The 144179-nt window shown below is 36.1% G+C and overlaps 7 protein-coding genes and 1 non-coding gene across 9 annotated transcripts in view; 4 read left to right on the top strand and 4 right to left on the bottom strand.

The window, feature by feature from the left end:
- LOC126809981 (1-acyl-sn-glycerol-3-phosphate acyltransferase delta) overlaps positions 1 to 4148 on the bottom strand; it is a 15846-nt gene extending 11698 nt beyond the window's left edge. The window contains exon 1 of the mRNA XM_050534868.2: positions 3973 to 4148. The gene's annotated coding sequence lies outside the window, so the exon portion shown is untranslated. The remainder of the gene's footprint in view (positions 1 to 3972) is intronic.
- A 19051-nt stretch (positions 4149 to 23199) lies between these two features.
- LOC126809971 (tyrosine--tRNA ligase, cytoplasmic) lies at positions 23200 to 36566 on the bottom strand. The gene is made up of 13 exons (XM_050534856.2): positions 36438 to 36566; positions 35080 to 35128; positions 34711 to 34857; positions 33798 to 33973; positions 32814 to 32943; positions 31935 to 32067; positions 30950 to 31129; positions 29501 to 29586; positions 28763 to 28892; positions 28163 to 28239; positions 26777 to 26970; positions 26053 to 26185; positions 23200 to 24790 (listed from the first exon to the last, which is right to left on the bottom strand). The coding sequence occupies exons 2-13, from the start codon at positions 35119 to 35121 to the stop codon at positions 24680 to 24682; spliced, it is 1539 nt and encodes a 512-aa protein (XP_050390813.1). The 5' UTR covers positions 35122 to 35128; positions 36438 to 36566; the 3' UTR covers positions 23200 to 24679.
- A 232-nt stretch (positions 36567 to 36798) lies between these two features.
- LOC126809980 (1-acyl-sn-glycerol-3-phosphate acyltransferase gamma) lies at positions 36799 to 52372 on the top strand. The gene is made up of 9 exons (XM_050534867.2): positions 36799 to 36907; positions 42087 to 42276; positions 42938 to 43107; positions 43905 to 44072; positions 45820 to 45973; positions 46461 to 46566; positions 47318 to 47396; positions 48400 to 48598; positions 49466 to 52372. Exons 2-9 carry the CDS (start codon positions 42093 to 42095, stop codon positions 49561 to 49563), a joined length of 1158 nt encoding a protein of 385 aa, XP_050390824.1. The 5' UTR covers positions 36799 to 36907; positions 42087 to 42092; the 3' UTR covers positions 49564 to 52372.
- Positions 52373 to 60075: 7703 nt separating this feature from the next.
- Positions 60076 to 78264, bottom strand: LOC126809983 (centrosomal protein of 57 kDa). Of its 2 annotated transcripts, XM_056099033.1 has the most exons (9): positions 78142 to 78264; positions 74234 to 74429; positions 72089 to 72271; positions 71358 to 71599; positions 70263 to 70340; positions 68056 to 68289; positions 67181 to 67389; positions 65849 to 65993; positions 60076 to 64755 (listed from the first exon to the last, which is right to left on the bottom strand). In XM_056099033.1, exons 1-9 carry the CDS (start codon positions 78157 to 78159, stop codon positions 64519 to 64521), a joined length of 1542 nt encoding a protein of 513 aa, XP_055955008.1. In that variant the 5' UTR covers positions 78160 to 78264; the 3' UTR covers positions 60076 to 64518. The 2 variants fall into 2 exon arrangements, with proteins under 2 accessions (XP_055955008.1, XP_055955009.1); XM_056099034.1 differs by lacking the exon at positions 70263 to 70340.
- A 227-nt stretch (positions 78265 to 78491) lies between these two features.
- Positions 78492 to 89932, top strand: LOC126809977 (protein FAM76B). The gene is made up of 9 exons (XM_050534862.2): positions 78492 to 78673; positions 79413 to 79477; positions 80465 to 80522; positions 81199 to 81348; positions 82589 to 82986; positions 84414 to 84491; positions 84964 to 85114; positions 86192 to 86293; positions 87561 to 89932. Exons 1-9 carry the CDS (start codon positions 78593 to 78595, stop codon positions 87669 to 87671), a joined length of 1194 nt encoding a protein of 397 aa, XP_050390819.1. The 5' UTR covers positions 78492 to 78592; the 3' UTR covers positions 87672 to 89932.
- Positions 89933 to 99244: 9312 nt separating this feature from the next.
- On the bottom strand, positions 99245 to 110644 carry LOC126809975 (reticulon-4-interacting protein 1 homolog, mitochondrial). Its single transcript, XM_050534859.2, has 10 exons — positions 110545 to 110644; positions 108792 to 109104; positions 107064 to 107212; positions 106296 to 106364; positions 104692 to 104816; positions 104171 to 104219; positions 103752 to 103888; positions 102821 to 103004; positions 101898 to 101990; positions 99245 to 99894 (listed from the first exon to the last, which is right to left on the bottom strand). Exons 2-10 carry the CDS (start codon positions 109087 to 109089, stop codon positions 99787 to 99789), a joined length of 1212 nt encoding a protein of 403 aa, XP_050390816.2. The 5' UTR covers positions 109090 to 109104; positions 110545 to 110644; the 3' UTR covers positions 99245 to 99786.
- Positions 100850 to 100997, top strand: LOC126813700 (U12 minor spliceosomal RNA). The gene has a single exon (XR_007677026.1). It is a non-coding gene; the product is annotated as a U12 minor spliceosomal RNA (small nuclear RNA).
- Positions 110645 to 110873: 229 nt separating the features above from the next.
- On the top strand, positions 110874 to 119579 carry LOC126810648 (DNA-directed RNA polymerase III subunit RPC2; the record flags this gene model as incomplete). Its single annotated transcript, XM_050535827.2, has 10 exons — positions 110874 to 111044; positions 111807 to 111896; positions 112654 to 112718; positions 113624 to 113699; positions 114790 to 114890; positions 115260 to 115469; positions 116365 to 116446; positions 117407 to 117556; positions 118153 to 118269; positions 119388 to 119579. Coding segments are annotated over exons 1-10 (1152 nt in total), but the record flags the coding sequence as incomplete, so codon positions are not given.
- Between the last annotated feature and the right edge of the window lie 24600 nt (positions 119580 to 144179).

Below are 144179 nucleotides of genomic sequence, written 5' to 3'. Positions count from 1 at the left end.
TGAACAGAATGAAGATTGGGACATTTTATTTAGTTACAGCAAAAGTGTGATTGTCACTTTAAAAGCTCTGTGCATTAACACTAAAATTGATTATTTAACATATAATATTAAATTGGTCACAGCGTATTCCATGCTAAAATTGATTATTTAACATATAATATCAAACTGGTCACAGCTTATTCCACGCTAAAATTGATTATTTAATATTTAATAAATGATCTACTAAACTCTCCCCCTAAGACCTACATGTACAACCTTATGTAACATGATGGCTTCAATCTACTGGTAACTACATTAATTAGAAGTTTATTAAACATACATTACACAAGAGCTAAATCTGCCTATTGCAGGTCTTTCTTTAGTCCTGAAATGTTATCTAAATTATATTAGACATTATGCAACTCTCAAGGCCATCGCTAGCCTGAGATATTTAGTGAATTGTAATATATTTTACTTAAAATTAATTAAACGTAAAAATGGATAATCGAGATTTTGTTTTTTATTGTACAGTCTTTAATAATGATGATCGAGGCTAGCCTAAAATTCAAAAACTATTATCTCAGTTCAGAGTGGAGCAATTTGCCTGAAATTTTCAGCATATTCTATTTAGGTTATCTATATTTTAACAATTATAGCAAGAATTCTCAACTTTTATCTAATCTCCCAATATGTACCTTTAAATTAATCTTAATTGTAAATTCAAAAGCTAATATCTCGGTTCAGAGTGGGGCAATATGCTTGAAATTTTAAGCATATTCTATTTTCATTATCTATTTTATATCTAATATAGCGAGAACTGTCAACTCTTTATCTAATCTTACATAATTGTAAATTATTACTTGGTAAAATAATTAATTATTAGGTTAAAATCTATTCATTGGTATATTTATGACAAGATAATAGATTCCCTGGTTGTACATGACAACCTTGTGGGTTTTCTCCTGGTCCTCCGGTTCCCTCCTAGTGCAAGTGCAAAAGAACCCTACGCGTCAACGAATTATTGAAATAAAATTGAACCATATGTTAGTCCCGAAATGACCTAGTTTGTGGCAAGGGGACGTTAAACCCCATTTCTCTCTCCTCCCTGACAAGATAATTAATTATAAGATTAAATCCCAATTATTGTTACATCCGCCTTATTACGGATCTTTAGCAGATTGTATGCGGTTATCTTTTTAAGATAAGAACAATATTTACGATTAGATTTCTAGGTTAGACATAAAACATACATAATGTGAATACATGCACAGTGTATACATGTATATCAGGTGGCCCCAAAAAAAAAAACGAGTACACTGTTTAGAGTGCAATAATTAAATAAGTTATATACCTATATCATTAACGTTTCACATGTCGCACAATGTGGATGTTTGATAACTTCATGCAAAGATGCACGTCCACCAGGTCCACTACTCAAATACATGTAGTGTAACGATAGTACAAGTTTTTAAAATGATTGTCAAATTATGTTTTGCCGGACATCTGGGTTACCCGATATACCAATGTCTACATCTACTAAACTGATTCATTCAAAACGTGTGGAACGGATCCCAAACTAATTAATAAAAATAATTTGGAAACAAGCATTCTGAATAAAGTTTTAAAAAAATACATGACCCCTTAATAATACTGACAGACCAATAAAATACCAATACTCTTTTTAGTTTTTATTAGAATAGGTACACGAAACTCGGGTTATGAGGCCAAGAAAAGGCACTTTTAGCCTGTTAGTCCAACTATATTCTGTACGATGTATATTATTTCAATAAAATATGACTTAATCTGATAAAAATACAGGTTGTGTCAGAGGTCACATGAGCGGCTTTTGACCTTTAGACATCAGACATTTGATTAACCAATCAGCATTGATGTTTCTAGTGGATTACCCACAGTTTCGTGCACCTCACGCCAAACAGACCATTTCATTGCCTAAACCCTCACATTATCCAGAACACTTCAATGATAACAACTTTTCCAGATCCTGGTGTAGTAAAAGACAATTAAAACGAAATTTTGAACTTTAAAAAACGAAACGAAATAGGATCTGTGTTTTAATCAAATTGTAGGTGAAGAGAGAGAGAGAGAGAGCGAGAGAGAGTTTAACTCTACTCCACAAAAACTAGGTTATTTTGGGACTAACATATGGCTCAATTTTATTTCAATAATTTGCTTGTGCGTAGGGGTCTTTAGCAGTGGGAGAAAAACTGAGAAAAACCCAGAGAAAACCCAAACTAGGGGTCTTTAGCAGTGGGAGGAAACCCACAAGGTTGGACAGACAACCCTACTCCTTGTCACGTTTAATCGGGAATAGAATGTAACAATAACACAATGATTCTTGTTATGTGAGTTGACCTACATGAATAGGCTATAATATATTTAAATGAGGCTATATTAATAGGCCCATATTTAAATGAGATGTTAATTGTATTTTTGTATAATGAGATGTTCTGTAGGATCTTCCAGTATTTATGTATAAATGGGTATATGTAGTATAATAGAAAGCTGTTATAAATATACATAAACGTTTAGTAACAGGTGTTTATATTATCAATTAATGGTCAATACTGTATTCATTAATCTCCAAGTACATGTACATCAAAAGAATAATTGCTATTACCTTTGCATAAAATAAAGTAATTTGACTGAAATTTTCAATATATTCATTTAATATTATTTGCTATTAAATTTGCACAAAATATGTAAGTTGACTGAAATTTTTAATATATTCATTTAATATAATTTGCTATTAAAGGGGAATTATGAGAGATTAGATAAAGAGCTGACAGTTCTAGCAATAATAGTTAAAAAATATATATAATGTAAATAGAATATGCTGAAAATTTCATTCAAATTGCTCCACTCGCAAGATATCAGCGATTGAATTTTAGGTCTAGTCTCGATCATTATTACTAAACGGCTAGCCCCTGGATCTATTCACTTTTTTTTCAATTTTCTTTTTTTGAATTGTTTGTCTGTTTGTGTTTTTCTAAGTATGATGTCTTGTCCGTGTATCTGTTTTTGTGTAAATTTTGTGTGGTGCAGTCCCCCTGCACTTACTATTATCCATTTTAACGTTAAATCATCCATCACAAAATGTATTCAAATCCAGTAAATATTGCAGGATAACGTTGGCATCGAGAGTTGATTATGGTTTGGATAAGTTAATTAATGTCTAATTAACAGTTTATATAATATTTCAGGCCAAAAGAAAGACCTGCAAAAATAGGCAGATTTACCTCTTGCATAATGTATGTTTAAATATTGTACCAAGAATTGTCACCTCTGTATCTAATTATTATATAATGAACCCTTAATAGGTTGCCTTGAGCAATAACCATCTTTGCTGTATTAAAGGAGCTCAATCCCTAATATTTTGGACCTAGAAATCGACACAAATGGGTCGCAATGCATATAAAAATGTAATATGAATGAGTATTTATTGGACATGCTCTCTAGATAAGAATATGACGTCACCGTTACAAACTGTACCATTTGTGAGACTGAGAGGGAGAAAAATGGGGTTTAATTTTCACTTGACACAAACTAAGTCATTTCGGGACTAACACAGTTCAGTTTTATTTCAATAAACCCCTCACCTCACACAGTACACTTCGCAAGTTGAAAGACAAACGGTGTACGTTACATTGACATTAGCAGATTAGTTTTGAATTTCAAATTCAATGCAATAATCGAGACGTCTAAATGATGGCTTAGTTGAATAGTTTTTATGCTGTTATTAGTTCGTGGCCAGTTCGTTTCTTAAAAGTTATATTATCGTGAAAAATCGACCTAAAATCCAATCAAGACCTCAAAAGTATTAATGTATCTTTACGTTTTTATACTTCAATCGCTTGCACAGCTAAATAAATAAAACACACCTTGCTACCATCTAAATGGATGTTGTTGTTGTTATAGGACGAGGGCGTGGTCATATCGCCGAATCGGCACAATTACAAATTCAGAAATTCTCACCTGTGCTGTGCGCCTAATTGTTTACAGCTATGTCTTGAATTGATTATTTTAGTAGTAGGTAACCACAACACTGTTACAATATCATGCCTGCACAAGTTGCTGTCCGCCGATAATCTGTTCAATTAACCGTAAATAAAAACAGCTTATCAATTATCGTCGCCACACTACACGTTCCATAAACATAGCCTAGGTTAACCAGACGCTTTTTTTATTTATAAATTGGAGTTGTTTCCCCTTGCACAATTATTTTAACAAAGTTGCTCTATCTTTAGGGTTTTTGGTTTGCGAGAGAAAAATTTGGGATTAACGTCTACTCGACGACACAAACTAGGTCATTTCGGGACTAACACATAATTTGATATTATTTAACACTTTGTATTTTTGAAAAGAAAACAAACTTATATAAACAAAAAACAACACAAAAGAGTTTTTCGTTATAAAGTAAAGTTAAGTTAAAGTCAAACATTTTGCTAGGGCAATTTTTTTGCTCAGATTTCAAATTAATAAGTTCCTGTTTTTTCCCTGTAAACTCAGAAACTGATATTTTTCATATTTAAATATAAAAGTGTCAGCTTTCTTTTTTTCTCATTCATATTTAATTCTATTATATCTTGATATTCGACCATCACAGTGTTTCGCTAAACTGGCGCTTTATAAAGAGAGATAGAGAGAAATGGGGTTTAACGTCCACTTGTGAGAGACTGGGTGATCATGATACGTGACTTGTGGTTCGAGATGTATGTTACGTCACTAGTTTAGCCCGCGCTCTGCACGGACTACCGGCGAGATGTAAACGTGCAGATTTAGCTCAGTTCAATTTCTATCATGTACGTTTGTTTGATTCCATCGCGGTAAGGGTCTATCCAATTGTGAATGTTTATTCTAATATAACTCTGTGCTCTAAAACTCAATCTGGTTTTGTTGTTTCTGCCTTCGTCGGCATAGTTCAAGGGGATTGTGATAATTCAGTGAATCTAGGGAGGCCCGCCGCTACATGGTCCGACGAGACGGATTGAATCAGGATTCTGGATCGACACTCATTCAAGAATAGGGTGGCCCATGTACTCACAGAAATACAGTCCACCGCTGATAGTTCGAGACTACCACTGAAGCGTTCACATTCGCCGTGCCGAGACCAACTTTCTGACAGTATGATACTATAAATAGCCATGGCACGTGCAATTCTCTACAAATCTATCAACTATTACAGCCGTAAAAAATTTATTGTTGACGATTTTGGATAGCAGTTAAATTAAGCTTCTTGGTTATTACAGCAGATTTAGAAATTACGTTCGTTTCATTTTTTAAATCGCTTTATCATTAACTGTACCGTTAAGAGCGGCATCTTTTGGTTTAGTACAAATAATATATCTGAATCACTCGGGTTAGGCAGGAACATGATACTAGCAGTAGTTTCATTTTACTTTTACAAGCTTCTTAAAACGATTGTTGAGCTACCTAACGTGCTTATTTCTAAATTCAATTTCTTGTTCTAGCTTTCTGTTACGTTTCGTAAAAAAGTAGTCTTGATTATCTCGACCTGTCAATCAGACGTAGTACAACATGATCGTTTATTTAGTGACTATAATTGTGTGAAACTGATTTGAGGCTTGGCATATATATAAATATTGTGGCGTAATTGTCGAGATATATGGAGATATTTATTTATGGTGGGTCACCCTAACATTGTCAAGAATTGAAAATTTGGCTCAAGATACAGTCTTTATTCAAGTGTTCAGTTAGTCAAGTACAACCTCAAGAAAGTCAGTAAGAATTTTCTCGATTTATTGGACAATCGCAGGCTTATTTAAATCATGGCTGAGGAGATTATCAAACACAAAATTGCTCAAAGAAATGGACATCGAACATCGGTCAAAAAGATTATTTCAAAATTAAATGATATTTTGAAACTTGAAGTCGATGAGAGTGCATATTTGGAAACCAGGGATACTCTAATTCGGTATAAATCAAAATTGGCTGCGAAGCTTGAAACATTGATAAAATTGGATGAAAAAATCATGGAAATTTCTCATGCTGACAAATTATCTGACGAAATTGAGATCGCGGATGAATTTTCTGAATATATTGCATCATACACTGCAAGAATTAGAATCAAAGTTTGAGAATATTAGGCCTAAGTCTGTCAAAGATAGCCAAAATTCGCCATCGGATAATTCGGACAAGCCAAATGCTGATGTAATTAGTGTACATGATTCTGATTCGGTTATTGGTGACAAATCTCTAACTCAAAATGTGCCTGGGTCTCAAAATTTTACTGGTAAAGCTACTCAACCTCAAGTTAAGTTACCTAAATTGACTCTCCAAAGTTTTGCTGGGGACTACGCACAGTGGCAACCCTTTTGGGATACATTCGAGAACTCTATACATAATAACCATCAGCTATCCGATGTGGATAAATTTAACTATTTAAAATCTTTTCTGAACGGTGATGCGCGTACCTCTATAGCTGGACTATCTTTAACTTCGGATAATTATTCAAATGCTATAGCCATTCTCAAACGTATATATGGAAATCGGCATCGTATAATTAGTAGACACACTTCAGATTTGGTTAACATCCCGGTGATATCAGATGTTAACAATTATCGGGATTTGCGACGTTTGTACGATAAACTTGAGGCTAATATTCGAAACCTAGATGCCATGGGCATTCAGTCATCAGCCTATATATGTTGCTACTTTTTCTGCTTGTGTCTAAGGTATATTTGCACATTTTAATATTAAATTTTTCTATCATTGTTGAATCTATATAAGAAAGATGAACAAAATATTTGTCTTTTAAAGTACATCTGTTTTTAGCCTTTTTTTGGACAATAAATTATTATAATATGATTTTAATTCTTTAGCTTTATGTTGTTTTTCGTCCATATCCATAAACCATATATACGAATTATATGTTATGATCGGTCGAATTTGGGAGATAAAAAGTTTCTTTACAAGATATCGATCTGGATTTATTTTAGTTAACTTGCTAATCATAATGTTAAATGCTTTACTTCCTTTCTGTGTCAAGTTATCCATGGCAGCTAAGCAGGAGCCAGTGTCTGAAATGACGGTTCCAAGATAATTGAACTCATGAACGTTTTTTAAATATTTTCCATTATAAATAAAATTATGGGAGTTATTTGTTGATTTGGAGTGTGTTAAGCACATAGCTTTTGTTTTATTGGTATTTATAGTTAGTCTCCACTCATCGGAATAATTTTCTAAGTTGTCGAGACATTTTTGCAGACCGTCTTTAGTTTTCGAGATCAAAACGATATCATCAGCAAACATAATACTGTTGAATGATATAGTATCTAGTTCTACTGGTTTACATTCTTCATTGAAAACCTCATTTATATCATCAATGAATATGTTGAACAAGGTTGGACTCGAACAGTCTCCCTGTCTAACACCTATATCTATCTGAAAATCTCTGCCTAGCTGATCTTCTAATATCACTGTTGATATTGTTCTTTTATATAAGTCTTGGATTATATTGAAGCACTTTTTTTTCCAATACCTTAGCTAACTTAAGGGGAAGAGTTTGTCTCCATACAGAATCAAACTCTTTACGGAAATCAACAAATGCTACATATATTTTATCCTGTTTATTTTTTACGTATTTTGAAACCAGTGTTTTTAATATAAGTAAATTGTCTGATGTTCGGTGGTTTTCTCTAAACCCAAACTGGAAATTGGAGAGCTTACTTTCTATAAATGTTTTTAACCTAGTATTGATCAGAGAATTAAAAAGATTACCAGATATCGCAATACCTCTATAATTATTGGGATCAGATTTGTAACCTTTTTTATGTAGTGAAGTAATATATGTTTTTCTCCAAGAATCGGGGTATATTAACGTGGAAAGTATTTCATTAAATAATTTAGTTATAATTGAGGAAATAACATTTTTTCCACATTTTAGCATTTTCAAATCTATACGATCTAGCTCTACTGCTTTATATAAATTTCAAGTGTGCTGCGAATTAACGGATCTGTCTTTATATTAATTGGTTGGAATTAATTGTCACGGGTTAAAACCCAGTTGGGTTGTAAAGAAATGAATATGAAACCCAGAAGGTTAGGAAGATGATCATCACACATGCCTAAACACAGTCGGTCTATACCAGACCACTGAATGGAGATGGAATAACAAGAGTACAGCTTGACACAACAACTAGATAGAAACTTATAGAAGACAAATACACGGACATTGTAAACCATACAAGCATTATCACATGTTGATATGCTGTCGGTTCTTATTAGAAGGTGGAGTCACGGTGGATCAGTAAGTAGGGGGTTGGCTAGCTAACCTGGCGGTCCCATGTGCGATCCCTGGGTTTCCCTTGTCAGTGGTGCAGGACAGAGGGTATGGCAAGGGAAATTGAATGGGGCGAAAAACCGAGGTACTGTGTGCACATTGGTGTTCCCGTAAAAGAATCGTTGAAATCTTGAATTCGAAATAGGCCGTAGCCCCGCCGCCAGGGCTAAAATTCCCTGCATGGCGAATGCACAGCTTTATTAGCCCAACAGAACAGCGGGACGCTAAACCCCATTTCATTTCATTTTAATTCATTAGAAGAGCTGTGTGGTAAAGTTGATAGATGGTCGCCATTGGATTATTAAGTAGAGTTTATTCATTGTTGTGATTACATGAACACGATGCTCAGTCCATGATGTTATCAAATTGATTAAACTAAACATAGAACTATAAAACAGTCTACCATCCATTCATTAACTTCACATCAACATGATCGTATACAGATGCACCAAAATCCTGAACCCAATAAGAAAATTAACGGTAAATGATGGCGTATCGTGTTCTAATACCGATGCATGGTGACAGGAACAGAAATCGAGGGATCCGTAATAAATAACTCTTGGAAATGAAATAAAATTGGGTTTAACGTCGGGCTAATGACGACGGGCATACGCCATTTGCAGTGTGTTACGAGCATTGGCGTACTGGCAGACCCCACCATCCTGAGTCGGACAGAACAATATTTTCTAGTATACTATTCAAAAAAAGTAGGGGATATTTGATTTTGGGGGCATAATACTAAAATATGCAAATGACTACGAAAAGAGTCACTATAGAACCTAACAGAAGAAACATTTCCAGTTACATGTGACGCCCAAACGCACCAATAGCTACCGCATGGAATGCAGGTGATGCTTGGGATCATCATGGGGGTCCAACCCAAGATTTGCACGACTCTGACTTTGAATGTTACAGTCATTGTGGCATTGAATTCCAGGGTGGAAACATCAGTTTAATTGTTTTAGTGACCAGAAAACAAATTTTGATATGCGTCGGCTTACCCAAAATGAAAGGTTACGTGCCCTTGGCATGCTACAGATCGGCACAACACAGGCGGTTGTGGCGCGGACGATGAATGTTTCTCAGTCTGTCATAAGCAGGCTATGGTCCAGATACCATGATACACAATCTGTACAGGACAGACCACGCTCACGTCGACCAAGGGCGACAACTCAAGCCCAGGATCGATTTATCCGTACCTTGGCCTTGAGAAATCGTGTCATCACAGCAAATCAGATCAGCGCTCGTCTTCAAACAGACACTGGTGTGAGAGTGAGTGGCCAGACGATTCGGAATCGACTGCATAGGGGTCACCTTCGCGCCCGACGGCCTCGCGTGATCCCTTGTTTGAGAGATCATCACATTCAGGCAAGACGTCGTTGGTGTAGGGATCGTCAACACTGGGATAATCGACGCTGGAGCAATGTGATGTTTTCAGATGAGTCAAGGTTCACTGTTGATTTTTTGGACAGACGTAGGAGGGTGTGGCGTCGTCGAAACGAGCGCTTCCAAGACGTTAACGTCATCAGACATGATCGATTTGGGGGTGGTTCTGTTATGGTGTGGGGAGGCATCACTGTTGCTGGAAGAACGGCTTTACATGTTGTTGCAGGGCGTGTTACAGGCCAGTACTACCGGGACAACATCTTGGCAGTCCATGTTGTGCCGTTCGCACGACGTCATGGCCGCCGTTTCATCTTCCAGGATGACAACGCAAGATGTCACAGGGCCAGGATCGTTACAGGTTACCTCCAACAACAGAACATCACCACATTACCTTGGCCAGCACTGAGTCCCGACCTCTCCCCCATCGAGCATGTCTGGAACATGCTTGGACAGAGGTTACGTCAACGTCAACAACGTCCTGCCAATGTCCAAGAACTTGCTGCTGCGTTGCAACAGGAATGGGACAATCTGGACCAAAATGACCTTAGACGTCTCAATATGAGTATGCCACGTCGGATCAATGCTTGTTTGGCAAACAGAGGAGGATTTACCCGTTACTGACTTGGTTGTGATGCTGTGGTAACTTTGCTGTTTGACCCCGGTTATCATTTTACCCTTATAATGGTCAGTCTGTGCCTTACTTAGTCTAACGATCATTTGGAATAAATCGATGAATGTGAACTTCATTTCATTTTGTCATTTGTTTCTTCGTCAGTTTCATTAGGTGACTTTAATAACACTTAAAAATCAAATATCCCCTACTTTTTTTGAATAGTATATATACCCATGAAATACAGCCACATATGACTCAACATAGACATTTAAAGCGATCGTAACAACAACAATTTTCGGTGAAATGGCAGATTCTGGAGAAACAACACTTTCTGGAGAAACAACAATTGTTGTTTACGGTATACAGTGATGCTACAATATGATCATAGAATACATCGAATGGTCTTCTGATTGCTGGAGAAACAACAATTGTTGTTTACGGTATACAGTGATGCTACAATATGATCATAGAATACATAGAATGGTCTTCTGATTGCTGGAGAATTGTGTATAATGGGAATGGATGCAGAAATATTTTATGAAAATAATCCCTAACTATCGTCATATTGACACTGTATATCGAGTAAAAGCTTATTTCCGGAGAATACTGTATTATACTTGTTACTACATGATACGAAGATTCCGACTATGACGTAGTAAACATCATTCACTGAATGTCATTATGAAATGTCTTCTACTTTTCCTAATGATGATGGAATTTACTATAATACCGCCTGTTATTCAGTGCCGGACTGGGTCCACCTGTCCGTGGACCTAAGCTCATTAAAAAAAAGTGGGCCTAAGCCTATAAAGAAAAAAGAAAAAGAAAAAAAAAGAGAAAGAAAGGAGAGGGGGGGGGGAAGAAAAGAAAGAAGGAAGGAGAGGACAGGACACAGGACAGGAGAAAGAATAGATAGGAAAAATATGACTGAAATGCTTGGAAAATGGGTTTGCGGTTGTCAATTTTCAAAATTTTCCTGGGGAGGGGGGGGGGAGATGGCCCAGTCCTCCTTGGTCAATGTGGGCCTTGGTCAATGACCTGACAGGTGGGCCTTTGGCCCACCAGTCCGGCACTGCTGTTATTCGTTTTACAACTTGTAATTAAGAATTCAAAGATGAAGCTAAACATCGCTAGAATCATAGGTACTTAATACACGTAAAATGGCCTCCATCCGAAAAAACAACGAGCTGTTTTTCATTTCCCTATTGATGATTCAATGTGAAGATATTTCAAGTATCTATAAAGCATCTAGGTTCAAACTACAAGTAGACAGCATTGGAATGACGGATACCAAGTATCTCCTAGCTGCATAAAACAGCCTAAATGACATATAATCGATACACAACTCAGGTTATTATTTATACTGTCCCGCTAATTCGTTATTCAACACTTTATTAGACACCAATAGAATGATAGATGATAAGCATCCCCCAGCAGCATAAAACACAGAAATTGACAAATAGCCCAGATCCCGTGTACACATTGGCGTGCACGTTAAACACTCACTGCCAGTTGAAATTAGATATAAGAGCTAGGTAAGCCGTAGCATCGCTGTCCGGGCAAAATCTCCTGGCGTATTCCCGTCTTCATTAGTCAGAGCAGAACAGAAGGACGTTAAACCCCATTTCATTTCGTTATTAGTGAATAATGAAAAACGAAACAACTTACACAGCTAACTATATTTCCTTTTTTAAATATGTATCCCTGGCGAATAAATTCCAGCTCCTTCAGTAAATTATATCTCTGAAAACTAAGCAATATTTACATTTTTATTGAAATCTCTATCTGGCGTCTATCATGTTTATCGGTTATTTACAGTTCAAATGCTGACATCAGAATGTCCCGCTATTCTGAATTTAACTTTCGCTTACAGAATCGGCATTATATACATTTAAAATGTCCTGCGAATTAACGGAACTGCTACAACTATTATAAAATGAGAAAAACGGGGTTTAACGTCCACTCGACACAAACTAGGGACAAACATATGGTTCAATTTTATTTGAATAATGTTCTTTTCGCGTACAAAGGGGTGGGGGTGGATGGCCGACTGGTTAGCACGTGCGTGCTCTATCATAAGGTCTGTCATTGAGTCAACTGGCGTAGTTTCAATTCCCCGGTTGCACGTGACAAGGAGTAGGATCCAACCTCGTGGGTTTTCTCGTTAACCATTAGCCCCCCCCCCTCCATGCCTAGATAGAAACCTAGAAGACAAATACACGGACACTGTAAACTATACAAGCATTATCACATGTTGATATGCTGTCGGTTCTTATTAGAAGGTGGAGTCACGGTGGCTTAGTGAGTAGGACGTTGGCTCGCTAACCTGACGGTCCCATGGGGTTTCCGGAGTGGTTCTCCCTTGTCAGTGGTACAGTACAGAGTGCCTGGCAAGGGACATCGTATAGTCGCTCGAATGGGACGGAAAACCGTGGGCCCGTGTACACATTGGCGTGCATGTAAAAGAATCGTCGACAACTTGAATTCGAAATAAGAGTAGGCCGTAGCGCCGCTGTACCCAATACTCTGAACCATAGGTGTGGGGGTCCGACAAAACGTCAAACTTTCGAGTTTAATTCGACTTTTGCGTACAGCGATCAACTTTCGTGCATACGCCGACCAATTTCAGATACCATCAAAAACACTGCTTAAGAAGACCCCCGACCCCTTCTTCCTCCCTTAAGAACACCCCACATTTTCCGTGTACAACATTATTTTATTTCGTTAAACGTTTCACTATTAGCCCACGAGTTAGTACGGATTTTATTCAGCTCCCTCTTGGAGAAGGGAGCTGAATTAGTTGATAACCCTAAAAGCTCCTGACATTCATTCTGTTTCATCTCAATACAATCTGTAGGAATCACCATACTCTTGATATTCTAAGATCGTCCAGACGGAGTGATAGTTTCATCAAGGACTCGAATGAATTGCTCTCGTAATGTGCCAAGAGACGACACCTTGATTTGAGAGTTCTTGAAACCAGTATTCGATACCTTTCTACACCACTAGATACATGACTACAAGTTGATACCATTATTCCTTTGATCAAGCAATGCCTGGAATTCACATATTTCACATGTGGAAACACTATTATGGGCAGATCCATGGTATACCGATGGGAAGTCCTTTATCCCTGCTGATGTCCGAAATTTACATGAGGTCACCTGCAGAAGTAACTCTAACCGCTCCTTTTCAACCTATTTCTGGTTCGGAAAGATGGATAACACCTTCGTCATGTTACAAAAGGAAGATGATACTGTCATGCCCCTGAATCACTTGAACAACCAACATCCAAGAATATAGTTCACAGTGGAGAATGAAATCAACAACAGCCTCCCATTTCTTAATGTAATGGTGAGAAAAGAGAACTCCAATGTCACCACCTCAGTGTGCAGAAAACCAACACACATGGACCAGTATATCTACTACAAATCTAATCACCCAAATGCATAAAAGGCAGGCATTATCACCACGCCAAAAGCATTTGTGACCCCGAATCCCTCAACCTGGAAGTACCACATTTAAAGGACGTCTTCATCCAACACAACGGATATACAGAACATATGGTAAACAAGTTCGTCAACATCACATTATCCAACCTTCCAAAACTTGATCAACCAAAAAATGAAAGAGTCTTTATACCATTCCACAGCAACATCTCCCACCAAATTAGGTGGTTATTTGAAACAGAGGCAGGCATAGAAACCAGGCATAGCTTCCTGAAATGGTTAGCACGTATCATAAGGCCTGTTATTGAGTCGTCTGGCGTGGTTTCGAATTCCCGGTTGTACGTGACAAGGAGTAAGGTCGCCTGTCCAACGTCGTAGGTTTTCTCCGGGTCCTCCGGTTTTCTCCCACTGCTAATGACCCCTACGCGCAAGCGAGCTATTGAAATAAAAAAATAAACCATGTTAGTCCCGAAATGACCTAGTTTGTGTCGAGTGGACGTTAAACTCCATTTCTCTTTCCCTCGCCAATGACATACAATAAGAAATGTTAAAAGGATAAAATAATTACATATCAGTAACCCCCCCCCCCCCTCTCTCTCTCTCTCTCTCCTCTTGAAGCGGCTAACTTCAGTTGAATCGGGTGAAATACGTTATTTTATCTGTTTTGATTGTACATTTAGCTATGTCACTTTTTTAATATATCAGAACCCCCATATTTATGATTCGTCAACTGTTTTCATTATGTGAATAAATGTATAGTTTCAATATATTTCTATAAATATTTTATTTAATCTTTTTGATTATATATTTAGCTATCAACATACAACTAAATTACCATATTACACAACCCTCAAGTTTATGTTTCTTAAAAATACATTATGTAAGATTTAGATTAAGAGCTCGCCATTCTTGTTATAATAGTTCGAAAATAGATAATTTAAAATGAATAATTTGAACATTTCATTCAAATTGCTCCCTTGCGAGCGAAGATATTAGCCTTTGAAGGTTTGACAAGACGTGTGCAATAATTTCAACCACCGTACTGGTTGTTCGAAGCTAAGTTTCGCTCCTCCATTTTTAGCTGAAATCAAAATATGGCTGAACTATTCTAATCTATTTAATATCGGAGAAATCCGATGCCATCGAGAGTTGATTATGGCCTAGATAAGTTAATTAATGTCTAATTAATAATTTAGAAAACAAGACCTAAAGAAAGACCCGCAACAGGCAGATTTAGCTCTTGCATAATGTATGTTTAACTGAGGATAAATGTATGTTTTCGGTTTATCTCTATAAATGCTTTATTTGATCTTTTAGGTTGTATATTTAGTTAATCGCATAATAAACCTCTGTATACTGTTGTTTCAGCCATAGCTTGTGACAGCTACTCATGTTCACTGTTTTTGCATTCCATTGGATAGTTTGCACTAATGTCTGAATATATATGTGTATATTTTCTCATTCTATTTTACCTATTTGTGTACATGTGTGATTGATAACAACTTATGAAATCTTGTTGAAACATCACAGTGTAATAAACGATAATAATTGTTATTCCATAAATAGTGTGTTATTTGAGTATGTTCTAATTAATAAATGCCATTCAAAGAATATGAATATAAACAACGCATCGAATACAATGTTGAATGCTGAAATGTTGGTTAACCACCCACACATAATTTCGTGGCAAACGGTTCAGCCGGGGTTTTTTTTTGTGTTTTTTTGCGGTATGGAGAGATGGACGGATAGACACAGGTGAAATATAATAATATATACTATTCAAATAAAGTAGGGGATATTTGATTTTCAAGTGTTATTAAAGTCACCTAATGAAACTGACGAAGAAACAAATGACAAAATGAAATGAAGTTCACATTCATCGATTTATTCCAAATGATCGTTAGACTAAGTAAGGCACAGACTGGCCATTATAAGGGTAAAATGATACCCGGGGTCAAACAGCAAAGTTACCACAGCATCACAACCAAGTCAGTAACGGGTAAATCCTCCTCTGTTTGCCAAACAAGCATTGATCCGACGTGGCATACTCCTAATGAGACGTCTAAGGTCATTTTGGTCCAGATTGTCCAATTCCTGTTGCAACGCAGCAGCAAGTTCTTGGACATTGGCAGGACGTTGTTGACGTTGACGTAACCTCTGTCCAAGCATGTCCCAGAAATGCTCGATGGGGGAGAGGTCGGGACTCAGTGCTGGCCAAGGTAATGTGGTGATGTTCTGTTGTTGGAGGTAACCTGTAACGATCCTGGCCCTGTGACATCTTGCGTTGTCATCCTGGAAGATGAAACGGCGGCCATGACATGGACTGCCAAGATGTTGTCCCGGTAGTACTGGCCTGTAACACGCCCTGCAACAACATGTAAAGCCGTTCTTCCAGCAACACCATAACAGAACCACCCCCAAATCTATCATGTCTGATGACGTTAACGTCTTGGAAGCGCTCGTTTCGACGACGCCACACCCTCCTACGTCTGTCCAAAAAATCAACAGTGAACCTTGACTCATCTGAAAACATCACATTGCTCCAGCGTCGATTATCCCAGTGTTGACGATCCCTACACCAACGACGTCTTGCCTGAATGTGATGATCTCTTAAACAAGGGATCACGCGAGGACGTCGGGCGCGAAGGTGACCCCTATGCAGTCGATTCCGAATCGTCTGGCCACTCACTCTCACACCAGTGTCTGTTTGAAGACGAGCGCTGATCTGATTTGCTGTGATGACACGATTTCTCAAGGCCAAGGTACGGATAAATCGATCCTGGGCTTGAGTTGTCGCCCTTGGTCGACCTGAGCGTGGTCTTTCCTGTACAGATTGTGTATCACGGTATCTGGACCATAGCCTGCTTATGACAGACTGAGAAACATTCATCGTCCGCGCCACAACCGCCTGTGTTGTGCCGATCTGTAGCATGCCAAGGGCACGTAACCTTTCATTTTGGGTAAGCCGACGCATATCAAAATTTGTTTTCTGGTCACTAAAACAATTAAACTGATGTTTCCACCCTGGAATTCAATGCCACAATGACTGTAACATTCAAAGTCAGAGTCGTGCAAATCTTGGGTTGGACCCCCATGATGATCCCAAGCATCACCTGCATTCCATGCGGTAGCTATTGGTGCGTTTGGGCGTCACATGTAACTGGAAATGTTTCTTCTGTTAGGTTCTATAGTGACTTTTTTCGTAGTCATTTGCATATTTTAGTATTATGCCCCCAAAATCAAATATCCCCTACTTTTTTTGAATAGTATATATAATAAGAAAAATACAAACTGAACGAACAAGAAAAACCAATAATATCAATCCGTTTGGAAGGTTTTCGAATATCATGACTGACGAATCCTACTGATTGTATTTCGGTGAAACAGAATGGATGTCAGGAGCTTTCAGGGTCATCAACTAAATAAACTCTCAGCTCCGAGAGCCGCGCTATAATATACTTGTACAACTCGTACTTCCTTCTTGTTTCGGGTTCTTAAAGATACATTATGTAAAATTTAGATAAAGAGCTAGCCATTCTTGCTTTAATAGATCGAAAATAGATAATGTAAAATGAATAATTTAAAAATTATGGCCTGGTTAAGTTAATTAATGTCTAATTAATAATTTAGAAAACATTTCAGACCTAAAGAAAAACCTGTAATAGGCAGGTTTAGCTCTTACGTAATGTATGTTTAAGTTACTGTAATGTTTTCGTAGGCTAATAGTGAAACTTTTAACGAAAAATTTAATATAGAAATTAATATTGTACGCGGAATATGAATTAACCCATCCCTGAGAAGGGTAAAGGTGGCGTTCTTAAGGGATGAAGGATGGGTCAGGAATCTTCTTAAGTAGAGTTTTTAAAGTCACCCGATGTAAGCCTACATAGGCAGGAAGGCAAGATGATATTTGCAGTCTGAAGTTAACTTAAATCGTCAGTTTTGGTCATTTCACTGGCGTGCAACTCTCAACATTTAGAACCGTATCTAATCTGGATATAAATAAGATCATCAAAGCATCATCACTCCAGATTCCATTCCTACTTGGCTGCTCGGGGATCACGTGGCTAAGTGGGTAAGACGCTGGCTCGCTAGCCTGGAGGTCGGGTGTTCGATCCCTGCATTGGCCGAGAAAGTTCATCCAGATTTTCATGCGTGGTTTCCCCTTGTCAGTGATGCAGGACGGAGGGCCTGACAAGGACAACTGTCTAGTCCTTCGGATGCGACGAAAAACCGGGGTCCCGTGTATACATTGGAATGCACGTAAAAGATCCATTGGCAGTTGGGATTCGATATAAGTGTAGGCGAAAGTGCCGCTGCCCGGGCAAAATTTCCCTCATAGCACACTGTATGGCGTATGCCCGTCTTCATTAGCCCAGGTTAGGAGCAGAACAGTAGGACGTTAAACCCCATTTCATTTCATTTCAATACTTGACTGCTCAGTGTCTTGACGTGATGGACCCAGCTATCATGGATATTGTAAATTTCACTTGGGCATCTTTCTGTATGTCGGAGGTTCTGAAAGAGGCGATAAAGAATTACTATAGAATTACAGACCGGTTTCTAATCTTTACTTCCTTTCCAAATTATAGAGAAAGCCGTTGCATCCGAATTTAAAAGACATTTGCATAATAACAACCTCAAAGAAGGATTCCAATCTGCATATAGAAACAGCAGTGAAACCGCTTTATTGCGTGTTCAAAATGACTTACTAAACAAAATGGACAAGAAACAAAAATCAGTACTAGCCCTGAACAACTTTGGGGTAAGTCGACTAGCCCTTGCCTGGTTCCAGTCATACCTTGAAAACCGAACACAGACTTGTTATCAAAGATTCTTCATCCAACTCAACGGTTTTAAAGTATGGCGTACCACAGGGTTCCGTTCTCGGTCCTTTATTATTTACTACATACACAACATCTTTAAGAAATATCATTCGTAAACACGATCTTAACTACCATCTGTATTCCGACGACACTCAAATTTATATAGCCTTTGAGCCTTCCTCTGAAACCTTATGCGGTATGTTTATCAGATATTCGTAAACGGGTGGACTCAAATTCATTAAAACTCAACGATGACAAAACAGAAATAATGAAAGTCGGCAGTAGGCAGCAACTACTAAAATCTAAAACAGAAAATTATCAAATTGGCAATATCTCTATTATAACAACAGATTGTGTAAAATTACTCTAATCTGGACATGAATAAACAAATTTCGGTCATGTGTAAAATTATTAAGTTTCAGATTTATAATATTGGAAACATTAGATTTGTCATTGATAGTGACACGACTAAAATGGTGGTAAACACTATGGTTACGTCAAGACTCGACTACTGTAACTCACTTTTGTACAATCTACCAGAAAATAAAATAAAACGACTTCAGAAACTTAAAAATAAAGCAGCCCTGATCATAACCAAGACCAAACCAAATGAACATATGCCACCAATTCTGCTCTAAATGACGATTCTTCGTCTCAATACCTTAGAGACCTTCTCAACACCAATAAACCTTATAGAACCCTTCGATCACAGTCAGACAACCTCTTAGTTAAGCGTTTTTCAAAAACCAACCCCGGCGATAGATCTTTCGTAGTCGGTGCTCCGAAGTTATGGAATTCAATAGCAAATGAAACCAAAAGCGCAAATTCTATTAACGGTTTTAAAAAGGTTTTAAATCCTGAGAATTTAAGTTCCTAGGACCATGAGAAGTATTAGATGCATAAAATATAGTGCCAGAATATTTTGTCAGAGCAGATATTGGTCTTTGTCTCACAAAAGCATTTAGGACTTATTTTTAAAAACCCTGTTTTAGTCTATCTTTTTTTAAATGTTAGTAATCTTGATTTTGAAAAACTACATTCCCTGGGTGCTAAATATTAGAGGATAACTCACTGGTAGATAATTAACTATACCGGTAAATGATAACAATGGATCAATCACTGAATCCATGTTGTGTATGACAACTTTCGGTAACCTAAAACGGGTCGTAAATTTAGTTCGCTTTGGGTGAGTCGAATGCGAGACTTTGGAGGGTTATAAAGAGGAAACTTAGTGACATGAAACGAAGTAGAGAAGCGAATAATGGAGCGCCGCACGTTATCCACGAATTGAGAAAGAATTGGTTGAATGTGTTAATGACGGACGCTTAACTGTTATTTAAGATGCTGGCTCGCTAGTCTGGAGGTCGCGTGTTCGATCCTTGCATTGGCCGAGAAAGTTCATAAGGATTTTCCGACATGGTTTCCCCTTGTCATTGTCGCAGGACCAAGAACAGCTGACGAAAAACCGAGGTCCCGTGTACACATTGGCGTGCACGTAAAAGATCCCTTGACAGTTGGAATTCGATATAAGAGTAGGCCGTAGTGCCGCTGTCCGAGCAAAATGTCCCTCATAGTACACTGCGTGGCGTATACCCGTTTTCATTAGCCCATATCGGAGCATATCAGTAGGACTTTAAACCCCATTTCATTTGATTTCATTTCTAAAAGCACTTTCGTCAACTTGACGGACAACACCATTGAACGGGACACTGCATGCATTGGGGTACGGCTAATAGTATCGGTACACATTTTACGGAACAGCAGAAATATATGTCATCAGTTAATTGACGATGATTTTTCAGATATTTTAAACACTATAAACGCTGATCCGCTATCGGGCCATTGTGTTAGCATTGTCGTTTATGGCTAACGGTATACAAAAAGCGGTACACCAATAATGCAGACATCATCAACTTCGATGTTGACATAAAGAAAAGCTTAAACATTTATAATGCAAGGGTTAAATCTGCCTATTGCAGGTCTTTCTTTAGTCCAGAAATGTTTTCTAAAGTATTAATTAGACATTAATTAACTGATCCAGGCCTTAATCAACTCTCGATGGCATCAGATTTCTCCGATATTAAATAGATTAGAATGGTTCAGCGATACTTTGATTTAATCAAATATGGAGGACCGAGACTTAGCTTCGATCAACCAGTGCGGTGGTTGAAATTATTGCTTGCAATAGAGGAATTTGAATGAAATTTTCAAATTATTCATTTTACATTATCTACTTTCGAACTATTATAGCAAGAATGGCTAGTTCTTTATCTAAATCTTACATAATGTATCTTTAATACTATTTTTTAGGCGCATCCCTTCTGTAAATAAAAATTTCTGGTAAAAAAAGTGCGCCTAATACACCGAAAAATACGGTAGGACTACATACCCAGAAACATGAACAAAACACAACACTACACACAAAAAGACAATTATACCTTCTTTTTTATTAAATATTTATTGAGTCATAATTTAATAAAACAAAATACCATTATTTGTTATTACATTCACAACAGACTATGCCAATTTTAACTAAACATGAAACAAATAATTTTAATTGTTATACTTTAAATTTAATATTGTGTCAGATAAAATTTAATTCAACATTCTGGATTACCATCTATAGGGGTGTTGGATGGTCTTATGACGCCATAAGGTCTGTAAAGGAGTAGGGTTGCCTGTCCAACCTCGTGGGTTTTCTTCGGCTCCTCCAGTTTCCTCTCACTGCTAAATTTCCTTACGTGCAAGCGAATTATAGACAAAATGCATTGAACCATATGTTAGTTCCGAAATGACAATATGTGTCAAGCGGATGTTAAACCGCATCTCTCCCCCCTCCCACCCCTACTATAGTGTTTCCTTGCATTTGGTTACAATCTGATTTGTTCAGATCAGTCTCCATATGTGTGAGATATTAATTGGCACTGGCTTGGTTATATCCGCTGCAGAGGGGAGGGAGAGAGAGAGAGAGAAAAATGGGGTTTAACACCCACCAGGACATTTTGGGACTAGAATATCATTCAACAGTTTGTTGCGGAGGAAACCAGAGGACCCGGAGTAAACCCACGAGGTTGGACATGCGACCCTACCCCTTGTCAAGTACAACCGGAGAAGCAAAACCATGCCAGTTGACTCAATGAGACATTATGATGCAGCGTGCACACACTAAACATCGGCCATCCAACCTTCCTTGCAAGCGTAAGACATTCGGCCACCCAATCTCCATGTGAGATTAAATATTGAGAGAATTTATATTAACCCTTTAGCTTCTGGACCATGTTAAACTACAGCCCCCTCTAGCACCTTCATCTGTCCTGTCAGGTCTAAATATTAAGGCTACCTGCAGATTCCGGGATGGTCACGAGAAGTAAACAGGGTTAGGGTATGTGATTGTTGACAGGGATTGTTAATCTGATATATCTGGGCTAATGAAGACAAACATGCGCCATACAGTGTGCTATGAGGGTAATTTTGCCTGGACATCGGCACTACGGCCTACTGGAATTCCAACTGTCAAGGGATCTTTTACCTGCACGACAATGTGTACATGGGACTAGATGGCTGTCCTTGGTCCTGCGACAATGACAAGGGGGAAACCCACATAGGAAAATCCTGAAGAACTTTCTCGGCCAATGCAAGGATCGAACACGCCACTTCCAGACTAGCGAGTCAACATATTACCTTCTTAGCCACCATGGCTCCTCTGAAAAACCTCCTTAGCATTGAGTAATAGATGTAAAGATATTCCTAGAAACTGGTGTGGCCCAATGAATTGGAACATATACCTTCTGTTGCATTGCACTGTAACCCAGGTATCATTTAATCTTGTGTATTTAGCACTAATTTCTTTCACATTCATTCAATATCAAATCTTTGCTTAAAAAATCATAAAATCATTTAAAATCACCCCAAATCATCGAATTTGTACTTGTGTTCAGTTTAAAGCTGACTGATTATTTTTGATAATGAGTGTCCAATTTACAAGTATTTTTAAACAAAGAATGAAAGTGAAAGAAATTAGTGCTAGATACACAAGATTAAATGATACCTGGGTTACAGTGTTGAATATAATCCTTGAGTGGCATTTAGCGAATAAACACATTAGAAAAACACAACAAATGGCATAGCACGACGTTTCGACAAGTATTCTCTTATCGTCGAAACGTCAAGCTATGCCTGTAAAACAATGATTGTATTTCCATATAAACTGTGTTGTGTGGTTTTTTTTTTTTTACAGTGTTGAATGTCATAATATATTCTAGTTTTAAATATGAATGATTACAAACCAGTCAATGCTGTAATTATCACCTGAGTGAACATAATAATATGATACTGAAAATATTATGAGATGAAAGAGAGAGGTTTAATGTCCACTCGATACAAATTAGGTCATTTTGGGTCTAACATATTTCAATAATTTGCTTGCATGTTGGGGGCTTTAGCAGTTGGATAAAATCAGATTGGACATTTGATCATACTCCTTGTAAGGTACAAGCTGGGAATTAAATCCAAGAAACTTGACTCAGTGACTGTGAAATGCAAGCATAAGACCACTCGAACATCCCGCCCCCCCCAAAGCTCCAAATAAGGAGATGTACTAATAAACACTTGAAATGAAAACAGACAAATTTGAAAAGTTATTTTTTTCATAATGTGAGTTACAAATAAACAATTTAACATAGATAAATCATGAAAAAGTTAAAACGCAATTTCATTAATAATGGTTTGAAGTTACGACACTCCTTTACATAAATGACCTGGCCCCGGGTTCACTAAGTATTCTCAGATTTAAGTTAAGAATTTACTCAACTTTCAATCACTGTTTACGAGAAATATCTTTTATCCAAAAACACAAAACTTTGCACATAGTTTCTTATTGATGTATTTGATACATTAAAACAACAAAAGTTTTATAAAGGGCTATATTTTAGTTAAAATAAGGTGAACAATTTTGAGTAAATTCTCAACTTAAAGGAGCTAAGTCTCTAACTCAATATCATCCAAAATCTTCAACATTTAAAACACGAATTATTTGTCAATTTAAAACAACATTGATGCTGTGATCTTACCGGAAAAGGGTGGGCTTCTGATATCCAATATTTAAGACAAAATAAATATTTTACCATTGGTACACGAATCGTGTACCATAATGCGTTTCAGCCCCAGTTCTAGCAAGAGACTAGAGGAACGAGGCTAGACATATTGCACCAAACCAAACGGCTTATGTAGACTGGAATAACCAGACGCTAGGAATTTGCACTCGATTGAGACTGCTGGCTTATTTCATGGAACATAACTGATTTGAAATTAGAGTAAAAACGGAAACGATTGAATGTAAATCAGTTTATATACATTCATATTACGGTATTATATGAGTTGCGACCCACTTGAGTCAATTTCTACGTTCCAAATATTAGCGATTTAGCTCCTTTAAGACTGAGAATGCTTTGTGAACTCGGGGCCTTGATGAGAACCGATGATATCAATATACATGTATTCCTTAAAACTGTTGATCATCATTTGAGGGATACATTATGGAAGATTAAAGAGCTGGAAGTTCTCTCTATAATAGTTAAAAACTAGATAATGTAAAGGATATATGCTGAAAATTTCAGTCAAATTGCTTCTCTCTAATCCAAGAAAACCCTATTTTAAAATCACTGTAGCCTTGATTGTCATTCTTACATGATAATTAACATAGTTTTGATTATCCATTTTTGCGTTTAATCATCAATAAGTGTTGAGCAGCTAATCGGATTCAAATCCAATGAAAATCGGACGTATAAGATGGCATTGACAGTTGATTAAGGTCTTTTCATGTTAATGAATGTTTAATTAATAATTTAGATACCATTTCAGGTCTAAAGAAAGACATGCAATAGACAGATTTAGCTCTTGAATAATGCATGTTTAATTAAATATTAAATAATCAATTTGGGTACAAATTAGCAAGGGTTACGCTGTGATAAATCTGATATTATCCGACTCTTAACAAATAGAAATGAGGATCAACGGCTTTAACTAAGATGATCACATAAATAATTTGTGCCTTATTTCATTTAATTTCACCAGTATTTCAATAAATAATAATTAACTTTAATATTGATTATTTTATAGGAGCTTTCTTTAATGATGGACACGTCACATTGCCGAGTTTGGTCATCATGTTACATTCCTGCCATTGTGCCACCAGACTGTTAGATATTGAAAGATCCGGCTGAAAAAAAGAAATAAAAAAAAATAATAACACGAAACTATGACTTGAAACAGGTTAACGTAACCGACTGTTTTGTTTTCAATTTGAGTTTTAGGAAATTTTGAATTAAGTTGGCTCGCTAACATGGAGGTTCCATGTTCGATCCCTGGGTTGGCCGAGAAAAATTCACCATGATTTTTCCGACATGGTTCCTCCTTGTTAGTGGTGCATGACCAAGGGTCTGGCAATGGACAGTTGGAATTCGATATAAGAGTAGGCCCGCTGTCCAGGAAAAATTTCCCCCAGAACACACTGTATGGCGTATGCCCGTCTTCATAAGCACAGTTGGAGCAGAACAGTAGGATGTTAAACCCCATCATTTCATTTTCCATATAAATCCACAAGCACTCTTAGATCCACTAATAAACAATTTCTGTATCAATCATCCGTGAATCTTGAAATTACAAAAATATCTTTCTCGTTCTCTGCTCCTCTCTTATGGAATTCACTGCCTTACAACATAAGAACCACTGACTTCCTAGATGCATTTCAACCCCATTTCATTTCATTTCAAAATTTTGATTCTTGGTCCATTATTTATTATTTCTTTTATGAGGAAATGCTAGTACGGAGATGGTCCTGCACATATGGACGTCATATGTGGATTGTGCGTTAGGGTTAGTGTAAGGGTTAGGCTTGGTCCAGGGTTAGGGTTAGTGCTAGCCCAGTTTATATCTCAAGACGTTAACGAAATCTGCAGGTCCTTACTGTTACCCTAACCCACAATCCACATGACGTCATATTTGCTAAAATGTGCAGGACATCTCCAATCCAGTGCTCTCTTTTATGTTGGAGTAAAGGGCTTTGTCATTAACTTGACATTTTTTATTGTCTGTGGTATCTTGGTTTTAGTCTATTTCACAATCAAACAAGAGAGAGAGAGAGAGAGAGAGAGAGAGAGAGAGAGAGAAATGGGGTTTAATGTCCACTCGACACAAACTAGGTCATTTAGGGACTAACACATGGTTTAATTTTATTTCAATCATTCGCTTGCGCGTAGGGGGCTTTAGCAGTGGGAGGAAACCGGAGGACCCGGAGAAAACCCACGAGGTTGGACAGGCGACCCTACTCCTTTTCACGTACAACCGGGGAATCGAAACCCCGCCAGTTGACTCAATGACAGACCGTATGATACAGCACACGCGTGCTAACCATTCGGCCATCCAACCCCCCACAATCAAACAAACCAAAGAGCAATGGGTCTCTAATAAATGTCTACTCACTTGTAGTTTTTCCCAAACTTTCTTTTTTGGGTTGAGTTTTTCATCTGGTTGACCTTCCTCATGACCTTCAAAATAAACCCGTTCACCAGGAGAACTTCCACTCGGAGGTTCAAGTGGCTCCACAGCCTCAGTCCTGAAAATAAAAATAACGACAATTAGAGATACATAAATAGAATTGATTCCTGAAATGAAATGGGGTTTAACGTCCTACTGTTCTGGGATAATGAAGACGGATATACGCCATACAGTGTGCTATGAGGGAATTTTTGCCCAGACAGCAGCAATACAGCATACTCTTATATCGAATTCCAACTTTAAAGGGATCTTTTACATGCTCGACAATGTGTACACGGGACCTCGTTTTTTTTTTTGTCCCATCCAAACGACTAGACAGCTGATGAAGACTGACATATGACATGCACTTAAAGGAACCCTATAGCTTTTAGAGAGAGAAATGGTGTCTAATGTCCACTCAATCCAAATCAGGTCATTACGGGACTAACATATGGTTCAATTTTGTTTCAGTGGGATGAAACCGGAGAACCAGAAGAAAACCCATGAGATTGGACAGGCGACCTCACTCCTTGTCACGTACAACCAAGGCATCAAAACCACGCCAGTCGATTCAATGACAGACCGTATGATACAACTGACACACGCTAACCATTCGGCAATCCAAACCCACCATGCATTTCTTATAAGAATAGATCCAAGTAAGACTTACGTAGAAGCACACATCAACATGGCCTGCGACATAACACCTCGCATTTTAACAGGCTTTAAATTACACATAAAGACCGCCACTCGATCCTGTAACTTCTCCATTGGATAGAGACCAGCTAATCCACTAACAACAGTCCTGGGTTCTTCCTCACCAAGATCCACAGTTTCAACAAATAAACTGTCTGCGTCCGGATGCTGAAAGTGTAAGTAAAGTTTAAACTAAAAGATCATATGATTTGGAACAAAGCATGAAGCCATTATCGCCATTTTGGAATTATGACATCATATACAAAATCCAAGCCTGTCAATTGGTGCACAATTGTCCAAGGACCTAAGCATGAAGTCAACGTCATATAAAAAATCGAAGTCTGTCAATTGACGAAAAGTTCCATTGACAAGGGTTGTCGTATATTTATTCCTTTGTAGGTAATTGGGGGCCTTTACAAGACAGTTCCATACAGATCAGATTATCAATTTTCTTTTTAGAGGGTTCACAAGGTTCTACAAACAGAAACAAGGATCTCAACTCTGGAAGTAATCAACAGAAATTGTTGAAATTTGACATGATTTTTCGTTTTACTAATTTAAATAATGCATACAAATTTCATACAGATCAGATGATCACTTTTGTCATTCAAACATTCACAAGGTTCACAATCGCCATAACTCTAAAAATTATTGACGGAAATAGCTGAAATTCAATAGACCTCTGTTTCACAAATTTTAATGATGAATATAAATTTCATACATATCGGATGATAACTTTCATAACTTCCAAGAACAACAAGGTGAGTAGATATATGTTCAAAACTCTAAAATGGTCGTGGTTCGTATTTCCCTGACAAGATATGTCAATAATTGGATGGTTTTCTTTTTAACCTGATTGAATCCAAGCTGCCCGATTATCAACTATTGATATTTTGATTTTGTATTCTTAAAGATACATAATGTAAGATTTAGATAAAGAGCTAGCCATTCGTACTATAATAGTTCAAAAACAAAATAAATATATTGAAAATTTCATTCAAATTACTTTATTCTGAGCCAAGTTATCAAATTTGTAGTTTAGACATGATGCGTGCATTGATTGTTTATTATTGTAACCATGGTACTTGTATATTCAAGACTCTTTTTTTTATTAATTTTTCAAACTAAATCATTAAATGGCAGCGAGGGTTGATTATGTTCTGGTCATGTTAATAAATGTCTAATCAATAATTTATATAACATTTAAAGCCTAAGAAAGACCTGCAATAGGCAAATTTAGCTCCTGAATTAAATTTCAAATAATCAATTTGCACACATTTACTCATGGAAATTTGTAATATTTTCCGACAACACAAATGTCGCACACATTTCATCAATTTTCTGATTAAAAAATATCTACCTTTTCCACTGAGATTATTTTTCCGACTCGTAAATCAAGTCTACTTGGTACAATTTCTTCCAGTGCTGCACCCTTCTCTGTTAAAAAAAAGAAAAAAAACCCAATTTGTTCATATATTTCAACGTTATTATGCTGTAATATTAATGTCTAGGTGCAGGGTTGGCCTTCCTGTGGCATAAGAGGCTTATTAAATCAATCTAAGTGGCCCAACTTACTGAGAGAGAACTGGGGTTTAATTTCACAGTTTTATGACAGATATGAGAGAGAGAGAAATGGGGTTTAACATCCACTTAACACAAACTAGGTCATTTCGGGACTAACACATGGTTCAATTTTATTTCAATAATTCGCTTGCCCGTAGGGGTCTTTAGCGGTGGGAGGAAAGCAGAGGACCCTGAGAAAACTGACGAGGTTGGACAGACGACCCTACTCCTTGTCATGCACAACCAGGGAATCGAAACCACGCCAGTTGATTCAATGACAGACCTAATGATACAATGCGCACCTGCTAACCATTTGGCCATACAACACCCCTGTGACAGATATGGTTTTGTGTCTTACTATTGCATCATTTTTTATAAACATGTATAAGTTACTTACTTGGTGGAGGTGGGTAGGCTTGTGCTATTAAAGTTTTAAGTTCTGGTTTTTCGAAATCTTTTCTAATTGGTTCCAGTAATTTATTCAATGCTTTTTGTACAGATAATTTTAAATCTCCTGGATGTACGTCCTGTAAAACAAGGCTAGACATTAATATGGCGTTAAACGATGTCAGGTGGTCAAGTGGTGACAGACATAAGCAAGAAACAAGATAAAAGAGAGAGAGAGAGAGAGAGAGAGAGAGACACACACACGCACAAGTGTTTAATGTCCACTTGACACATATGGTTCAATTTCATTTCAATAAATTAGCAGAGGGAAGAAACCAAAGGACCCTGAAAAACTCATGAGGTTGGACAGGCAAGCCCACTCATTGACGCGTACAAGCTGGGAATTCAAACCAGCTGACAGACCTTATGATGTAGAGTGCATGTTAATACAATCGGACTCCAACAAGAGTCAAAACTACGACATGCAAGTAATAACAATGTCTGAAGATACTAAACAATATGCAATAAACTCTTGTTAATGTTGTTGACTAAAATATGAAGGGACCTGCTGGATTGTCAGCTCGGAATGCTCTGAATTAACGGACGCGCAATCAAGTCGCAAGGAACTAATTTCTCTATTTTTATGATATTATTCAATACATGGCTGAAGTGGTCCTCATTAGAATGTCAGGTTCATTTTATCAGGTAATGTAACTAAAATCATTTATTCCATTTTAATCTATAATACCTGTTTTTCAAACGCTTTTTCTAAATCATCATAATTATTGTAAGTAACATTTCCACCATATTCTTCTTTTCGTTCTATACCTAATTCTATAAAATATGAAAAAATAAAATAAATCAGCACAAAAAAAATAAATCAGCCCAAATATTAATAAAAACTGCTTTTCACCACTTGTTTTATATCTAACTGTTTATTACTGGGCAACTTTTCGACTAGGCTTAGATTTTTATTATTTTCAAGGAACTAACCAATCTGATCAAAACACAGATCCTATTCGTTTCGTTTTTATAGTTCAAAATTTTGTTTGACTTGTTTTTACTACAAAAGGATCTGGAAGAGTTGTTATATAACCCACGTTCTGGATGATGTGAGGGATTAGCCAATGAAACGGTCTGTTCGGAGAATTTTTGGTGGTAACCCATTATAAAGATCGACGCTGATTGGTTAATCAAATGTCTGATGCTGATTAGTTAATCAAATGTCTGAGGTCATAGGGTCAAAAGCCGCTCATATGATCTCTGATGCGACCTCCCAAAACAACTGGTCAGATCTTCATTATAAGTATATAAAAAAACAAAATAAAATATAGATCTGTATTTTTATCGGATTGGGAATTAACCACCACAGAAGACCTTTAAACTGTGTATGAGACTCTTAACAATGCATGAGACATTATAATAGAAGACCTTAGAATAGTACATAAAGATCTATAACAGTGCATGGAGACCCCTATAACAGTGCATAAATCCTATTACAGAAGACCCTAGTGCATAAGACAATAATTCATTAGACCCTAGAACAGAAGGTCCCATTACAATCCAAAAGACTTTAGCATAAGACCCTATAACATAAGCCCCCTATAACATAAGACCTTCATGCAAAAGACACTAAGATAAGACGTGATAATAACAAAAGACCAATATGATAACATAAGACCTTAGTGCACAAGACACTATAAGATAAGACATGATAATAACAAAAGACCAATATGATAACATAAGACCTTAGTGCATAATACCCTATAACATAAGATGTGACAATAACAAAAGATGTGACAATAACATAAGATGTTACAATAACAAAAGATGTGACAATAATAAAAGACCAATATGATAACATAAGACCTTAGTGCATAAGACCCTATAACATAAGGTGTTACAATAACAAAAGATGTGACAATAACATAAGATGTTACAATAACAAAAGATGTGACAATAACAAAAGATGTAACAATAACAAAAGATGTGACAATAACAAAAGATGTAATAATAACAAAAGATGTGACAATAACAAAAGATGCTACAATAACAAAAGATGTGTCACTAACAAAAGATGTGAAAATAACAAAAGACCACTATAACAGCAGAAGACCTTATAACTTAAGACCTGATAATAACAAAAAGACCCTTTAATTTAAGACCTTATAACAACAGAAGACCTCTATAAACTTACCGTTATTTACAGGGAATAAAACATATTTACAAAAAGATAAAATTCCATTTCTCTCAATATTCCCCGGTTCACAAAAAGCTTTTTTTAATTTCCGTTTAACACTTTCTGGTGAATCTAATATATCTATTTTTGAATCTTCATCTGAGGCGCTCATTTTACCTGCTTCTGTTAATCCTGGAACTATAATTACAATTACAAATTATTAGTTCATATATACTTAAAGCAGCCATTATTACATATGTGACAGAACTGGTTAAAAACATTCGATATATAATTTGAACACAAAAGATTATTGCTACAATAGATGTGTAACAGGGAACTCTTTCACGTAAGATTACAAAGTTAAAAAGCCATAAATACAAACTGTGCAAGACATCGTCCTAATTTTAGAATTTTAAACGCGATCGTAATTCCAAATACATTTACACATAAAAAATGCAAATTTAGATAATTTTGGGGAGTGAAGGGTAGTGAGAGAGAGAGAGAGAAATGGGGTTTGATGTCCACTCGACACAAACTAGGTCATTTTGGGACTAACACATGGTTCAATTTTATTTTTATAATTCGCTTGCGCATCGGGGTCTTTAGCAGTGGGAGGAAACCGAGGGCCTGGAGAAAACCCATGAGTTTGGACAGGCGACCCTACTCCTTATCACGTACAACCGGGGATTCGAAACCATGCCAGTTGACTCAATGACAGACCATATGATACAGCACGCACATGCTAACAATTCGGCCATCCAGCCCCCCTTGGAGGGGTAGTAAATGATGACACATTTTCCCCCTAAAATTGACTAAAACTCATTCAGTGTGTATAACACAAGGAACTTTTCTGACAAATGCCATTTTCTTCAAGAGGTTAATCACGTGGCCAATATCCATTGTAGTGCGCGAGCTGACGGCAGAGTTGAATGCTGGATAGCAAGACTTGTTTGGAGAATGGAACAGGATCTAGGTCTGAGAAATCGTTAATAATAATACCTACCCATCGGATTCATTAAATGAATTCTTTTCTTGTAACCGAGCATTGGAAGATATTTTTCAGCATAGACAAATATTTTTCTTTGATCAACGCCACCAAACTGAGCATCTACATCTAAATATTCTTCGTCTAAAGCCTGTAAGAAATATCTTTTAATTAATATTTTGACAGACCAATTCAACTAAATGAAATGAAATGGGGTTTAACGTCCTACTGTTCTGCTCCGAACTGGGGTAATGAAGACAGGCATACGCCATACAGTGTGCTATGAGGGAAATTTTGCCCGGACAGCGGCACTACGCCCTACTCTTATATCGAATTCCAATTGTGAAGGGATCCTTTACGTGCATGCCAATGTGTACATGGGACCTAGGTTTTTTGTGCCATCCGAATGACTAGACAGCTGTCCTTGTTAAGGCCTTCCATCCTGCATCACTAACAATGGGGGAACCACACCAGAAAACCTGGATGAACTTTCTCGGTCGAACACCCGACCTCTAGGCTAGAGAGCTAGTGTTTTACCCACTTAGCCACTGTGACCCGCCCAATTTAACTATTGAATTAAGAGAACCGCAATGAGAGAGAAATAGGGTTGAACGTCCACTCAACACAAACTAGGTCATTTCGGAACTAACATACGGTTCAAGTTTATTTCAATAATTCGCTTGTGCATATGACTCTTTAGCAGTGGGAGGACACCTAAGGACACAAAGAAAACCCATGAGGATGGACAGGTGACCTCCTAAAACAAATGTGAACTCTCAAGAAACTTTCATGGAAAACATCGGGATCTAATCCGGGATTTCCTAGTAAGTGAGGAAATGCCTGACTCATGGATCCACTGTGGCAGCCCTACACCTTCCTACTGTATGTTTTATTTACCTGTAGTCCAGGGTATAGTAATCCACTGAGTAACGGAGTCGACGCCTGTTTTACCACTTCTGCTCCAGCCTTACGTGCATCATGTTCTGTTACTAATGAAGATAATTTGTAAACATCCAATGTATATTTCCTGAAATTTAAATTCAATGGAGATCTTTATTGACAAAAAAAACCTTGATATATATATACTAACTGTTCATACCATGCTAACCCTGTTTTATATCATGCTATATGCCAACCCAGTCTGTACCTTGCTATACGCAAACCCTGGCTGTACCATGCTATATGCCAACACTGTCTGTACCATACTATAGGTACATGTATGTAAATTTTATTGCATAAAAACGCCCATGGGGAGCAGCATACAATTACAAACATTACATTTATACAATACAACAAACATAAATGTAACAAATAAACGGATGTATATATACAAGTAGAAATCGTTTAAATAGCAAGGGGGATAATAGGCATGTGCTTCCTTTGTGACTCTTTTGTTTCGGAGTCAGTCAAGTTAACTTTTGTATAAAACAAAGCAGACGGTATAGACAATAAAAGTGTAGCAGATACATTTAGATTTAACACTCCCACTGGTCAATGCCTGGGGGGTTGGATAGCTGAATGGTTAGCGTGCGCGCGCTGTATCATAAAGTCTGTCATTGAGTCGACTGGCATAGTTTCGAATCCCCGGTTGTACCTGACAAGGAGTAGGGTCGCCTGTCCAACCTCGTGGGTTTTCTCCAGGTCCTCCGGTTTCCTCCCACTGCTAAAGACCCCTATGCGCAAGCAAATTATTGAAATAAAATTAAAACCCCATTTCTCTCTCTCTCCCATCACTCCCTGCTATTAAAAGCATGATAAAGAAATGAGCACACAAATTTGCAACTGGCGAGGGTGGGTCAAACATAACATCGAATGAGAATGGTAGACTGTTGTATATGACAACCCTGATTATACCATGCTATATGTGAAATATGTTTATACCTGCTCAATTGGTAATCTGTGCCTTTTACAAAGTTGAGTTTTTCTAATGGAACTCCCAGAGTTCGTAACATTGATTGAATCACTTCTTGGTAATACTGAGCTCGTTTTTCTAGAAGTTCCCATGGTGCCTTCATATTATCCAGATAAGCATGTAAATCGGCAAATAAAATTGTTACCTACAAAATACAAAAATTTTAATTTCAATCAAATAAAACAGAAAGTGTTCTGAATAAGAATGTTGGAGATGAAAATAAAAAAGCTCAATTGCTTATTACCAGTATAAGGAATGAAAATGAAATGAAATGGGGTTTAACGTCCTACTGTTCTGCTCTGACTGGGCTAATGGACAGGCATACACCATACAGCGTGCTATGAGAGAAATTTTGCCCAGAGAGCGGCGCTTTTGTCTACACTTATATCAAATTCCAACTGCAAGGGGATTTTTTACGTGCATGCCAATGTATATACAGGTTCTCATTTTTTCGTCCCATTCAAACTACTAGACAACTGTTCTTGTCATGCCCTCCGTCCTGCACCACCGGCAAGGGGAAACCACGCTGGAAAATCCTGATGAATTTTCTCAGCCAATGCAGGGATCAAACATGCAACAACCTGGCTAGTGAGCTAGCGTCTTACCCACTTAACCACCATGGCTCCCTATTTTGAAGAACAATATATCAGTCCTTCATGTTTATAAAATTGTGGGGGAGCCATAAAAAGCTCCTGATACCATGAATATATGCAGTTGAAAAGTAAACAAAAATTGGAAGAAGTTTATTAATCTCAATATTTAGGAGAGCGATTTAGCGAATTTGCAGGCGTCTCTAATGATTCCTTCGAAGGAAAGCCGACATGCGTCGAGAGGAGCAGGAACAAAAGCTCCCCTTACATGTGAAGGACTGATATACTTTACCTTACAACCTGCTTTTAAGAAATCTGCTATTTTTGTCATAGGTACAAAATATGCTACATGAGGTTTTCCTGTAGTTGCTGTTCCCCAGTATAGATTTACATCTCGTTCAGATAATAATGCCTTTAATCTGTCTTCACCAATAACCTCCTATATAAATATACAGATATATTTTAACACTGTAATGAATATACATGTAGATACATAGGCACCTATCTATTTCCCTGTTCTCCATCCATCTCTTGCAAAACATAGGTGTATATTGCATAGTAACCTCTTGTTGACATTTCTTATACATCAATGTTGTTGAAATTGATTTTTTTTACAGATCTATTGCTGTCCAGATGAGTTTGGATATAATATTGTACGTACCTGAAGGTTTCTGGTGATTAGATTCAACTTTTCATCTGCCATTTTCAATCTAGAAAAAAAAAGAAGAGATTTTTGTGGTCACAATGAATACTGATTTTAGGGTATCCAGACAACTCATCCCTAAGCCAACTCATTTCAGACCACTCATCTCAGTAGAAGATAATTCAATTCATTCCAAGATAGAAGACAACTCATCCCAAGTTTAGAAGACCACTCATTCCACAATAACTGTGTTTGTTTTAATAGACAACTATTGTGGGATCAGTGTGGTCTTGTAAATGTGGGACAAGTGGTCTTCTATCTTGGAATGAGTTGTCATACATCCGATTTTAGTACAGTACCGGGTAGTCAAATATTCTATGTACAATGTATGTCATTATTTGGTTTGATCCAATCTAAATAATCAGTAATGATTATACACAGCATTTTTCAGATTTCTAGAGATTGTGAATTTTTAAAATCAATACAGTTTCCATATCAAAAGATTAGATGATTGAAATGAATTAACATGATCAAATATATCCCAATGAAGAACCAACTGAGCTTGATAATGACTAGGGAAGCCTAGTTCAAACGTCACTCAGTAATAAGCAGCAATTGTATTAAAAGAATTGGCTAGATTATCCGGTCTTTTACATTTTCATAAACAAAGTCTAAGGGAGGTAACTAGTCCTAAAACAAGATGATGACGCACATGAAATTAACGTAAGAATGCCATTTCAGAAAATCCATGATTGCATTGCTAGTTCAATATCCAACACACTTAATTTATGCTATGAATGAGCAATGGAACTTTTCACCAAATACTGAAATAGGGACAACAGTTCCAGACCCTATGGCGCCGCCTATGTACGTTGAAGACCAGGAGGTTGTGCAGGTGACCGTGACCATCGGCCACCCAACTCCCCACATCAATACGGAAGAGTATTTGAATGGAATTATTCAAACATTTGTGTGAGTTACCCATATAGTTAGGGTCCATGGCCTACCATATGGTACAATGATGTGATTCTTCCCTATCAGTATCATCATTGAATTCATTGTCTTACAATTTAAATTGATCAACCTTGGTTTTTCTTTAATTCAGTGAACTGAAGTAAGAAGGTGTGGCCTACACACAACAATCTTTCAATAATCTATTTATTTTTCTCGGTTTTAAAAAAAACCGCATTATTAGTGTGGGTTATACGCGAAGATGACGAATCAAGGCGTGTGAAAAAAAAGAAAAGAAATCAACGAAAGAAAATGAAAATTAGTATGAAAAAAAAAAAAAAATCATTCCAGACGCCTCTTGTATTATATAAGCTTACCTCTCATATATTAACATCTATAAAACAAGAATTGATGGAAATCTTTACCTGTTCTCTCAACACCAAATGTGTCGCATTGACCTAATGAAGTTTTATTGAATATTTTATTGTTTACATAAAATTTCATCAGCGGGTTTATTTCCTACTTCCGCTTTCAACACGTGGGTAACAGAAACTGGTCGGATGTAAAGTCGTAAAATATACCGAGATCTGAAATTCAAAATAAGAATACTTTCATACTTTTGAACGGTTTCTATATCACAGACTATTTACCAAACGTTCTCTTCATCAATTGTGTTTTGTAATTTATCGCTTATAGAGAGCTTTTAAATTTAAAAAAAAAAATTACTCTTTATTTTACGACTTGCCGTATTTTATTAGTCTTACAGGTCAAAGGTTGAGAGATATGGTATGTTTTGATACGTTTTGGTTGAATGAGTCAGTTGGCTAAGTTAAATGGACTGAGTAGCGGGCAATAAAAACGTGTGGTTACCAATCAGTTGATCAATTTTGATCAGGTATTGTATATTTTAAATCGTGACAATTAATTAATTACTTGTAGATGTTGGGATTGTAGCAAATATGGAAAAAAAAGTTACAAAGAAAACCCTGAAAGTCATGTCATTGTTTTTTTTTAAAATTTCCAAACATTTTTTATATTCTGTTTGGTCTTGGAGTTTGGACTTTGCCCAGTTGGCCCATGCATGTCATTCCCAGCATGCCATTCATTATGACATAAAAATGTGTTTTTGGTAATAACATTTATGAAAGTAAGTAGCGAAGTCCCTAACTCCATATCATCCAAAGTCTTCGATATTGAAAACACAAATTATTTGTTAATTTAAATCAACATTGATGTTGTGATCTTACTGGGCAAAAGATGGGCTTCTGATCCAATATTTAAGACAAAATAAACTTTTTACCATTGGTACGCGAATCGTGTACCATAGTGCGTTTCAGCGCCATTTGCATCGAGGGACTTGAAGAACAAGGCTGGACATAATTCACAAGTCATGTCAAACGGTGGCGCCATATTCTTATCTGGAGAGCATGCGCAATAAATACTATCGGTGTAGATTGGAATAACCAGACGCTAGAGATTGCCTATTTCGCCGAACATAACTGATTACGGTAGAAATTACAGTAAACACAGAAACAATTGAATGTAAATCAGTTTATATACATTCATATTACATTATTATATACATTGCAACTCGTTTGTGTCAATTTCTAGTTCCCAAATATTAGCGATTTAGTTCCTTTAATTCTTCTTCCTTATTTAAAAAATAAATTTAAAAAATATTCTATAACTACAAGAACTATCTGTTTTTTCATGGTTGACAGATTTATATTCATAGGCTTAAGGGGTGGGTGGATGGCCGAATGGTTAGCATTCGCGCGCTGTATCATACGGTCTGTCACTGAGTCAACTGGCAGGGTTTCGATTCCCCGGTTGTACGTGACAAGGAGTAGGGCGCCTGTCCAACCTCATGGGTTTTCTCCGGGTCCCTCGGTTTCCTCCCACTGCTAAAGACCCCTACGCGCAAGCAAATTATTGAAATAAAATTAAACCATATGTTAGTCCCGAAATGACCTAGTTTGTGTCGAGTGGGCCGTTAAACCCCATTTCTCTCTCTCTCTCTCATAGGCTTAATTAGTTACGTTGTACATGTAACTGTGTTTACATTTTTCAAATACTGTTGTTGGTCTGATTTGTGTCAAATTAAAATTAGTATTTCAACCACTGAGGTATTGTGCCTCAGGTAAGGTATTAAACATGTACCTCAGGTATGGTATAGTTCCTCAGGTATGCTTTCGTGTCTCAGGTATGGTATTGTGTCTCTGTTAAGGTATTTTGTCTCTGTTAAGGTATTACATGTATGCCTCTGTTAAGGTATTGTGCCTTGGGTGTGGTATTGTGCCCCAGGAAAGGTATTGTGTCTCAAGTATGGTATTGTGTCTCAGGTAAGTTATTGTGCCTCAGGTGAGGTCCATGTACATGTATATCATGCCTCTCATGTGATATCGTTCAGTAATAGTAATAGTATTATGCTGCAGGTAATTAGGTGCTGTGCTTCAGGTATGGGTTCATGCCTCAGCTGGGATTTTGTGCTTCAGGTATGGTATCGTGCCTCGGGTAAGGTATTGTGCCTCTGCTATGGTATAGTATTGGAGAAAATCTTTTGACAGACTCTGTCATGGTTTTGACCTTGGTTTAAATTGATTGATGAATAAGACCTGGACAGGTAGGGGGAGTTTAGCGGTTGCAGTGGGAGAGGGGGGGGGGACTGTCCATCAGGCGCACTTTGCACTGTAGTATTTACACTGTTAGCACACTAGACATGTATACCTCCAATACATACATATCTACAGGGCAAAGGGTCAATCCAGAAAGTCAAGTATACAAATCAAATTTCAAAATAAAAACTTGATAACAATAAATTTACAAATTTAAAACACAATTATGATAGTAGAACTGAGGTCAAGAAGCTAAGAATGGACTTTGGATGATCATATTGACTGAATTACCTAATTTGAAGCTACCTGAAATATTTGTTTATCATAGTGTAAACACTGTACAGTGGTTATCCTATAGAGATCACGTAGAGTACAACGGGTTAAAGGAACAACACCCCCTGTTCAGGTCAGAATTAAAGGTTTGTATTGTATTGGTCTTACATGCAGGGGCGGATTGGGGGGTGGGAGGGGGGTGCACAGACCTGATCAGCAACATAAAAAAAGATTTGTAAAACAACATGTTTGTGAGAAAAAAAGTGTAACGGTCATGTGCTTTATCTTTTATCATCAAATGGTGGGGATAGGATGGGCATTCAAAGCGTGAAATAATGATATAGACATGTGTGATCCTATTAATTCATTATAAAAATTGACATCTAAAGTTATGTTGGATTTCTCTCTTTACAAAAGCTCAATGTGTATGTATGCCTACGTAATTTGGAGACAATGATGGCATCATACTTTGTTAACTGTCAAATTTCCTTAACAGGAACCTGGCAAACCCCATCTTACAAAGATTTCTGGACTCACCCCTGACATGATCGTAGAAGTTAGCATGTGCATGTTGAATCATATGGTCTGTCATTCCCCGGTTGTACGTGACAATGAGTAGGGTCGCCAGTCTATCCTCGTGGGTTTTCTCTAGGTTTCCTCCCACTACTAAGACCCCTACGCGCAAGCGAATTATTGAAATCAAATTGAACCATATGTTAGTCCCAGAATGACCTAGTTTGTGTCCAGTGGACGTTTAAACGCCATTTCTCTCTCTCTCTCTCTGCTAATCAGGAGGTCTAAGGTTTGCTCCTGTTATTGTCCTAGAATGTTCCTCAAGATTTTCGGGGGTGGTTCCCCCTTGCCAGTTTGTGTCCTGTGTGGGTTAAAACTCTCTCTCTCTCTTTTTCTCTCTCTCTCCCTCTCTCTCTCTCTATAGAAGTGTTTTCAGCCATTCCAGTTGATATCTGTATGTCAAGTTGTACTGGTACAGTGTACCCTGTACTTTTTGTACAACAAGATAGATATTACATCTACTTGTATAAGAATCAAGGTTAGTGATGTCCTTGATAGAATCAACCTCTCTTCAATTTAAAGATATAGTTTCATATTTTCTTAGAAAGTCAGAACATAATTGTATTACTTAAAGATACATTATGGGAGATTCGATAACGAGTTGGCAGTTCTCACTATGATAATTAAAAACTAGATAACGTAAAGGCAATTTGCTGGAAATTTCATTCAAATTGATCCACTATGAACCGAGAACTAAGCGAATGAAATTTCTGCCTAGCCTCGGTCATCATTACTAAAGTCAGTACGTTAAACAGCATAGTCTCGATTATCCATTTAATCATTTAATCGAGAAGGAAAGTTATGCAGTAAATCAGATCACAATCCACTTAAGATCGCAGGCTAGCGATGCCATGTAGAGTTGATTATGGTCTGGATAAGTTAATTAATGTCTAATTAATAATTTAGATAACATTTCAGGCCTAAAGAAAGACCTGCAATAGACAGATTTAGCTGTTGCATAATGTATGTTTAAATTAATACAATACTATTTCTATACAATCATAGGAATTATTCTGGGGTGCGTTTTATCATAAGGTCTGTCATTGAGTCAACTGGCGTGGTTTCGATTCCCCGGTTGTATGTGACAAGGAGTAGGGTCGCTTGTCCAACCTCATTGGTTTTTTCTGGGTCATCCGGTTTCCTCCCACTGCTATAGACCTCTACACGCAAGCGAATTATTGAAATAAAATTAAACCATATGTTAAGGAAATCTGAAGGACTCATAGAAAACCATAAGGTCAGACACAGCGACCCTACTCCTTGACCCTACTCCTTGTCACGTACATACAGGAAACCAAAACCAAGCCATTTGACCCAATGACAGAACTTTTGATGCAACGTGCACATGTTAACTTTTCGTCCCGCCCCTTCATATGGTAGGACTGTATATAGATGTATTTTAAGGCTTTATTTTAACTTATTATTTTAAACAGATGACTTAAAAAAAAAATACAATTGTTGCTTGAACTTAACAAAATGTCCTTGATAAAATATCCTTGATAAAATATCCTTGATAAAATGTCCTTGATTAAATGTCCTTGATAAAATCCACCGTCATGTAACTTAACACAATGTCCTTGATATAATGAACCTTTTTCTACTCACCAAAATGTCTTTTTAATGAACAAAATAACACACAACTCTAGACATTGTTGGCTTTCTGTCAAATTTTCATCATGTATCTTTATACATAACCATATGATCATTCTGTCAACACAATTATAACATCATTCATACATGTAGTATGTACATGTCCCGGATGCATTTATGATAGTGGACAGCCATCAACATTTCATTCAAAGAGCGTAAATAGGGCTTACGTGTACTAGTTTAAACAGAGGTTAAATAGGAGCTTACCAGTTTAAACAGGGGTCAAACAGGCGTTATAGGAGTTAACTAGCTTAAACGGAGGTCAAACAGGTGTTATAGGAGCTACATGTAACTAGTTTAAACAGAGGTCAAACAGGTGTTATAGGAGCTAACTACATGTAGTTTAAACAGAGGCTAAACAGGCATTATAGGAGCTAACTATTTTAAACAGAGGTCAAACAGGCATTATAGGAGCTAACTAGTTTAAACAGAGATCAAACAGGTGTTATAGGAGCTAATTACTAGTTTAAACAGAGGTTTAGTATATGATATAGGAGCTAATACATGTAACTAGTTTAAACAGAGGTTAAGTAGACGATATAGGAGCTACATTTGTAACTGAATACTTTGCAATATTACACATACTGCACCGTTTTAGGCAATAGGAATCAATAGGAATGGTCTCTAATTAGGAATATCAGTCCAAAAATGTTTCAATTCCATTCTGTATTTACGTGTACAAAGATATGTGGAATTAAAATGTCATTGATGTATGTTGCTCACTATGCAATAAGCCTGTCACCATTTTGTTAACTGTGAGGAGGCTTGGGTGGCCGAATGGTTAACAAGTGCGTGTTGGATCAGAAGGTTTGGGTAACACTTGCACATTGGATTAGAAGGTCTGTCGTTGATTCAAGTGGCGTGGTTCGATTTGCTGGGTGTATGTGTCGAGCAGACGTTAAACCCCATTTCTCTTTCTCTCTTTATAAAATTAATTATTTGTCTTTATTTTGTGTATTTCAGATCACCATGACGATGACATTAGGTCAGCAGATAAAAACATGGTTTATATTACATCTATTAATGGGTTACGTGTTCGTAGCGAGTGGTTTGATCGTGTGTTTTCTCATGTTGTGTGCCTGTATTGTCTGGCCGTTTAATAAACATCTATACAGAAAGATCATCGTACATTTAGCGTACGCTCATTGGTCATGTAAGTTGACATTTTTTTTATCCTGCATTTAATAGTGTGGGCCGAGAAAGTTCATCAGGATTTTCCAGAGTGGTTTCCCCTTGTCAGTGGTTCGAGTGCCTGGCAAGGGACAATGTATAGTTGTTCGAAAGGGACAAAATACCAAGGTCTCATGTACACATTGGTGTGCACGTAAGAAATCCCTTGGCAGTTGGAATTCGATATAAGAGAAGGCTGGCTGTATTATGATTTTCAAAATTTTCCACCTACTACACTTTATGCATATCCCCGTCTTCATTATCGCAGTCGGAGCAGAACAATACGACGTTAAACCCCATTTCGTTTCCTGTGCCATACACAAAGTTAGAAATTAAAGCTTTATTTTTCTGCAGCATACAGAATTTTCTTGCTACTTTCAATTTACTTTGCAATATCATGTTTGTTTTCATTGGGGGTGGTGGATGGCCGATTGGTTAGCGTCTCTCTTGTTTTGGAATACACGTAAAAGATCCCTTGGCAGTTTGAATTTGATATAATAATAGGCGATAGTGCCACTACCCGGGCAAAATTTCCCTCATAGCACACTGTATGGCATATGCCCGTCTTCATTAGCCCAGTATAGGAGCAGTAGGACGACGTTGAACCCCATTTCATTTCATTTTCATCTCTGTCTTGTTTTCAGTGTTTATATCACTAGGAGAATGGTGGTCTGGATCAGAATGTCTGTTATATACGAGTCCTGAGGTTTTAAAGATGGTGGGAAAGGAACATATTCTCGTGGTCATGAATCATAAATACGATATTGATTGGTTGATGACGTGGCTTCTAGCAGAACGATTTGGAATGCTTGGGGTAAAATTCATTTTTTTAAAAATATTTTCTAACATTAAAGTTTAAGTATGTTACCAATCTGATGAAAATACAGGTCTATATTTCGTTTTGTTTTGTTATACTTTCGATGGCCTACACTGCATGAAGATCTGGCGGATTTTACTGGAAGGTCGCATCATACGAGCAGCTTTTGACCTTATGACATCAGACATTGATTAAGCAATCAGCCTTGACGTTTCTAGTGATTTACCCAAAATTCTGTGTACCTCACGCCAAAAACTCGCCGTAACAGACCATTTCATTGGATAATCCCTCACATCATCCAGAACGCGGGTAATATAACAACTCTTCAAGATCCTAGTGTAGTGAAGACAAGTAAAACGAAATTTTGAATTATAAAAAATGAAACGAAGTAGGATCTGCGTTAGTCAAATCCTGATGTGGGCCTAGAAGGACCCTCGAAAGTTTTGCCTAGACTTTGAAGTTGGAATTTGAAATAAAAGTAGCCTGTAACGCCGCTTTCCAGGCAAAATTTCCCTCCGCACACTGTATGGCGTATGCTTGTGGGTGCAGGACGTTAAATCTTTTTCATTTCATTTCACATTTTTTTAATATGCTGATAACACAAACTAGCTCAAAACATACGTTGTATATAAACAGGTATTGTTTTTAGAAACAAAATATCTTCCACAGTAGTCATATTTTCCACAGTAGTCAAATATTCCACAGTAGTCATATATTTTAAAATAGTCATATTCTCCAATCAATGTGTTGAATAAATATAGCTTTAAATAATTTATTTTTTTCATCTTTTGTAGAATTGTAAGATTTATGGTAAAGAAATGTTGAAATATGTTCCGTTGATTGGTTGGGCCTGGTATTTTAATGAAAGTATATTTTTAAAACGAAATTGGGAATCTGACAAAAAGACAATAGAAAATGATTTAAAGAAATTAACAGATTATCCAGACGGTTATTGGGTGACGGTATGTATTACTGTACAGTGTAAATATATTTTACAGGCTGGTAAAGCAAAGCTATTATCTTGATAATCATTGATTAATGAAGGAATCCGTTTTGTGTCCTGTTACCGAAATATGCGGTTTAAAATATGTTTTAAAAAGTCTTAAATCACATGGAATCTCAATCTGATTAAAATACAGATCTATATTTCATTTCCTTTTGTTTTGTACTTTCGATGGCCTGTACTACATGAAGATCTGACCAGACCGTTTCATTTGCTAATCCCTCACATCAACCAGAACGCAAGTTCTTGGCGTGAGGGTGGCTAGGTAGATAAGGCGCTAGCTCGCTAGCCTGGAGGTCGGGTGTTCGATCTCTGCATTTGCCGAGAAAGTTCATCTGGATTTTCCGACGTGGTTTCCACTTGTCGTTGGTGCAGAACGGAGGGCCTGACAAGGACAGTTGTCTAGTCCTTCGGATAAAACGAAAAACCGAGGTCCTGTGTATACATTGGAATGCACGTAAAAGATCCCTTGGCTGTTGGAATTCGATATAAGAGTAGGCGATAGTGCCACTGCCCGGGCAAATTTACCTCATAGCACACTGTATGGCATATGCCCGTCTTCATTAGCCCAGTATAGGAGCAGAAAAGTAGGACGTTAAACCCCATTTCATTTCATTTCTTGGCGTGAGACTCCCAAAACTGTGGGTATCCTACTAGAAACATCAACGCTGATTGGTTAATCAAATGTCTGACATCATATGGTCAAGAGCCATTTGTATCACTCCTGACACGACCTCCCACTACAGCTGGTCAAATCTTCATGTAGTAGAGGCCATCGAAAGTATAAAAAAAACGAAACAAAATATAGATCTGTATTTAAACCGATTTACATTCAATCATTTCCGTTTTTACAGTAATATCAAATCAGTTATGTATGGCGAAATACGCCAGAAATCTCAATCGAATGGCAACCTCTAGCGTTTGGTTATTCCAGTCTACACCGTTAGTAACAATATGGCGTCACCGTTGGTTATTCCAGTCTACACCGTTAGTAACAATATGGCGTCACTGTTTGAAATGACTTGCAGAATATGTCTAGCCTTATTCTTTGTGTCCCTTGTTACAATGGAACTGAAACGCATTACGGTACACAATTCTTGTACCAATGGTAAAATGTTTATTTCGTCTTAAATATTGGATATCAGAAGCCATCTTTTCCCGGTAAGATCACAACATCAATGTCAAAGACTTTAGATGATATCGAGTTAGAGACATAAAGATACATTATGGGAGATAAGATAAAGAGATGGCAGTTCTCCCTATAATAGTTAAAATCTAGATAGTGTAAAGGTAATTTGCTGAAAATTTCAGTCAAATTGATCCACTATGAGCCGAGAAAGAAGCGGGTGAAATTTTCGCATAGTCTCGGTCATCATTACTAAAATCATCAATATAAACAGCATAGTCTCGATTATCCACTTTTTCTGATTTAATTATCAATAGCTGTTAGTGGCATATAGGAATCTAATCCAGCCAACATCGAAGGCTAGCCTTGACTCGAGAGTTGATTATGGTCTGGATAAGTTAATTAATATCTAATTGATAATTTAGATAACATTTCAGGCCTAAAGAAAGACTTGTAATAAGCAGATTTTGCTCTTGGATAATGCATGTTTAACTACTTTAACTGACTTCAAGATTAAATCGAAAAGGAAATCACGTAGATTTTTACATAAATAGATCTGTCGTGTTTTTGTGTATTTCAGTGTTTGTTATTTCCTGAGGGAACACGATTTACAGAAGATAAACATAAAGCTAGTTTAGAAGTGTCAAGGTCAAGAGGTTATCCCGATATGAAACATCATCTTTTACCACGACCAAAAGGTTTCATACTCTCGATACAAAATATGAAAGGAAAAAGTGAGTGCCAATTTAATAAATGATAATAATAATAATAATAATCGTCTTTATATAGCGCAGGAATTCAAACCAAAAGGCTGCTCGTTGGCACAAAATATGAAATTAAAAAGTGACTGCTGATTTAATAAATAAATAAATAATAATAATTGTCTTATATAGTGCTGGAATTCCAACCAAAAGGCTGCTCGTTGACGCAAATTACAGTGTCGTTAAAGTCATTAACAATATGACTGCCAGAATAGTTCTGTTGTCTTTGTTAAGACGAGAAGTAGGGTCGACTGTCCAACCTTGTGGGTTTTGTCTGGGTCCTCCGGTTCCCTCCCACTGCTAAAGACCCCTGCACACAAGCGAATTATTGAAATAAAATTGAGCCATATGTTACTTCCGAAATGACCTAATTTGTGTCGAGTGTATGTTAAACCCCATTTCACTGTCTCCTTGGTGAAGACAACACTATGATTTATAATATGATTGTTTTTTTATTCAGTACCAGCAGTATATGATTTAACAATAGCGTTTCCTAGCGATGGTCCAGAACCAACATTAATGAATGTTATACAGGGAAAATCAGTTACAGCTCATTTACTCGTTAGGTACGTTTAAACATACATGTATCACTGTAACTCAGGTATCATTTAATCTTGTGTATCTAGCACTAATTTCTTTCACAATCTTTTAATGTCAAATCTTTGTTTAAAAAATCATAAAAAAATCATTTAAAATCACCTAAATCATCTAATTTGGACACACATTATCAAAATTGAATGGTCAGCTTTAAACTGGACATAAGTACAAATTAGACTATTTTCGGTGATTTTAAACGATTTTTACGAATTTTTAAACAAAGATTTGATATTAAATGAATGTGGAAGATTAAGTGATACCCTGATTACAGTGTATGCAAGAGGTAAATCTGCCTATTGCAAATCTCTCTTTATACTTAAATTTTAAATGAATTATTAATTAGACATTTAATAACTCACCAAGTCCATAATCATCTCTTGATGCCATCGGATGGCATATGTTTTGGGGTTGATGATTTACCGTTTATCGTACCAACTTTAGTAATCGAGGCTAGGCCTAAAATTCAAAAGCTAATATCTCGGTTCAGAGTGGAGCAATTGGATTGAAATTTTCAAATCTATTTTTTAACTATTTATAACTATTTAGATAATTATCTAATCTCTCATAATGCCTCTTTATGTTCTACATGTATCTGATCATATGTTTATTCATGCTGTTTACAGGGATTCACTTAAATAATTACAAATTTTTGTTACAGAGATAGAGATAGAAAGAGAGAGGGAGATAGTCTTTTAATTTGTTTATGTATATTATTTTCAGGAGATTTGATTTAGATAAAGTACCTGTAGATACGGATGAGGAGGCAGCAGTTTGGTTACGTGATTTATTTCAAGAAAAAGTATGTAAACTTATTTGGGTATCACCGTGATGATTTTGTGCTGTGTAATTCTTATTTAAGTCCACTTATTTGCCTGCATGTACTTTTAACCTGAGTGGCCGTGACATTGTGGTGCCAACAATACAAGCATAATCTTTAAGTGGCATTTAGCAATCGGAAACACATTAACAGTTTTTATGGGATACAATCAAGCTTGATAACGATAAGAGGATACTTGTCGAAACATCGTGCTTTTAGAATAAAACTAGTGATTGTATCCCATAAAAACTGTGTTCTGTTAACAAAACAAGCAGCCATTTTTCTGGCCAAGACCTTTGTTTGTTTACAATCAGATATCAGACATCCAGACAACAACTGTTAGTACAAGCGTCTTTTGACCCTATGACGTCAGACATTTTATTAACCAATCAGTGTTGATGTTTCTAGTAGTTTACCCACAGTTCCATGCACCTCATGTCAAAAAGTTACCGCAACAGACCGTTACATTGGCTAATCCCTCACATCATCCAGAACGCGGGTTATTTAACAGCGCTTCCAGATCCTAGTGTTGTAAAAACAAGTAAAACAAATTTTTGAACTATAAAAATTGAAACGAAATAGGATCTGTATTTCAATCAGATTGGTTGTTACATCTAGGCGACATCTATTTCCTCCCAGTGTTCAGACTGAAAAACATTCGTGGACAGCTGGCAATTCACAAAATTATCATTTTTATGCACCCTCGTGGAAAAGTGGACGTATATTGCCGTCGGTCTGCCTGTCGGTCTGTCTGTCCGTTTCTTGTGAATGCTCTAACGCCAAACTTTATCAGCCGATTGTTTTAGAATTGATCTATATTGTTTACATTAGTGAGATATAGAATCCTATTTAATTTCAATAATTTCCGTTTATTATGTCTAGAGTTATGGCCCTTGTTTCACTTTGTTGAACCTTGTGAACACTCTTAACGCCAAAAGTTATCATCCAAACTTTGTGAAATTTCTATTTTATTTTTATCTTTCAGGATGAAATATTTGAAAATTTTATGCAAAAACAGAAATTTGAAGGTGTACCATATAAAATACCAAGTCGGCCTTATGATCTGATCATTACTATATTCTGGTTCGTTTTAACGTGCGTTCCATTATTTAAATATCTGGGTGGAATATTTCTATCAGGAACAATATTACAACAAGTTATATGTATATCAGTTATAACTATAGGTAAGTATATATAACAGTACAAGTTATATGGGGGGGTTGGATGGCTGAATGGTTAGTGTGCGCGCTGTATCATAAAGTCTGTCATTGACTCGACTGGCGTGGTTTCGAATCCCCGGTTATACGTATCAAGGAGTAGGGTCGCCTGTCCAACCTCGTGGGTTTTCTCCGGGGCCTCCGGTTTCCTCCCACTGCTAAAGACCCCTACGCGCAAGCGAATTATGTATATAAAATTAAACCATATGTTAGTCTCGAAATGACCTAGTTTGTGTCGAGTGGACGTTAAACCCCATTTCTCTCTCTCTCACAAGTTCTATGTATATCAATCATTAAAGTAAGTATATGTAACAGTACAACAAGTTATATGTAAATCGGGTGGGGGGGGCATGGTGGCTAAGTGGGTAAGACGCTGGCTCGCTAGCCTGGAGGTTGGGTGTTTGATCCCTGCATTGGCTGAGAAAGTACATCCAGATTTTCCGGCATGGTTTCCCACTTGTCAGTGAAGCAGGACAGAGGGCCTTACAAGAACAGCTGTCTGGTCATTTTAATGGGATGAAAAAACCAAGGTCCCATGTACACATTGGAGTGCACGTAAAAGATCCCTTGGAAGTTGGAATTTGTTATAAGAGTAGGCCATAGTGCCGCTGTCCAGGCAAAATTTCCCTCATAGCACACTGTATGGCGTATGACCGTCTTCATTAGCCCAGTATAGGAGCAGAACAGTAGGACGTTGAACCCCATTTCATTTCTTTCCTTTGTACTACAGGCAAGGAATTCCTATTGTGCAAAAAAGGACACAATTTTATCTCCTCGAGTCTACTTTCAGTTTAGCACTTCCTGTTTAGCACTTCCTGTCTTCTGTAATTTCAGCGTCTGTAGGTGTTCGATGGATGATAGGAGTAACAGAAATAGCCAGGGGTTCACACTATGGAACAGAAAACAACAAAAATCACAAAAAGGTCAACTAAAAGGTCAACCTGCTAATTAGCATAATTTATGCATTTATAACTCAGGATGTTTAACCCAATCAGACTGGTTGTTACAGATAGCCTGCAGGGTGTCAATCGCCCTGCTGAGTCTGTTTTCATAAACCACCCATTAGACTTGCAATCACTTATATCATACATTTTATTAACACAACACATTTAAATAGAAAAAAATTATTAATGCTATGTTCCCACTGTCACGCGATGTGTTGCGATAGGATTGTTCCTATTGAGTCCACGATCTGGTACATGCAGATACGTTTTTGATAAAATCAACACATTTAAATAGAAAAAAATTACTAATGCTGGGCTCCCTCTGTCGTGTAATGCGTTGCGATAGGATTGTCCCTATTGAGTCCACAATTTGGTACGTGCAGATACATGTACAATCAACACGATTGCTAGGAATGATTGTAATATGTGATAAGACCTGATAGGATCACCACGATAACACCACGATTTCAATCGTAGCTCGAATAATGATAGTGGGAACCTAGTATGATTTATTATTTCATTTTACAATGGTACTTAAATTGCCTGATAGACTACCATCGTTGAAGCATCGCTGATATAAATTATATATTAGTCTACTGGTATATTATACTAGGAATGATTTGACGATGTTACTTTGTCAGTAGATTAATTCAGTTGAGAAATTGATGTGTTAAATTTAGTGCTCACAAAAATATTCATATTCAAATAGTTTTTGCGAATTTTTAAACAAAGATTTGATATTAAACAAATTAGTGCTAGATACACAAGATTAAATGATACCCATGTTACAGTGCCATGAGTGAGATTTAGTGATAGAGCACAATAAAAACACAACAAATATTTATATGGAAAATAATCATTTGGATGTTTTACATATAGCATGATGATTTGACTGCTTATTGTCACTGCAGTCACAATACGATATGTATTGTGATTCACCAACCTCGTGGGTTTTCTCTGTGTCTTTCTGTTTTCTCCCACTACTAAAACCCCTACGCGCAAGCAAATTCTTGAAATAAAATTGAACCATATGGTAGTCCTGAAATGACTTAGTTTGTGTCAAGTGGATGTTAAACCCCATTTCTCTCTCTTATATACTTGGTGAATTTTCGCGCTATATGTATAACAACCAGTTATTGTATTCTATTTAAATGTTTGTTGCGTTTTAATTTATACACGCAATATGAATGTATTTTGTTTTTATTGAATTTATAAAACATTAATGTAATGTCTTTCAACCCTGCTGAACTTACATGACTAGACTTGATCATCCCTGACCCTGGATCTCCATTGGTCCATAGCCTTGAGTTTTGATTATCCAGTCCAGCGGATGATTGTGGGTTGGAGGCTTTTTACATCAACCTTATCATTAATTAGAATCTTTTTTTTATTTAAAACACAATTTTCATTCAGATCATCCAGACATATTTCCCAATAATAATTTCTACTTAAGCAATTTAATAAGTAAGTCCCTAAATAAAGAGGGTTGGGTGGCTGAATGGTTAGCGTGCGTGCGCTGTATCATAAAGTCTGTCATTGAGTCGACTGGCGTGGTTTCAAATCCCCGGAGTAGGGTCGCCTGTCCAACCTCATGGGTTTTCTCCGGGTCCTCCGGTTTCCTCCCACTGCTAAAGACCCCTACGCGCAAGCGAATTATTGAAATAAAAATAAAAACCATATGTTAGTCCCGAAATGACCTAGTTTGTGTCAGTGAAGGTTAAACCCTCTCTCTCTCTCTCTCTCTCTCCCATTAAAAACCTGATACAAAAAAAAGCAAGCCAAATGGACTTATATGAATTAGCTTCCATGGTACAATATAGTAAAGGCGGGCATTATTATAAAATTTTAGTTCTCATGCAAATAAACATGTAAAGGATTGATTTATATAACTAAGGACCTGGCACAAAATCTAATGGCCAGCGTCCAACATCGTGGGTTTTCTCCAGGCCCTCCGGTTTCTGCCCATTGCTAAAGAGTAAAGACAGCTACGCACAAGCATAGTCCCACAATGACCTAGTTTGTGTTGAGTGGACATTAAACCCCATTCATCTCTCATCTCATTTAGTGGACAGCACAAGTTTAGTATGTCTGGGTATAAGAAACTAATGTAAGACGAGGACATGCCAAAATATTGTTAATTTGTATATTTTTTTTTTTTGCATCTGTTATATTGCTGAATAATTAGCTTATTATTGGATATATTTATGCCTGTGATTGTTATGGTTTTTTTGTTTTTTTTTGTTTTCTTTTTGTGTCAGAAAGTAAGTTTTCTGATTATTTCATCCAAATTTGTTAAATATGAAAGCCAAAATATACTGATCTGGAAATGACAAACCTGTACCAGACACCAGAGGTCTCATGTCTGATAAAGCTTGAATCATGTCTGACTTTGTCTGTGACAGGTGCCTTAGGCCTAATAAAAAACAAAGAGAGATGCTAATTGTAGGCCATATGGAGGAGGTTCGGGAATTTCCGGAATCCTAAATGGCTGCTTTATATAAATGAGTATTTTGGGGAATACTAACCCTAACCTTAACCCTTTCAAGGAGGTAAAAGGTAAATTGGATCAGTCTTCTAAAAAGGGTTAGGGTAAGGGTTAGTTTTCCCCAAATTACTCTATCTATATAAAGCGTCCATTTTGGATTCCGGAAATACCCTTATTACCAGGTTATGAAATATGATAATTTTGTTAAACATTTTATTTATTAGGATTGAATATTTAAACCTTAACATGAACTTGTCATTTATAATGAAACTTACAGTATTTGTTTCAATTTGATTAAAACACAGATCCTATTTCGTGTCATTTTTTATAGTTCAAGATTTCATTTCTACTTGACTTTACTACACTAAGATCTGGAAGAGTTGTTATATAACTTGCATTCTGGATGATGTGAGAATTTAGCCAGTCAAATGGCCTAAGTCACGTTGTTATTGTGTGGCGCATGGAACTGTGTAATCATTCACAGCGATAGAAAACAAAACAGAAAAATTTGTATTCCCAAATAACCACTTGGAACACCGCCGCAAAAAGTTAAACGAATGAATGACATCACATGGTCAAAGACGCCCATATGACCCCTGAAGCGACCACCCACTAAAACCAGTAAGATTTTTATGTAGTGGAGGCCATCGAAAGTATTAAAAAAATTAAATGAAATATGGGTACTTTCAATCTGATTAAAATACAGATCTATATTTCGTTTCATTTATTTTATACTTTCGATAGCCTACACTACATGAAGATCTGACCAATTTTAGTTGAAAGTTACATCAGGTGTCATACGAGCGGCTTTTGACCCTATGACGTCAGACATTGATTAACCAATCAGCGTTGATGTTTCTAGTGGGTTACCCACAGTTCCGTGCACTTCATGCCAAGAACTCACCGTACCAGACCGTTTCATTGGCTAATCCCTCACATCATCCAGAACATGGCTTATATAACAACTCTTCCCGGTCCTAGTGTAGTAAAAACAAGTAGAACGAAATTTTGAACTATAAAAACGAAACAAAATAGGATCTGTGTTCTAATCATATTGAGTATTTTTTATTTTTGAGTGTATATCGTTAAGTTAGAAATTGCCTGGCTCATCAAAATATGTTCATAGTTCTAATCCTGCTTTGTATATTTGTTATTATGATTAAAGGGCACATAACTCTGTTCTTAGTAACCATGAAATAGACGAAAATGAGTTAAAAAGCACATATAATATAATATGAATTTATACGAACTGATTTATATTCAAGTTTTATAAATTTTTATTCTAATACCTAGTCAGTTATTTTCGGTGAAATATATGACCCGTCCAATTGTGCACCTGGTTATTCGAGTCTACAAGTTTATCTCTGTTTCTCTTTATTGTTGTGGATCAGTCAATTTTGATTGCTGCCACATATGTCTTGCTTTGTTCATCAAGTCTCTTCATTACAAATGGTATTTAAGACCATAGAGAATCAGATCAAAGGAAATGAAATGGGGTTTAAGGTCCTACTCAGACCAAAAGAAGTTTAAGGTCCTACTCAGACCAAAGGAACTGATTCTGAAATGTTTTTGCGTCTATAATATTGGATATGAGAAGCCAGGTGGCCATAGAATAGAATAAGTTTATTGCAGTAATATAGGTGAAAGACCAAACGTTACAAGTTTGAATCAACTAGAAAATGATATGTACAATTATATTTTAAAAGGTGCGATTCATTAGAAAATTATTAATTGTTGATAATTGGAGGTTTATATACAATTCTGTTATATTTAACATATGATATTATAAGCAACATCTATAAGCAACTGTTTGTACATGACAAGGAGTAGGGTCGCCTGTCCAACCTTGTGGGTTTTCTCTGGGTCCTCTGGTCCACTGCTAAAGACCCCTATGCGCAAGCAGATTTTTGAAATAAAATTGAACCGTGTGTTAAGTCCCAAAATAACCTAGTTTGTGTCGAGTGGACGTTAAACCCCATCTCTCTCTCTCATTCTTCCTCTCTCTCTCTGTCCCTTTCTCTCCCTCTCTCTATAAGCAACTATAAGATAACATCAATATTGATTGACATGGATGATATTTAATTATAATTTGTTTATTTAATGTTTGGGGGGTAAATGGCTGTATCATACTGTCTGTCATTGAGTCAACTGGCGGGGTTTTGAATCCTTGGTTGTATATGACAAAGAGTAAGGTCGCCTGTCCAACCTTGTGGGTTCTCTCCGGATCCTGCGGGTTGCTCTAACTGCTAAAGACCCCTACACGCAAGCAGATTATTGAAATAAAATTGAACCATGTGTTAGTCCCAAAATTACCTAGTCTGTGTCGAGTGGCCGTTAAACCCCATCTCTCTCTCTCTCTCTCTCTCTGTCTTTAATGTTTAATATTATGGTTAATATTGAGTTAGAGTTATATACCCTTTGAATCACATTTATATAATATGTAATAACCTGATTAGTCAATTAATTGTGATTAATTTTATTGTGTTCAATTTTTGTCTTTGTAGCTATATTATTTCACTTTAAAACTTTCTATAGAAAGTTTGAAATTTGACTTAAAAATGTTGAATTTGCCTATTATGAATATAACCACAAACCATTTAATTTTTTAGAAAGATTTTGTTTAGAGAAGTAAAAGTAGTTAAAACTGACTGTGGAATTTGTGAATAAAACCACAAAACAGTCAATTTCTTTGATATAATATAGATTTGTTTTGTTTGTTTTTCTACCTTTTACACCACGTAGTAATAAATAAAAGAAAACTAACAAAAGAATTTAAAACAAACAAGGATCGATTAAGAAATTTACCTGACAGTCTCCAAAGGTGGTGCTAATTCCAATTATAGGCCCAATCCAAAGATGTCGTCCTAGGCCCCTTCTAAAGGCATTGCACCTGGATAGACATTAGGTCAGGCCTACAAATAGTATAGCAGGGCTGCTGAGAATTGAGACGACTTTGGATCGCCGGTCAGGTATTAAATAATTTCGCTGTCTTTAAAGCAACGTTAAGTGATAAATTAGTCAGTCATCATATAATTTTACTTAAACCTTTTTTTTTTTTTTAATAAATTACCTGTGAAATTGAATTATTTTTATCATGTCAATTATATTATTTAATTATTCCACATAATTTGTTATATTTTATTATATTGTGTTTTTGTTTTCAGTTTTTTTGTTTCATTTTGTTAAATTGTTTATGATCTATGCAATTAATTATTATAAGGTATGTTAAATTTAAATGAAATTGAATCCGTTCCTATTTAAAATCAAGACGTATTTTATTGATATATAACTGAATCTGTTAAAGATACATTATGGGTGATTAGATAAAGAGCTGGCAGTTCTCACTATAATAGTTTAAAACTAGATAATGTAAAGGGAATATGCTGAAAATTTCAGTTTAATTGATCGACTCTGAACCAAGAATTTAGCGATTGAATTTTCGGTCTAGCCTCGATGATCATTACTAAAGTCGGTATAATAAAAAACATAATCTCGATTATCCATTTCATGATTAAATCATCAATGAAAGTTGAGCAGCAAATCTGATCATAATCCAGCATATATCGCAGGCTAGCGTTGACATCGAGAGTTGATTATGGTCTGGATGAGTTAATTGATGTCTAATTAATAATTTTGACAACATTTCAGGCGTAAAGAAAGACCTGCAATAGGCAGATTTAGCTCTTGCATAATCTATGTTTAAACATCAAGGTGTTTTGGATTGTTTCCGAGTAATTTGAATTAGAGTGAAGTTTTGTAATTACTAATTGATGCTAGGTCCCCATTGTCGAGCGACGCGTTACAATATGATTGCCCCTATTGAGTCCACAATCTGGTACATTCGTATACGTTTCAATACAGTCAACACGATTGCTACGACTGACCACAATGTATGATAAAACCTGATAGTATCATCATCACGATTTCAATCGTAGCGTGATTCGTGACAGTGGGAACCTAGCATAAAACAATATCTTCAGAATAAATATATAAACACATTCCTGTGAAATTACGAAAATAATTTTTTTTTAAAGAATAGGAACATTTTAAGTATCTTTTAACACATAAAAACTATAAATTTCCAGATTCAGGTCACTCGGACACGAAAAACGCTAGATTGAAGACGGTCCTGCAAATGTGACGTCATTTGTAGATTGTGCGTTAGTGTAAGGGTTAGGCTTGGTCCAGGGTGAGGGTTGGTGCTAGCCCTGTTTACATCTCAAGACTTTAACAAAATCTACAGGTCCTAACCCACATATGACGTATGTACAGGACCGTCTCCGATTTAGCGTACTCCCTCGAAAACAGGTAGCCACTATAAGGTAATATATATGTATCTTGTCGATGAGTATATATTTTGATGATGAAATGTAGGATTAATACCACATACACGTACACTACCGGTATATATTTTACATACACGTATATTATATATTTTACACATAATTCATGATAGAAGCATATCTAGTCATCATCACATGCACGGATATTGGTTCATTGTTCATATGGACCTCCAGCTGATTGATTCTGATTGATTCCCTTGTTCAGCTTAATCATGGCAGGACAGTTGATTGGGAGCCTCATTGATTCACTTTTCTCGCTGAATGGCAGGACAATTGATTGGGAGATGCTAATTGTAGGATAGAGTTGGCATTCCCCCAAAATACTCATTTATGGGAATTCCTGAACCTTCCTAAAACTCCCCAATCGGCCTACAATTAGCGTCTCCCCTGTTGATTTTGTGCCTGTTTGATTCACTTGTTTAGTGTAAGAAGGACAGTTGATTTGGAGCCAGCTTGAATCACTTGTCCAGAGTAAGAAGGATATTGTGGATATATACAGAAAATAGTGTGTATACTTAATAAGTACAGTGGAATTCATTGAAGAGATGGCAGAAACACGGCCTGCTGTCCAATGAAAATGCACCTCCCTAGTATTGCACATGTGACCGCAGAAATTTTTTTTTATATTAATTTCAAAATGACAAATGGTTTTATATTCTGGTCATCAGACATTTAATTGTTATTATTAAGAGGTTAAGAAGATTTATTAAAGGGACAATAACACTCTTGCTGGCTTGACAGCTCCAGAAAATAAAAAAATAGCCTTATTCTAAGTACTAGATGTGTTAATGGACATGGTCATGGTTTATGAATTAATAAGATTAGTGTGAAGTCACTGATCGTCATCATCTCATGTGTCAGATTTTTTAAACGACTTAATCCACAGCAAAAATGTTCTCAGATGGCTTACGGTTTTACTTCCTGAATGTTTGATACCATAATAATAGAACATTTTCTTGGTAAAACTAAACATCTGCCAAAAGTATCGAAAACCATCTGATTAAAATACAGATCTATATTTCGTTTCTTTTTTTTGTCCCCCGCCTTTCGAAGAAAGCAGGGGACTATTAAAATGGGTTCGTCCGTCTGTCTGTCTGTCCGTCTGTCTGTCCGTCACACTTTTTGGGACACAATAACTCTTCCTAATTGAGCTAGAATGTTCAAACTTGGTGTATGTGTTTATTAGGTCAATGCCTTGATGGAGTTCGAAGATGAGCATTTTCCGCTTAGGGTAAGCAGAGATAAGCAATTTGATTGGTTGATGCTTTGGGACACGATAACTCTCTTCCTAATTGGGCTAGAATGTTCAAACTTGGTGTATGTGTTGATTAGGTCAATGCCTTGATGGAGTTCGAAGATGAGCATTTTCCGCTTAGGGTAAGCAGAGATAAGCAATTTGATTGGTTGATGCTTTGGGACACGATAACTTTTAATTGAGCTAGAATGTTCAAACTTGGTGTATGTGTTTATTAGGTCAATGCCTTGTTTATTTTGATTCTATCTGATAGAGAGTGATGAAACTTAATGTATACTTAATAATCAGTTTGATTGCTGGATACTTTTGAAAAAGATAAACATGCAATTAATTAATATATGTCATCTATTTATTTCGGGATTTCAGCGGGGGACATCAGCCTCACTGTTGGCTTGTTTATACTTCCGTTGACCTCCACTACATGAAGATCTGACTGGTTGTAGTGGAAAGTTGTGTCAGACGTCATATGAGCAGCTTTTGACTCTTATGACATCAAATATTTATTAATCAATCAGCGATAACGTTTCTAGTGGTTTACCCACAGTTCCGTGCACTGCACGCCAAGAACTCGCCATAACAGACCGTGTATTGGCTAATCCCTCACAACACCCAGAATGCCTGTTATATAACAACTCTTCCACATCCTTGTGTTGTGAAGACAAGTAAATGAACTATAAAAAACGAAAAAAAATAGGATCTGTGCTTTAATCAGATTGCATCGAAAACTCCATTGACATGGATGAATATAACCCATGACATAAAGTGCGACATCACATCCCCATTACCTAGCCTGTGAATGTTTGATACCACAATATTAGAACACTTTCATATCTAGATATACATATACCGGTATCTATATATTTACCTATATTATTGACCTTTTTATATTAAAATGACTTTGTAAATTATCAGAATTATAAAAAAAATTGATATAATAAACATGTTTTGTTTTTTGTGATCAACTCCAAAAATTGTATCATAGGACGCAAGACATTTGGTCACTCTGGGCGCCCTTTCGTGCTATAGTCGAACTATCTGCATGCGATTGACATTTAGTTCAACCTGTGGTCGTGACCAGCTGCACCCTACTATAGAGCAAGTTCGGGATAGCGCAAAGATGGCTGACAAGATTTGCATTATTTACACCATGCCATGCCATGGACTGTATTATAGGGTCCATGTTAACACCCGAAAGTTGGTGAATGAGCGTTGATTTTTTTCACACGTTTTCTTGATGAATTTGACAGATTAGGATCTTTTTATTCGAATATATATAGGCCCACAACAAAACACTGTGTGAAATGATCTTGGATGACATAAATACAATGAAAAATATTCTGATATTGACTAATCCTATTTTAACTTACTTTAAACTTGCTTTCACATCGCAGTGTGGAAAATTAACCAGTTATTAAAAAAACATGAATAAATAGCAGAAAATATAGAAGGCGGAGCAACTGACATGGGCATATCCATAATGATTAGTCAATGGTCCGGGCCAGTTGCGATTGGGTGCTGGTTCAGACTGTAGTCGCGACCATAGTCTACATATGAAGGTCGACCAGGAGAGCCATGGTGGTTCAGTGAGTATCTTGCTGGCTGACTAACTAGAAGGTCCCGAGTTAAAACCCCAGTTAGATCTCTCCTTTTCAGGAATGCAGGATGGAGGGCTGGTTAAAGATACATTATGGGAGATAAGATAAAGATATGGCAGTTCTCGCTATAATAGTTAAAAACTAGATAGTGTAAGGGTAATTTGCTGAAAATTTCAGTCAAATTGATCCACTATGAGTCGAGAAAGAAGCGGGTGAAATTTTTGCATAGTCTCGTTCATCATTACTAAAATCATTAATATAAACAGCATTATCTCGATTATCCACTTTTTCTGATTTAATTATCTTTGGCCGTTAGCGGCATATAGGAATCTAATCCAGCCTACATCGAAGGCTAGCCTTGACATTGAGAGTTTATTATGGTCTGGATAAGTTAATTAATGTCTAATTGATAATTTAGATAACATTTCAGGCCTAAAGAAAGACTTGTAATAAGCTGATTTTGCTCTTGCATAATGCATGTTTAAGGAATGGATGAAAGACTGAGGTCCCATACAATTGGCAGCACTAACAGAAAAAACAACTGACTTCTGCAATTCAAAATAAAGACTAGGCCATAACGCCACTGACTGTCCGGGTAGAATTCCCATAATAGCATACTGTATGGTGTATGCCCATCTTTACTAGCCCAGTCGGAGCACAAAAATTAGACGGTTAAATGCCATTTCATTTTCGGAATTTCTGAAGCTTACTTGATTGCCAGATTTTAATTCTGGAACATTCAATTGAGTAATGCCAGTAGGACCTATTTTATTGATTCTAATCAAATGATCAATAATACCCTACAAGAAATAAAAGCATCCATTTTGTAAAATATGACTTTATTATTATTATACAATTAATACATTTTATATGTACAATGGAATACATTCAAGGCTTGCATGAGAGGTAATAATATGGTGACTGGCAACCCTTATTAAATGACTGAATGGGTTACATACATTATGACCATAGTTTAATGGTCGAGTGCGAGACATTAAGTAATATATTGATATTGTACGAGTACGCGATAACACGAGGGCTATATCTATATATTACGCAATGTCTTGCACAAAACCATTAAACAACTTAAAATACAGACACTATCCAGCACGTGCATTTCAATGAAATGCGTCACGCGGGTCCAATATTTCAACTAGTATAAATAAGGTACGATTGGCACATTGCCCGTACCATTATGTGAAATAATGGTACCCAACATCAAAGGATGATGTCACATCTGTATTTTAAGTATAACTATTGCAGTTCATAATCATTATTACCAACTATAGCCTTTTTGTTATATTACAGTTAAACTGATATTTTATTTTAAAAACAAATTTGGCCAGCCATGAATTAAAATAATAATTGGTGAGGAATATAATAACAATACACATAAAATACTGAATATAATTATTCTCAACAACATTTAGTAATTGAATTGGAGATGAAATGAAGTTCAACGTCCTACTGTTCTGGTCTGACTGGGATAATGAAGATGGGCATACGCCATACAGTGTGCTATGAGGGAATTTTGTCCGGGCATCGGCACTATGGCCTACTTTTATATCGAATTCCAACTGCCAAGGGATCTTTTACGTGCACGCCAATGTGTACACAGGACCTCGTTTTTTCATTCGAGTGACTAGACAGCTGTCCTTATCAGGCCCTCCGTCCTGTACCACTGACATGGGGGAAACTACACCGGAAATCCCAATGAACTTTCTCGGACAATATAGGGATCAAACACACGACCTCCAGGCTAGAGAGCCAGCGTCTTACGTACTTAGCCACCGTGGCACCCTAATCGAATTGGAAAAACACAGTACCAAATTATATGCAAAAAAGTATTTTAGAATTATATTACTGAGTGACGTTTCTGCTAAGCTTCTCTAGTCTGATTGCTTGATAAAGACCACGAGAAGACTAGAAAAAATGTCTTATTTTCAGTTCAATTACTAAACGCCATTGAAACAATTTAATCATTAAAATTAGGCTCATTGTTACGCAAAGATAAAATAAAACTTGAGCTTACTGGAATGAACTTAACAGAATGTTTGAGAATTTAAACTGAAGTTTTTTTATCTTACTCAACAACAAGGAATAAAACAGAAGACCTGGGAATAAAGCACTGATTACAGATATTGTCTAGCAGAAATTCAAACAACCGCTCGGACGCCATTGATTTGTATTTTTTTTTTATGTGTTTCTATTGATTTTATTAAAGGGACAATGACAGTTATAAATGACAGTTATTGCTATAATAGTTAAAAAATAGATAATGTAAATAGAATATGCTGAGAATTTCAGTCAAATTACTTCACTCTGAACCGAGATACAAACAATCCAATTTAAGACTATTCTCGATTATCATTACTAAATTTAGTACAACAATAAACAAAGGCTTGATTAACCATTCTGACGTTAAATCATCCATCACCAAATGTATTCAAATCCAGTAAATATCGCAGGGTAGCTATGGCATCAAGAGTTGATTATGGTCTGGATAAGTTAATTAATGTCTAATTAATAATTTAGATAACATTTCGGGCCTAAAGAAAGACCTGCAAATAGGCAGATTTAGATCTTGCATAATACATGTCTGGCACAAAGTTTGAAATGTCAATAATTATTTTTTCTTTATCAATTCTGACTCAATAATCAAAGGCCAAAAATAATTTTATAAATTATTACCTGGATATAAATATATATAAATAAAATTAAATAAATAAACTTTGGGTTTTCAACATTCGATGAAGGTCTGTGAATAAAGAACTAAACGTTGAAAATCAAGCATTAATTTATTTACGATAGAAATAACGATGATTAAATAATATTAAATAGTGTTACCTATATTAATTATTAACTCTATACTATTGTTTGAGAGAGAGAGATAGAGAGAGAGTGAGAGAGAGAGAGAGAGAGAGAGAGAGAGATGGGGTTAAACATCCACTTGACACAAACCAGGTAAATTCGGGACTAACAGGGTTCAACTTTATTTTAATAATTCACTTGCGTACAGGAGACCCTAGTCCTTGTCAGGTTCATTCGGGGAATCGAAACCAAACCAGTTGACTCAATGACAGACCTTATGATACAATTGTCGAGTACAAACTGGGAATCCAAACCATGCCACTGGATTCAATGACAGACCTTATGATTTAAAGCGTACAAGTTAGACCATTTAGCCCCAGACATATTAAACCTATGATATATTAAAAAGATATTTCCGCTGAATGTCATATTAGGGGTTTAAATCCCATGCCAATACGCAATATTAAACTCCAGAAGGAATGTCAACTAAACGTGATTTAACTCCGTCCAGTATTCAGAAAGATATTATGAATTTAAAATGGCCGTTATGATTATAACATCCCGATGTTATAATTAAATACAGATCTTTGATCAGTTTTCTTATGATTCTATTAATATCTAATGGTGATTTTTGATTCATTATGTCTAAATGTCCCTTTACTACTAATATCACTATTTATTGACTACAATACCTGGGGTTTTATTTACACAAAGTTAAACTAAAATGTTTTAGAGACTGGCCAGAAGATAAATGTTTACTAGGATTACTACAACCAACCAATGACAAGCAAGTATTCTTAATGTGTCATGAAATTACTGCATATTGATTTTAGAGAAAGAGAGAAATGGGGTTTAAGGCCTACTCGACACAAACTATGTCATTTCGGGACTAACACATGGATCAATTTTAATTCAATAATTTGATTGCATGTAGGGGTCTTTGTCTTTAACTGTGGGAAGAAACCGGAGGACCCGGAGAAAACCCACGAGGTTGGATAGGCGACCCTACTCCTTGTCACGTACAACCAGGGAATCAAAACCATGCCAGATGACTCAATGACAGACCTTATGATCTAACGCGCCTGTGCTAACCATTCGGCCATCCACAGCCCAATATTGATTTTAATACAACCTGTTGTGTCCTAGTCTTGTCTAGTAATTTTAACATAAAATAAAACCCCATGTTATGAGCATAATGGCAATAATCACTGGAGAATATTGTTTTGGTTTTGTTTTAAGGTGTGTTCTATTTGACATGAGACAGCTGATCTACCGGGTAAAGACATTATATATAATACTTTATTTTATGATCAGTAGTGGAATACCGCGTTTTATCAGTGAAATAAAAGTGTTATTCCACTGCCTAGTTGTTTTTACCTAAAATGATTGTAAAATCATAAAATAAATAGAACATTTGTCGTTTTGTCGTGAATAACATATTTTATTTCATCTCTAAGCAAGAAAACGTTTATATTTTCACTCATGCTACGCATTCGTGAAAATATAAGTTTTCTTGCTTCTCGATGAAATAAAATATGTTATTCACTCTAAAACGACAAATATCCTCTATTTATCTGATCTCAATGACTGGCAATAGAATACATCTCTTGCAATAATTTCATGCTAGCATTAATTTCTTTCTAGCATTAATTTCTTGCTAGCATTAATTTCTTGCTTTTATCATTTTTGTGCTTGTAATATATCGTGCTTGTGATTTTATTCCATTACTCACAATTAATTCATTGCTCAAATTTCTTGCTTACATTAATTCATTGCTTACATTTCTAGCTCACAATTAATTCATTGCTCACATTTCTTACATTTTTTGCTTGTAATATTTTTTCCTTGTAATTTTATTTCATTTTTCACATTAATTTCTTAGTTACATTAATTTCTTGCTCACATTAATTAATTTCTTGATTCATTGCTTCCATTAATTTCTCAACGACATTAATTTCTTACTCACATTAAATTCTTGCTCACATTGTTGTCCAGATTATTTTCTTGCTAATATTATTTTCTTGCTAACAATAATTTCTTACATTAATTTCTTGCTTGCATTAATTTCTTACATTAAATTTTTACATTAATTTTCCGCTCACATTAATTCCACAAATTAATTTCTTTCTCACATTAATTCCACAAATTAATTTCTTTCTCACATTAATTGCTTGGCCACAATAATATCTTGCCAATCTCTCATTAATCACATTAATATCTTGCTCTCATTCATTCATTGCTCTCATTAATTCATTGCCCACACTAATTCATTGTCCACATTAATTTCTTACTTTTATTATTTCATTGCTCACATTAATATTTTTCCTCACATTAATTTCTTGCTTGCTTTATGCGCTGGTTTTTCATTATATTGTAGTTTAAATTTTTATAAATAATACCTCAGTAAATAAAATAACATAAATATAAAAACCATTATTAAATTATCCGAGTGTGTCATTCCCAGCTCACATCATCCTTCCGTAACGTTGTCTGTAATTTACGCATATCATTTAAAACATTTAACGCTGCACCACCAGCGGAACGCGGACTAGAAATATTTTTATTGGTTTGTTTTGTGTTGTTTTGTTTAGTGGATGTTAGTCGAGGCGCAGCGGAGTACGGACGCTGGGGTGATAGTCGATTCACTACATCTGTTCTTCTGTGTTTACCTTTTTTCTTTAATTCTGCCAACTGAAATAAAGAAAGAAATCTCTTTTTTTACAAGACATTGAATATACAAATTAATTCTCCTTCTTTGATTGGTATTTGCTTGATAAAGACGAGAGTATTGTCGTCGAAACGTCACATAGTATTAAACTCAGTAATTGTATATCCATAAAATTGTACCATGTGTTAAATAAATTCATGTTTGAAAGGGGAGAGAGAGAGAGAGAGAAAGAAATGGGATTTAACGTACACTCGACACAAACTGGGCCAATTCGAGACTAACATTTGGTTAACTTTTATTTTAATAATTTGCTTGCGCGTAGGGGTCTTTAGCAGTGGGAGAAAACTGGAGGACCCGGAGAAAACACATAAGGTTGGACAGGTGACCCTACTCCTTGTCACGTACACGCGGGAATCGAAACCTCGCCATTTGACTCAATGACAGACCTTATGATACAACCCGCACGATCTAACCATTCAGCCATCCATCCCCCCCCCGTCTCTTTTTATGGGTTTGTTTTTATTGATATTTATAATATGGACTGTTAAAGAATTCTAAAATATCAGATATTAGTCCATTAGTGTGGATATTTTGTCAGGTGCAACTTGAAATGAAATGAAATGAAATGGGGTTGAACGTCCTACTGTTCTGCTCCGAACTGGGCTAATGAAGACGGGTATGACCATGCAGTGTGCTATGAGAGAAATTTTGCCCGGACAGCGACTCTACGGCCTACTCTTATATCGAATTCCAACTGTTGAGGGATCTTTTGCGTGAACGCCAATGTGTACACAGGGCCTTGGTTTTTTGTCCCATCCGAATGACTAGACAGCTGTCCTTGTCAGACCCTCCGTCCTGCATCACTGACAAGGGGGAACCACGCTGGAAAATCTGGATGAACTTTCTCGGCCAATGCAGGGATCGAACACCCGACCTCCAGGCTAGCGTGCCCAGGTGCAACTTAAATTATTATTTCTGGGGCTGACTTGTTATATATTCAATGACTGGTAACATAATTTTGAGTTGCAGATGAGGAGTAAGCAGAAATGCTGCTGTTCAGGGCTGTTAAGAACGAAACCAAAATATTTCTTTTAGTATGGACGTTAAATACTGTACCTTTTGTTGATGTGATCTAACTTTTGATATTTGTTGACTTTTTGTTTCCAGACGACGTATTATACGATCCAGTTCCCGCCTTAAATCTTGTTTTACTCGTAAATCAGACGCCTCATCGATATGATTCACTAACTCTTCGTGTTCTCTGTAAATATGGTAACATGGTCATAATTATTGTTCTGTGGGGGTCGTTAGCACTGAAACCCAGGTATCATTTAATCTTGTGTATCTAGCACTAATTTCTTTCGCATTTGTTTAATATCAAGTCTTGGTTTAAATATTCGTAAAAATCATTTAAAATCACCCAATATCATCTAATTTGTACTTGTGTCCAGTTTAAAGCTGACTGATTAATTTTCATGAGTGTCCAATTTAAAAGTATTTAATTTCTGACAACTGTTAAAAAAATAATCATTATACATCAATAATCAATTGGTTTGTTTATTTTTGAACACTGAAGTAAAAATTAGATGATTTTTTGGTTATTTTAAACAAATTTTACGAAGCAATTTAAGTGAAATTTTCAGGGTATTCTGTTTACATTATCCTTTTTATTAAATATTATAGTGAGAACTGTCAGCTCTTTATCTAAATCTTACATAATGTATCTTTAAATAATCAATTTGAGTACATTAGGCTGCGGAAAAATGAAATATTTTCAGAAAACAACAACAGTGGCTTTAAAGATGGGTTCCGGCGTACAAACTGGGTGATTTAATGGCATATATGGACTAAAAACATATTCAAAATAATTAATATGTCATAAATTTGCTTCAAATCCTTCTCAAACATTGTAATTGCGAAGGAATGTCCTGCTATAAAAATTTGATCAAACCAGGTCATGTTTATGTCACGTGACTTACCTCTCCTGGAAGTCAGAGGAGAATTCATTGCATACATAAGACGATGTTGTCTTTAATCGCGTACTATTTATTACACATATCGAATCCTAATTAAATTCTCGGATTATCCACTACCCTCTGCTTTTTCCTTCATTTTTATCTCAGAAAGTGTTGTACGTCTAACTCTTCATAAAGTTTATCAACTTGTACATCAAGTGCTCAATGTTCGCGTTTGACCTTTGACATCACGCGTGCAGAAATTCCTAATCGTCGTGCTGTTGATTAGGGGAACCCTTACATTTTTGTCCTGTATACGCTCCATGAGTGTTTTTCGGGGAATCCAGTATTTTTCTAGTAAGATTGGATATCTCTACTTTCCATATATACCAAAATTACCATACTTATATTGGAAATAACCACCCGATAAATACTTTTCTGGGAACCCATCTTTAAGCTATTTGTGGCTTTGTTTATGTATTTAAGAACTTACATGCTAAGTTGTCCGAACTCATCTTGTAATTGTTGTAATATTTCAGACATGTCGTTATCCAGACTGTTAGTACTTGATGACGATGACATGCTCGGTGATCTCTGACTGTGGCCGTTATACATGGCTGAACATAGCGCTAGGTTGTGTGATTTCATCATTGATATAACTTTCTGTACATTCGCACCTACAGAATGACTAGGACCAGTTGACTGAAAACAAAATACAAATAACATTTTCTTTGAGAGAGAGAAAGAGAAATGGGGCTTAACGTCCATTTGAAATGGGGTTTAACTTCCTACTGTTCTGCTCTGAACTGGGCCAATGAAGACGGGCATACACCATACAGTGTGCTATGAGGGAAATTTTGCCCAGACAGCAGCACTACAGCCTACTCTTATATCAAATTCCAACTGTCAAGGGATCTTTTACGTGCACGCCAATGTGTACATGGGACGTCAGTTTTTCGTACCATCCTAACGACTAGACAGCTGTCCTTGTCAGACCCTCCATCGTGCAACACTGACAAGGGTGAACCACGCCAGGAAATCTGGATGAACTTTTCAGTCAATGCAAGGATCGAACAACAGACCTCCAGGCTAGCGAGTCAGCGTCTTACCCACTTAGATACCATGACCATTTTGGGACTAACACATGGTTCAATTTTATTTCAAATTCGCTAGCATATAGGGGTCTTTAGCAGTGGGCAAAAACCAGGAGGACCCGGAGAAAACCAACGAGGTTGGACAGGCGAAAAACTCCTTGTCACGTTCAACCTGAGAATCAAAACCACGCCTGTTGACTCAATGACAGACCTTATGATACTGTGTGCATGCGCTAACCATTCAGCCATCCAACTGTTGTTATTATTTACAAACCTTGCCAGCAACAAACGGTATTTCTGCCAGATTGAGACGATAATGAGAAGTGGGATCGTTATGTTTGCTACATTTCTTTGTCGGGTGCAGATTTCCTTTCTCGCTGGCCGTCACAGTTTTCTTTTTTTTCTTTTTCACCATTTTCTTTTTTGTTTTATTTGGTAGTTTTATAGGTATATCATCACTCCCACTGTAATTCTGGGTGATGTATGATGATGGTGGACGAGCTTGAAGCTACAATTGTAAAAAGTTAAATTATTGCATTTTTCTGTCACAATTACTTGTACTAACACTGTAACCTGGGTATCATTTAATCTTGTGTATCTAGCACTAATTTCTTTCACATTCGTTTAATATCAAATCTTTGTTTAAAAATTCGTAAAAAATCATTTAAAATCACCTATAATCGTCTAATTTGTACTTGTGTCCAGTTTACAGCTGACTGATTAATTTACAAATATTTAATTTTCTGACCACTGGTCCAAAAATTATTCATTATACATCAAAAATCAATTGGGTTGCTTATTTCTTAGTTCAGTGATCAAGAAATTAAACGCTTGTACATGTTAATACTAAATTGGGCGCTCAATGTCAAAATTGATGGTCAGTTTTAAAGTGGACACAAGTACAAATTAGACGATTTTTGGTGATTTTAAACAATTTTTAAACCAAGATTTGATATTGACATATGTGAAAGAAATTAGTGCTAAATAACCAAGATTACAGTGTAAGTTAGCCTATTGTAATAAGTATAAACAGGGAATAACAATTGAGATAACAGCGTTGTCGGTCGTGAACCACAGAGACTCTGTGAGTGTGCCACTGGCTCACTAACCAGTCCCCGAGTTCACAGACTTAAGAATTTACTCAAAACTGTTTGCATGATTTTAAAGATACATTATGGGAGATTAGATAAAGATCTGGCAGTTCTCTCTATAATAGTTAAAAACTAGATAACGTAAAGGGAATTTGCTAAATATTTCAGTCAAATTGAACCGAGATATTAGCTTTTGAATTTTAGGCCTAGCCTCAATCATCATTACTAAAGTAGGTATGCTAAAAACATAGTCTTGATTATTCATTTTTGGATTAAAAAATAAATGTGCATTGAGCAGCAAATCGGATTCAAATCCAGTAAATATTGCAGGCTAGCAATGACATCGAGAGTTGATTATGGTCTGGATAAGTTAATTTATGTCTAATTAATAGTTTATATAACATTTCAGATACAAAAACCTGCAATAGGCAGATTTAGCTCTTGAATAATGCATGTTTAATGATACATTATGTAAGATTTAGGTAAGAGCTAGCCATTCTTGCTATAATAGTTCGAAAATAGATAATGTAAAATGAATAGTTTGAAAAATTCATTCAAATTTCTCTCTTGCGAGCGAAGATATTAGCCTTTGTAGGTTTGACAAGATTTGTGCAATAATTTCAACCACCGTACTGGTTAGTTGAAGCTAAGTCTCGCTCCTCCATTTTAAATTAAATGAAAATCTGGCTGAACTGTTCTAATCTATTTTATATCGCAGAAATCTGATGCCATCGAGAGTTGATTATGGTCTGGATCAGTTAATTAATGTCTAATTAATAATTTAGATAACATTTCAAGCCTAAAGAAAGACCTGCCATAATGTATGTTTAAGAAGTACGTGTGAGAATGCTTTGTGAACTTGGGACCGGGAAAACAATGGCTAATTACAGCGAGTCTGTCAACTTTACAACTTCAGTACTGCTATTACTTTTATAATAATAATAATAAATCTACACTATGTAACACTACTACTAAAAAGCCTTATCTGTTAGTCCTACTATAATGACAAAATATAATATGACCAAATCATAACAAATTTGGTATATCTTTATTTTACTTTTAATAATGACATGAAATGAAATGGGGTTTAACCTCCTACTGTTCTCCTCCTAATCTGGGCTAATGAAGACGGGCATACGCAATACAGTGTGCTATGAGGTAAATTTTGCCCGAGCTTACTCTTATATCGAATTCCAACTGCCACGAGATCTTTTACGTGCACGCCAATGTATACACAGGACCTCAGTTTTTCGTGCCATCCGAACAACTTGACAGCTGTCCTTGTCAGGCACTCTGTCCTGCACCACTGACAAGGGGAAACCACGTCGGAAAATCCCGATGAACTTTTTCGGTCTATGCAGGGATTGAACAACTTTTACTAATAACAAACCTCCGCTGTTCTCTGTAAAATAAGTTTACGGTGAATATCTTCTTGTTGTAATTTTTGCTCTAATTCACGAATTTTATTCTGAAAATATTTCAAAATAAGAAAAAAAATCCTAAACTAAAAACACATCTACAAACTACATATTTTACAATCTCCCTTACATAAATGACAAGACTTATAAAGGACAACTAATCAATCATGATAGGTTGAAATTTGAATTTATTTAAAGATACATTATGTGAGATTAGATAAAGAGCTGGCGGTTCTAACTATAATAGTTAAAAACTAGATAATGTAAAGGGAATTTGCTGAAAATTTCAGTCAAATTGATCCACTCTCAACCAAGATTTTAGCGATTGAATTTTCGACCTAGCCTCGATCATCATTACTAAAGTTGGTACAATAAAAAACATAGTCTTGATTATCCATTTCATGATTAAACTATGAATGGAAGTCAAACAGCAAATCGGAACCTAATCCAATAAACATCGCAGTCTAGGGATGATGTCGAGAGTTGATTATGGTCTGGATAAGTTAATTAATGTCTAATTAATAATTTAGATAACATTTCGGGCCTAAAGAAAGACCTGCAATAGACAGATTTAGATCTTGCATAATGTATTTTTAAAATTTTTGATAGCTTTAAATCCCATTTTTATTTAGGTTAACCAGCTGCATACAACGCTCAAGTTGCTATTGCGAAAAACATATTTAAATGATTCAATAAGGGAGATTGTAAATATAAGGACATTTAGTATTGGTAATTTCTACAATTTCTACAAGTCAGTGAAAACAGAGAAGTAATTTGTTACAAAAGTTTAAAAGAAAAAAAAAAATTAAATCATTTACTACATTTTGACTAAAATATATCAATTTCGATAGTAATTGCTATTCTTAAAAAATCTAAAAATGATTTAAATACTATTGTACTATAGACCAGAAACCGAGTATGACGTCCCTCCAACAATAAAAGAAGGATTAGAACTTCGGGTTCACTTCCTGGTCCATAAATCTATAGAGAAAACTAATCAAAGTAGAAAGACAAAAATCAAAATGGAAATATCTAAGAGAAGAGATTTATCTGTTGTAATGTCCTACCTCCGATATTGACTGGGTTGCTGTCAGTTTTAAATGTTCTCGCTCTAGATCTGATATCTTATTGAGCTGACTGCGGAACTGTGATGAAGCGTTGGAATCAGTCTGTTTCTCCAGTTCTAATCGTCTGCGTGCTGAGTTGAGCTGTTCTTGTGTTGAATGGTGGACCATCTGTCGCATGTGATCTAACTGTTTCTCTAACATACCACATCGTGATTCCGCTGCCGTTAACTGACTTTCTAATTCTGATTAAGAGAATAACATAATTAATAAGCTTACAATAAAACGATATTTAAAGCATACCACAAAACTGAAAATCATCAGGGGTTTATTATCATTTATGAAACCAGGAATGACCCCCCAACATGCAGTTATTGATCTTCAGAACCATTTCCCATACACACAACTAATCACTCTCCTTAATATCAGATCACTCTACTTAATTTCTAAATCACTCTTCTTATCGAATCTGGGAGAGCTTTTTAGGGGCGCGATTTTTCAATTTTTTGATTAAGGGGAGCTGTTTTTGGCTCTCCTCTAAACTACAAACAACAACAACTGCTTTAGAAACAGATCCTCTATCCGTTAGTACCTGATCCTATAAACAACTAATAAGAAAATAAGGCTTTTCCCCCATCTCGGTTCTAAGGCTATTTTGGCTCTTCCCTAAAATACAAACAACGACTGGAAAAGTAGTTAGTTAAACCGCATTCCATTTCATTTTGTATACCCACCTAGTGTTTGCTTAGCTACAATATCATTGGCTAATTTCTCTGATTGTTGAGTTCGCTGTAATATGGATGAAGAATATTGCGTGGTCTCCGTTGCCAGAGTTTTCAGATTATCTTCTGCAGCCGTTCTCTCTAATTCTAATCTACGAACCTTCTCTTGTAAATTCTTCATTGCCGAATAAATACCTAAAAAAAGAACCACATCTTTTTATGAAAATGAAATGAAATTTAACATCCTACTGTTCTGCCATAGTGTGCTATGAGGGAAATTTTGCCCAGGCAGCGGCACTATGGCCTACTCTTATATCGATTTCCAATTGCCAAGGGATTGTTTACGTGCATGCCAATGTATCGGTATACAAGGGACCTTGGTTTTTCGTACAATCCGAATGACTTGACAATTACTGTCCTTGTAAGGCCCTCCATCCTGCACCTCTGACAAGGGGAAACAATGTCGGAAAATCACAATGAACTTTCTCGGCCAATGCAGGGATCGAACACCCGACCTCCAGACTAGAGAGCCAGTGTTCTAACCACTTAGCCACCGTGGCTCCCCATTTTTTTTTGTCTTTAGGACACATATATAACCTACCAGATACATTGCACTATCTACCAAAACCCAACTGGGAAGCAAAAGTCGCAGTGGATCAATTTCGAGTTGCGTAAAAATATGCAGACATTCCAAAATATTGTGTTTCTGCCCTCTACATCTGCGTGACTTAGAGCCTCAAAATACTCAATCGAAGCAAGTAAAATCATTATGTGAACAACCCTATCTTCATGTTCCTGAAGCAATTACGGCTAGTTTTAGTGCCGAAATATGCAGGGTATTACGTGAAGGCCTTGATAAGATGTAAAGCGAGATCAAGCCTTCTATTGAAGTTGCCCTATCTTAAGCGTCCTTATTTTATTAATACTGTATTTAGTCTAATGAAGACTGCAGATTGACGGTATATCTATGATTGATGGCATATAGTCATTTCAATATTCCAAATTTAGGAATAGAATGTTATCATGAACGAAAATTCTTGCTGTACTTCAATTATGTATTATTTGATTTCATCTAATATTTGTTTATGTATGTTGAATACATAAACTTTAGTGGTATCTATATTGACAGTTTTATCCGTTAATTGAAGTACAGCAAGAACTTTTGTTTACGGTAACATTCGGGGGGTTGGATGGCTGAATGGTTAGCGTGCGCGCGCTGTATCATAAAGTCTGTCATTGGGTCGACCGGCGTGGTTTTGAATCCCCGGTTGTACGTGACAAGGATTAGGGTTGCCTGTCCAACCTTGTGGGTTTTCTCCGGGTTCTTCGGTTTCCTCCCACTGCTAAAGACCCCTACGCGCAAGAGAATTATTGAAATAAAATTAAACCATGTTAGTCCCGAAATGACCTAGTTTGTGTCGAGTGGACTTACACCCCATCTCTCTCTCTCTCCCTCTCTCTTACGGTAACATTCCATTCCTAAATTAGGAATATTGGCTGTGTCTGTGCAGGAGTTAGTTTCATAATGGCGGATCATTTCAAACGAATCTTGTTTATGTTTTTGGATCGCTAAATTCTACATGAAAATAGTAATGGATTATTATAAATTTGTGTCGGATGTGGCAAGAAATGATCCCTTTTACTTTTGGCAAACAAAGAAGAATTATAGTAAAAATAGTCGGTAAGGATTCCAAAATAGCCTTAGAACCGAGGTGGGGGGGAAGGCCTTATTTTCATTGTGTATAGGATCAGGCAGTAAAAGGATAGAGGCCAGAGCCAATAAGAATCCATTACTAAAGTAACTAGGGGTATATATGTAGTACCAGTAAGAAGAAAAATCATCTCGCTATCTCATTCTTACATAATGCGGGAGGGTTGGATGGCTGAATGGTTAGCGCGTACACGTTGCATCATAAGATGTGTCATTGAGTCAACTGGCATGGTTTCGATTCCCCGGTTGTATGCGACAGAGAGTAGGTTCGCCTGTCAAACCCCATGGTTTTTCTCTGGGTCCTCTGGTTCCCTCCCACTGCTATTGAAATAAAATTGAACCAAATGTTAGTCCCAAAGTGACCTAGTTTCTGTCGTATAGACATTAAACCCCTTTTGTCTCTCTCTCTCTCTCTCTTAAATAATGCCTGTTTAAATCATTCTCACCATCTCTACTACTTTCAGGAAATGGTATAATAGGTTTAGTAGGTGACTGAGTATAATCTGAATTTATAAAGGGTCTTGTTTTAGGATAAGTTTGAAACGGGATGAACATCTCTTCCGGTTCGTCTACATCACTATCAGGTGAAGAATGTTTGGTTGGTGTAGCAGTCATCATAGGAATATCTGTTCTTGCCTTATTCTGAAACATGTCAAATAAATTTTATAAACACATTTTTTGAAACCATTTTGCCTCAATCATCTACATTGTTTTTATTTGGGGAAGGGGGTGAGGGTGTGTGCTGTATCATAAGGTCGATTTCCCAGTTGTACATGACAAGGGACCTTGGTTTTTCGTTGATTCCCCAGTTGTACTTGAAAAAGAGTAGTATCTCCTGTCCAACCGTGTGGGTTTTTTCTGGGTGAAATTATGCTTTTTGATTCATGATATTTTTATGCATATATAATTTTTATTATTTTGTACTTACACCATAATGTAACAGTGCCATAAAGCAACAAAATATTGGATTATAGACACTCTATAAATAAATAATTATTATTATTTTGATATATAGTTGTATGCAGTTTTTGGATATTGAATTTTCCCAATATTGTAGTTGGCAAGGAATTTGAAATGATGGTCAGCACAAATTATTATTAGAATTGATTATAAAATTATACATGAAACAATGTTCTGTTTTCTGGACAATGTTAAATAGTCCAATTTCGCATATAGACTTATAGTCAACTCAAATTTCAAAATGATTTTTCGGAGAAAACTGAATAGCTGTTATCGTTGAATGTCATTTAGAAGTAGAGATATAATATTCATAATAACACAGCTTTATGGATTTACTACTTCTTGGTTTATTACATGCAACGTTAGATACAGGTATCTTTATCAAGCAATGATCAATAATGAATAACAACCATACATTTATAGTACATCCATGAGTAAAAACAATTTAACAATAAAAACTAACATTAATTAAGACTTATAACAACAACCATGTTTTCATTGTTTTTAAATGTCTTAATTATTGAAACACTGCATGTAAAACCCAGAAGTACATCTAGTAAATCCATAAAGTTGTGTTATTTTGAACTGAATAGCTATTTTAAAAAAAAGAAGGTTTACCCAATAAATCTGTCATTTATTCTCAGGTTAAAGTTTATCTACATTTAACTCATAATAAATCTTATTGGGAAAATCAACCAGTTGGGACAAATATTGACTTAGAAACCTGATCAGGAGTTAACAAGCATAGTCAGATTTAAGTTAAGAATTCACTCAAAATTATTTGCCTTATTTTAACTAAAATATAGCACTTTATTAAACATGCATTATGCAAGAGCAAAATCTGCTAATTACAAGTCTTTCTTTAGGCCTGAAATGTTATCTAAATTATCAATTAGACATTAATTAACTTATCCAGACCATAATAAACTCTCGATGTCAAGGCTAGCCTTCGATGTTGGCTGGATTAGATTCCTATATGCCGATAACAGCCGTTGATAATTAAATCAGAAAAAGTGGATAATTGAGACTATGCTGTTTATATTAATGATTTTAGTAATGATGACCGAGACTATGCAAAAATTTCACCCGCTTCTTTCTCGGCTCATAGTGGATCAATTTGACTGAAATTTTCAGCAAATTACCTTTACACTATCTAGTTTTTAACTATTATAGCGAGAACTGCCATCTCTTTATCTTATCTCCCATAATGTATCTTTAAACGTTTGTTGTTTTAATGTATTAAATACATCATTAAGAAACTATGTGCAAAGTTTTGTATTTCTGGATCAAAGATATTTCTCATAAACAGTGATTGAAAGTTGAGTAAATTCTTAAGTCTGAGAATGTTTTGTGAACTCCCGGCCTGGCTATGATTTATGTGCTAAACATGTTACTACAGATCCTACCTACAGAGTCCATTAGTACGACAATAAGTTCATCAAAGTGAATTTAGAAAGATAATAAAAAAATTCAATAAAGTGAATTTATTTGATAACCAAACCAAACACTGGCTATGAAGAGTGATTGGAATGTTTGTATATTATATTACTAGATAATAATTCCACCACTAGAGTGATCTCTTCATTCATCAAATGTTGACTTTAAGATAGTCAGGTCAATAATTTAATCAAATAACCTCACAGAATTCATGAAGTGGATTATATGCCTATGTATACCAACTTCTATAAGTGGTCTGAGCCCCGTATACCTAATCTCTTTTCAGTACTACATGTGTACAACTAGTAGTAGTAATACATTCAAAAGAGATTAAAAACTTTATTACAGGTAATCACGTGTACACCTTATATCTAGTACTAGTAGTTCATCATGTACAGGTAATCACCTGTATACCTTATATCTAGTAGTAGTACATCATGTACGATTTGAAGGGGGATTAAACTCTACTATTGGTATTGTAAATAATAACTTAATAAAGAATATAATATAGGTCACAATTCTATGGAATACTGAGCGACATTTCCACTAGGCTTGTCTAGTTATTATCAAGCAATGAGAAAACATGAAATACATGTATAACATGATAATGACTAGAGAAGCCTACTGGAAATGTCACTCAGTTATAAGCAGTAATTGTATTCCATAGAATTGTGACCTGTATATTCCAGTTCAATTACTAAATGCCATTAAAACAATGTATATTATAAGCAGTAAGGACATAAAATAAAATATCTGTGTTTACGGTTCCTTGGCAAAAAAAAAAAAAAATGGGTCGGTCAGAAAATGTTCAATATTTTTTTTTTCATGGAGTTTGTTTTATCTATTTCTTAGCAAGATTTTTGAATACAATACAGAAATTTTTATGTTGAAATTTGTCTAGTGAGAATTGAGAGAACAGAGGGTTGGCAATTTAGGGTTAACTGGGTACATAACTGTAAACTAAACAGACAGAGAGAAATGGGGTTTAACATCCACTAGACACAAACCAGGTCATTTCGGGACTAAAACATGGTTAAATTTTATTTCAATAATTAGCTTGTGGGTCTTTAGCAGTGGTAGGAAAACGGATGACCCAGAGAAAACCCATAAGGTTGGACAGAGGACCCTACTAATTGTCACGTACAAAAGGGGAATCGAAACTACGCCAGTTGACTCAATGACAGATCTTATGATACAATGCGCACATGCTAACCATTCGGCTACCCAACTCCCTTTACATTAAAACAAGTCAGTAGTGTAAGTGTCAGGTGAAATCTTTTTAATCTGACCGAATCCAAGCTGACAGATTATCTACGTTTGGATAAAGCTGCTACCGGTACATGTATTAATTCTGACAAACATGCACTTAAAAAATATAATGACATATTGTATGAGTAAGCTTAGAAATCATTTTTGAACGAAGAAAAATTCCTTTATTTTTTTACTTGATTTAGACGGTGGCTCATTTAACCAGGAGTTTGACGTCAAAGGATCACTTATTCAGTTTGATATCCACTACAGCAGTGGGGTTAAGGTTCCGTCAAACAAGAAGAATCAAGATTACGAAAAAAAAGTAAAAATAACTTATTTGGAATCGTAACAACTACAATGAATAATGCCACTCGACTCAATCTGTGACAGTCACTGTACTGTGCAGGTTTCGCAGACGAATAGCAGTTTGTTGAGATACATTCTGATGTCAGACGTAGCATAAAATTAAATGTATGGAACTCCATAACTGACTACTGATGACATGGATAATACATATGACCATCCACTAATAAACACATATATATCTACTTTCATTTCACAAATAGACAGTTTCGATTTCAATCAAGATTGGACTTGTGCAAAAATTTAGCACCAGAGTTTGCTGGTTTCATTTCTCAAATAAAGTATATAAAAAAGTAATAAACAGTTTTAGCAGATGATTGTACTTCTGCAAAACTATACTTACACCTGGGCTGTAAGCCATCTTTATATTTAGGTCTGTAAATTTTAATATTTCACCGAATTTCTAATACAATTTCTTCTGTGAAGTTTCACAAACGTAAACATACCGCTGAAAGTAACATCGACAATGTTCGCTTATTTCCGGAAAATTTAAAAAAGCTTTTGATTGGCTTCCTAGGAATTCAATTTGATCGGAACGTTTCGACAATATCAATCTAACAAATTATCCAGAGCATTTACATAAATATGTATTTAAGATAGTAAATTAAGCGAAATGTTGGTATAAATATATGAATAACAATGTTTTTAAAAAATATATTTCGATTTACATGCGCAATTGAGGTTCCGGTTTAGTTTTGACTTCCGGTCACTTTTTTAGAAAAACAATTTGTTGATATTTTTTCTTCAGTTTTATACCCAAAAATATCTATGCAGTAGTATTGTAACTGTTGATTATGGCTGCCTTGTTTTCATGCACTAAGTGCCATACAAGGCATCCATTTGAAGACCTCTCCCGAGGAGAGCAGTTGTGTAAAGTGAGCATGAATTCCAAACCAACTCCAAAGTTTACAAAATTTTGACAGTGTCAGTGCCCAAATTATCAGTAAAAATTTGACATCCGTGCCAAATCTAAACTGTACAATTCTTTCATTCAAAAATTTATTTTTGATGAATAAAAAATATTTCATTTTTGATAACCAGTTGCTTGTAAAATAAACAACCATTTATTGGCTGTGGAAATTGAACTGGATCACTGATCAATCGCTTCACGTTTCCTTTGTTCATTGATTGAAAAATCAAAATAAAGTTAATGTGAGATAAAAGGCTAAAAATCTTAGCCTTGGACTCTTTATTAAACTCACAAGTATAGCAAATGACCATGAAATGATCAACTTATTCTATTCAAATTTTTAAAAAAATTTTTTTAAGGCAAATTAGCATCAAAACTCGAAGTAGGCTACTGTATTTGTATGGAAGAGTAAAATGCATGAAATATAATTATTTATTTCTTAAGCTTTCATAATTTTGTAGAAGAAAGTTTCAAAATTAATCATTTAGTCAGAATTAATCATTTTCAATTGCAAGTGGACTTATTTTATGTATGGTATTTATGTAACATACCATATTAAATGTACAAATGTCAAATATTTAGGTTGATTTTATCTTGTTAAACGTCAAGCTATCTATAACAAATCATTGATAATATTCTGTATAAATGGTTTATCTTCCATACGCTTTTTACAGATGTTTAACATTTTTTTTCAATAATTTCAGGAATGTCGCAATAAATTTCCTGTTGTAAAATGTACTTATTGTAGAGCTGAGTTCCAACAAGACAGGTGAGAGATAACCATTCAGAGTTCTTACTAAATATCAATGCTAATAAATGCCCCGAAGAATTAATATAACAGAAATTTGGACAACATTTTATTGCAGGGAGAAATGGGGTTAAACGTCTGCTCGACACAAACCAAGTCATTTCAGGACTAACATATGGTTCTATATTGTTTCAGCATTTCGCTTGCGCTTATGGATCTTTAGCAGTGGGAGGAAACTGGTGGATCCGGAGAAAACCCATGAGGTTGGACAGGCGACCCACAGCTCTTTTTTTCCTCAATATGTATCAATGGTGCAAATGGAATAATATATACCCCTGCCATTAAATTAAAACATCAGATCAAATTGCTACTTTCAATAATATCTATACTGATGATCAAGGGTAGTGCTCTCGAACCAAAACTCTGAGGACCCCCAATCCTTATCTGCATTTACTCTGTTAGATTTCCCATGTTAAGGACGTTGGGCTAGTGATGCCACTTTTCACAAATATTTTAAAGATACATTATGTAAGATTTAGATAAAGGGCTAGCCATTCTTGCTATACAGTAATAGTTCGAAAATAGATAATGTAAAATTATTTATTTGAAAATTGCATTCAAATTACTGTATTGTGAGCGAAGATATTAGCCTTTGAAGGTTTGACAAGATATGGGCAATAATTTCAACCATCGTACTGGTTGTTCGGAGCTAAGTCGTGCTCCTTCATTTTTAGCTTAAATGTTATATCAGAGAAATCGGATGCCATCGAGAGTTGAATATGGCCTGGATAAGTTTATTAATGTCTAATTAATAATTTAGAAAACATTTCAGGCCTAAAGAAAGACCTGCAATAGGCAGATTTAGCTCTTGCATAATGTATTTTTAATAAAGCCCAACAAAAACGTTATAAATCATAAAATCAAGGTCTTGTTTGTTCAGAGATACTTTTAGATTGCGTACTGTGAAGGAACATGCTCATTTATTTTTTTTTTAATATATATTTTCAGCCGTGGAACAAGCAGCATCTGTAAAAAATGTGCCGAGAATGTTCGAAATTATGGCAAGGTATGTTTTACTGCTCTTAATAATTTGTATTCAAAATTATTAATCTGGTAGTTCGTCAGTATGTGATTACTTCGCTTTAAGATGGAACATTCAAACAATTGGTATGATAAGAATGTACACAGGAACTCATCTGATTGACAAGACAATGTACCTTGCAAGGTTCTCTGTCATACAAAACTGACGAGGGGAAACCATGCCGATTGTGTATTGGACATACAGTCATACACATATGTCGCGAGATTTTCCTTAGTGTGTCACAAAATTTTGAACGAAAAATCATGTGATCCCATATTCCCAATTGAGTATTCACTGGTGTCTACTGATAAGTTCATATCTGTGTTTTTTTTCATTTAGTTTGAGTCATTCTATGTGTCTATGACTAGTCTCTGTCTACGGTTTTATGCCGTCTATGACTTTATTTTTACAAAATTCAAATATTTTTCATATATATTTAGCCAGGTGTGCCGCAATTTTTCATGTGTTCCAAGGTATGCCGTTGGTAAAACAAAGGTTGAGAACCACTGTTCTAGACCTAAATATCAGAAACACATTCAGTTTGACAAAGCCTCTTTTTGAGCTTGAAGAAGGTAACAAAAGATAGTTTAAGTCCAATATTTTTTTGTTTGAATAATCTTTTAAATGTATTGTTTATTTGATATTTACTTGTGTTTTGTAGCCAACAGCATGCGAATATTGTAGTATTTTAGCAGCATTTATCGGAGGAAGGTGCCAAAGATGTGCAAACTCAGAGAGAAAATGGGGAATGCCCAAAACTTGTGAACAGTGTAAACAGAAATGTGCATTCAACCGTGGAGATCAAAAAAAGGTAATAATATGAACATAAATTTTGGAAGTTGTAAATATTCCAGGAAACGTGTCGGCTACCATCGAACCAATCAGTAATTTTAAAGATTATTCCTAGAATAGTTAGGAACAAATTCAACTTGACAATACAAAACATGGTTATTCCATATAAACTATACCAGTGATGGGATTTTGCCCGTATATTCCGGACCTGTCCAACGCTGAATTGTCCGACCAAGATTATGCCCAATCGGATATCAAGACATGGGGAATAATATTCAAAATTCCAAAATTAATATAGTTTACTGAGTGTATAACTACCACTCAACCTGATTATCGTCGATAATAGGCTGGACTGATTAGGTAATTATGTGATCAACGTATTTATCATGTTATACCGTCTATACACCTACCTTGATTAACTACTTAATCTGCCTTGATTTGCTGACTTAGTCCTTTGTCGGACAATTCATCAATTCAATCCTGAACAGAAGTCATTGTTTCTCCTCTGTCGGACTATATATCAATCCAATAAGAGTGATTATAAACTTAATCTACGTGATTAACCTGTGATTTCTTCATTGTTTGGTGATTCAATCGCCTTGATGTCGTCCGACAACACATAGGAATTAGTCATATATGTCACATATCCTAATAATATATAACACCCCAAATTGATATACATTGTATCCGATAACTTGTTTGTGATATTTCTTCTGTGGAAGCTGAAGTTAAATAAAGCTATTTCACACAAACACACATGGCGGTTATAGTACAATAACTGAAATGGAAGTAGAAATCTTGTGAGACAAGTGAAATTAAGAAATGTAAACGTGCCGTCTGATGCCGGAGATGGTATATTCTCTGATTTATGACCATATTTTGAATGGGGTTTATGTTTTTAAATAAATAAATATAAAAGGCTAAGACAGCTGTCCTTGTCAGGTCCTCCGTCCTGCACCACTAACAAGAAAAAAAACAAAGCAAAAAAATTGATCGCTGCGAGGCAGCAAATATTATTCACTACTAAGTTTCATCATGTCAACCAATATCGGCGCAAATCCCTAAAATTCAGAATCCCAGCCATCAATAAATATTAATATTTTGAAATATAGTTACGCTACTGTTAGCACATGGAAGCTAAAAAATATCCATGAAATGCTAGTGATTTCCCAGTTCGAAAGTGTGGCCGTGAAAATATCAAAATGCTTGCTTTATATTGCAGTTCAGTGTTAAATGTTGAATTTTCGTATTTTTTACAGGATGATGGAAAAATCCTGTGTTGGCTGTGTACTTTAGCATACAGACGTGTTGTAGCAAAAACGCGGAAACAAAGAGACGATACACGCAAAAGTCTAGGAACAACCCGTAAGCAGCCCTCAACCAAAACACCTCCAACTAAAGCAATCACGGACACAAAATTAGACAAAATATTCGGTCCTAGCAAAACAGAAAATATTCAAAAAAGTTCCTCAAGTGTTGACACTTTGTTAAAATTTAGCGGAGTTGGAAAACCTGCTAAACAATCATTACTGGATAAAAATAAACATCTTAGTCCAGGTAGTCCAGCCAGCGGTGGAAGTTTATCGGAGAAGGCTGCCAGTCTTTTGGAGAAAACAAAAGAAAAGCCTAATAAGTCTAAATCTAGATCTTCATTATTGTAAGTAAATTTCTGTCAGTTCTGGGGGGGTGGATGGCTGAATGGTTAGCGTGCGCGCGCTGTATCATAAAGTCTGTCATTGAGTCAACTGGCGTGGTTTCGAATCCCCGGTTGTACGTGGCAAGGAGTAGGGTCGCCTGTCCAACCTCGTGGGTTTTCTCCGGGTCCTCCGGTTTCCTCCCACTGCTAAAGACCCCTGCGCGCAAGCGAATTATTGAAATAAAATTTAACCATATGTTAGTCCCGAAATGACCTAGTTTGTGTCGAGTGGACGTTAAACCCCATTTCTCTCTCTCTCTCTGTCGGTTCTGAATCAGATACATGCAATATGTCAATCCAAATTGGGTTTAGATTGTGATATTTGTTTCATTCCTGGCAATCTGTTGGGATTGTCTCACTGCCATCCATGGGGATTGTCTCACTGCCATCCATTGGGTTTGTCTCACTAGCATCCATGGGGATTGTCTCACTAACACCCATTGGAATTGTCTCACTAACATCCATTGTGATTGTCTCACTAACATCCATTGGAATTGTCTCACTAACAACCATGGGGATTGTCTCACTGACATCCATGGGGATTGTCTCACTGACATCCATGGGGATTTCCCACTGACATGCATGAGGTTTGTCTCACTGGCATCCATGAAGATTGTCTCACTGACATCTATGGGGTCTGATGTTGTAGTTTTCTGTGATTTGATTGGCTGTAGGATGAGATCTGTCTCTTGAGGAGACAACATTTTCGATTGGGCAGATGGGATGAATTCGCCTACAGATTTGACGGTGCCATGAGGCAATTTCTCCGACAAACCTAAGTCTAAAACTGCTTAAGACCTTTAATTATTTGTTTTTTTCTATGAGTGAACAGATGAATTTGATTGAAATGAAATAAAATGAAATAGGGCTAGTAAAGACGGGCATACACCATACAGTGTGCCATGAAGGAAATTTTGCCCGGGCCGCGGCACTATGGCCTACTCTTATATCGAATTTCAACTGCCAAGATATCTTTTACGTGTACACCCAATATATACACAGGACCTTGTTTTTTTTTTGTCCCAACCGAACGACTAGACAGCTGTCCTCCATCTTGCACCAGACAGGAGCAGAACAGTAGGAGGTAGTGTGAGTAGAATCGTGACGTAATTAAACACAACAAATATTTTCCCGGCTGTATGGTTGGTTGAGATATTTACTTATCCAGTCAACGCATTTCCCTTTTCACTCTTTTGTCACCATTTTTGAGATTGAGAGAATTCAATTCCAGAACGTACAATCGAGTACCCTCAGTGTAAATGACCGGATAATGTAGCCAATGACCTATTATTCTCAAATATTGACAACACATCCAAACTTATATTCGTAGAATATTTTTCTGGATGATAGAGATTTATGATTTTTATTGAGTTTAAATATGTTTACAGATCAGAAGATGAATCAAGTCAGGGAAAGAAACCACGATTAGAAAAAACATCATCAAATGGAGTCACAACACCAAAAAGGTAAATACTTAAACTATCCAAATATACTCTTCTAAAAAAGTAGGGGACATTGAAATGAAAATACCTATGCAGGTTGCGATATGATAAATAGTCATGGACATTTGACATGCTTTGAGAGTATGTTCACAGATGAAGAACTTATCGCCCCAAGAGAACCACTGAGCTGCACATGCTACACGCAATAGCGCCATACATGTGGGCGGGGTTCATTGTTAAATTTGACACTTCAAAGAAGAGTTGATGAAAACTGCACCATGCTGGTTTATCTGTCCATGTTTGCTTTCCTATCTGTTCTTGTATAAGATTTACTGTTTAGTAAGATTTACTCTTTTTGTGTGGTATTCAAGTTTGTGTGTCAGGAATTGCAGGAGGAATGCACCACACACAAAAAAAAACGTACGAAAAACTGAGACACAATGTAAGCAACAAATGTACATATCAAATACAATTGCATGATTATTTTATATTTCAGTAATTCAAACAGTAGTTTTACCGAGGCTAGTAAAATGGACAGTGTTAGCTCGGATCATGTTATAGTTATAACTCAACTGAAAGATCAAATAGAAAGTTTAAAGAAACAATTACAAGTTAAAGACTCACTTTTAAAGGAAAAAGATAAAAAGGTATGTTATCAAATCTCTGTCTGGAGCCACCTGGAGGGTTTGGATGACCGAATGGTTAGTATGTGGGTGCTGTATCATAAGGTTTGTCGATTGTCGTGGGTTTGATTCCCCTGTTGTACGGGACAAGGAGTAGGGTCGCATGACCAACCTCGTGGATTTTCTCCGGAGTCTCTGGTTTTCTCCCACTGCTAAAGACCCCTACACGCAAGTGAATTATTGAAATAAAATTGAACCATATGTTAGTCTCGAAATGACCTAGTTTGTCTCTCTCTTTCTCTCTCTCTCTCTCTCTCTTTTCAGGAGCCACCTTGGCATAGTGAGTAAGGTACTAGCTCACTCGAGAACATTGATCGACATTTTAAGTCCTAAATCGACAACATTAGTATACTTCGAGAATTTTAAGAACTATTTGAGGCAAACTTGCATACATCACACAAATTGTCAATTACCCAAACACATTCCTCACTGGGGATTTCCCTGATTATCTCAAGGATAATGTGTACCAGAACAATCCTCAAACGATTGGTGAACTGAAGGCAGCAATCATAGCAAAAATCAGGGGAATCCCCAAAGAGGAATGTGTTCGAGTAATTGACAATTTTGTGCGACTTATGCACGTTTGCCTCCAATGCCGCAGAAACCCTTTGGAGTATATTTTGGCAATCATAGCAAAAATCAGGGGAATCCCCAAAGAGGAATGTGTTCGAGTAATTGACAATTTTGTGCGACTTATGCACGTTTGCCTCCAATGCCGCAGAGACCCTTTGGTGTGTATTTTGGAAAGAACATGACTTTTATACAAAGCCACCAAGATACTGAAACTTTGGGGAATGATCGTACACGGACTGATGTTTTAAGTCCAGCAAATTTCATCAAATTTGCAGGATCTTTGTAGGATTTAATAAAAAAATTATGGGTTCTGTTCTTTTTTTGGTCACCCTGTATCTTTTTAAATATTATTTTAAAAAAAATAGGGGATTCTTATTTTTTGCTTATAAATTTGTAAAATATTGGCTATTGATATTTTTATACCAAAATGACTGTAATCTTTTTATTCATGAGACTATTCTATTCCAGATTAGTGAATTGAAAGTGTCTGAGTTTCAGTTAGAGAAAGAGTTGAGAGGAAAGTTACAATCTTTAAATTTTGCCACATCAAATACAATAGATACACTTCAGGTGAGGTTATTATTATTAACAATGTTATAGCACCACATCAAATACAATAGATACACTTCAGGTGAGGTTATTATTATTAACAATGTTATAGCACCACATCAAATACTATAGATACACTGCAGGTGAGGTTATTATTATAAAAATGTTATAGCACTCTGTATGGTGTATGCCCGTCTTCATTAGCCCAGTATTGGAGCAGAACAGTAGGACCTTAAACTCCATTTCATTTCATTAATAATGTTTTATATGAAGGGGGGGGGGGATGGTCAAATGGTTAGCACGTACGTGCTGTATCATACGCCCTGTCATTGAGTCAACTGGCATGGTTTCGAATCCCCGGTTGTATGTGACAAGGAGTAGGGTCGCCTGTCCAACCTCGTGGGTTTTCTCCAGGTCCTCCGGTTTCCTCCCACTGCTAAAGACCTCTATGCGCAAGCGAATTATTGAAATAAAATTAAACCATATGTTAGTCCCAAAATGACCTAGTTTGTGTCGAGTGGACGTAAAACCCCATTTCTCTCTCTCTCTCTTTATATGAAAGATTTAAAGCCTCCATGCGGGGTGGGGGTGGATAGCTGAGTGGTTAGTGCGTGTCCGTTGGATCTGAAGGTCTGTCGTTGAGTTAACCAATCTGATTAAAATCCAGATCTATACTTTCGATGTCCTACACTACATGAAGATCTGACCAGTTTTAGTGGAAGGTCAATCAGGTATTATATGAGTGGCTTTTGACTTTGATTAATCGTTTATTTTTTTATACTTTCGATGTTCTACACTACACTGGCTGGTTGTAGTGGGGGGTCGCGTCAGAGGTCGTACAACTGGCTTTTGACCGGATGACGGCAGACATTGATTAATAATCAGTGTTGACCATTTGATTGGCTAATCCCTCACTTCAACCAGAACCCCGTAATATAACAACTCTTGCAGATCCTAGTGTTGTAAAGACAAGTAAAATGAAATTTTGAACTACAAAAAACGAATGGAAATAGGATCTGTGTTTTAATCAGATAGTGAGTCAACTGGCGTGGTTTCAATTCTCCGGTTGTACGTGATAAGGAGTAAGGTCGCCTGTCCAACCTCGTGGGTTTTCTCAGGGTCCTCCCTCTCTCTCTCTCTCTCTCTCTCTCTCTGTTCGCAATTTGCACCTTGAGATTAGATACAGTGTGAAAAGGTCAATTTGCACCTTGAGATTACATACAGTGTGAAAAGGTAAAACGTGAACGATACATGGAGCCAGAACTGATATTTTAATATTTTATTTCAGTCGAAGAATAAAGAGTTAATGCGACAAGTTGCCACACTCTCCAAACAAAAAGATAAAAAAGGAACGAGTTCAGCAGTTCCATCACCTGCTCCGAATACACAAGAATTATAATTATTATTGTAATAGTAGTTTGTTTGACATTTTAGTGTTTTATGAATTAAATCATCTTAACATTTTTATCGTTACAGAACAGTGGTCACAAATTACTATTAATATTTTTATTATTATCATAGTTGATCATTATATATTTTATCGATGTAATTTTGAATAGGTTTCGGTATGTTTTTCTGTCCAGGTTTTTATGTTATTGCTATGCGGTTCTCGCCATGTGTTATGTTATCGCCATGTGTTTATTTTTATGTTATTGCCATGTGTTGTTATGTTATCGCCAGGTGTTTTTATGTTATCGCCATGTGTTTTATTTAATCATGTTCTTGTAAATGTTTTCATTTGGGCGAAGGGGGTGGGTCAATATTTAAACATGTTTTCATTTAGTTCAGATAAAAAATTGACATTCTGGTCCTCACAAACATCACATTCTTGTCCTCACAAACATCACATTTCAAAGTTCTACTTCTCACCATTGGTTTCAGTGATGTGACGGTCTGAGAGCTAGAATGTTTTTATTTATATTGCCTTACATTGATATATTTTTAAAATCTTGACATTTAGGTCCAGGGTCGTAAATTATCTTAATGTCTAAAAGCGATAATTGCATTTTTTTTAAAGTCATATGTTTAAAATATTTGAAAGTAAGGCCTTAAAATACATGGCATCTATACACACTGTCCTATAATTCACTTCTGTCAGTTGATAAATTGGCAAATATATTATTTTCTTTTTAAATCAAACATCATTATCCTTATCTGTTTAACAACGGACCTTGACAATCAAGACAACTCTCTCTTCCATTGTGTAGACATAGTTTTCCAGTGAAAAAAATAAATGATACAATTTCCAAATACTGTTGGGGAGTAGAAATTATTTCAAAGAAATATGCAATTATTGCTTTAATATGTATCTAGGTTTGATCCCCAGTGAGAAGTACCTCAGAAGTTTTCAAACGGGTTTTCTCTTGATCCTTCGGTTTCCTCCCACTGCTAAAGACCTCTACGCTCAAGTGAGTTATTGAAAAAAAATTTAACCGTATGTTAGTCCCAAAGTGACTTAGTTTGTGTCAGTGGATGTTAAACCTTATCTCTCTCTCTCTCTCTCTCTCACTCTCTCTCTCTCTCTCTGTCTCTCTGCATTGCCCCGTGGTGCAGGATGGAGGGCCCGACAAAAGAAATCATCTAGTCAACTGGATGGGACAAGAAAAAAGAAGTCCCATATATACTAAGAGTAGGCTGTGGCAGAATTTTGTGCATAGCACACGCCATGATTTGGATCAAAACTATGCCATAGCACACGGCATGACCTGAATCAAAAACTATGCCACTTCACTCAAATATTAAGACAAGAGTTTAGTAATAAAGCAAAACACGAAAAAACTTTGGTCCTGGGCGTTAATCATGAAAAATATTGGAATTTAAATCCCTAGATTTTACTATGTGCTTGTACATTGCTCCATTAATCATTGTTTCTATGTGAAATATTTTTATCTTTATTATATTCATTGTTCATTAATGTTTTTACTTATCACATCTTCATGTACAGATTTTAGAATAGTCATAGAAACAAGTTTTTATCTAAATTAGCCTCCGAAGAGATTTTTTAGACATTGGTTTTAATCTAAAATAGCCTCTAAAGAGATTTTTATTAAACATAATATGTTTTAATCTAAAATAGCCTTTAAAGAGATATTTAAGCATAGGTAAAACCTCTAATCTGATGAAAACACAGATCCTATTTTCTTTCGTTTTTTTTATAGTTCAAAATTTTGTTTTACTTATCTTTACTACAGTAGGATCTGGAAGAGTTGTTATATAACCGGGGTTCTGGATGATGTGAGGGATTAGCCAATGAAACGGTCTGTTATGGTGAGTTTTTGGCATGAGGTGCACGGAACTGTGGGTAACCCACTAGAAACATAAACGCTGATTGATTAATCATATGTCTGATGTCATAGGGTCAAAAGCCACTTGTATTACACCTGACGTGACTTTCTACTACAACTGGTCAGATCTTTATGTAGTAGAGGCCATCGAAAGTATAAAAAAACGAAACAAAATATAGGTCTGTATTTGAATCAGTTAGATAAAACCTCTAGACAGATTTTGTCCAACACATCTTCATTAGCAAGGTTGGAGCAAAAAGTTGAACATTAAACTCAATTTCATTTCATTTACAGATTTCATGAGTAAAATCCAATTCACAGTCTTAATTATCACCAGGAAAACTTCATAAATTTTTAAAATAATTCAAGTAATCATGTCAACATATCCTTTCCATATGTATAACACGATCCTGAATGTCAATATTACCTGCCACAGGTAATTTCAATGTTAGTTATTTCTGCCGTTCTTTGTGGGTAGTTGTAACTTTCCGTCAATAAAAAATCTGTGACGGCAATTTAGTCCTTCTGCTTATATTCTAGCCTATATTTCTATGAGCAGAAGGACTAAAATTTAGTCATGGCTTGTTTATTGACAGAAAGTTACGACTACTCACGAAGAACGAAGAACGACGAAAATAACTAACGTTGAAATTTACCTGTGGCAGGTAATATTGACATTCAGGTTTGTGTTATATTTAAGGAAAGGATATGTTGACATAATCGCTTGTATTATTTAAAAAAAATTTGAAGCTTTTCCGGTGACCTTTAAAGGACTTGATTTTTGAGGTTTAAAGTGCTATTAAGCATTAAGTTCATGGATCCATTATTGAGCGCTGATACAGAATCTCGTTTTATATGAAGACATTTCATGTGCTCATTCACATTCTAGTTGCAGCCCTTATCTTTTTTCTATCTAGTTTTGAGGATGATATGAAAAATCAGTTGCCTGCGTATTTGCGATTACAACTGGTGTTGATTTAGTTTATAACTAGTCATGCTAGAACCAGAAGGGGTGGAAATCACAGGGTTTCCCCCTCTTTTTGATGAAGGATTAAACAACCTGGCAAGGAACAGTGTCTAGTTGCATGGATGGGACAAAAAGAAATCCTGTCTCAGTAGTAATTCCAGCAAGAGTAGGCAGAATTTCCTTTATAGCATACGGTATCGCATATGCTTTTCTTCATTAGCACGGACCGTCTTCATTAGCCCAGTTTAGGAGCAGAACAGTAGGACGTTAAACCCCATTTCATTTCATTAGCACGGCTGGTGCAAAACAGTTACACCCCATTTCATTTCTTTTAAGCCGAGAAAGTTCATCAGGATTTTCTGACGTGGTTTCCCCTTGTCAGTGGTGCCGGACGGAGGGTCTGACGTAGATAAAAAATATCTAGTCATTAGGATGTTGTCTGAAAAACCGAGGTCCTGTGTAGACCTACACATCGGCATGCATGTAAAAGATCCCTTGGCAGTTGGAATTCTATAGCAGGTTGTAATGTAGCGATTAATAACTAAATTAAGATTGGTAATACTCTCAACAAACCCAGGCAACTGATGATTTTATTTAATTTTCACAACTAGAGAGCGAGAATTGCTGATGAGGATTGTTAAATCAAAATGAATTTATCATGTAGTAAATTGTAAAAAGATTTGTATATAGAATTTTAGTTTAAAATTGTTTGTATTTACCTTATTGAGATTGTTTGATGACTCGTTAGTTGTACATTTCTATTGTATTATCATTATACATACATTATTATCGAGGAGGGGCGGTTGGCCGAATGGTTAGCACCTGCGCGCTTTATCATAGAGTCTGTTGTTGAGTCAGCTTGCGTGGTTTCGATTCTCTGGTTGTACGGGACAAGGAGTAGGATCGCGTGTCCAATCTCATAGGTTTTGTCGTTAATTGTATATTTCTATTGTACTATCATTATACATACATTATTATCGAGGAGGAGTGGATGGTTAGCACGTGCACGCTGTACCATAAGGTCTGTCATTGAGTCAGCTTGCGTGGTTTCGATTCCCCGGTTGTACGTGACCAGGAGTAGGGTCACATGTCCAATCCCATAGGTTTTCTCTGGGTCCTCCGGTTTCCTCCCACTGCTAAAGAACCTTACGAGCAAGTGAATTATTGAAAACCGGAGAACCCGGAGAAAATCCATGAGGTTGGATAGCGACCCTACTCCTTGTCACTTACAACAGGGGAATCAAAACCCTGCCAGTTGACTCAATGACAGACCTTATGAAATAGCGTGCACGTGCTAACCATTCGATCATCCAACCTCATTCACAGAAATAGAAATATATGTATATTTCTATGGCTTTTCTATAAAAACACGGAAAAAAGACAAATCTGAGCTGAAAGAAATGGGATATTTTGACTTCGCGAGTTCTCAACCATCACATCGTGTCGTATTTCATATTTAAATGTTTTGTATATAATATTTATGTGATATTTATTAGTTACGATAGGGCCTATTTCTTAAAAGTTTTAATTATTTACATCAGATATTATTTTCGATATTAAGAATACAAATTTTTTTCTACAAAATATATCTACTGGTAAACACACATCTTACCCAATCTGATTCAAACACAGATCCTATTTCCTTTTGTTTTTCGGGGGGTTGGATGGCTGAATGGTTAGCGTGCGCGCGCTGTATCATAAAGTCTGTCATTGAGTCGACTGGTGTGGTTTCGAATCCCCAGTTGTACGTGACAAGGAGTAGGGTCGCCTGTCCAACCGCGTGGGTTTTCTCCGCGTCCTCTGGTTTCCTCCCACTGCTAAAGACCCCTATGCGCAAGCGAATTATTGAAATAAAATTAAACCATATGTTAGTCCCGAAATGACCTAGTTGTGTCGAGTAGACATTAAACCCCATTTCTCTCTCTCTCGGTTTGTTTTTTATAGTTCAAAATTTCGTTTTACTAGTCTTTACTACACTAGGATCTGGAAGAGTTGTTATATAACCTGCATTCTGGATAATGTGCATGGTTAGCTAATGAAACGGTCGGTTACGGCGAGTTTTTGGCGTGAGGTGCACAGAATTGAGGTAACCCATTAGAAACAACAATGCTGATAATTTATCAAATGTTTGATGTCATAAGGTCAAAAGCCGCTTGTATGACCCCTGACGCGATCAGATCTTCATGTAGTGTAGGCCATCGAAAGTATAAAAAAAAACAAAATGAAATATAGATCTGTATTTTAATTGGATTGACATCTCGCCTGATCCTACCTTAATAACATATCAACGCGGGTTAATAGCCTTGATGAGCGGAGGGAACATCAAGGGCTCAAGTAGAACCCATCAGAGCAGCACTACAGGAACACATGGTGGGGGTGGGTGTGTCTGAATACAGGTAGTCGTACTGATAATCAAAACAACATTACTTGGAGGAGCACGCCTCTCATATTTAGCTGGGAACACAATATATGTATTGGCTTACACAGAGAGAACAAGTTCGATTACTATAGGCCTTTATGGCTCTAAATTAAAAGGGGCCATGGTGGCTCAATAGGACAAGGGTTCGATCTTGGTTTTAGCCGAGAAAATACCTCAGGATTTTCCAGGGGGCCATAGTGGCATTGGATCACTAACCAGATAGATGGTCTACGGTTCAGTCTCGGTTTTAGCCGAGGAAATAACTCTGAATTAAATGATATTAAGAAATAGGTACCTTGTTGTTTAGTGAGATATTACATTTGTTTAAGGCTTGTTTGAAAACCCTGTTCTATAAATAACATCCCTTTTTAACCTTTGTTAATATAAACAGTTTATTCAATCTGTCAAACTGTATCAGTTGTAGAATTTTTAGTTCATTGAAAAACAAAATGTACTTAGAATTTTTAGGTTATCCTTAGTAAAATATGTGTTATAATTTTAGGCAGCTGACAGAAAAATAAATTTGAACATTGTGTCATTGGGTTGTTTATCATATCAAAAATAGTGTGACAAGCAAGGATATATGTTCTCCAGGAACTGAGATCACACAGCATTCTCAGACCTAAGAATTTACTTAAAATTGTTCGCCTTATTTTAACTAAAATATAGCCCTTTATAAAACTTTTGTTGTTTTAATGTATCAAATGCATCATTAAGAAATTGTGTGCAAAGTTTTGTGTTTCTGGATCAAAGATATTTCTCATAAACAGTGATTGAAAGTTGAGTAAATTCTTAACTTAAGTCTGAGAATGCTTTGTGAACTTGGGCAGACTCGGGAGTGAAACTGCCTATACACTACAGAGAACTTACTTGTCAGTGAATCTACATGCCATTAAAATTAGAATCTCAAATAATTTTAACTTTTTAAAGATGCACTGTAAAAGATTTAGATAAAGAGTTGCTATAATAGTTCCAAAATATATTGAAAATTTCATTCTGATTACTTTATTCTGAGCGACGTTATCACCGTTTCAAGTTTTGACATAGGTTGTTTATTATCATAGCAACATCACTTGTTAATCAAGACTATGTCTCACTTTTCCATTTTTAAATCGAATCATTAAATGGCAATCATATTTCAATCTGTTTAAAACTCAGCCATCCAATGTTCCAGAGAAATGATTTTCAGCTTGTCGTGTGAATAAATGTCTAAATAATAACTTATTTAACATTCAAATCCAAATTAAAAGACCTTCAATATGCAAGCCTGAAAATAAGGCACCTGTCACAGACAACGTCCGGCACAGATTCAGGCTTTGTCAGGCACTAAACCTCTGGTGCCTGTCATATTGTCTGGCACTGATTTGTCTTTCTTATTGATATTATTAATACATGACCGGCACTAAGTTGAAAATTTCAGGTACTATTTCATTAGTGTCTGACAGTTTGTCAGGTACATCTAAAACCGTTATTTCCAGGCCTGGCAATAGGCTGATTTAGCTCTTGAATAATGCATCCTTAAAGCACAATAAATGCAGTTAGATTATTTTATGTTTAAAAACACTTAAAAATTGGGATAATGATAAAAAAAAAAATTGTCATACGTCTTGTTAATCTATGATACCAATGAAAAAAAACAATATCAAAAATTGGCTGTCTGGTAAAATTTTGAAGTTGATCAATGATACGGGTGCTCCTTATTTATTGTTTACACTTGCTGTAGTCCCAATAGTTTGGGTCCGCACTCCATATTTTTTGTCTACACTTGATGTAGTCCCAATAATTTGGTTCCGAACTCCTTCTCAAACGTTACTGGATCTGTGTATATCTGTGAAGTTAGAAATGTGGATAAATATATTATAATTGTATTGTATATATAAGCCAAACACTGCCGTAGTATATAGTTTTAAAATATTAATCATTTTATCTTGTATAATGTTTATACATATCTAATATAATCATATTGTTCATCATTATCTACATCATTAGCTATATATTATAAACCACATTTTGAAAATAGTCAACCATTTCTTTTATACCCGGGGCCTGTTTCACGAAATTTTAACTAAAGATAAAATCCAGATTTTAGTAGATACTTCAATTTTTGATTGGCCAAGCATTAAAATCAATCTATTATCCAATCAAATTACTAAAATTTGGATATTATCTTAGTTAAAATTTTGTGAAACGGGCCCCGGTTCAGGAGCTTTGCTTTAACGCTGATGTTTGGGGTCCATGGATATCGTCAACTAGAATAGATATCTTCCATGTTGTCACTATAACTGACTTGGTCTTAAACTCTTAAAGTCCTCTGTGCTCTATTTGCATTTTCGGATAATATCAAATTTCCTTCGGCTTCTACCACGCTAAAATGTAGTCCATCATCATGGATTATGTAACATTTAATTAAGAAAACAAAATCGAAATATTAAATTGGATTAAAACAAGGCAAACCCATTTTCAAAATTCTTAGTAAAAAAAACCCTAGCTACTCTTAGGTCAACATTATCTGATTAAAGTACAGATTTATATTTTGTTTCGTTTTTTATACTTTCGATGGCCTATGCTACATGAAGATCTGACAAGTTGTAGCGGCTTTTGACCGTATGACCAATCAGCTTTGATGTTACTAGTGGATTACCCACAGTTCCCTGGAAAACATGCTTAAAGCTTGCAGTAACAGACTGCTTCATTGGCTATTCAGAACATGTCAGAGATAACAACTCTTCCAGATCCTAGTGTAGTAAAGACAAGTAAAATGAAATTTTGAACAAAAAAAACGAAACGAAATAGAATCTGTGTTTTAATCAGATTAGAGGTAAACAAAATAGTCAAAAATTTAATGGCTAGCAAAAATGGGAAGCAAAGGCCCTGGCATCGATTTCACAAAGCATTTTCAGACATAGTTAAGAATTTACTCAACTTTCAATGACTCATTATGAGAAATATCTTTGATCCAGAAACACAAAACTTTACACATAGTTTCTTACTGATGTATTTGATATATTAAAACAACAAAAGTTTTGTAAAGGACTATTTTAGTTAAAATAAGGTCACTGGAAAAGCTTCATAATGTTTTGAAATAATGCAAGTAATTATGTCAACATATCCTTTCCATAAGTATAACACGAACCTGAATGTCAATGTTACCTGCCACAGGTAAATTTCAACGTTAGCAATTTCCGGCATTCTACGTGAGTAGTTGTAACTTTCTGCCAATAAACATGCTATGATGTTATTTACGTCCTTCTGTTCATAGAAATATAGACTAAAATAATTAGAATATGAACAGAAGGACTAAAATGACGTCACAGATTGTTTATTGACGGATAGTTACAACTACTCATGCAGAATGACAGAAATTACTACTTATGGAAAGGATACGTTGACATAATTACTTGCATTATTTTTTTTAAAAAATGAAGCTTTTCCGGTGACCTTTAATATAATTTGTTTTTAAAACCTAGTCATTAGATCACTCAATATTCCTTCATAGAATTTAACAAAACTGAAATTTTTAGCGCCGTGGAGCAGTAATTTTTACGGGAATGCAGGCGCTTTATAAATTCATTATATTATTACTTTATAAATTCATTATATTAAATTGTAATTAATATTTCCATCAGAGTTTGATCTACTTTATTGTACTTTTATATTAGAAAATATGTTAAAAATATATAATCTTTTATACTAATATGAGATCGGTAGCTTAGCACACAAAATGTTTTAAAAGAAACGAGACATCGGACATCCCAGAAGTTTAAACTTACCATTTAGTATATCTCATGACACATTTATATGGAAAAGCAAGTTACTTTGAAGTTTATTTCTGGCGACGTTTCGACGAGGGTTCTCTCCTCTTTATTAAGTGTCAAGCAAACCCTTTCGTACTCGGATGTTCCAAGATTACTGTTAAATGTGCTAATTACTTGGATTTTGAACCACATGGCATATTCTCACTAAGGTATGACTGTTATTGTAGCCGACAAGCAAGTTGATTGACTTCTTAATTAACATGTAATAATTAACCTGTTGTAATTTAGCTTAAATTAGATTAATTTATGATACCATAGTGGGCAATTAGTGGCCGGTTCTTTGTTTTATCAATTGGCTATTTTCAAACATCAATGGCTGAAGCCGACAGTAATGAACCGATTAAGATCCCTGGTTGGAACGCCCGAAACTACTGTTTTTTCTAGCTCCACAAAACACCCAAGTTCGGTAAATAAATGTGAACTATCGGGTGGTTCTGTGACTCGGGCGATCTGGGCAGCAGTATCAGGTGATTCTGTGACGCGGACGATTTGGGCAGCAGTATCAGGTGGTTCTGTGACTCGGGCAATCTGGGCAGCAGTATCAGGTGGTTCTGTGACTCGGGTGATCTGTGCAGCAGTTTCAGGTGGTTCTGTGACCGGGGGCGATCTGGGCAGCAGTATCAGGTGGTTCTGTGACTCGGGTGATCTGGGCAGCAGTATCAGGTGGTTTCGAAAATGAGCCACAAAGTTTCATGTAAAAAAGAAAAAGATCACTTATCTCAGGAAACTGGGGTAGCTAATATTTTGTATTTTTCATGGTTCCAAGTGCTTAAAGAGATCACTAAATGAATAAGCAAAATGTTTTTAAAAGAAAATAAGTTTTAGAATTGTTAGTTCGATGTTTCACCCTCGAAACAATTATTTATGTTTTTTAAGGTAAACAAAAGGAATGTTAAATGAATTTATTCTATGTTTTATTCAATAAATGAAATAGATTTAGAAGATAAAAATGTAAATGATTGAACTAGATTGGTGTCAATTTGATTAAAATACAGATGTAAATTTTGTTCCGTGTTTTTATCTTGCACCCAATGATATTAGGGATATCATCACTGTAACCCGGGTATCATTTAATCTTGTGTATCTAGCATTAATTTCTTTCACATTCATTTAATATCAAGCCTTTGTTTAAATATTTGTTTAAATTATTTAAAATCACCCAAAAACATCTAATTTGTACTAATTGTGTCCTATTTAAAGCTGGCTGATTAATATTGATAATGTGTGTGCTATGATGGAAATTTTGACCGGCCAGCGACACTCTGGCCTATTCTTGTATCAAATTCCAACTGCCAAGGGATCTTTTACTTGCACGCAAATGTATGCACAAGACTTTGTTTTTTTGTCCCATTCAAACAACTAAACAGCTGTCCTAGTCAGGCCCTCCATCCTGCACTTCTGGCAAGGGGAAACCACATCGGATAATTCTGATGATCTTTCTCGGCCAATGCAGGGATCGAACACACAACCTCCTGGCTAGCGAGCCAGCGTCTTACCCACTTAGTCACCGTGGCTCCTGGTAGCAAGGAAAATCAAGACTACACCATACCTCCGCTCAGAATGAACTAATTTGACAGAAATTTTCAATATAATCCTTTTTCATTATCTATTTTTAGCGAGAACTGTCAGATCTTTATCTAAACCTTACATAATGCATTTTTTAATAACTTGTCTTCTTTCTCACTTATCTCTCCTGCACTTGAAATGTTTTTTTTTTTTAAAAGTTAATTGTATTTCATGATCTTTTAATACAACATAATTATTTTACAGGATTTTTAAACTTTGTACATAAATAATTAATAAACTTAGAAATGAAAAATAAAGTCTTTTAGTTTCACTAAAATTAAGCTGAACAGAAGACATACAGTTATATTAGAAAAACTTCTTGAGGGGTAAAAAAATCCTATTTGGAGACCTCAGACCAGCTGAAAATATAGGCCAATATGGTCTCTGGCAGGGTTAGTGATAAATGATAAGACTGGCTCATTTTTTCGTCATAGGTCACGAGATGTAAACAGGGCTAGTGCTAATCCCATCCCTAACCCTAACCCTGGACCTAGCCTGAATGCTTACCCTAACCATAACTACAATCTCGACAACAATCACATGCCTTAACCTTATTTACATCTCAGGGACCTTGACAAAAATTGAGCTGGCCTTAACAAATAGATTTAGCCCTCTGGCAGACTGTTAGCTTTCAAGTCTAGATAAAGCATGGTGTGTCAAGGTCACGTTTGGTCGAGATGTTACACTCCTGTACACTGGTGATCATCACATCCAATGCTGTGTAAATCCTCCAATATTGAGAAATCCAGCAGGGGTCACATGCAACCCTACTCTTGGATCGACAACAAGACACCCTACCTACCTCTCGCCCAGCATAGCTAAAACAGACGTTGTCTTAAACTATGAACTGATTATGGTTTGAGATTCTTCACACACGATTAGCTATTAGGAGGACGAAGTAACCTAGCTACAATATTGTCGCGTTAAACTGTGCTTAGCTCTACAATTGATACAGTCTAAGAGGCATAACGTAAGTACAAATAGATTCAAACACAGCTGTCAACACATATCATTACAGTTTACATTGAAATAAGTAATTTTATCATATAATTATGCGGTAAGACTTCACCTTTATTTTAATGGGAATTGGTGTATTATATGTTAAGCCATGTGCTGTACGGTTTGGGGTCAGTTTATGTGGAAATTAAGGGAACTATAGGTCAATAACATTTTTGTAGTCATTTGACTAAAAATCTTGCTCAAAGGAAATGCTTAGAACGATCCACTACTGTGGCTGGAGTAAGACGGAAGACATCAGTAGTGGAACCATTTCTATAAGGACCTTAAGAAAATCCACAAGGTGAGACAGGGGATCCTAGTCTGTCCATTGGACTGAAACCACGACATCCAATCCTCATAGCTGAAACAGATCTCATCTAAACTACAGACTAATAAGGATAAGTCACAATTTCTCTTAACACAGTTGCAGTAGTCTTAATGTCACTTTTAAATTGTTCTTTCATTCATTTCATTTTAATTACAGTTTTTCCCCTAGAATGGCCACTTTCTATTTTCTCATATGCCGATGGAAGATCTTCTAATTCAAAAACTTTTTCCACGACTGGATGAATCTGAAAAATAAAATAATGTATAGTTTCATGTGGTCCACAAGATTTGGTATTTATCAACAGTCCCCCAAAAGATAAGTAAATTCAATTGTTGGTCCTGAGAGAATATAAAGGTCTGTGAGAATGCCAGTAGCCCTTTAACAGTGAATTAAAAGTTTTGATTCTCATCAGGGGGCATTATAGAGGATTAGATAAAGAACTGGCAGTTCTCACTATAATAGTTAAAATTTAGATAATGGAAAGGGAATATGCTGAAAATTTCAGCCAAAGTGCTCCATTCTGAACCGAGATATTAGAGTTTGAATTTTAGGCATAGTCTCGATTATCATTACTAAAGTTGTTATGATAAAAAACAGTTTCAATTATCCATTTTTGGATTAAATCATCAATGAGCGTTGAGCAGCAAATCGGATTCAAATCCAGTGAAAATCTGACACATAAGATGGTATTGAGAGTTGATTATGGTCTTTTCATGTTAATAAATGTCTAATTAATAGTTTATATAACATTTCAGGCCAAAGAAAGAGCTGCAACTGTCAGATTTAGCTCTTGCATAATGTATGTTTAACTTTTCATGAATTTTATGAAAGTAATATCATGTAAACATATTATTTTATTTATCTATTTTGCCAACAAGGCATATCATTCATCAACGAAATAACTAAAACAAACATTTTTGAAAAAAACGTAAAAAAAAACAAAAAAGAGTTATTTCCCTTACTTAGCCTATATAAATAAAAATAACAAAATCAATAGTAATCAAAGGTAATGTTGACACAAATATTTGATCAAAATCTGTAATTTAAAATCAGATACCATACCCAATAATTCAAATATGATATAAATGAAGTAATTATATTTATAACGATCATCCAGTGTTCGAGAATTTTGGGAAATTTGATCAGTTTTTATTAAAGTGTTAGCTAGAACTGGTCAAACCCTGTCCCCTACAATCACTATGCCTTAAACTAATGAGTAAGGAAAATAAAAAGCTTGGTTGGTTCCAGGCTTCTGATTAACATATCAGATGAATTTCTTCAGGGGTACAGGTCGCCCCTGGGTGACCTTCCTACTTTGAGGGATGCCCTTGTGTAGTGATCTGCCCCATAAAAATAAATCATAATAAAGAAAAAAAAACAAACATTCAGTATCAGTCATAGAAGCATTTATATAAAGATGTGTTTTAACATACACTTAACACAAACTAGGTCATTTTGGGACTAACATATGATTCAATTTTCTTTTAATAATTTGCTTAGATGTAGGAGTCTTTATAGCAGTTGCAGGGACTCGGAATAAAACCCATGACTGTAATTCCTTAAATTTCATGTACAGGCAGGGAATCGAAAAGCATTATATAAGAACTAAATCTGCCTATTTGAAGGTCTTGCTTTTGGTTTTAAATGCTATATAAATTATTATTTAGACATTTATTCACACGCCAAGCCCCTATAATCAAATCTCTAGATCATCCGATGGTCACGAAATGAAATGGGGTTTAACATCCTACTGGGCTAATGAAGACAGGCATACGCCATACAGTGTGCTATGAGGGAAATTTTGCCCGGGCAGCGGCACTATGGCCTACTCTTATATCGAATTCCAACTGCCAAGGGATTTTTTATGTGCACGCCAATGTATACACAAGTCCTCAGTTGTTCGTCCCATCCGATTGACTAGACAGCTGTCCTTGTCAGGTCCTCCATCTTGCACCACTAACAAAGGGAAACCCAGCTAGAAAATCCCGATATCGGATGTCCAAGATTTAAATGGATTTGAACCCCCGTGCATTTTAAAAATTTAACAATGCACAGAACTGTGCGTATCCTACTAGAAACAACAACACTGATTGACTAATCAAATGTCTGACATCATAGGGTGAAAAGATGCTCGTATGACCCATGACGCGACCCCCCCCCCTCCCCTCACTACAACTGGTCAGATCTTCATGTAGTAGAGACAATATGAAATATATAGATGTGTATTTTAATCAGATTGGACCTCACCTGTCTAGAGATAATGAGATCTGTTATTTTTTTCAATCCTTGTTCTGACGGAGCAAACACTGCCCATCTTATTATTTTACCATCTTTAGCTCCCTGTAATAATAAACACATGTGATAACTTAAAACATACATTATCACACTGATCCGCAGTGAATATTCGCTAGGCCGCGACAATCACTGGTAAGGATGACATCGATGTGACTTAATGAGCCACAAATATTAACTTTTTTGCAACGAAAAATTAAATTCTAAAACATTTTTTTTATGTATTAGAAAAAGAAATAAAGACTTTTGACGTATTTGTAGGTAAACATTATTTCCTATTTAGTGTAAATCGGTATTAAAATGAGTAAAAGGCTCAATTCCACCCAAACCAGTTAGGTATTATGTAAACAATGCACCCGACATTAAGCCAATGATTGACGCTGCGTGATGAGACGTCATGTGTTAATGGTAGTCATCTGTTACAGTGCAAACCCTATGATCTAAAGCCCACTTGGTCATACTGAGGCCAAAGCATGTCAATCTGATTAAAATACAGATCTATATTTCGTTTCGTTTTTTATACTTTCGATGGCCTACACTACACGAAGATCTGACCAGTTGTAGTAAACAGTCACGTCAGAGGTCTCACGAACGGCTTTTGAGCCCATGACATCAGACATTGATAAATCAATCTGCGTTGATGTTTCTAGAGGTTTACCCAGAGTCCCGTGCATCGCACACCATGAAGTCGCTGTAACAGATGGTTGCATTGGCTAATCCCTCACGCCATCAGAATGCAGGTTATATAACAACTCTTCCAGATCCTAGTGTAGTACAGACAAATAAAACGAAATTTTGAACTATAAAAACGAAATGAAATAGGGTCTGTGTTTTAATCAGATTGAAAACATGTCTATTCAACAAATAATTTAGTTTACCTTTAATGCACTGCAACCCAAATCACCAATATTTTTAACTAAACCTGGCAAGATTCCATAATTATCAAAATTTGTTAAAAATGGTGGAGCTATACTGACAAACTTAGCATTTTGCCAAGATTTTAAAAACTGTGAATACTGTTCGCCTTTTTCTCCTCCTAATGGATCTAGGATAAAATCAAACCTTGATAAAAATAAAAATAAAAATAAAATACTAGTGTGAGAGAGAGAGAGAGAGAGAGAGAGAAATGGGGGTTACTGTCCACTCGACACAAACTAGGTAATTCCGGGACTAACATATGGTTCAATTTTATTCCAATTATTCGCTTGAGCATTGTTTTTCAGTGAGATGAAATCAGAGAAAACCTACGAGGTTGGATAGGCTACCCTTCTTTGTGTCACATACAAGCAGGGAATTGAAACGATGCCACATGACTCAATGACAGACCTTATGATCTAAAGCGCATGTGTTAAACCATTCAGCCACCCAACCCCCCTAAATATGGAATTGGGTTTACATATTTGGTTTAGTTTTATTTCTATGGTTAAGTGTGCAACCATAGGTAGGAGAATTTTACCCAGACAGTGGTTTTCGATTTGCAAATGAAATGAAATGGGGTTTAACATCCTACTGTTCTGCTCCGACTAGACTAATGAAGACGGGATTATGCTATACAGTGTGCTATGAGGGAAATTTTGCCCGAACAGCGACGCTACGGCCTACTCTTATATCGAATTCCAACTGCCAAGCGATCTTTTACGTGCACACCAATTTATACACTTTCGAATTCCAACTGCTAAGGGATCTATAAAGTGATGCCAAATTTATACACAGGACCTTGGATTTTTGGACTATCCAAACAACTAAATTCTCCATCCTGCACCAGACGTAAACATCTTGAGGATTAAATACTATATATTTTGTGCTCACCGTGGTAATTTAGCGAGTTCTGTTAGAACATCTTGTTGTTTATAATCTATTGTATAATCTGCTCCAAGTTGTAGAAGTTGTTCAGATGCATCACCACTACAAGTTGTAACAATTTCACCACCCCAGGCCTTCAATAACTAAATTATAAAACATAATTTATACAGTTTACCACCCCAGGCCTTTCTAATAACTAAGTTATAAAACATAATTTACATAGTTCACCACTGGGGTCTTCAATAACTAAATTATAAAACATAATTTATACAGTTCACCACAACAGGCCTTCAATAACTAAGTTATCATACATAATTCATATAAAATTACTCCAATCGGAACAGAGATATTAGCGACCGATTTTTAGGCCTAGTCTTGATCACCATTACTGACTGAAAATAATCTGTAATGTTTTGCCCAATTACCTGAATAGCAAATGTTCCAATACCTCCTGAACCAGCTAACACCAAAATCCTAAAATAAATACCAAATAAGATCTCATTACTTCTTCATAGAATTATACAGCTGGACCTAGAGTTCTTTTGTCCTATCCAAACAACTATACAACACTTGACTTATCATTTCGCAGAAGCTCCTTCTAACAAGTGGTATTTCAAGATGGTCGTTTAGTAGGTATCGTGAAGCCAGGGAGATTTTTCGAAAAGCATTTCCTTGTGCTGACGAGAGGCTTTTGACCCTATGATGTCAGACATTCGATTTAATAATCAGCATTGATGTTTCTAGTGGGTTAGCCACAGTTCCATGCACCTCACGCCAAATACTGGCCGTAACAGGCAGTTTCATTAGCTAATCCCTCACATCAGCTGGAACGCGGGTCATAACAACTCTTCCAGATCCTAGTGTAGTACAGACAAGTAAAACAAAATTTTGAACTATAAAAAAAAGAATCGAAATAGGATCTGTGTTTTAATCAGATTGGTGTTACCTTTTTCCAGGTGTATTATTAGATGTGAGACGACCTGCCGTGTAGATCGCAGACCAATTAGTTAACGCTACATATGGTATTGATGCAGCTTCTACATGAGACAAATGTCTTGGTTTATGCGCCATCTAAAAATAAGAAATACTATCAAGATCAACAAATATTCTCTTATCTATCACCAATAAATCAGTGATTGTATTCCATATAAATTTACATGAATACCAATTTGTAAACTTTGGTTTTTCATACCATCCAAATGACTAGACAGCTGTCCTTGTCAGGCCCTCCGTCCTGCACCACAGGAAGGGAAACCCCTGGGACTGAACCTCCAGGTTAACGAGCAGCATCTTACTCAGCCACCATGGTTCCCGTATTCCATATAAAGATTGTTGTGTTTTACAAGAAGTAAAAACTCAAAGATTCACACAATCATACTCCCAATGGGTCATATTGGTAAACTCCAACTAACTAAACTATTTGTAATTAACTTTCAGGTTGGTCTCTATGTCTCCATGAATTCCTTGCATACCCTAAATAAATCCCAAATAAACAGTCAAACAGAAGAGTTTATTTAAAACTTTCTGGATCCCACTCTATAAGAGTTTAATCATACTGATTATTGTGTTAGCTTTCCATTGGTAGGGTGACCCATGTACTCTACAGAAATACAGTCCACCGCTGATAGTTCGAGACTACCACTGAAGCATGCACATTCGCCGTGCCGAGACCAACTTTCTGACAGTATGATACTATAAATAGCAATGGCACGTGCAATTCTCTACAAATCTATCAACTATTACAGCCGTAAAAAATTTATTGTTGACGATTTTGAATAGCAGTTAAATTAAGCTTCTTGGTTATTACAGCAGATTTAGAAATTACGTTCGTTTCATTTTTTAAATCGCTTTATCATTAACTGTACCGGTAAGAGCGGCATCTTTTGGTTTAGTACAAATAATATCTCTGAATCACTCGGGTTAGGCAGGAACATGATACTAGCAGTAGTTTCATTCTACTTTTACAAGCTTCTTAAAACGATTGTTGAGCTACCTAACGTGCTTATTTCTAAATTCAATTTCTTGTTCTAGCTTTCTGTTACGTTTCGTAAAAAAGTAGTCTTGATTATCCCGACCTGTCAATCAGACGTAGAATGGTCGATAGACTGGTTAAGCGAGACTAATTTCAAAACAAGGGCACGTAACCTATCTTTTACTCAAAAGTGTCTGGATGTTATGGACGACTCTTAGAACCAGTTTTCAGTCTATTATTTATACATGATTAATGGTCATAGCTTATTAAGTACAACATGATCGTTTATTTAGTGACTATAATTGTGTGAAACTGATTTGAGGCTTGGCATATATATAAATATTGTGGCGTAATTGTCGAGATATATGGAGATATTTATTTATGGTGGGTCACCCTACCATTGGTGGTCTACCGTGTTCAGAGTCAAGTTCTGCTCTAGTGAAATTATTTTAACACGAATACTTTTTTTGCATAAAACAACATATTCTCGTTGGTATGAAGACAGTTTTACTTGACAAGTCTAGAGTGTCTTTAGAATGAAAGTTGCCTGGATAAATTGATAAAAAGACCACACCTACCTCTCTTTCAGAAGATATTGTATATTCAGCATGTGATCCTTGTCTCTGGGGTCCTAAAACACCATAAACCTATAGTGTGAAAAAACAATAGGTCTACAGACTTTGAAATTAAAGTAGCTAAGTCTCTAACTCAATCCAAAGTCTTTGACATTGAAAACAAAAAATATTTATCAATTTAAATCAACATTGATGTTGTGATCTTACCAGGAAAAGATGGGCTTCTGATAGCCAATATTTAAGACAAAATAAACATTTTACCATTGGTACACAAATCGTGTACCATAATGCGTTTCAGAGCCATTTGTAACAAGGCACTTGAAAAATGAGACTGGACATATTCAACAAGTCATGTCAAACAGTGTTGATATATTCTTATCGGGAGAGAATACGCAATAAATACTGGCGGTGTAGACTGGAATAACCAGACGCTAGAGATTGCCATTTGATTGAGACTTCTGGTGTATTTCGCAGAACATAACTGATTTGAAATTAGAATAAAAACAGAAGCTATTGAATGTAAATCAGTCAATATATATTCATACCAAGCCACCTGACTCAATCACAGACCACATGATGCAACATGCATTCGTAACCATTCAGCCACCAAACCTACCCTCCTTCTTTGAGTGCTAGCACCCTACTTACTGAGAGACCATATGATGCAACGCACATGTGTTAACCATTCGGCTACCCAACCTCAACTCCTAGTCTGGGTACTGTTAGCACCCTACTTACTGAGCCACTCAAATTTTATCATAAATTACAAACCTCATCCCCAGGTTTATATTTTTTAACATTTCTTCCAGATTCTACAACGATACCAGAGAAATCTCTGCCCAGAGTCAGAGGAAACTCAGATCTTGTGTTTAATAGACCCTGATTTCTCATTATATTCAAAATCCTCTGACCATAACCACCTGCAGAATAAACCGTTACAATTAATAATAATAAAAAAAACCTCCCATATTAATATTAGAAATGAAATGAAATGGGCTAATGAAGTCGGGCGTATGCTTTACAGTGAGCTAAGACGGCAATTTTGTTTGGACACACGGTCTACTCTTATATCGAATTCCAAATGCCAAGGGATCTTTTACGTGCATGCCAATGTATACACGGGACCTTGGTTTTTCGTCACATCCGAACAGCTATGAGGACAATTTTGTTTGGACAGCGGCACTACGACTTACTCTTATATTGAATTCCAACTGTCACGGGATCTTTTACATGCACGCTAATGTATACATGGGACCTCTTGTTTTTTTGTCCCATCCTAATGACTATACATTGTGCCTTGCCAGGCCCTCTGTCCTGCAACACTGACAAGAGGGGGCCACGCTGGAAAATCCTGATGAACTTTCTCGGCCAACACCATTTTCGAACACTGGAACAAATTCCAGCTGTCACAGGTTCTTTTACATGCACACCAATGTATACATGGGATTCCTTTTTTTGTCCCATCCCAATGACTATACATGGATAATGGGTTTTAATGTCTCATCAATACAATACTTCAATCATTTTGGGTCTAACATACGGTTAATTTTATTCATAGTCATGTGCAATGCTAGGAAGGTGAATTTTGCCCAGACAGCAGCAATCTGATTAAAATACAGATCTATATTTCGTTTCGTTATTTTCTTTTGATGGACTCCACTACACGAAGATCTGACCAGTTGTAGTGGAAGATAGCGCCAGGGGTCAAATGAGCGGCTTTTGACCCTACGACGTCAGACATTGATTAATCAGTTAGCGTTGATGTTTCTAGTGGTTTACCCACAGTTCTGTATAACACACGCCAAGAAATCGGCGTAACAGACTGTTTCATTGGCTAATTTACTCACATCAATAAGAATGTAGGTTATATAACAACTCTTTCAAATCCTAGTGTAGTAAAGACAAGTAAATGAAATAGGGTCTGTGTTTTAATCAGATTGAGATAGCAGCATGTCCGCCTACTCCTTGTCAAATTCCAATGTAAAGGGTACTTTTAGTTTAATCTGGTTAAAACACATGTACATAACATTCTTCGATTCTAGACCTCAGATTGATAAAAATAAAATCGACATTTAAAATATATTGTAGGTTCTTTTACACAAAAATTGTGTAAATAGTGGCACAAACTGATTAAATCACAGATCCTATTTCGTTTCGTTTTTCATAGTTCAAAATTTCATTTTACTTGCCTACGGCCTCGATGTTAAACCTGTCAACGAATGAAGGGTGCTATAAATGACTTGTAACATTGACACCTGCTCAACATGCTTGTTGTTATTGCACAGAAAACCCACACCCCTTCTCTATATGATTTCTACTAAAACAAGTGTAAACCAGCAAAATAGTGCAATAACATTGAACATGTCTAGTTATTGCACGGTTAAGCTCCACCACATCTACTAGAGGGAAAACAATCTGCTTATTCAATGAAAAGAACAAAGGAAGATTTCCCATCCATGTTACAAATACATGTATCATTATAACTATTAAACAGCTTACCTCTCATTCTTATATCTATCGGATTGACACTTGCTGCATGCACCTCAACTAGAATATCATTTGGATTTTTAATCGTAGGAATTCTGTTAGTTGCGGACAAGGTTAGCTGATCATTACCACCGTAAGAATGCATCTGCCAGGCGAACATCTTGGTTCGTGATTCAGTTGGTGAAACATCTTGTTGATGAAGGCATCGAAAACCGGTCAGAATTTTTCCCGATTGATGAGGATGACTGTGCGTTGTTAAAAAGGTTGAATTAATTCTGTATAAACTTCTCATCATTATTATGTTCTTCATTCTTTGTTATTTGATCTGTAAAATGTGACATGGTAAATTTCACACAATTCAATATTATTTCTCAAGGTCTGTCACTGAGTCAAGAGGTGTTTTGGATCCCAAGTTTGTATGTAACAAGGAGTATGGTGAATAGGCGTCAAGGGGTCACGGTGGCTAAGTGGGTAAGACGCTGGCTCGCTAGCCTGGAGGTCGGGTTTTCGATCCCTGCATTGGCCGAGAAAGTTCACCCAGATCGTCAGTGATGCTGGAAAGACAGCTGTCTAGTCATTCGGATGATACGAAAAACCGAGGTCCTGTGTACCCATTGGCGTGCATGTAAAAGATCCCTTGACAGTTGGAATTTGATATAAGCGTGGCTGTAGTGCCGTTTTCTGGGCAAAATTTCCCTCACAGCACACAGCACACTGTATGGCGTATGCCCGTCTTCATTAGCCCAGTTCGGAGCAAAATAGTAGGACGTTAAACCCCATTTCATTTCATTTGATTTGTATGGAGAATAGAGAGAAAGAGAAATGGGCTTTAATGTCCACTCGACACAAACTAAGTCATTTCAGGTCTAACTTATATGGTTCAATTGTTTTTATTTCAATAATTTGCTAGCGTGTAGGGATCTTTAGCAGTGGGAAGAAACCAGAGGACTCCGAGAAAACCTATGAGGTGGGACAGCCAACCCTACTCCTTGTCAAGTACAACTTGGGAATCGAAACCAAGCCAGTTGACTCAATGACACATCTTATGATGCAATACGCATGCACTAACCATTCGGCCATCCAACCCCCCAGTATGGTGAATGGACCTCTGCCCAACCCTATGGGTTTTAATTCACCGGGTCCTCTGGTTTTGTCTCACAGCTAAAGATCTGCATACAAATTATTGAAATAAAATTAACCATATTAATCATGTTAGTCCTGACATGGCATTTTTTGTAATTATATATCTTTATCTTAAATAATTTGACCATCAAATTCAACTTGATTTCTAAAGGAACACTGGCATACCATTAATTGAACCCTTGGTCACCTTTTACTTTAAGTAGTGAGCTGCAATTAAGTGTCCTACACACTGAACCACTGTGACACATTGTTTATTAATTTCCACTTGATAAGTAATAATGTCATGCTGTTGTTTTTGTTTGTGATATTATTGCAGACAAAGTTGTGTTATTTAAATTGTCTTAGTGCACGCGCAGGAGAGCGAAGAACTGTCTCTGATCGGAGGATGTGAGGAAACCGGAGTACCCTGAGGAAACCGGAGTACCCGGAGTAAACCGGAGTTCCTGGAGTAAACCCACGAGATTGAGAAGGCGCCCCTATCTCCAATTTAAGCCACAAATCACACCAGCTGACCAGGGATAGAAATCATGACCGCAGTGCATGACCACTAGGCCATACCCCCCCCCCCCATATATCATGTGTATAGTCGACCTATTTATATATCCACTAAATATACACTCACCACCAACCACTAGTATTTTAATTTAATACTTGTTACATAATAGAAACAAACTGCACATCAAACATTACACAACAAATGCAGACGATGGCACAAAAATAAACCGAGTCTACAATTGAGAGTTACGTCCCTTGTGTCACGTAATATTCATTTTAACTAAATGTAAACTTCAGTGTTAACATGCAAAAGTAATTCAGAATGTTGCCTTATTGCGGCATAATTATACTACGGTGGATAACAGTTTATTAATAAAACAGTACGGAAATATGGACAATTTTACTTCCTGTATTCTACTGGATGTCCAAGACTTTTCATCACAGGTGGCAGCAGTAAATCCAATATGTCTGCGCCCATGAAGCGGCACGAAAATGAAGAAATAGCAATGAAATATTGAAAGATTTGACCTTAGTTGTTGTAAAAGACTTTGAACCAAGATGGAATCGATCGAGGAAATAATGAGAATGGACAAGGAGAAACTGTCAGCGTCGGTTAAAACAATAGAGGTTCAAAACATTTACAGTTTTATTTGATTTATGAGTTTTTTTTAAAAAAATTTAATAGATGATTCGCTGGATGATTTGTTTTCATTGCCATCGCCACAGAAATCTGAAACTTTAGTCTGTTTGAAACCAAAGATCATGCTTACATGCTACACAGATTCGTAAAACCTCGGATTTTAATTTATATTCATAAACCATCCAATTCAAATATGAAACTTCTTCAGATATATAATAAATATTCACATAGAATTTGAAAGATATACATATGGCATGTGCATTAGCACTGGATTGGCACCGAAAGCTTGCTGGATTTCATAATGCTGATAGTGATACTTGACATGGACTGCACTGCACCAATTGATACACTTATGTTAAAACTTATATTAAAACAAATCGGGCAATATTGAAATGAAATGATGGGGTTTAACGTCCTACTGACGAGTTCTGTTCTGCTCCGAATGTTCTAAGAAGACAGACATATGGCTTATAGTGTGCATTGAGGGATGTTTTTGCTCAGGCAGCGGCACTATGGCCTACTCTTATATCGAATTCCATCTGCCAAAGGATCTTTTACGTGCACCCCATTGTGTGCACAGGACCTTGATTTTTTGTCCCATCCGAAAGCAATATTGAAGTCCAAGCATATTTCTGTTTCGGGTGCCAAAATAGATTATACAACTCTGTTTTCTTTTCCATTTTCGTTTAAAAGGGTGTTTTTATTGATATATATTTATAGGCTTTATATGATGTATTTTGTATTTACAGGAGAAATGGAAGTTGCTGCCAGCTTTTCTAAAAGTGAAAGGTTTGGTTAAACAGCATATAGATTCTTTCAACTATTTTATCAATGTTGAGGTTAGTAATTTAACTGACACTAGTAAACAGACTGATGAGGTGCCATGATTTGTAGCTTTGATAAATAACTGAAAATGCAAAGGTACATGTATATGGTGTAAACATTTGTTTGGCATAATAAGAAATTAATATGTACATCACCCAGAATACAATCCTGTAGACAAGCCACAACACACACAATCTGAGCAAAACACAGATCCTATTCCGTTTCGTTTTTTTTTTTATAGTTCAAAATTTGGTTTTACTTGTCCTTAATACACTAGGATCTGAAAGAGTTGTTATACATGTATAACCCACATTCTGGTTGAAGTGAGGGATTAGCCAATGAAATGATCTGTTACGGGGACTTCTTGGCGTGTGATGCGCGGAACTGTGGGTAAACCACCAGAAAGATCAACGCTGATTTATTAATGAATGCCTGACATCATAGGGAAAAAGCAGCTTGTACAATCCCTGGCGCAACCTTCCACTACAACCGGTGAGATCTTCATGTAGTGTAGGCCATCGAAAGTATAAAAAAACAAAACGAAATATAGATCTGTATTTTAATCAGATTGCATAACACAAATTATACATAGACATTTAAAATCACGAAAGCATTATCAAATCAAGTGATTGGATCTAGAGGCGACTGTAATGTTCAGGCTTCACTTACAGTGGGTATTTTCACTATGAAACTATGAAGATTGTATTATAATAATATATAATTTTCAGTTTGTATTTAGATAGTGATGTATAATTTTTACTTTATACTTAGATAAAGAAGATTATGAAAGCCAATGAAAAGATAACAAGTGATGCTGATCCTAACTTCTATCTCAAGTGAGTTTTTAATACACTAAATGTATATTATCATCTAGCAAGTGTGACATTATGTGAACTACAATTGACGACCAAACATAACCTTCTTGTTATATTTTGCTCACTTCCGTTAGTGGTCCCAACATGGTGGCTTGTATGATATGTTGTTTTCAATAAACTAAACTTACAACTGGAATCATGAAATTATTACTGATTGAAGTTATTACAGCAAGCAGGAGCCACAGTAGCCTGGATATAATGCACCTGTCACTGACATTCTCCAGTAAAAGTCATCGCACAATGCATATATAATACAAGCCTATATTATAAGGCACCTGTATGACAATCTAATTAAAACACAGATCCTATTTCATTTCATTTTTTTATAGTTTAAAATTTTGTTATACTTGTCTTTACTTCACTAGGATCTGGAAGAGTTATAATATAACCCACATTCTTTATGGTGTGAGGGATTAGCCAATGAAACGACATGTTACGGCGAGTTTTTGGCGTGAGGTGCATGGAACTGTGGGTAATCCACTAGAAACATCAATGTTGATTGGTTTATCAAATGTCTGACTTCATAGTGTCAAAAGGCGCTCATATGACCACTGACGCAACCTCCCACTATAACTGGCAAGATCTTCATGTAGTGTAGGCCTGCAGAAGTATAGAAAAAGCAAAACGAAATGTTGATCTGTATTTTAATCAGATTGTGCTGATATTCAGAATGTTATTCAAGTTGTATTATTTGAGTATTTTTTATAGATATTTTATGTATTTCAGTTTTGTGGAGATTTTGAAAATGTTAAAACTGTATGTTTTGCAGATATTTGAGTATTTTATACAAATTTAGAATGTTATACATGTACTTATTTATAGATATTTTTTGAATGTTATTACATGTATACTTGTATTATTTTCAGATATTTAAATATTTATGTTGGTATGCCAGATGTAGAAGAAGGATTTAATATCACTAAACCAATTTCACCTCATGAGGTACAGTCTAGTCCAAGTTGTCTAATGTGTGTACTTCAGGTCATAATTCTTGTCATAAAGTGGAGGGACGTTGAATGACCGAATGGTTAGCGTGTGTGCGTTGTATCATAAGGTCTGACATTGAGTCAGCTGGCATGGTTTTGATTCTCCAGTTGTATGTGACAAGAAATAGGGTCGCCTGTCGAACCTCATGCGTTTTCTCTAGGTCCTCCAATTTCCTCCCACTGCCACGGACCCCTACTTGCAAATATATTATTGAAATAAAATTGAATAATGTGTTAGTCCTAAAATGACCTGGTTTGTGCTGAGTAGACGTTAAAACCCTATTTTTCTCTCTGTGTCATAAAGTGACATTAACATGACAACGACTAAGGTTGCCTATCTAGCCTTGTGGGGTTTCTTTGGGTTCTCTGCCTTTCTCCCACTAAAGATCCCTGTGGACAAGCAAGACATTGAAATAGAATTGTACCATGCTGCTATGTTAGTTCCAAAATGACCTAGTATTTCTTTCTTTCTTTAATGTTTGTTATCAGGGCTCTCGTGTCGCTACATGCGTTTATTTGATTATAGTTCGTATATTTCATAATCATCAAGCCTGGAAATAGCAGTTTTAGATGTACCTGACAAAATGTCAGACACTAAATGAAATAGTGGCTGACATTTTTAACTTATTGCTGGATATTTATTAATATCAATAAAAAAACCAAATCAGTGCCGCACTGAGGTTTTGTGCCTGTCAGCTTGAATCTGTGTTTGACATTGTCTTTGACGAGTGCCTTATTTCCATGCTTGATAATCATGTTAATAATCATGTCCTGACCAGGACAGCTGTCTAGTCATTTGGATGGCACGAGAAACGGAGGTCCAGTGTTTACATTGACATGCATGTAAAAGATCCCTTGGTAGTAGGAATTCGATATAGAGTAGGTCACAGTGCCGCTGCCAGGCCAAAATTTCCCTCATAGCACACTATGGCATATGCCCTGCTTTATTAACCCATTTGGAGCAGAACAGTAGGATGTTAAACCCCATTTCCTTTCATGCTAATTGCTATTTATACTTTATTTGATCATATTTTTTATATTTTTAGTGTCGTCTACGTGATATGACTTACTCGGCACCGATAACTGTAGATATTGAATATACTCGTGGAAATCAAAGAATTATCAGAAATAATTTACCAATAGGAAGGTGAGATGACATTCTAGGCTTTATTGTATTCAGGGAGCAACGGTGGCCAAGTGGGAAGGCGCTGGCTCACTAGCCTGGAGGTTGGATGTTCGATCCCTGCATGGGCTGAGAAAAGTTCATCAGGATTTTCTGATTTGATTTCCCCTTGTCATAGGTGCAGTACAGAGGGCCTGGTAAGGACAGCTGTCTAGTTGTTCATATGGGACAAAAAAACAAGGTCCCGTGTACACATTGGCGTGCACTTAAAAGATCTGTTGGCAGATGGCATGCGATATAAGAGTAGGCCATTTTGCCGATGTCCAGGCAAAATTTCCCTCATTTCTTAAGTATTGTGGTGATCATAAGTTAAAACCCATTCCATTTTTTCAGGATGCCTATTATGTTACGTAGCTCCAACTGTGTATTATCTGGTAAAAGTCCCGCAGAGATGGCGAAGCTTAACGAATGTCCAATGGATCCGGGAGGTTATTTTATCACACGAGGCACAGAGAAAGTTATCCTGATTCAGGAACAGCTGTCTAAAAATAGAATGATTGTTGATAGAGATAGTAAAGGTGTTATAGAATGTTCCGTTACCAGGTGAGAGATTAAGTATATATTAGTTAAAACCCCATCTCTTTCTAATCAATCAGATTCAAAAGACTGAGTCAACTGGGGGGGGGGGGGGGGATGAATGGCCGAATGGTTAGCATGTGCGTGTTGTGAGAGAGAGAGAAAAGGGGTTTAACACCCACTCGACACAAACTAGTTCATTTTGGGACTGATATATTGTTCAATTTTATTTAATTAAATCGCTTGCAGTGGGAGGAAACCGGAGGTCCGTACAACCGGGGAATCGAAATCACGCTAGTTGACTGAATGACAGACCTTGTGATACAACGCGCATGCGCTAACCATTTGGCCATCCAACCCCCCATGTGTGCGCATTGTATCATAAGGTCTGTCATTAAGTCAACTGGCATGGTTTCGATTCCCCAGTTGTACGAGACAAGGAGTAGGGTCGTCTGTCCAACCTCATAGGTTTTCTCCAAGTCCTGTCCGCAAGCGAATTATTGAAATAAAATTGAACCATATTTTAGTCCCGAAATGACCTAATTGGTGTCGGGTTTTTAGCAGTGAGAGGAATTTGGAGGAAGCGTAGAAAACCCACGAGGTTGGACAGGCAACCCTACTCCTTGTCACTTTCAACCTAAGAATCGAAACCATGCCAGTTGACTCAATATAAGACCTTATGATGCAGCGCACACGTGTTAACCAGTCGGCCATCCACCCCCCCAAATACTTAACAGAATTGAACCCTTTTTGAACTGATTCAACATTCTCAATATAGAAGCTTGTAATGGATTTAAAATCCCTAAAATGGCAATAAGCAGCTTTAATATGAACTGTACGTGATATAAAATCATTGGAGTGATGACTTGGATTATTTGAATACCGGTATTTGTGACATAATAAATAAATTTATTGTTTTCAGTTCAACTCACGAGAGAAAGAGTAAAACATATGTTACAATAAAACACACTAAATATTATCTCAAACACAATATCTTCTCCGAGGTAAGTTATTCTTTAAATTAAACACAATAACAATCTGATTAAAACACAGATTCTATTTTGTTTCATTTTTTATAGTTCAAAATTTTGTTTTACTTGTCTTTACTACATTAGGATCTGGAAGAGTTGTTATATAACCTGCATTTTGGATGATGTAAGGGATTAGCCAATGAAACGATCTGTTACGGCAAGTTCTTGGCCTTTTCATGCATGGAACTGTGGATAAACCACTAGAAATTTCAATGCTGCTTGATTAATCAATGGCTGATGTCATAGGGTAAAAAGCTGCTCGTTTGACCCCTGACGTGAACTCCCACTATAACTTGTCAGATCTTTATGTAGTGTAGGCCATCGAAAGTATAAAAAACAAAACAAAATATAGATCTGTATTGTAATCAGATTGACACAATATTATCTCTGAGGTAATTAAGATATAGTCGTGCAGCCCTTTTCAAGTGATTTGGCAATGTCTGAGAACCAGAATGTATTTTTTTTTAAGTCTTGAACAGTTGTTGTTATTGTTCTGAGTAGTTTGACAGTTCACACATGTCAGAGATCATTTCTGTAGGGCTGGTTACTTAAAGATACATTATGGAAGATTAGATAATGTAAAGGAAATATGCTGAAAATTTCAGTCAAATTGATCCACTGTGAACCGAGATATTAACGATTGAAGTTTAGGCCTAGCCTCGATCATCATAATTAATAGTTCAGATTACATTTCAGGCCTAAAAATAAGACCTGCAATAGGCAGTTCATAATGTATGTTTAAATGTCTGCATTACGCGAATATACATCAAAAAACAGATTCCACCTGTCTACACATTGGTTAAAGGATACATTGTTACGAAACCATTTATCGGAAAGTATAGACATTCAGTCTTACTAGAAAAATACTGGATTACCCGAAAAAACAACCATGTTTTGTGTACAATTGTCCAGTAAATTTTTCTATGTCTACAGAACATACCAGTAGCAATAGCGTTTAAAGCCATGGGCATCGAATGCGACCAGGAAATCGTACAGATGATTGGAAGTGAAGAGGAGGTCATGACCTCTATAGCACCATGTTTGGAAGAATGTCATAGAGCTCAAGTTTTTACTCAGACACAGGTAAGGCCGCACTGGTTTGAATTTTTGTCCTGGCAAAATTTTGCTGCCTTGTAAATTGGACACTCATCATCAAAATTAATCTTTCAGCTTTAAACTGGACACAAGTACAAGTTAGATGTTTTTTGGGTGATTTTAAATGATTTTTGCGACTTTAAACAAAGATTTCATATTAAATGAATGTGAAAGAAACTACAGTGTGATCGTTTACATAGCTCGAGTAGTGATTTAATTATTAAAGCCCCGAAAGAACAAAAAATTAAAATTGGTTTGACCTAAAATAAAAAAGAAAAGAAAGTAGGCTAAAATGCCATTGTCGAGGCAAGTGCCCATCTTTATTAGCTCAATCAGTGCAGAACAGTAGGATTTTAAACTTCTCTTTTATTTCATTTCTACAGATGGAATTTGATACAAGATAAGGCATATGGCATATTATCTGTCTTCACTAGCCCAGTCGGTGCAGAAAAGTAGGATGTTAAACCCCATTTTATTTCATTTCATTTCTTAATTAAGTCAGCACAAGGGCATGCTTTTCTAAATATCTTCTTGGGTTCCCAATACCTAAATTATTCTCTAATTTGAATATTTTCTGTTTTCAGGCATTGAAATGGATTGGTAGTAAAATACGACAGAGAAATCAATGGCCGAGTGGTACAAAGTGTAAAATAGACGAAGCTAGGGATGTCTTACATAGTGTTATATTGGCTCATGTACCAGTAAGTGTTATATATCAGGTCATGTACCAGTAAGCAGTGTCAGATCCAGGAATTTTTGCAGGGGGGGGGGGAGGGGTCATGTTCCTGAGACAATGTATCTCCCCCCCCACCCCCCCGCATGGTCTCTATCGTCATTTTGGCGTATATACATACACATTGAGCTTTTTAAACAGAGAAATTCAGCACCTCGTTTTATTATGAATTAATACAATGACATTGTGATTCAGTTTCATGGATGCAAAGCATTAATTGTGATATCACATAATGTCTATATCATTATCTCGTGCTTTGAGTGCCCATCCTGTCCCAAATCTGACAATAAAGGATAAAGCACACGGCCAAGAAACCTTTCTCATACAAAGTGTTGATTTACAAAAAAATTTATGTAGCTGAGCGGGGGGGGGGGGGGTTCGACCCCCCAAACGTCCCCTCTGGATCCGCCCCTGAGTAAGTGTTATATATCAGGTCATGTACCAGTAAGTGTTATATATTAGATCATATAACAGTAAGTGTTATATTAGATCATGTACATTAATTGAATGTGAAAGAAATTATTACTAGATACATGTACACAAGATTAAATGATACAAAGGTTACAGAGTCTACTGGTTAGCAGTAAACCAGGTTGAGTAGATCAATTTTCAATTTAGCGAACCACAGTGATCAGTATTTACATGTATCAAGTGCAGAAGTGTTAAAGGACAATGGTGTCAGTCATTATCGCATAGGTGAAAGAACTGGGCCAACACGTTTCAAATATAATTTTAACACAGAGATCATTGCTACGATAAATGTGTTATGAAGATTTCAAGAAATGAAAGTGACGAAAGCAAAAGGAAAACACAAGTTATCCTTCTATATAACTGACAGAAACGACGAGTGATAACAAATACATGGGCGAAATTCTGCTCGCTAATAATTCCTTCGAAGACCAAAAGTTGTTATATGAGACTGTGAGAGGATATCTGATAATTCAAAAAAGTAATTGAATGTCACTAGATAAGAAAAAACGAGAAAAATACAAATAATCCATACATTCCCTTGTTTTTGTTCATTCTATACTTAATAAAAACATCGTAATGCACAGACTTTTACAAATTATTTTTGAATTTTTCTAGGTTGAAGAATGGAATTTTAAACTGAAAGCTGTTTATCTTGCGTTAATGATTAGAAGAGTGATATTAACACAGGGGGATAAAGTTAACGTTGATGATCGCGATTACTATGGTAACAAAAGATTAGAACTCGCAGGACAACTTCTATCTCTTTTGTTTGAAGATCTTTTCAAGAAATTTAACTCTGAGGTAATTTTATTTTTCAATTTTCCCCTGAAAAAATTAACAGAATATTTTAGTTTTTTTCTACATAACATAATTTATAGAAAATGTTTCAATCTGATTAAAACACAGATCTATATTTCGTTTCGTTTTTTTATACTTTCGATGGCCTTTACTACATGAAGATCTTACCAGTTGTAGTAGGGGGTCGCGTCAGGGGTCATACAAGCGGCTCTTGACCCTATGATGTCAGACATTGATTAATCAATCAGCGTTGACGTTTCTAGTGGTTTACCCACAGTTCCGTGCACCACATGCAAAGAATTCGCCATAATAGACCGTTTCATTGGTTAATCCCTCACCTAAATCAAAATGCAGGTTATATAACAACTTTTCCAGATCCTAGTGTTGTGAAGACAAGTAAAATGATATTTTGAACTATAAAAACGAAACAAAATAGGATCTGTGTTTTAATCAGATTTAAAACATTTTAGATCCAAAATCAAGCCTGGAAATAAGGTAACTGTCACAGACACAAATCCTCTTGGGCATGACATTTTGTCAGGTACACATTTGTCCTTTATCGTTGTTTTTATTGATATTTTGAATATCAGTTACGACTAGTTCAGTAGTGTCTAACATTTCTGTTAGCTACAATAGAAATCATCATTTTCAGATAAGATTAAAAGTGATTCTAATACCCAAGAATTAAGAATCTGTTTATCTTGAGAAATTATTTGAATATATTCTTTTATTTTATTTAAGTTAAAGAAAATAGCCGATCAGACGATACCGAAACCTCGAGCTGCTCAGTTTGATATTTTAAAACATATGAGACAAGATCAGATAACAAATGGACTCATCATTGCAATATCAAGTGTAAGTTGTGTGTGGTTTAGCCTAGGTCCTTATGGAAGTTGGGTCACCTGTCCAACCTCGTGGGTTTTCTCTGGGTCCTCTGGTTTATTGAAATAAAATTAAACCATATGTTAATCCTGAAATGACCTAGTTTGTGTCGAGTGGACGTTAAACCCCATTTCTCTCTCTCTCTATTCAAGAATAAAATGGAATCATTTATACTATTCCAAAATCACTGTGGAGTTTCCATGGTCACTAATTGGCGAGGGGTTGGCCTCTTGGCCAGGTTGGCAAATTTGTTACCTCAAAACCTGACTGAGTTTGTTCATGAACATTCTGTGCTTTGACTAAGTATAGATAATCAGTTTGGATACTTTTGAAAAAGATAAATGTGGAATTTAATTAATATGTGTCATTTGTTTATATTGGGATTTCGGCAGAACATTTTTTTTTTTTTTTTTTTAGGGAAATTGGACTATTAAAAGATTTAAGATGGAAAGAGCAGGAGTAACACAAGTTTTATCCCGATTATCGTATATATCAGCTATAGGTATGATGACAAGAGTTACAAGTCAGGTAAGTTCTATAACGATTGTAAAGTACAATTTATCACAGAATGTATATATACTAACTCGCGTCAGGTAAGTTTTATCAAACTTATATCAGCTATAGAAATGATGACAAGGTAAGTTCTGTAACGATTGTAAAGTACAAATTATCACAGAATGTATATACATATAGACATGGACATCAGGCACCTATCACAGACTTTGTTTGGCACAAATTATCACACAATGTATATATTATATATCAGGCATTGTGTCTGACAAAGTTCGAGTTATATCTGAGTTACGAGTCAGATAAGTTTTATCACCATTATATCTGCTATAGGTATGATGACACGAGTTACTAGTCAGATATGTTTTATCATATATATCCACTATAGGTATGATGACATTATTATGTTACATTGAAATAAAATATTCAGACCAGATAGTAATTTAATCTAAACTATCGATATACATGCATCTTGTAATTATTTTACTACTTTCAGTTTGAGAAGACTCGAAAAGTTAGTGGACCACGATCATTACAACCATCACAGTGGGGTCTACTATGTCCGTCTGATACGCCAGAAGGAGAGGTTTGTAATGATCTAATAACATTTGAATTAAAAAATCGTTAGAACAGTCATTCGGATCGGATGAAAGATCGAGGACCTGTGTATACATTAGTGTGCACGTAAAAGAGTAGGCTGTAGTGCCACTGTACGGGCAAAATTTCCCTCATAGCACACTGTATGGCGTATGCCTGTCTTCATTAGCCCATTAAATGCCACTTAAAGATTATGTTCATTAGCCCAGTCGGAGCACCATTAAACCCATTTCGTTTCATTAAAACAGAAAATTAGATCTGTATCCATGATGTCTAATTTAGGTCTTTTACTTCAAAATTTTGCCAGCTGGTCAATTCTTATTTTGGAATTAGAAATCAAATTTAATCATAAACCCTAGAAATTGTAATTTTTCCAGGTATGACCCCTGATGCGACCTTCCACTGCAATCGGTCAGATCTTCGTTTAGTGGAGGCCATCGAAAGTATAGAAAACGAAACGAAATATAGATCTGTATTTTAATCAGATTGTAGTCTAATTGTTTGATCTGTTTTTTCAAGGCCTGTGGTTTTGTCTAATTTTGATTTAATTTTGTTTTTTTCAAGGCCTGTGGTTTGGTGAAGAACTTAGCGTTAATGACCCACATAACAACTGATATGAATGAATCACCATTGGTACGTCTGGCGTTTAATCTTGGTGTAGAAGATATTGAACTACTCAGTGGAGAGGAATTAACGTCTAAATATGTTTATATGGTTTTCCTAAACGGTACGTTGACTAATATACAGTTAGAGCAACTTGTTAATTTATGATCGTATAAAAATAACATGCCATCTTCCTTAAAATGTTGCGTTGGCCGAATGGGTAGCATGTGCACGCTGTATCATAAGGTCTGTCATTAAGTCAACTGGCGTGGTTTCGATTCCCCAGTTGTACTTGACAAGGAGTAGGACCATCTGTCCAACCTGGTGGGTTTTCTCTGGGTCCTCCAGTTCCCTCCCACAGCTAAATACCCATATGAGCAAGTGAATTATTGAAATAAAATTGAACCATATGTTAGTCCCAAAATCACCTAGTTTATGTCGAGAAGTGTATGTTAAACCACCTGTCCAATCTCATGGGTATTCTTTGGGTCCTCCTGTTTCCTGCCACTGCTAAAAACCCCTACGCGCAAACGAAATATTGAAAGAAAATTGAACCATATGTTAGTCCTAAAATGACCTAGTTTGTGTCGACTGAATGTTAAACCCCATCAAATTCCATTTCATTTGTTTCTTTCCATCATGTTCCTGAAGCAACGACTGCGAGTTTAAACTTATAGCAAAGTTATCTGTAGACACGTGAACAGTAGCGTCCAGTCACAGATTGTGACATTGGGACCTCCACGGTAACCTTGACATTGAACGAACCTTGAACTTTACAACTCGATTATCACAGACAGACATTTTAGCTTGAAACTGCGAGACTTGGTATTCGCGACGATTGGGGAATACGATAGACTCACAAGCCAGGCTTGTACCCAATCGACATTAGTGCCGCAATATGAAGGGTATTACGTGAAGGCTTTGATAAGATGTACGTAGTTAAAGCGAGATCAAGCCTTATTCTTGTATTATCAATTATACTGTCTCATATCACGTTTGTCCAATTATTACATGTCAATTACTGTCCACATTCTTCTTCTCTTCTCTCATGCATATCTCAATCAACTGCAATTTGATAAAAATACAGATCTATATTTCGTTTCGGTTTTTATACTTTCGATTACATACACTACATGAAGATCTGGCCAGTTGTACTGGACGGTCGTGTCAGGGGTTGTACACGGCTTTTGACCCTATGACGTCGGATATTGATTAATCAATCAGCATACCGTAACAGATTGTTTCATTGGCCAATCCCTCACTTCAACCAGAACACCAGTAATATAACAACTCGTACAGATCCTAGTGTAGTAAAGACAAGTAAAATGAAATTTTGAACTATAAAAAACGAAACGAAATAGGATCTGTGTTTTAATCAGATTAAATCAACCAGAAACGGAAGTTTATTATGAAATGTCAACACTGAATAAATGTCTGTGTATATTTTTTTCAGGTAATATATTAGGAGTTATACGAGATTACAAACGATTAGTTCGAACATTTCGTATGATGAGAAGAGCAGGTTATATCTCCGAATTTGTTTCTATATTTCCTAATCACGGACATCGGTGTGTTTACATCGCATCTGATGGTGGTCGTGTTTGTAGGTAGGTTATTAGATTTTTTTAGTCAAGTTGATCTTTCATTTGCCATAGCAAGAAGTGGGATCACTGACAGTCCAAAGGTAAGTTAAATTGATTGAAGAGCAGTGTTCAGACCACTAGGAACTGGAAGAGTTGTTATATAAACCGCTTTCTGGATGATGTAAGGGATTACCCAATGAAATGGTCTGTTACGGTGAGTTTTTGGTATCCAGGTGCACAGAACTCTGGGTAACCAAATGTCTGATGTCACAGGGTCAACAGCCGCTTGTATGACTCCTGACAGGACCTCCCACTACAACTTGTCAGATATTCATGTAGTAGAGGTCATTGAAAGTATAAAAAAAAACGAACGAAAAAAGAATCTGTATTTTAATCAGATTGTGTCCAGACCAGATTTTCAAATTTGACACATATATGGCAGATCATTAGTTTAGATGAAGATTGTCAAGCATATGGAACAGATAAACGTAATGAATGGATTCAAGGAATTTTTGAAAAGTAACGAAATGTTTAAAGACATGGATAATATTGAAAGGAGAATTCTAATTTTATTTCAGACCATATATTATTGTAAAAGATGGCCAACCACTTGTAACAACTCGTCATATAGAAGAACTTACACAAGGCTTCAGGTACAGTTATAATTTTATAAGGCTCTTAACGTAGTGGATTAAACGTTCAGTACAGATTGATTTACAAGACAAAAGACATTACATAACTCAGGCCAGCTATAAGTTTATATTATGATAATGACTAGTAAGTGCCATCTGGATAACCATGGATGGCAATAGCAGACATAAACATTATTTAATCAATTCTGCTTTCATGTGTGAAGATGACACAATAACGTATCCATAACATCTGCAAATTGTGTAACACTTAGAAACCAAAATATTTTATATATGGCCTAATTTTATATATGACCTATTTTTATATATGGCCTGATTTTATATATGGCCTAATTTTATATATGGCCTAATTTTATATTTTGCCTAATTATTATATATGACCTAATTTTATATTTTGCCTAATTATTATATATGACCTAATTTTATATATGGCCTAATGTTATATATGGCCTAATTTTATATATTTCCTATTTATTATATTTTATATATGGCCTAATTATTACATTTTATATATGGCCAAATTATTATATTTTTTATGGTGATAAACCAAGTGTATTTAAAATTTCAGGAGTTTTGAAGACTTTCTAAAAGAAGGTTTAGTTGAATATTTAGATGTGAACGAAGAGAATGATTGTATGGTGTCATTATACGAATCACAAATAAACCACGACACAACCCATCTTGAGATAGAACCGTTCACCATATTAGGTGTTTGTGCTGGATTAATACCCTATCCTCACCACAATCAATCACCACGTAATACGTATCAATGTGCCATGGGTAAACAGGCTATGGGTATGTATACAAATAAACATAAAGTTAGTCTCTTAAACGACGGGCGGGTTGATGGCCCAATGGTTAGCGCATGTGCTTTGTATCAGGTTGCCAAATGGTTAACAACATATGCACGTTGGATCAGATCTGTCATTGAGTCAAGTGGCATGGTTACGATTCCCTGGTTGTACATGGCAAGGATTAGGGTCTCCTGTCCAACCTCATGGGTTTTCTCCGCGTCCTCCCTGTCCGCAAGCTTTTTATTGAAGTGGAATTGAACTATGTGTTAGTCCCGAAATGACCTGGTTTTATTATTTAAAAAGTTGTCTTGATATTATGCAATCTGATTAAAACACAGATCCTATTTCGTTTCGTTTTCTATAGTTCAAAATTTTGTTTAATTGTCTTTGCTCCACTAGGATCTGCAAGAGTTGTTATATGACCAAAGTTCTGGTTGATGTGAGGGATTGGCCAGTGAAACGGTCTGTTACGGCAAGTTTTTCGCGTGTGTTGCATGGAACTGTAGGTAATCCACTAGAAACATCAACACTGATTGGTTAATCAAATGTCTGACGTCATAGGGCCAAAAGCCGCTCATATGACCTCTGACAGGACCTATCGCTACAACCTGTCAGATCTTCATGTAGTGTATAAGTATAAAAAAAACGAAACGAAATATAGATCTGTAATATAATCAGCTTGGATATTATGAAATGTTTTGTTATTTATAGGAACAATTGCGTACAATCAGAGAAACCGTATTGATACGTTGATGTATTTACTGACTTATCCACAAGCTCCACTTGTTAAATCAAAGGTATAGTTATATTCATGTTTTTTTTAAATTGTTTAAGCCGCATTTATTAACTGGATAAGAATAACACAATTATATGGAATATAAGTTACTTAAAGAATTTATTTCAGCGATGTTTCGACGAAGGTTCTCTTTGTCAAGCAAGGGCGAATGGTTAGCGCGAGCACGTTGTATCATTAGGTCTGTCATTGGGTCAACTGGCATGGTTTAGATTCTCAAGTGTGACAAGGAGTAGGGTCGTCTGTCCAACTTCATGGGTTTTCTCCAGGTCCTCCGGTTTCCACCCATTGCTAAAGACCCTACGCGCAAGTGAATTATTGAATTAAAAATTGAACCATATATTAGTCCCAAAATGACCTGGTTTGTGTCGAGTGAATGTTAAACTCTCTCTCTCTCTCACTCTCTCCATTCATATATAAACGCAGTCTTACTATTAGGATACCAAATTGATGTATAGTAAATTTTTTCTCACCTATTTAACATTGTATTTTATTGACCAGGTAATAGAACTGATTAATTTTGATAAATTACCTGCTGGTCAGAATGCGACAGTAGCTGTAATGAGTTATAGTGGATATGATATTGAAGATGCTTTAGTTATTAACAAGGCTTCTTTAGACAGAGGTAATAAATACACACCATTTTATAATGAAAATACCACAATTAAAAATAATTAAATAGATATTGTCTCATTGATAAGCATTTAGTAATTGAACATATTAGCAATTAATTCATTAACGCTGAACTCTGATTACAAAACTACAGAAATACCGGGTAATTAAATAAAAAAAATGTTAACGCCCTAAACAATCGCCATACTTAATTTCAATTTGTAGAGCAAACATGACAATTGCTTACAGCATACAAAAAACAGGCAGGCCGCACCCACATCCAGTACATGCCTTGTCAAGCACAGTGTCCAGTTACCTCCTGACTGATTGATGTTTTTTCACTATCAGCTTTTTTTATTTAATTATTACTGTAGTTTTGTAATCAGAGTTCAGCTTTAATTGTGTATTCATAAAATTGTACCGTGTGTTAAGTAAATATTTGTTGGTAAATTTGTCTTGCAATGTCCTGATATTACATTTTGATGTAGAACATTAGCAAAAACATATCTTTATTGATTTAATACTCCTTTATTTGTTTCAACAGGTATCTTTATCAAGCAATTAGTAAATCCACAAAGTTGTGTTTTTTTATATGCCATTGCCCCTGTCCGTCGGTCCAAAACTGGCTTGTGGACACTCTACATGTCACAATTTTTATCTGATTTTGACAAACTTGAAATATAGGTCTATCTCCCAAAGATCTTGATTCCTTTCGATATTGGCATATAGAGGTCACAATTTTTATTCAGTTTTGATGAAACTTAAAATATATCTTTATATCCAAAAGATCTCTGCCCCTTCTGATATTTGTGCATTTCATACCATAACTATCTGGATTATATCCTGAAGATCTCAGTCCCTTCCGATATTTGCGCATTTCAGACCATAACTTCCTGGATTATGGCCCCTGATTACAAAAAATCGCTTTTGTTATTTAGCTTGTTCTCTAGCCATCTCTTGCAAAATGTGGGCATATCTCTCCTGGCAATCGCAGGTTATTAAATGCGATTGTTAACAAAAATAGTAGAATTCACATTCACACACAAACACACACACAAACACACACCTTTCCCCTTAAGAGAAATCCAATCAATTCAGTGGTCTCCATTGAAGTTGATTCTTATATTAATTTCTTTCTGTGATTTAATGAAATGTTTTTTATTGTTTTATATTGTTTAGGTTTTGGTCGTTGTTTAGTTTATCGTAAACATGCTGTTACAATGAAACGTTATACGAATCAAACGTTTGATAAAGTTATGGGTCCGTTGATAGATTCCACAACCAATAAACCAACGTGGAAACATCAGTTGCTAGATGTAGATGGTATCTGTATGCCAGGTTAGTTTTTATATCATCACATTCAAATCAGGTTGTTGGGGGGAGAGGGGGCGAATGGTTAACCTGTAAGTGTTGTATCATAAGTTTTGTCATTGAGTCAACTGGCGTGATTTCGATTCCCCAGTTGTATGTGACCACTTTAAACTGGACACAAGTACAAATTAAATGATTTTTGGTGATTTTAAATGATTTTTACAAATTTAAACAAAGATTATATATTAAACGAAAGTGAAAGAAATTTAGTGCTAAAGACACAAGATTAAATCATACCTGGGTTACAGTGTTTGACGCTCATGTAGCCCTTTACAATTGTTGTATGTGTGATGTATATGTGTTATATATGTATTTATGTGTTGTATTTGTGTTATATATGTTTTGTATTATATATGTATTGTATATGTTTTGTATATGTGTTGTATGTATGTGTTGTATATGTGTTATATATGTGATGTATATGTGTTATATATGAGTTATATATGTATTATATATGTATAAGGGTTTCAGGTCAAAGTTTCAAATGACAGAAAAAAATTTTTTAAAAATATTTTGTGAAAATATACATAAAATGCTACCCAAATTTTTTTATTTCATCAAAATATTCTAATTAGATCCAAAGTTATGGAATTTTAAAATCCGAGATCGATGTCAATAATGTAATCAAAATGCTCTATACCAGTCAATGCGTGGCATGGCACCAAAATAAGTGCTTTTCAGTCATATTTGAGTGACGTCATAAGCGGTATTTTCCCTTCAGAATCGCTAGTACCAATTTTAAAACTGAAATCCGCATGTTATTGTCAGCAAAAATTGATTAAAATCGTAATAATTTGAATGATAATATGTCAAATATTTATAATCTGGATGATACCTCAAGAAAGTTTTTTTATATTTAGTCGAAATTTGGCAATTTTCAGTCATCAAAACAGATAAATCCCATTTTCTACGGGTCTACTTGTCCGATCACTTGGTATCAACAACCAGAATAACCAAAAAAATGTTATCTATCGTTTGATTGGTTCTATATCAAAATCCCCCGGTAACTAAGGTGCGGATTCACCAATGAAGTGAGTCGTAGCAATGGAAAATCTCCGGCCGTGTGACGTCAGAGCGGTATTTTCCCGCGAGCGTCTCATGTGAGCGTCTCATGTAAACAAACGGTAATTTCACTTACAATTCGATAATTTTTTAGCCTGAATCTTTGCAGATATTGAGATTGATATTAAACTATTACAATACAATTGCTAGTAATGCATTTACATAAAATAGTAATTTTAGAATCGTATATAGAAGTGGGCTATATTTCAGCCGCTGGCTGTCCGATTTCACGCTAAAGTCACGTGACCTGAAACCCCTAATATGTATTGTATATGTGTTATATATGAGTTATATATGTATTATATATGTATTGTATATGTGTTATATATGTGTTGTATATGTGTTATTTATGTGTTCAAATCCCTGGTTGTTCATGAGAAGGAGTAGGGTTGCCTGTCCAACCTTGTGGGTTTTCACCGAGTCCTCTGGTTGCCTCCCACTACTATAACTGAATTATCGAAATTAAATTGAACCATGTGTTAGTCCCAAAATGACCTAGTTTGTGATGAGTTTACTTAAACCGCATCTCTCTCTCCCTTTCTCGCTCTCTCTCTCTATATATATGGTGTATATGTCTTATATATGAGTTATATATTAGTTATATATGTGTTGTATATGTATTATATATGAGTTATATATTAGTTATATATGTGTTGTATATGTCTTATATATGAGTTATATATTAGTTATATATATGGTGTATATGTATTATATATGAGTTATATATTAGTTATATATGTGTTGTATATGTATTATATATGTATTATATATTAGTTATATATGTGTTGTATATGTATTATATATGAGTTATATATTAGTTATATATGTGTTGTATATGTATTATATATGTATTATATGTGTTGCAGGTGAGAAAGTAGAGAATAGACAGGTATTAGTAAATAAACACATGCCTACAATATCAACACCTGTAGCAGGTACAGCCACACAAACACCTGCTCAGGTTAATTATAGAGAAACACCACTCACGTAAGTTATTATTGGTCATAATAAGTCTTTTTTAGAATAATTTATGTCGTGTATGTGCAGTCAAAATGTTTACAAAGGTGGTGAGGAAGCCATAGTGGTTAAGTGGGTAAGCAGCTGACTCGCTAGTCTGGAGGTCGCGTGTTCGATCCCTGCATTGGCCGAGAAAGTTCATCGGCATTTCCCTACATGGTTTCCTCTTGTCAATGGTGCAGGACGGAGGGCCACAGTGGCTAAGTGGGTAAGAAGCCGGCTCGCTAGCCTGGAGGTCAAGTGTTCGATCCCTGCATTGGCTGAGAAAGTTCATCCAGATTTTCCGGAGTGGTTCTCCATTGTCGGTGGTGCGGGACAAGGAAAGATGTCTAATTGTTCGGATGAGACAAAAAATGGAGGCCCTGTGTACACATTGGCATGCACATCAAACATCTCTTGGCATTTGTAATTCTATATAAGAGTAGGCCATAGTGCCGCTGTCCAGATAAAAAATTTCCCTCATAGCACACTGTATGGCATATGCCCGTCTTCATTAGCCCAGTCGAAGCAGAACAGTAGAACGTTAAACCCAATTTCATTTCATTTTAAAGGTGGTGAACTGTAATTTTTTATATTTGTTGACTGCCCAGACGATTTGTGCGTATGTTACGTTGCCTGGCAACCTATCTTTATAGAGAGAGGTTTTTTATATAGGCTAAGCCTGTACTCCAATCCCATTCAGTCAACCTGAATAAAAATATTGTTTATAAAAAAAAATCTTTATATTGTAGATATCGCGGAGCCATGCCAGGATATGTAGAGAAAGTTTTAATAACGTCCAATCCTGACGAAGCATTTCTTATTAAGATATTGATGAGGCAGACTCGTAGACCTGAGATTGGAGATAAATTTAGTAGTCGTCATGGACAGAAAGGGTTAGTACAAAAATGTTCTGTAAAGTTTGAAGAGAGGTTCAATTTTATTTCAATAAGTCGCTTGCCCATACCAGAGAAAACCCATGACGTTGGATCTTCGTTTTGTCTCTGTTAAAGATACATTATGGAAGATTAGATAAAGAGCTGACACTTCTCACTATAATAGTTAAAAGATAGATAATGAAAATAGAATATGCTGAAAATTTCAGTCAAATTGCTCCACTCTGAGCAGAGATATTAGATTTTGAATTTTAGGCTAACCTCGATCATCATTATTAAAGTCGGTAGGACAAAAAACAAAGTCTCGATTATCTATTTTTACATTTAATTATTTTTCACAAAATGTATTCCATGGCGTTGAGAGTTGATTATGGTCTGGATAAGTTAATAAATGTCCAATTAATAGTTGATATAACATTTCAGGTCTAAATAAAGACCTGCAATAGGCAGATTTACCCCTTGCATAATATATGTTTAAAATAGCCGGTTCCTCAATTCTTTTCTGAGAATAAAATATGGTTTATAAAAAAAAAATGATTGCTGACCTACTTTATGTAAGATATTTTGTGTAAACATTTGGTATCTAATGGGTTAATTATTACTCTTTCCATTTCCATTAATTTGTCTGAATTTCAGCATGGAAAGAATAGTCTTGTTTAAGTTTTATTGATATTTTCAGAGTTTGTGGATTAATCATACCTCAGGAAGACATGCCTTTTACAGATCTGGTGAGTAACTATCGTTTTAGTCTAATAAATGTAAATTTCAATTGATTTTCTCAAGTATTTCAAAAATTTCAACACTTCGACCAAACTAATATATTTTTGCTTCACTTACTAAGAACTCTTCTGTCATAGAGCTCCTGAATAAAACCTATCTGATTAAAATCTAGATCTATATTTCGTTTCGTTTTTTTTTATACTTTCGATGGCCTCTACGGTTAGATCTGTTTCATAAGGCCAACTTTGGTCAATGGTCACAAGATAAAAACAATCCCAACCCCAACCCTAACCCTCTACCTAAGCTAACGCTTACCCTAACCCTAACTTACAATCTCGCCAACAATCACGTTCCTAAGCTTATTTACATCTCAGTGACCTTGACGAAAATTAAGTTGGCCTTAACAAAAGATCTAGCCTGGCCTCAACTACATGAAGATCTGACCAGTTGTAGTAGAAGGTCGCGTCAGAGGTCATATGAGCAGCTTTTGACCCTATGATTTCAGGCATTTGATTAACCAAACAGCGTTGATGTTTCCAGTGGATTACCACAGTTCCCTGCATGTCAAGCCAAAAACTCGCCATAACAGATTGAAATATAACCGAAACCTAGAAAACAAACCCAGTGAATAAATCACAAGAAGCATTGTATATTATTGCTGTGTCTGTACTCTGTAGTAATACAGACTTCAGTCACAATGAAGACAGTCCATAAACCAATTGCTCAAGGATTATGTAATTTATTGTTTTTATGATGATGCATTTCAAATTTATTTTTCAAAGAAGATAAAAAACAATTGTCAATTTCTTATCATCTTTGCAATTCTTTTTGTTATTTTCAGGGAATTTGTCCAGATATTGTAAGTTAATATTTTTATAATGTAATATAAGTTTTTGGGTGTAATACACAACCATGAAATATCGAATACAATATTCACTAGTATTCACTTGTATTAACTATAAATATTAACTACTGAGTATAATATAGGGCTGTTTTATGGGAGATTAGATAAAGAGCTAGCAGTTCTCACTATAATAGTGGAATAATAGATAATGTAACAGGAATGTTCTGAAAATTTCAGTCAAATTACGTCACTCTAAGCCGAGAAATACTCATTTTAAAAAATCTTGTAGCCTCGTTGTCATTGTTGACATTGCCACGAAAATAAAAAAAAGTCTTGATTATTCATTTTTGCGTTCAATCATCAATCTAATGAAAATCAAAAGCATCACATGGCATCGAGAGTTGACTATGGTCTGGATAAGTTAATTTATGTCTAATTAATAGTTTATATAACATTTCAGGCCTAAAGATAGACCTGCAATAGGCAGATTTTGCTCTTGCATAATGTATGTTTGATTAAAATTAAAATGGTTTATTATAGAATGTATTAAAGATACATTATGTAAGAGCTACATCTTCCTAATGCAGGTCTTTCCTTTAGCCTCAAATGTTATATAAAGTATTAATTATACCAAGCCCATAAACAACTCTCTAGACCATCAGATGGTTGTTTTGATATTCAATAGATTTAAATACGATTGGCAGTTAATAATTTGATTTAAAAATGCCTAATCAAGACTTTGTTTATTATCGTAACAACGGTAGAAAATAACGATAACTTAACTCAGAATGAAGTAATTTGACTGAAATTTTCTCATTTTCACTTTCATTATCTATTTTAAAACTGTTATAGTAAGACTGACCAGCTCTTTATCTATTTTATATAACTATTATAGTAAGACTGACCAGCTCTTTATCTATTTTATATAACTATTATAGTAAGACTGGCCAGCTCTTTATCTACTTTATAACTATTATAATAAGACTGGCCAGCTCTTTATCTATTTTATATAACTATTATAGTAAGACTGGCCAGCTCTTTATCTATTTTATATAACTATTATAGTAAGACTGACCAGCTCTTTATCTATTTTATATAACTATTATAGTAAGACTGGCCAGCTCTTTTTCTATTTTATAACTATTATAGTAAGACTGGCCAGCTCTTTATCTATTTTATATAACTATTATAGTAAGACTGACCAGCTCTTTATCTATTTTATATAACTATTATAGTAAGAACGGACAGCTCTTTATCTATTTTATATAACTATTATAGTAAGAACGGACAGCTCTTTATCTATTTTATAACTATTATAGTAAGACTGGCCAGCTCTTTATCTATTTTATATAACTATTATAGTAAGAACGGACAGCTCTTTATATACTATATAACTATTATAGTAAGAACAGCCAGCTTTTTATCTATTTTATAACTATTATAGTAAGAACGGACAGCTCTTTATCTTTTTTATAACTATTATAGTAAGACTGGCCAGCTCTTTATCTATTTTATATAACTATTATAGTAAGACTGACCAGCTCTTTATCTATTTTATAACTATTATAGTAAGACTGGCCAGCTTTTTATCTATTTTATAACTATTATAGTAAGAACGGACAGCTCTTTATCTATTTTATATAACTATTATAGTAAGACTGACCAGCTCTTTATCTATTTTATAACTATTATAGTAAGACTGGCCAGCTCTTTATCTATTTTATATAACTATTATAGTAAGAACGGACAGATCTTTATCTATTTTATATAACTATTATAGTAAGAACTGCCAGCTTTTTATCTATTTTATAACTATTATAGTAAGAAGGTCAGCTCTTTATCTAAATCTTACATAATGCATCTTTAAATAATATAATAGGCAGATTTAGCTCTTGCATAATGTATCTTTAGGTTCTAGGACATTTCGTCCCTGCACAATTCGTCTCCAGACAATTTATCCCAGACAACTCGCCCCCGAGGACAATTTGTCCCGGACTATTAGTCCCATAGGAATCTTCGTCCCCTAGGGCTATTCGTCCCTGGACAATTCGTCCTCATGAACAAATTGTCCTCATGAACAAATTGTCCTTATGGACGAATTATCTGGGGACGAATAGTCCTTGGGGACATATTGTCTGGGGTCGAATTATCCGGGAACAAGTTGTCAGGGGACAAGTTGTCCGGGGAAAAAATGGTCCTGTCCCTGTATCTTTAATCCATGAAGAATTAGCATATTGTCTGAAAAATGGAAAAGACAATCAGCAATTTTAAATCTGAAAGTTTTGTAAATGTTGTAATTTGTTTATCATTAACAGATAATGAATCCCCATGGTTTTCCATCTCGTATGACAGTAGGAAAGTTGATTGAACTACTAGGAGGAAAGGCTGGCGTATTAGAAGGAAAATTTCATTACGGCACAGGTAGTTAACATTATAAAACATGGGGATCGGTAGCGACGACTTGATTTCCCAATCATGACATGGCCTGCACAGTTAAAAGAAATGAAACAGGACTAATGAAGATGGGCATATGTCATGCAGTGTTGGGGGTGTTGGATGGCTGACTGGTCAGCGAGTGTGCGTTGTATCATAAGGTCTGTCATTGAATTTGATTCCCCAGTTGTACTTGACAAGGAGTAGGTTCACCTGTCTAACCTTGTGGGTTTTCTCTAGGTCCTTGTCTTGTCAGGACACTACTCTTCAATTAATTCAATTTACCTTTGGACTAACAGTGATCCTAATCCTTGCTATGGCAAAATGAAAGATCCACTTGACTAAAAAACATTTTATAACCTACCTACAAACACGACCCAAATTATAGTGTATGTTGGCATAATAAGTCTGTTATAATATATTGATGTTCAATAGACAATTTTTGTATATTTCAGCGTTTGGAGGAGATAAAGTTGCTGATTTATCACAAGTTTTAGTTGATCATGGATTTAATTATCTAGGAAAAGATTACGTTACTTCAGGCATAACTGGGTGAGATTTATTTTATATATTTGAGAGGTTTGTGTCCATTTTCCTATCGTGTATGGGGGCCATCATCATGAATAACATAATCAAGCCAGTGGCAAGCAGTCTCTCTCTCGCCATTACCAAACTTGTAGATGCCACTGAACCTGGCTATTTGATTGGCTAAGATTAACAGATCAGTATATATAGTATTAAAAAAGTAGACTTATCCAGACATGTTTTTGAGTTGTCACCTGCCGGGAAATCAAAGTGACTTCATAATTTTAGGTATCCACAGAAATAAAGGGACATGCAGGTCTGTCTTATGTCCGGTTTCTTTTTACAATTTTATTTCATTCCCCCATCCTATGGAATCTGTAATACTATGGATGTCGGCCATAGCTTACAATGTTCTGAAAGTCATCAGACATTCATTTGACCCTTGTAATACTATGGATGTCGGCCATAGCTTACAATGTTCTGAAAGTCATCAGACATTCATTTGACCCTTGAAATTTACCAATCTGATTAAAACACAGATCCTATTTTCTTTCGTTTTTATTGTTCAAAATTTCGTTTGACTTGTCTTTACTAGGATCTGGAAGAATTGTTATATAACCTGTGTTCAGGCTGATGTGAGGGATTAGCCAATGAAAAGTTCTGTTGCAGCAAGTTTTTGGGCGTGTGATGCACAGAACTGTTGGTCTCCTACTAGAAACATAAACACTGATTGGTTAATCAAATGTCTGATGTCATAGGGTCAAAAGTCACTCATATGACCCCTGATGCGAACTCCACTACAACTTGTCAGATCCTTATGTAGTGTAGGCCATCGAAGTATAATAAAATGAAACGATATATAGATCTGTATTTTAATCAAATTGTGCTATTACAAAAATGTTTACTTACAGCTTTGGTATTAAATGTTTTAAATGTATTTTGAGTTAATTTAAAAATAAAAAAAAATCATTTTCATTCTTTTCAGAGAACCATTAGAGGCGTATATTTATTTTGGTCCTGTTTATTATCAAAAGTTAAAACACATGGTTCTAGATAAAATGCATGCTCGGGCGAAAGGTCCGCGTGCTGTGCTAACACGACAGCCAACAGAAGGACGATCTCGTGATGGAGGATTACGATTGGGTGAAATGGAGAGAGATTGTTTGATTGGTTACGGAGCTAGGTCAGTATTATTTTATATTTTAATATGGTATGCAGTGGCAGACCTTCATATTTAGGTGGGGGTGGATGGCCGATTGGTTAGCACGTCATTGAGTCAATTGGCGTGGTTTCGATTTCCCGGTTGTATGTGACAAGGCCTAGGGTCACCTGTCCAACCCCTCGGGTTTTCTCTGAGTCCTCCGGTTTCCTCCCACTGCTAAAGACGCCTACACACAAGCGAATTATTGAAATAAAATTGAACCTGGTTTGTGTCGAGTGAACTTTAAACCCCATCTTCAGTGGGGTTGTTCATGACAGATCACCACAATTGTTTGCCCTTGCCCCCCCTCCGGCCTTGATAAGAAAGATCAGATTCAATCCAGTAAATATCGCAGGCTAGCAATGACATCAAGAGTTGGTTATGGTCTGGATAAGTTAATTAATAATTTAGATAACATTTCAGGCCTAAAGAAATACCTGAAATAGGCAGATTTAGCTCTTGCATAATGTATGTTTAAACAGAGCCGACATTTTTACTTTCAGTATGTTGTTGTTAGAACGCCTGATGATTTCCAGTGATTCTTTTGAAGTTGACGTCTGCAGTAACTGTGGACTTCTGGGATATTCTGGCTGGTAATTATTCATACGCAGGGTGTTACAATTTTAGGAGGGTTGTATAGCCGAATGGTTAGCATGTGCGCGCTGTATCATAAGGTTGTCATTGAGTCAACTGGTGTGGTTTTGATTCCCCAGTTGTATATGACAACGAGTAGGGTCGCCTGTCAAACATCATAGGTTTTCTCTGGGTCCTGCGGTTTCTTTCACTGCTAAAGACCCCTATGCGCAACAAATTATTTAAATAAAATTGAACTGTATGTTAGTCCCGAAATGACCTAGTTTGTGTTGAGTAAACATTAGGTCCCATTTCTCTTTCTCTGTTATAATTTTACGGTGGCCCAGTGAGTATGGCGCTGGCTGACTAACCAGGAGATCCTGAGTTTGATCTCAGTGATGACTGAGAAAATCCCTTGCGATTGTCCAATCTGGGATCAGTGGTGCAAGGAACAGGCAATGTCTTGTCATTCGAATAGGATAAAAAATCAAGGTCCCATCTTCCCATTGGCATGCATTTAAAAGAATCCTTGGCATATTAAATTTGATGGGGTTGTGGGCATCACGTCCATCATAATTAACCAGTTTGGCCGCTTGTTCAGGTAAAGTTTCCCTTCATAACACACTGCAGATGCCCATCTTCATTGACCTGTCTTCAAAAGCTTGTTTTCATTACCCCCACCTTCATTATCCCGGCCTTCATTATCCCACTTGATACAGAATAGAAAGCTGTTAAACCCCATTTGATTTTAGTTTAATTATTACTTGTGGTTGACTCGGGGTAGCAATGGTATAACCATGAACCAGAACAGGCCTATGTTACTCCCTGGTCTGAGATACCCCTATACACCAAACTACCGCTTGAAATTTTGTGTATTAAACTGGCCTCTTTTTTGCCATTGAAATAAATTATTTATGTGGAGATGCTAATTGTAGGCTGGTTGGGTAGGTTCGGGTGTTTCCGGAATCCAAAATTGGTGTTTCCGGAGTCCAAAATTGCTGCTTTATATAAATGAGAATTTGTGGGAATACTTACCCTAACCCTAACCATTTTTAGAAGACAGAACTTGATTAGTATCTCCCAATTTAACTACGCCCTGATTAAAACGTAGATCCTATTTCGATTCGTTTTTTATAGTTCAAAATTTTGTTTTACTTGTCTTTACTACACTAGGATCTGGAAGCGTTGTTATATAACCCGCGTTCTGGATGATGTGAGGGATAAGCAAATGAAATGGTGTGTTACTGCGAGTTTTTAATGTGAGGTGTCTGGAACTGTGGGTAACCCACTAGAAACATCAACGCTGATTGGAATCAATCAAATATCTGACGTCATAGGGTCAAAAGCCGCTAATATGACCTCTGACGCGACCTTCCACTACAACCGGTCAGATCTTCATGTACATGTAGTAGAAGCCATCGAAAATATAAAAAAAAAAACGAAATGAAATATAGATCTGTATTTTAATCAGATTGAATTTTACTAATCCCTATTCTTATTATTTTACAGGTGTCAGTTTTGTAAATCTTCTAAAAATGTGTCCACATTAAAAATGCCTTATGCTTGTAAACTTCTGTTTCAAGAACTTCAATCTATGAACATTGTACCACGATTGAGTTTACAGAAATATAATGAAGTTTAGCAGGAACCAGGATCGTTGAATTGTCAAATGTTGAACGTATGATGTGTGAAATAAACGGTAAAACTGTGCTAATATTAAGATAAATGTTCTATGAGAAAGAAAGGAATTTAATGTAGCCAAAATGAATGTTAAATTAAAGTGCTATTTTGAAAGAAATGCGAGAAATGGAAATTACAGTGGCGACACCAAATCTTTGGCACCTATCCGATTGATTCAGGCATTGACTGACCTATTGATAGGTTTTCAATCGAAAGAGCTGGAGGATGTGTTTCATCATGCTTTGACTGAGTACAGAAAGACCAAGCCTTCAAGTGGCAATGTGAAACAATTTTCAAAGACTTCAAAAATTGTGATTTAATGTGTTTAAAGTTTATATATATATATATATATATTCTCAAAGACAACCCACAAAATCATGCTGTTCTTTTTTATTATTTCTGTGTGGTTTCCCCTTGTCAGTGATGCAGGACGGAGGGCCTGACAAGGACAGCTGTCTAGTCATTCGGATAAGACGAAAAACCGAGGTCCTGTGTACACATTGGCGTGCACGTAAAAGATCCCTTGGCAGTTGGAATTCGATATAAGAGTAGGCCGTAGTGCCGCTGTCCGGGCAAAATTTTCTTCATAGCACACTGTATGGCATATGCCATTTTATTATTTCTGTTGATTTTGTTCCTTATCACAAGCCTCAAATCCAAAGTCTTTAACTTATCCCATCAGGGGTGTACACCCTACTGGAAGAACCAGGCATAGCCACTGAAATTGTAAAGGACTGTATCATCATAGTGTGGGTCCTATTCTCATCATATTTGGTCATGACCATTTAGAGAGAGAGAGAGAGAAATGGGGTTTAACGTCCACTCGACACAAACCAGGTCATTTCGGGACTAACATATGGTTTAATTTTATTTAATTAATTCGCTTGCGCGTAGGGGTCTTTAGCAGTGGGAGGAAACCGGAGGACCCGGAGAAAACCCACGAGGTTGGACAGGCGACCCTACTCCCTGCCACGTACAACCGGGGATTGGAAACCACGCCAGTTGACTCAATGACAGACTTTATGATACAGCGCGCGCACGCTAACCATTCAGCCATCCAACCCCTCATGACCATTTACAACCATAATTTACAGAAATGGAGTTTGACTAATCTGTCAATACACACTGGAAACTCACTAATCGAAAGAAGATCAGTGTTATAATCTCTAATGTCAAGCATGAAGAAGTATGGCATTTGTAGATTTGCAAATTGTGGATGAACTTTATTTTTATTTTCTTGTCATCCCAGATTTGACTTAAATTATAAATAGGAGTCGTTATTGATGGAAAAAATATTTTGTTTAAAGAATAAAATAACGAAGTCCAAAGAAGTGTATTCCTGGATTTCTTCTTTCCTCATTTCATTGCATAATTAAAGATACTGAAGTCTTCCTTATAGACGGTGGTTATTTGCCACATATGGCTACAGACCTTAATTATCAAACGACATTAATAATATCTCGGAACAGGTAAAATTTCGGCCACTTCCCGGGTTCAGAGATGTCGGGTTACCAGTCACCACATATTTGTAATTATCAACCCATTTCAATGACATTAATAGAGTGTGATAGCATAAAAAAAATATCTCAGAGTAGGCAAAATTTCGGCCACTTATTAGTATGCTGTCTCTTCTAACTCTGCCTTTTTGGTTTAGAATGGACAACAAGGGTTTGAATTAACATTTTCTGCCAGGTTTTGATTTAGAGGCGGAAGGATAACAGCGTTATCAGGTTGGTCATGGTGATATGTACGGCGAATAGTTACATGTTTTTAGTGGGCTTCTTCAAGTTTGTGTATCTCACAATATTGGTGGTCAACCTCATACAAACTTTAGTGCAAAGACATGGTCATTATTTCATACCATGTCATATACATGTATAGTAAAATATATTGTCTCTTTGAGTAGTTATCTTTAACTTTTTATACAGTAAAATACGACGTATATATGAAATAGGCGATGAGGAAAACTCGTGTTTACATTCAACACATCGACGTTAATTTTAAGCGAATCAGAATGCTTGCCAACACACCTTAAGATTTTACAATAAATTTATTATAGCTGTCACCTACTTTATCAATATCAGATAATTTAAGGACTTACGACTTACTAATGAGTTACTTAAGACCCTGTCACACCAATCTATTTCTTACCAGGTTCTGAAAAATGTTGCCAAACGGGCTTAAACTGTGTGCGAACGGGGTGAAGGTAGTAGCAACTGTTTACGACATACATATGAACTTCATGGACGGGAAGGTGGTCTAGAACTTTGAGTCTGTTAAAAATTTTCAACATCCTGCAATTGGACGAGTAACAACGTACTTAAAACGAGATGGACGTACTCCGAACGGAAATTGTCGTACTTCGATTATACTAGGGATGTGCCCGTCTTCATTAGTCCAGTTCGGATCAAAACAGTAGGACGTTAAACCCCATTTCATTTCACTAGGGATGTGTTACAACGTGGCGTGGTCGGGCATCAATTAGCCGTCCGACCGGGTTGGTTTGTAGCTAAACCGAATTACGCCCTTTAGTACGCTCAAAACAAATTTACAAGTTCTATGTGAGTTGGCAACGCGTATCACATAAAATATTCTATTATACATATACCGATTGCACCATAACAATTCTATTATACATATTAATAATGTAAAGGTGTATACTGCTCTAAGAACACACATCAAAGAGGGGTTGGATGACCGAATGGTTAGCACGTGCGCGCTGTATCATAAGGTCTATTATTGAGTCAAATGGCGTGGTTTCGATTCCCCGGTTTTACGCGACAGGAGTAAGGTCGCCTGTCCAATCTCGTGGGTTTCCTCCGGATCCTTTGGTTTCTTCCCACTGCTAAAGACCACTACACGCAAGCGAATTATTAAAATAAAATTGAAGCACATGTTAGTCCCGAAATGACCCAGTTTGTGTCGAGTGGATGTTAAAAACCCATTTCTCTCTCTCTCAACACACATCAAATGAAACAGCACATTAAAGCTACAATTTCATATTTTTAAGTTATATTTTTAAAACGTATTAAAATAAAGCCTTAAAATCGATGCTATGTATAAACAGTCCTACCTTGATAAAGAATAATCCTATTAATCCTATAATTCACTATTGCCAGTTGAGAAATTGGCAAAAATATCATTTTCAACTTCCAATTCAAACGTTTTTAGATAGCTATTTCATGGTAGGGAACAGAAAAACATGGGAGGTAATTGTGTTATTATTTCCGGTGTGAAACATTTTTGAGTGTGAGAAAGATAACTATGATCGTATAATAGTGAGTTGACAACCTATTGAGCAAAAGACATAGAAATAATTATGTTTTGACTTTCTTTGAAAATATGAAATTTTCGCTTTAAATAATAATCCTAATATCTCTGTATCAGAAACGTTTTCTGTCAAGTTCCGTGGCCAAATGGAAGGCTTATAATGTGAATATAATCGTTTCACTGAAAACGCAAAACAAAATTGCTATATGTGGTAAATGCCATTTGATATTAGCATGGGATTATCCCATCACGTGACATATATATTGGTACCGAGTATGACATGCTATTTAATGCCAATATTATCTCAGACTAACATTCCGTTCATATTATCTTGAGGGATCCACCCCTAATTTTACCAATTCGATTAATTTCTTTAACCATTATTCGAATCGTAGTTATTCAAATAAAATCGTTATATGTAGATGATTTTCAGAGCTTAAAAAACCCAAACACCTGCCCATCTATTACTGGAAGATGTTTGCTGTATCTCAAGATGTCCATGGTGAACATATACAATGACACCAAACACATTCAAAATCAGCACATCGTCACATTTTTCCGCCACAAATGGCAACCATCTTGGAAATATACTCAATAGAAGAATGTGTGATCATTTTACACAGTTGTAAATGACAGAAATGGAGTCTGTGCCTCCGTAAAGGTCCTCGGTTAATGGGTACAATATACACACATAATTGTCCACGTAAAAGTCAATTCTTTAAATAGTAGGTGGAAACAAATACTCTGTTTCTAAAAACATATATCATATTTTAGTCACTAATCTATCTATAGTCCTGAATATATTTCACCTCGAGAGATATAAATTATAACATATCTGTTGATTTTTATACTATTTAAGTTACATTTATTGAATTATATACAGTTTGTGGTCAAATTATCTATATTCGTTCTTAATGTTAATCTTGTATTGTATTGTATGGACAGGGTCATCTTTCTGGTCTTGTCATATGTTATGTATAAATCGACTAATTGCAAATCATTGTATAACAGACCTAGAAAAATAACAACCGCCGTTATGCAATGGAAACTAATGCGACAAATACAATACAACATATTTAGTTATTTTACTTCGTAAAGACGACCGGGGACGGAATCAAGCAAGCTGGAAACGTTCTTTCCACCTTTCTATATATATATATATATATCTATGGATGTATCACCACCTCAGAGTCCCATTTAGATGACGAGAGGCCCTAGGCTATCTCACTTGCGAGGTCCCAGGGCCGTAACGAGGGGCGGGAAATGTTCTCGGGGGTGCTGTAAAATTGACGGACAATGTATTTTGTATTTATGGTTGACAATTTTTTCACAGGGGGTGGGTGTGGGTGCGAAACTTTTTGCAGGGGGTGGGGGGGGCAAAGCCTCCTGGTATGTCATGGCTCACATAGACGTCAAAATGCTTCTACCATGCGCCACAGAGCTCCAATTTTCCCAATCCTACCCCCTCCCCCAAGATGCCCTAACTCTGGTCTGCCTAGCCTCATTCAGAGGCCCCAGCACGCCCTTGGCTTATTGTCAAACTTAGTCATGATTTTACACCAGGTTTTACTCTGTCCTAAATTCTTTGTCATTGAAATTGGTATCTTCGCTCATTATTGAACTTAAACCAGGGATCTTAATTGGATCATTATTGTCGGCCTCCAATTTTACGTTATTTTTCCGTCATTTTCGGAATGACGGTGGGCAGTTCATTATCAAATAGTGCACTGCATATCTGACAAACGGGCGATACTGCATCCATCTGTGTCTCAACATTTGAATCATTATATCGTCACGTGCTTTGACAATAGGTTCGGCCATCTTGGCTCTATTTTTGAGGTTGGTGATCGAAATTGGACACGCTGCGCCCACAGTGGACTGAGAGTGACCCCTTTCGTCATGCCTGCTACGCTGCTTCCGTAGTGAGCAGTGATCGGCCAGATCGTCTAAATGAAATTTAGTTGATGCTTGATGAATGCCACTACTCTTATTCCTCAAATCTCCAATGGGATTT

The sequence above is a fragment of the Patella vulgata genome, chromosome 2, assembly GCF_932274485.2.
Source record: "Patella vulgata chromosome 2, xgPatVulg1.2, whole genome shotgun sequence".
Taxonomy (NCBI): Eukaryota; Metazoa; Mollusca; class Gastropoda; family Patellidae; genus Patella; species Patella vulgata.
The sequence above is the reverse complement of the archived record's forward strand: the minus strand, read 5'-3'. Positions and strand labels throughout refer to the sequence as shown.

Coding starts and splice junctions, on each gene's coding strand:
- LOC126809971 (XM_050534856.2), bottom strand. CDS start 35,121: ATGGCAGATGAAAAGTTGAATCTAATCACCAGAAACCTTCAG. Junction 32,944..33,797: donor ACAGATTACCAATTGAGCAG/GTATAAACATAT, acceptor TTTAAATTTCAG/GAAATATACATTGGATGTTT. Junction 26,971..28,162: donor AAATAATCTCAGTGGAAAAG/GTAGATATTTTT, acceptor TTACACTTTCAG/CATCCGGACGCAGACAGTTT.
- LOC126809977 (XM_050534862.2), top strand. CDS start 78,593: ATGGCTGCCTTGTTTTCATGCACTAAGTGCCATACAAGGCATCCATTT. Junction 80,523..81,198: donor ATGTTCGAAATTATGGCAAG/GTATGTTTTACT, acceptor TGTGTTTTGTAG/CCAACAGCATGCGAATATTG. Junction 84,492..84,963: donor GGAGTCACAACACCAAAAAG/GTAAATACTTAA, acceptor TTTATATTTCAG/TAATTCAAACAGTAGTTTTA.
- LOC126809980 (XM_050534867.2), top strand. CDS start 42,093: ATGACGATGACATTAGGTCAGCAGATAAAAACATGGTTTATATTACAT. Junction 46,567..47,317: donor ACAGCTCATTTACTCGTTAG/GTACGTTTAAAC, acceptor TATTATTTTCAG/GAGATTTGATTTAGATAAAG. Junction 48,599..49,465: donor TATATCAGTTATAACTATAG/GTAAGTATATAT, acceptor CTGTAATTTCAG/CGTCTGTAGGTGTTCGATGG.
- LOC126809983 (XM_056099033.1), bottom strand. Junction 71,600..72,088: donor TGTAGCTAAGCAAACACTAG/GTGGGTATACAA, acceptor TCTCTTAATCAG/AATTAGAAAGTCAGTTAACG. Junction 67,390..68,055: donor TACCGTTTGTTGCTGGCAAG/GTTTGTAAATAA, acceptor TTTTGTTTTCAG/TCAACTGGTCCTAGTCATTC.
- LOC126809975 (XM_050534859.2), bottom strand. CDS start 109,089: ATGAAGAACATAATAATGATGAGAAGTTTATACAGAATTAATTCAACC. Junction 104,220..104,691: donor AATAATACACCTGGAAAAAG/GTAACACCAATC, acceptor TATTTATTTTAG/GATTTTGGTGTTAGCTGGTT. Junction 103,005..103,751: donor GAACTCGCTAAATTACCACG/GTGAGCACAAAA, acceptor ATTTTTATCAAG/GTTTGATTTTATCCTAGATC.